The sequence below is a fragment of the Fringilla coelebs genome (assembly GCF_963513975.1).
Source record: "Fringilla coelebs genome assembly, chromosome: 3".
Classification (NCBI taxonomy): domain Eukaryota; kingdom Metazoa; phylum Chordata; class Aves; order Passeriformes; family Fringillidae; genus Fringilla; species Fringilla coelebs.
The window spans coordinates 81,186,793-81,297,558 of NC_140030.1; the positions used below are offsets into that span (position 1 = coordinate 81,186,793).

Here is a 110,766-nt window from a genome sequence, read left to right on the forward strand (position 1 = left end):
AAGACAACAGAATTTACTTCCAGGCAATGTAGGGCGCTCAGTTGTTGTTTTGAAGCACGTATTTTGTTGCAGTTATTGTTTTGAAGAACATATTTTATGTAATATATTTACATAAAAGGCAAAGCCCCCCCCAGTTTTGGCCCTTGAGTCACTGTCTTTCAGACAAGCACTCATTTGAGAGCTTCACTCCTGCTCCCATTGCTCTCCTGGAATAGAGCCACTTATGCTTGGACAGCTCTGAACATGTCTGCAGAAATACCAAACCATAGTGTATCCTGCTATCACAACTACTGAGGAACTCTCCCTAGGTAGGCAGAATGCTCTAATGGCTTAGGCTGAAAAAGATCAGCTTTGCACTGTTAACTATGTCACTGATTGACTGACAAATTCCACCCAGTGACTCACCACTTCTGGGGCCTTTCTCTTTCCCTTTCCCTTTCCCTTTCCCTTTCCCTTTCCCTTTCCCTTTCCCTTTCCCTTTCCCTTTCCCTTTCCCTTTCCCTTTCCCTTTCCCTCTTATGAGCCCATTGAACCTTATGACCATTTGCTGACAGCAGAGGTTGGTCTGTGTGCATTTGATTTACTTGTCCAATTAACAAAAGCCTTTTTAATGCAGATCACCACAGGGTCTCATTTAAATCCAAGCATGGTTCTGGAAGCCTCCTGTGCTCTCCTCAGTCACCTCTGGGTTCTCCTGAAGCAGTCCAGTCTCTCAGAGTAGGCACTGCTGGAGCTGTGTCCTGTCAGACCACGGTCCCTGTGTGAGTAATGTGATCCAGGAAACACAAACATCCAATACCAATTCAGAGCCAGGGCCTGCCAGCTCCTCACGAGCAGCACCATGCTCTGTGAGTAAAGCACTGACAGCTACTGACTGCTTGGGAACATGCCATTATTCACCTCAAAAAAAGGTAGCAAGTTTGATCTCTGCAGGAGCAAAACTGGGGGGCAGACATGAAGAAGTGTCTAATAGCAGTGTCTGGAAATGTAAAGGAAGATAGGTGGGTCTGGTTCTGGTCCATGTTATCACGAGTTACCACTGCCTTTCCAACAAACCTCCCTTCAGTGCCCTGGCTCTGAAAGGCAAAAGAAAAAGACACAATTTTCAGAAGTTCATTATCACAGAATCACAGAATTACAGAATGGTTTGGGTTGGAAGAGACCTTAAAAATCACACAGTTCCAACCCCTGGCCATGGGCAGGGACACCTTCTACTGAACCAGGTTGCTCCTGGTCTAACTTAGTATGCAGAGTTAGTTCCTTTGCATATTAAGAGAGGAGACTGATCTTAACTTATTTCGTATTGGAATAATCCCACCAGCATGCTTTTTCAGGTAGGTGTCGAGGTCTCCCCCCTCCAGCAGAGTCAGTGGAGACAATAGCTCCTCCAGGCAGTAATTTACAGCACCCAGGCTGGAAGGCTACAATCCCAGATAGGAGATAAGGATGCTAGAAGTACATCCCCATAAGCCCACATCCATTCATTTAATGGCATGTGCACGCGCCATATAATCAGGTGGGAAACAGCTGTGTCTGGGTCCTCTGCCCAGCAGTGTTATTCCCAGAACTTGAGTTATCCTGTTTGAACACCTCTCATCTCAGCTCCAGCATCACAGGCACCTGACAGGTTGCATTCCAGTTGACTTGCCTACTTTTGCCATGTAAGATTACACATAATATTGTCCTGGCAATGCTTCCCTACCACACCAAACACACTGCATCTGGTCAGGCTGAATATCCCCCTGCCCTGCAGTGTTGCTGCCATGGGGAAAGGCCCTTCACTGTGGGTATGTTGCATTTTTATGCTCTGTGGTAAAAGAGGGGACGGCTGCTGAGGTGTTCATTTCAATGAGTTCCCAGCAGTCTTGCCTGGAACTGAAATCTCTGCGGGGTGAGTTTGTTTTGCCTGAGTGGTGAGAGGGGAAACAGCTCTGTGAGCCTCCTGTGCCCCCATTCTGTGCCCACCAGACCTTGGGAGCTGGCCATGGGCTCCCTGTGTCCACAGGGCACTGGGTATCACACCTGTGAAGGGGAATTCAGCTTTCTGAAAACCTTGGGAGAGTCCTCCTCTGCATCCCCATCTTCATTTTTGTCACCCTCAGTCCTCCCTAACAGGGGGCTACCACACCTGGGGATGTTACACCAGAGCAAAACCCTCCTCCCCCAGCACAGTCAGGCACATATGTGCAGCCCTGAGTGAATCTGTTTTCTGTCATGGAAACTCCTCAACTCCTCCATCTCTCCGTCAAGAGAGCAGCTCACAGATGATTTGGAGATCACTCTCTGCCAAAATAGGATCTCTGCCATTTGACCAGAAAATCTGTGTTTCAGATCTCTGCAGGAACAGAAACCCTGTCCTTTCACCAATTAGAAACTTGGAAGGTATTCAAGAAGAGGAAACCAAGAAAATTATTTTCACAGTGGATGTTCTAGAGATGGGGGAAGCTGGCTCTGGCAGGCCTACAGGCAATTTTAAAATACCAGCAAATATCACTCTTGGGATAAAAAGCTGGAATTAAAATACATTTACATCAATGGAGTCCCCTGATCTAAATAATCTCTTCCCTCTGCTGGTAATTTATAACTGGTAGTAAATAGGAAAACGTGCATTTCAGCACTGAATGTATTCATCATGCCTTCTGCACAGTGGGGTGAACGTTACCCTTGCACATCCTGGCAGGCTTGTACGCTGAGAAATATTTCTGGGGATGGTAACTGAGCCTTGCCAGGCAGTCCTCATACCTGTGATACAACTTTGGCTTCACAGCCAGCAAGCCAGAGCCTAAGCCCAAAGGGTTACAAGCGTATCTGTAGATAAAGTCATAAACAGAAAAATGGGGACTCACCAAGCTGAGCTGGACACCCCAGAGCTGTGCTGATAACATTGGGCTGAACTCAGGCTTGGCAGCCAGCACTCTGAAGCATGTTGAACGGTGAAAATCTCCCTGACTTCAGCAAGGATCTGCTTTCACATGTGTTTTCTCTGCTCAGATGTACTAATGGCCTGCAGCCAGTGATTTTCAGCTCTGTTTCTACCCAGCATGTCTTAACCCTGGCAACTCAGGCAAGACTTTTTTTCATAAAACAATATTGCTGTTTTCCCTCATTTCTGCCAAGATGCTTTTTCACAGGCATTTCAGAATTTCTTGTCTCCCTAGGTCTTGGGCTCTTAAACATTTCCTACAAGGAGAAATAGGATAGACTTTTTGTGTACCTCTGCCTTCCCCTTCTTTTCCAGCCTGGTTTAGCTACCAGCTCGAGTAGAGACTGCCATTCCTGCAGCCCAGCTGACAGCATGTGTCCCTCTGGCAGGATAGAGCCAACCCAAACAGCTCTGCCCCAGTGTCCCAAGATGGCAAAACCTTGCCCCATTTCATTTACTTATTGTCTGCTTTGCTTTTTTTTTTTTTTTCACGTGCCATGAAGAACCTCCTTGAAGAGTTTCCTCTCCTTCAGTCCCCTCCAAGGTTTCAGAAGTCTTCTGAATTGTGTGGCATTCTGTTTGGGTCTGTGTCAGCAAGTTCAGTGTCACCGTTCAGACTCCACCAGCACTGGCAGTGCCTGAGCCCTGTCTTGGCTCTGTAGGGTTTATGCCCTTCCATCTCTTACTTTTCCTCTCATCCATCTCCTTGGCTTTTCCTCTTCTCTTTTTAAAATGGATCCAAGCATTTGAGGCTCTGGGCTCTATCTGATGCTGCAGTTGGGATTTTGTCCCCCTGGGAGATGCAAGCCTGTACCCTGCATACTTTCACTATGGACCTGCCCAGCATGAAGCCTAAACTCTCAGGTGGCAAAGAGAAGCCAGTAGAGGAAATAAAATGGAGTTTTCTTCCCTAAAAGCAAATGAAGTTGGAAGAGACGAGAAGAGTGCTGAATTTCCACCCTTCAGCAGGTCATGGAGGAGGTGAACACAAAGGCAATTCCTTGTACTCCCTGGGAGAGACAAAAGGGTCACATCTGGGACTAGGGCAGGAAGTTCATGGCAGGCCTGGCTTGCTTAGGTCAGCCCAGGTCAGATGAGGAGCTCCATAGAAGGTTCAATAACAGTAAGAAATGGGAAATCTGTTGGCTGGGAAGGTCATTGGGAACTTTGGGGATAAAGTTCAGGATGGTGTAAAGGCATCAGTGGGGCCAACGCTCTCTGCCAGGACAAGTCATTCCCAGTCTTAGCACTACAGGCTAAGGATGAAGGAGCACATCTAACACCTCTAACATCAGGTCTGATGAGTATCAGTGGGCTGGTCTGCATGTTCAGGGTGCCATCTTTGCTCTGAGCATGGAATAATTTTCTCTGAAGTGGGGATGCTAGTGGTTGGTGCTGGGCTGTGAGTCCCCTGGGACTCTCTGTTGACCAGGGCTCTGTTTAGACCCAGTCTATCTCTGACTTACCCAGACTAAATGAATGGGTCCTGGCAAGAAAGGCTACGAATAAATTTACTAATTGGGCTTCCTTTATTAGGTGGATTCTAATGCTGGCTCAAATGTTACCATTTGTGCAGTGCTGTCTGGATGTGCTGGTAATCCAGACACAACCTGATTATATCCAAATAATTGTTTCCATTATTTTGAAACCAGGATTCAGTAAAACTGACCCACAATTTCTGGTTGAACCCTCACTTTGCAGGGCAGCTGGTGTCATAGCACCATCTCCTCAGTTTTTCTTGATCTCATTTGAGGTCTACTGACACTGTGCTGCTTTTCCTGCTCGGAGGACATGATGAGCTCTTGCCAGCCTCAGCCATCCCTGCTCCCCTGGTCGAAGCAGTGACTGGGAACTGAGTGAACTGGAATTTGAGTAAATTAAAGCAATGGGCTTGATTATGCCAGACGTCCTGGGCAATTAGAGTGTTACAGAGAGGAAAAGATCTTGACCACAGCAGTGGGTCTGCCTGGGCATCCCCCAGGAGGTCAGGGAGTGCGTGATGGCTTCTGATGAGAACACCACGCTCCCTTCACCTCGCACACTTTTTGTTTGGGGTTTTCTATTGTGCTTTAACCGTGAGAGGAGGAACAGCCAAGGAGGGATGACTCACAGCCGTGCTGGAGGCAAGGCAATGACTCAGAGGTGGAGCTGGCTTGCAGTCCAGCTGCAGCCTTACATCACAGGGCAGTGGTGGGGCTGGAGAGGCTCCCAGTGTGCTCTCCTTATTAATAACCCTGACAAAAGATGCAGTGACTTCTTCCTGGCATCTTGTAGCACATTCCCTGCCAAAAATTGCCCCATATGTTCACCTGCTTCCATCTGACTCAATCTTCTCTGAACCCAAGTGACCAGGCTCAGTCCTGGGATGGCCTCAGTCTCTGCCTGTACGTGATAGCAATAAAGCCCACTGCAAACGCCTGGCCTGACATATCTGACAACTGCATTTACCTTGATTTACATCTGTATCACTCTAGGGACTCCTCAGAGTCCTGGGGCTGATTCATGCACCCCAGAGCCCAGCCATGACCCCTCCTCAAAGGATCTCTGTGTGACTAGGAAGGATCTCCTAGGGAGGCTTCACCAGCCCGGAGAGCTGCTCTGCTCTTGCTGATCAAGAAGCAGCTCGTTAGCACTGCCCAGCTGGATCTGTCGTAGGGAAGCTGCTGAGGGAGGCAGGTGCATGCTCACTCTGGTGAGGTGGAGGCCATGCTCTCCCCATCCTGCTGTCTGAGAAAGTCCTTCTGCATGAAAACACAGTGCCCAGCTGCCGTCGGGGGACACGGCAGAGCAGGCTGAGAAAGGCATGCGACAGAGCTCCAAGAGTAAAGCAGACTCCTTCCCCAGAAAAAAAATGCACACACCCAGGATGGGACAGATTTGTTCCCTCCCTTCCTTGAGTTGACAAAGGTAACAGAAGCAATGATACACGTGGAAATGGGGAAAACAAAGGTGCTTTGGGCCTGCTTGTCTTCAAGGAGTAAGGAGTAAAGAAGGTAGGTGGCTGGAGGAGCAGCTCACCCATAACACTGCCCAAGCTGGGCTGGGCACTGCACGCCACCTGCTCCTGATGTCAGGCTCAAAACCCTCTGGTTTTTTGGTCTTTTATTGGAAGGATTTCTCAATCACAGCAAAGTGTGTTTTGGAGATGTTTTTGTCCCTTGGTCTGAGGACATGTTGAGAATCTCACTTCCTACCAACTGCAACACTGCAATTGCTTAATGCAGAGTGTTGTCACATTAGTAGTTTATTAGACAGAGCATTTCAAGTTTTTAACCTCTCTTTCAAATTATTGGATGAAAATGCCACAATAATTTTCTTGCTATAGCCGTAAACATAGATGCTGTGCAAGTTTCAGTCCAAACAGCCTAAAACCCCATTTATTTCAATAAAATTACCATTGGTAATTTTTCTTTTCATTTATAACTTTTCATAACTTTCATTCATAACTTTTCATTCATAACTTTTCATTTGAGAATGTGTTCAACATGAAGGAAATTAACTGTTTTCAGATAAAATTACTTATTGCCAGCAAATGACTATTATTTTGACTTGCACTAACAGTTGCTAATAATGCAAGATGGGGAGGGAGAGGAACATGTGTCTGTACCAGCTGTTGTCTCACTCTTATCCAAAAAGCATGAAGAAGCTGCTGGCAGTAATCACAAAAAAGATTTTCATTCTTCCTCTTCAAGCACAAGTTTAACAGCTGTTGCCTCTAGCAAGTGTAATGTTTGCCCTATTGATGTTCATCCCTTACAGAGTTTTGTAACAGACCAAAGAAAAATAACTCCCCAAAATGGTAACAGTTGTGCAATGAATCAAACTTGTTTCCCATGGTTGGCACTCAAATAAGAAAAAATACCCAAAACCAAACTGGCCAGGTGGAGATGCAATGACCCAGCACCCTGGATGAAGAAGGGCTGTAGCAGCAGCAATTATCACCCTGGTCTCCTGGTGGGGCACTGCCTCAGATTTTCCCACAAGTCCTTTTCTGTTGCTATATCAACAACTGCACTCCTCGTCCCTCTGGGCAGCAAGTCTCTTCCTTGACAGCAGTTTTGTTTTCTTGCTCCACACTGGGCCTTGTGGCAAGGAAGCGGCACAGCCGGGCTGCCCCCACTCTTCTCTCTGCTGCCCGTGGACACTTGCAGGCTGTGTCTGCTCCAGCAGCATAATATCTCCTTATTTGAGCTGATGAAGTCGATGAAAACACATAATTCTGGGGGTGAACACTGTTTGTTCTTACAATTGTGTAGTGTCACGGCCACCAGTTTGCATAGGGGAGTCTCTGCCAAGGCAGCCTAGGCACTACAACAACCAGCAAGCCATACAGTGCCAGCTCTGAAGCGCAGCTAAACTTTGGCTGGGCAAACCCAATTCCTATTAATATATATCACAGAAAGAAAAAAATCACCTTCTCAGTGCAGGCAACACCTGGGTTCTGAATTTTTTCCTTTGTTTCTTTATTTTTGGCAGCCAAGCCACTCACTTACTGTCATCAGCATCAGCTCTGATTTCTCTCCATCAGCTGTGAGGTTTTAACACTGTACATAGCCTACACAATTCCTTGTTTCTCTCCCTTTCATTCTGAGACCTCACCTTTGTCCCCCTATCTGTCTCACCAGTACTGTATTCTGGTAGTCTCCAAAAAAGTTTCAGGCTGAGGTGAAGCAACGTGGGTCAACTCACTGCAAAATGCCCTTAAAAGAGCTGCACTAGTATAGAGAACTTGGAATCCCCTCTTTAAAAGCCAGCAGGTTAACCACAAGACAACATACATGACTCTAAGTGCATGCTCAGGGATCTGGTGTATCAATATCCAGGGAAATGTTTCTTCAGTTACAGCAGTACTTTTTTTTCTGGCAGACCTCATGGGCAACATGGTCAAAAGAAAATTCTAGATCTAATACTCCTTCACAGGCTTTTGATTAATAAATCAAAAAGTAAAGAGCAGCTAAAATCTCTAACATATGCAAGGAGCTAAAATAATTCGTGGTACTTTGGGCAAACCTCATTCATTCAGAAGGGAGTGGGCTGGAGAGGAGGATACTCACTCCTGTGATTTAATTTCAGCTGAAGTGAGAGGTGCCCAGCTAGCATGCAAACTGTAGCAGCATAATTTGTCATTCGACCAGAAGTCATGATTTGGATGTGGAAACGACTAGGTTAAATCCAGTGATTTGTTCTTATGCAGAAAAGAGATTAGAATATGGAATCTGCTTCTTAAAGCTTGAAAAATCTGCGCATTTTTATTCTCCAAAGCCAGGGCCAAGTCACAGCAATTATTTTGGGGTAAAGTTACCTGATGTGATCAAGGGCTTTGTGGACTAGAAGTCAATGGTGCCATTTGGCTCTTCAGTAGGTCCTTGTCTGCTGTTAGCTTTACAAAATTCAGAGAATGTGATGTTCATCATCCAGCATGAGCAGCTGCTGCTGGAGCTGTTCCTTGGCTGGAGTGCTGGTCAGCCAGGGCCCAGCAGTTCCTCCAAAGTATATTTAATTTTGCAGTGTAAGTTTTTGAAGATATTTCTTAAGAGACAGTACATAAATAAATACACAGATCCACCTGCTAGCCGGTTTGAAGCAGGTCTGCTCAGATGCCAGGAACTGGGATAGCTGGTAAACATTTCTGGCTCTACTTTTGATCTGTTGAATGAATTTTGGCAAGACATTTCTCACTTTAGCTGCTTCCCTTCCAATTTGTCAAGGTGTAAGCACTTTGTTTGACAGGAATAAATGTAATCTTGTCTTTACAGAAAGCCTAATGAGATGGGACTCTGATCTCAGCCAGTGCCCCTAGACCAAAGTTGTTGAATTTAGATTTTTTTAATTAGGTACGTCTGAAAAAAAAAAGTACTCAGGAGCCTGTTTGTCAGCAGCAGCAGATCCACAGGCCACAGTGAGACTGCAAGGAAATCTGAACTCTCCTCTTACAGGACGATTCACAAAGCAAAATCAGGCAAAAATTGCTCTCAGTGAGATGCCCAACCAGACTCCTGTCACTGACTGGCATTGTAATATCAACGATAGGAAGTGAATTCAGCTTGCTGAAAACAATCAGTTTTGGATCACACAGCTGGTGAGGCATCTGACAGGCCACATGCACTGGCTTCTTTCCTCTGGAAACCCCTGGCAGCTTTTAAATGTCAAACTTTTTCCAAATCCTATGAAATTCTAGATGAAAAGAATCCTTCACGGGAGGTAGCTAGACACCACGCAGCCTCCTGGCACCAGCGCAGCCACGGTGCTGCAGCATCAGCAGTGCCACCCAGGAGGAGGAGCTGGCTCTGTGGGAGGCACTGGTGGCAGGGAGGAGGCCCCCTGCCCTGTGTCCTTATTCAGCTGTTGAAATAATTTCTACATTCATCCACAGTTTGAGGCTCAGCAACAAACATATTGTTTCTTTGTCAGCATTTTTTCAGGGAACTCCATGTTTTTCCCACGGGCTGTTGTTGGACGCCACACAACCTGCAGCAGAAATGTTTGCTAGCAGAAGAGAGAAAATAATAAATATCCCTCCCTCCTTAAAAGGAAATGTTTTCCAACAAGCATCAAGCAACACAAGTTGGCAAACATATTATCTTAAATGCTCGTTGTAGGGCATCACCATCCATTTATTTCCTGAAAGCTGCACTGTCTTGTGTAATTAACACGGCACAAGATGCTGGTGTAGCTTCTAGTGGAGGTGGGGAAACAATCCAGCTGATGCTTGCCTAGGGTGATGTGTTTCAACAGAGCTGGTGCTACACAGAACCAGGGTCCCTCTGGCAGGAAAAAGACCTCTGCCCAGAAAGCTCCTTGGAGCCCCAAGCAAAGAAGCCAAGTCTCATACAGGTCAGGTAGTACCAATTCTTGGAGCTGTCCCCGCCATGCCAGGGACATGAGCCCAAATAAACCATCCCAGGCATTTCAGGCAGGGGCTGTTAAGCAGGAGGGAAAATCATGGGATCTGCCCTCCACAGGCTCCCTTGAAGCCTGGCTGGGCATTGCCCCCTGCCTGAGGCTGCCAGGGAGAACCTCAAGCTGGTGCCACTCAGTTAATTTCCATTATGCCATTTCCAGAAAAATATTTTTTAGCTTTCAAGTGGTGGAGAAGGGGAAGCTAAAAGAACTACTTATTCACAGTAATTCTTTGTTCCAGCAGTTAATGAGCAGATTCGGCAGACTGAGTGATGTTTCCTCTAAATTGCTCAAACCAGAGGTCACAGTGGCTCTTTCAAGGGCACTGGCTTTATGTTAGCTGTCTCTATTTGCAGAGGATGGATCACCTCAATTTTTCAGTACAGGTGGGTCACAAACCCAACAAGGCTCTGATCACTTTCTGCAAGGCACCAAGCACACACTGACAAATGAGATGTCTTAGCACTTCTCAGGAGGTGATCAGCATCTGGCAAAAGAAACGGCTGCAGGGCTGAGCTATCCAGACAGCCTACACAACAATAAATTACACATTGAAGTTGCTGTGCTGGCAAATGTATTAGTCACCCACACTCAGCAGCACTTCTTGCACAGCTGGGCACATTGACATTAAATTTTACCTGCACTGGGAAATGACTCTTTCTCTCAAACATTTTCAAGAGCCAGTCTGTTGCACATGGTTTGAGGAAGCACAGATATCCTGAGCTCTCCTGCACAAGGCCATTTCTATAATTTGCTTTCTCTGCTTATAAAGGAGCGGCTGGGTACTGTGTGCTTTGCAAAAATCTGTCCTTGATGGTCATTTCAACATATATGACCACATTTCTTATGAAAAAAAGCCAGTCTGAATTTTTTTTTCAGGTTGCATTTTCCAGCATTTGGGGCTTTGCTACCTAAGTTTGGATTTGACTGCTTCCAGGTTTTCTAGTTAACACCTATTGGTACTTTGACCTGAGGTCACACATGTAGAGGTTAATCACCAAAGAAAATGCCCAATACCAATAATGTCATCGTGGTCCCCAGCTCAGCATGTGTTGAATTAGGGCATTCCAAATTGGAACGGGATATAAACCACCTTACACATGCAGTATTTGCATAGTGATAATGAACTGTAGTCAGCAGAGTGGTTTTGGTGCAAGTGGAACTGGAGTGTTTTTATTTTAGACCTCAGAAAGCATCTGCAGTCTAGTTTGCAGCACCTCAGCATAGCAACCCATTTCTTCAGTTCAGTGCATTGTTGCTATTGCACTGCATCAACTGAGTTCAAAATCCCCCTGCACCAGAAATCACAGGGAAACTATTTCCAAGTTAGATTCTAATTTTTTATTTTCCACATGTACAAGCACATTATTCCTTTATTTCAATATGAAGGGTAATGGGGATTTGTCAGAGCTGGAAGAAAGGCCAGAAAAGCAATGAATAAATGATCTTTTTTATTTTGTGGGAAAAGCTTGATCAACTGATCCCAACTGATCATTGGGATTTATCTACAAAACCATAGGCATAAAAACCATTGTGCTCAAATAGTACAATTAATTTTACCAGATTATGCATGTGCTATGCAGGAAATTCTACTCCTTTGCTGTGTAAAGAAATGTTGCTTGTTTATGCCATTGGGCATACATCTTAGGTTGGAAATGGGGGGTGTGTATTCTATTCCTATCTGTTAGAGGTGGGGCAGTTATCTTCTGTTAATTGGGCAGTTTCCTTTATCTCTTCCACAACCAATCCTCCCTCTGGGGAGACATCCTCTGTTAATGGGCTATTGAGTGTCACTGCAGGACTGATCAAATTACATCATCCCATTGGGAGAGGCTCCTCCCAGGGACGAATTTTGATCTGTTCCTACCTGGATTCCTACCTGGATATAACCTGAGGTTTGGAACACCTCAGGGAGCCTTTTCCCACTGGATTCGCAGAGGAAGACCAGGCCCACCTACACCACCACCAGACCTTCAGAGGTAAATTCCACCCTTCTACAGGATCACTGCTCCAAGAGAACCACACCTGCCACTGCAGGAGGACTGCAGCCACCATTTAATCAGACTGCTACCAACACACTGACCCACAGGGTGTCAGGTCGTATTCTGACTCTGTCGGTGGTTTGTTTGCTTTTTTGTACTATTGCATTTGTGTTTTTAATTTTCCTAGTAAAGAACTGTTATTCCTATCCCCGTATCTTTGCCTGAGAGCCCCTTAATTTCAAAATTATAATAATTCTGAGGGGTTTACATTTTCCATTTCAGGGGAGGCTCCTGCCTTCCTTAGCAGACACCTGTCTTTTCAAACCAAGACTGGCACAAACACCATGTTTCTCAAGACATGCAGTGCAGCCCAGGGGCTCTAAGAACATGATGGTCCTTCTGTGTTGGCTGGTGGGTACTCTCATTGTGTGACCTTCATGCTGCACGAGGAGGAATGCCAGTTATCAAAAAGGCTAGGCAAGTGAAATACTGCTGGTGAACTTGGGAATTTCTTGTGTGGTCAGCTAACAAAACAACAGAAGAAACTCCCTTGTTTGAATTGACTGGTGTAAGGCATATCCACATCACCTCTGCTTACCCTTGGTTCGCTTTGATATGTTGGTTATTTTACATACATTGAAGCAACCATCTATCTTTACCTGCACAAACCTAAAAATAAACATAAAAGGAGGGATAAGCAAATGCAGGCCATGGACTTCCCTGTAAAGAACTGCAGTGTAGAGACTCCTGTGTCTGGGGAGTTATTTTGCCTTTTTATTTCACGATCAGCATGGATAATTGGAAGGCTTTAGAGCAGTCTAGCAAGCATAACGCATGGGAGAAGCTCAGTTTACGGGGATTTAATTGGCTATGCATTAAACAAGGTTTGTAACCACAGTCACTTCTCAACTCCAGGTGAACAGAGCCATAGGTAGCTACCTGAGAGTGAAGCAACCTTTCCTTGCCACTGGTCTAGGATCCCTCTAACGTTAGAGGGAGAACCAGGCACCCCAGAGAGTCTGACCTATCCAGGTGTCTCTCCTGCAAAGAACAAACAAGGTCTGCTGAAGTGTGCAGTCTTTCCTCCAAAAAAAGGAGAAAAGAGAGCTAAGATGGCTTCTTTAGTTCATTGGCAGTGGTGCTGTAGGTGGGACAGGGTAAGGTCCAGGGCACTGCAGGGCTGTAAGCAAGGGAAATCTGACTTAGAGATCAGTCAGCACAGCTGAAGGTAAACAGTCTATGGGAACACTTAATGTCGATATTCACCTTTCATACAGCCGAAGTCAGATGAGATAATCCTACCACAATGACCAGTTTGTTTCTAGAAAAAATAATCTCCCTTGAAGATACATCTGCATTCCTTCTCAGCCTTGCTATTGACAGAACCACATTAATTTTGGGTTAACATGAGGGTTATTGTATTATGAAGAAATGCATTGACTTTGGGAGGGGGAAAGGCTTATGTGGGCATAAGCCATACCCATATGTAAAATATATGAAATCCCTTATTTCCTCACTTTTGACTGCTTTGTGCAGATTTTAATAAACTACATGGTGTCCATAAATTATGAAATGAAAAGCCTGAATGGCATTAGCCAAGCTACTAATATTACTCAGAGGTTTCCACCTGCCTGAAGCCAGACCTTGCAGTCTTTGTCTTCTCTCTGCTGCTCGTTTAGGAACAGATTTATGCAAACTAAGTGTTTGAGCAAGGACAGGTCTTCCCAGTGTCACAGCTCACACCAAACCCCCGAGCCACAGAACTTCCCCAATTGCTACACACGGCGGCAGGATGACAGAGGACCAGAACAAGAAAACACTTTCCTGTCCCAGTCTGATTTAAGGGAAGAAAAGCCATGTTTTCCATCTGCAAGAGGAACAAGCCTAGGCTTCAGATTACAATGGAAAGAAACCCAACAACAACAACAAAACGTAAGAAAAAACAATTCCCAAATGTAGTAATATGTCATACTGAGATGCATAAAATGCAGCTGGGAATAGCTCCGACAACCAAGCTGTAACATTTCCTACAGGAAAACCTGAGAAGTGATAATACTCAGTATGCTGCTCGGGAATGCCATTTTCAAGGTCTCCTAAGGCCCCTCTTTTTCTTTTTAAACTGAAATGCATGCACTTCTCTCCCTCCTTATTTTTGTGACTTCATGACACTTCTGCAACTGCAATTTCAACCCAACCACCACTTAATATTTTCTTTCTCTGGGAAATTCTGGAGTGCCTCTCTTTATATTAAATTATTGCTGCTCTAGTGGAGAATAGAAGAGATCCCATTATATTATGTTTGGTCCATTAAGTCTCTAATTACTTTGATTTTGATATTGAAAAGCTCTAATTAATTCTTCTAATGTGTAATATTGTTAAAGCCCTACAATTAATTTAATACAATTTTAATGGAAAAAGTAGAAAATATTTATTCCCAGTGAAATGTATAGTAGAATTAAAGGATGAGAATACTTAAATATTACTTAAGAGTAAGAGATGTATAGGACTAATTGCTAGTACATCATAACCAGGCATTCTGACTCCAGAAAATTAAATTAAAATCAGACTCTTAAACTTTACAAAAATCTCAGCTGAAACAATTATATCAGCTGAAACAATTCACAGTGAAACCTCTCAAAAAGCCCAAACACCTGCCTTTTGTGTCTGAGTCTTTTTAATATTTGGCTTTAAAAACAACACATACACTGTCAAAATAGATTCCTTCTGTGTAATTACTGAAAGGCAGTATTTAATTCCTTGTTTTTAAACTTGTACCCTTGTAATTTGGATAAGTGTAACCCCATTGCTGAGCATCCTGTCTCTATAAACAATCCTGTGCTTGAAAATAATCATTACACGACTGCAGCATCTTCTTCTTTGTTTCACCTTTACACCCCTGATACATGCCAACAGTATGACCTTCATTTTAACACAGGGCTTTCTTCATCTCAGTATTTGGTAACTTTTGGTATAGTTTACTGAAAATGCCAGACCATAAGGACCAAGAAGTGCTTGTAGAGGATGCTACTGCATGACCTTCACAATGATTTGAGAAAAATATTATCAAGCATGCAACACCTTCCATTTTAACTTCTCGAAGCAGAATCACAGATACTCAAATGCAACACAAAGGCAAAAGTGGATGCCAACTGGATGCACCAAAGCAGCAGCCACACCCCAGTGCTGGGGCAGCACAAAGCAGCAGAGTGCTCGTGGGTTTCACCCATAATCAGATACTGACTTTTCGACCTGGAAGAAAGGCTGTGCTGCAGGATGCCACCAGGGAGCCCAAACTCCACCTCCAGCTCCCTGTAATTCAAAAAATGCTTTTGGGGTCTTCTCCCAGCTTTCCCAGAGCAGACAGTCTGACTCAGTGCTGGAGCCCTTCCTTGCACCCAGCACTGTGTTCCAGGCTTCCCAATTCTCTGGGGAGGGGTATTGGCAGGGCCAGGGGTATTGGCAGGGCCAGGTACCCAGTGGGTGCATGGGGACCCGGTGTCCGGACACCCGCAGCTGTACAGCAGCCAAACTGGTGCCTGGGGCTGGGGAGCTCCACTTCAGAGCTGCTGTGCTGCTGCAGCTGTGACTCCACTGGTTCCCAAGCCAGCCTTGACAATTAGACTTGGCAATCATTAACTTAGCTGAGTAAGAACACAAGCTTTCTAATACAGCTTGTCCGCCAGGTTTTCAGCAATCCTAACTGCATGAAACCTGATGACATCTGGTACACCAAGCAGCCTAATATTTCCAGCTCAGCTGAACATTTTCCATTTGCATGCACTTTGCATACATTTTCAGCTGCAGCATCTTCCCTCTTCGCTGCATCTTCCTTCCTGCTTCCTTCTCTATTTGCACAACATCTCATTGCTTTCTTCCTGTGTTTTGACTTTGCAATCCCCACATCTCGAACCCACTTCCACTTATCTCACTCCCAGTCTTTGCTGGTGCCACAGGCACAGAGCTCTCTTCTTTGGTTTTGCCATCCTGCTCCTTTTCTTGCTGTTGGTTCCACTTTCTCTCATCTCCTTAATTGCCTCATGCTCATTTTGTTAATTGTTCACTCTTCTCTGGCTCTTTCTCATTTCAATAAATGCAACTATTAATACTCTTATTGTTTACAAGCCACCAACTGCTCCATCATTCCCCTCCCCAGCTGGACAGGGGAGAGAAAATGAAAGCTCGTGGGTTGAGATAAAGACAGAGAGATCACTCACCAGTCACTGTCATGGGCAAAACAGACTCGATTCAGTGAAAAGGAATTTAATTTCTTGAAAATTAGATCAGAGTGAGACAATGAAAAATAAAAGCTAAATATTTTAGCTAAACACCTCGCCCCTACCCCTCCCATCTTCCTGGGTTCAACTTCACTCCTGAGTTCCTCTGCCTTCTCCCCTTCCTGCAGCACAGAGGGATGGGGAATGGGGGTTGCAGCCAGCTGAGCACACATTGTCTCTGCTGCTCCTTCCTCCTCAAGGGCAGGACACGTCACTGTTCCCCCGCCCCAGCATGGATTCCCTCCCAGAGGAGACAGTCCTCCACAAGCTTCTCCAATGTGAATCCTTCTCATGGGCTACAGTGCTTCATGAACTGCCCCAGTCCCTTTCCAAGGGGTGCAGTCCTTCAGGAACAGGCTGCTCCAGCACGGGCTCCCTGTGGGATCACAAGTCCTGCCAGAAAACCTGCTCCAGTGTGGGCTCTTTTCTCCATGGGGACCACAGGTCCTGCCAGGAGCCTACTCCAGTGTGGGTTTCCCACAGGGTCACAGCCTGCTTTTGGGCATCCACCTGCCCTGGCATGGACCACAGGGGACTGCAGGGGGACAGCTGCATCATGGTCTTCATCATGGGCTGCAGGGGAATCTCTTCTCCAATGATAGAAGCATCTCCTCCCCTCCTTCTGCACTGACCTTGGTGTCTGCAGAGCTGCTCCCCTGACATATTCTCACACCTCTCTCTGGCTGGAATTGTGCCTTTTCTTACTTTCTTAAATCTGTTACCCCATGGGAGCTACCACCATTGCTGTGAACTGGCCTTAGCAGGCAGCAGGTCTGTCTTGGAGCTTCCAGGCATTGGCTCTGTCAGACACAGGGGCAGCTTCTGGCACCTTCTCACAGAAGCCACCCTTGAGGCTCCCCCACTACCAAAACCTGGCCACACAAACCCAGTACAAACATGCATCTCTATTCTCTTTGCTTTGTAAGCTCAGTGAAAGGCTGGACTCCTCTTCATGAAACTCCTCCCCCCTCATCAGGCCCCTGCCCCCACATTCAGTCAGCACTGTTTTTGTGGAAGCCTCAAAATGACCTCCTCTTAGGTGGCTCCAGCTCTCCCCTCCATCTCCCACCACCTGTCAGGCACAAGTCAGCTCCCCCTGAGAGGTCATTCTCTCTGTCATAGCTCTGCCCTCCCCTTTCCCTTCCCTTGCTTGACCACCATGCCTTTTGGAGACTCCTCTTTATCTTGCTCTCCAGAGTCTAGAATGGGTGGTATAAAATTGTGTTCTTGTCCTCTTTCTCCTCTATGCCTTATCTCCATGTATTTCCTACCACAAACATAAATTCACCTGCCAAGCAGCTTAAAAACCCAATGCTCTATTCAGATGAATCTCTAAAAGAGAGATCAACCCAACCAAAAGTAAAAAGGTATAGCATAGATATCTCTACCTACAATGCCACCTAGGCTCTGATTACAGCTAATCCTAGGGGAGGTATCCAAAGCCAGCCAGGACAGGCACTCAGAAAAAAGCTGTTTCCTTTCCCCACCTGGAAAGGGAGTCCAGCTGAATGGATTGATGACTGCACCGTAGACACTTAAAACTGGGCAATATGTGTCATAGATCCTTTTTGCCAAACCCGTCCTTGCTCAGCTCCCTGATGCCTGCCCAGATAAGCCTGGCTGTCAGTTGAAGCTCAAGCTTGGCTAAGCCAGCCGAGTTCATCCCACGGCCCCTCAGCTGCTGTTCTGGCCAATGTTCCCTTATGCCTGTGACAGGGGGGACACCTTTGGTCCAGACTTCCCCTCGTGTCCTTATTCAGATCATACCCAAACCTTGAAAGCACTGTTCCACAAATAATTCCTGACACGAAGCCCTTCTGTCTCCCTGTGTGGAGCTAAGGCTCTCATCCATGCTGAATTGCCACTTTGAATTGTGCTTACTGCCAAAGCACGTGTCCTCCCCTCAATAAATGCAGCCCTGTCCTGCACATAATCACTCTACATGTCTTTGCAAAGGAAATGGGTCTGGCTGGTCCTCCAGTGCTGCCATGCCTATCTTTGCATTTCTCCCTTTGCTCCCTGCTCTCTGTCACATCAGATGAGAGCCGCCTGTGCTCGCTTTGGAGCCCACCCCAGATCTGTCTCTCTCACTCACAGCCTCTCACGTGTAACAGTCAGCTCTGCCATCACCCATCAGCTGGTGACCAGGGCCAGGCTCCCTTCTTTGCAGGCAAATACTGTCTCACTGGCACCCTGGGACTTGTGCACAGCCTGCCCCCAGCCAGGGGCCGGGCTGGCCCGTGCAATCCCCATGGTGGGCTCCTTCTCCGTGACCTGTGCTCTTGTACGATACAAACTAATAGGTCTAAAACAGCAACAGCAGCCACCAAGTCACAAAAAAGATTTGCCTAATGGTATAAAGAATGGCAACTCAACACTAAGAGTGTGAAAAGTGCGTATTATATGGCTCTACGCAGATATTTACTATATGTATTATGTTGTATTGATTACTAGGGCTGTATTAACATCTTAATAGTATGGTAAATGCAGTTTTGTAGTTAAAATAGAAACTATGTATGTGGGATGCTTTTTTTAAGGAAGGAATTTGGTACTTGCACCGAGATAGCAGCCACAGGACACCAAATCTTTCAGAGAAAGAGAATTTATTGCTCCATTATCAGAAGACACAAACTTCTTCCCACCTCGCTCAGCTTAGAAGATGCCGTCAGGATTAAGAGGAAGAAGTTGACACTGACCAGACAGAATCCTGTGTTTGAATGGAATTTATGCATCATGTATGAGATGTATGAATATGCAACAGGCTATTACTTTTAAGGGTTAATCCTCTGTTAACCTGTGTGCTTTTTCGGGGTTTTGCTGCCCAGAAAAAGGTACCCAGACATCCATAACCTTTGTTTCTGTTGTCTCGTATCGTCCTAATCCCAATTGTTCAAATTTTTATTACTCTAAATATATTACTATTTTTATAACTATTTTCTTACTATTAAACTTTTAAAATTCTAAAAACAAGTGATTGGCACTTGCTAGAAGAGGCATAGCTGTAATTTAGGGATAATGAATGCTGGGAGAAATTAAACGCCTTTGCCACCCCTTTGATGATGCTGCCACGTCTTAGAAGCATTGAACATTTCATAGAGTCATAAAATGGCTTGGGTTGGAAGGGGCTTTAAAGATCATCTTGTTCCAACACCCCTGCCATGGGCAGGGATGCCTTCCACTATACTATTTGTTTATCAATACCTGAAAATATTTTTTTAAAGTCAAAGAATGTTTTGACCACATTGAAATACACACACACTGAAAGGAGTGGCATTAGACTCGCACTTTTGACTTCGTACTTTTTCTCCTTTCAGTGACTAACAGCGTAACATTAATTTTATATTAATTTGTTGGGTTTTTACATACAATTTCTGATTAAAATTAAGAGGAAAACTGCAGCCAAATAGCCTACCCTTTTAAATGGGTGACCTAATGACTGGCCTTCCAGTACCTGAAGTGAACCTACAAGAAAGATGGACAGGGACTTTCTAAAAGAGCATGACAGGAGAAGGGGGAATGGATCCAAACAAAGAGTGCAGGTTTATATTAGGTAGCAGGAGGAAGTCTTTTACCGTGAAGGTGACGAGACCCTGACACAGGTTGTCCAGAGAAGCTGTGGATGCTCCATTCCTGGAAGCGTTCAAGGCCAGGCTGAAAAGGGCTTTGAGCAACCTGTTCCAGTGGCAGATGTCCCCGCCCGTGGCAGGGGGGCTGTAACTCGATGATCTTTAGAGTCCCTTCCAACCCAAACCATTCTGCGATTCAGTGAAATCCAGACAGACCGCGGGAGGAAGGGGGAGGAGTGGGTGAGCGGCTCCTGCGATGAGACAGGCACAGGTAGGCAGGGCCAGCTTTGCCCCGCCGGCGGTTCCCCCACGGCGGGGCCGCAGAGCAGGGCCGTCCCCACGAACGGGCTCTGCCGGGCGCCGGTCCTGCCGGCCCAGGAACTACCGCTCCCAGCGTGCTCCGCGACAGACAGCGGCCACCGGGGCTGCGGCGAGAGCGGAAGCGGCCGCCGCGCGGCACGCCGGGATCCGTAGTCCAGAGGCCGCCGCCGCCAGCGCCCGGGGCCGCGTCCCGCGCATTTGAAAATTCCCGCGGAGGTTCGCTGCGGATCTCGCGAGAACTCGGCCCGTTCCCCCCCCCAATCCCGTCCCGCCCCCCGCGCGGCGGGTGAGCGAGCGAGGTGGGTGCGCGAGCGCGCGGGGCCGTGCCGTGCCGGGCCGGGCCGTGCCGTTGTCGCCGCTGCGGGAGGGAGATGCCACCGGCACGGACCGGGAGTGCGGGCTCGGCTGGGCTGGGGGCAGCGGCGCGGACAGGAGGAGGCGGCGGAGGTGGCGGCAACGGCGACCCCCGCCCGCCCATCTGCCTTCGTTCCTCCCTTTCTTCCTTCTCCTCCGTACCAGCGGGTACCGGGCGCTCCCGAGCCGCATAGGCCGGCGCCGGCGCTGGCGCAGCGCGGGCCCAAGGGGGCCTCGGGCAGGCCCGGCCGCCCGTCCCTTATGTAAGTGACCCCCGGGCTGCGGCGCCGTGTCCGCCACACGTGCCTCGGCCCCCGGCGGCGGGGGAGGCCCGGGCGGCGCGGCCTGGGCAGCGCACATGGGAGGCTCTGCAGCCGGCAGGCTCCGTCAGGCTGGGGGGCGTGGGAGATGCGGCGGCTGCCGCCAGGAGCTTTCCCTCCTGCCCGGCCACCCGCGCACGCCCTCTGTTCTCGCCCCTTCGGCCGTGTTTTTGGAGGGTTTTTCTTTACTTCTTTCTAATTCCGCCTCCCCCTCCCCCGCCGGGCTTCGGGGTTGTATTCCATGAGGAGGCGGGAAATGCGCTCCGTGCGTAGAGCGGCGATTGCGGGACGTGGGATGGGTGCAGTGGGGAGGCCACAGCTTTAGAAGAATCCAGTGCGATTTGTGGGGTGGCTCCGGGTCTTTGCACGAAGCAAAACAGCGCGAAGCAGAGTTGTTGTTGGCTTAAAGAAAAGTGTTCGGTGTCTTCCTTAATAAACTGTGAGTCCATGTCTGGAGCTTCTGCCAATAGAATGCTTGTTGTCAGTCTTTCAGGTCTAGTGATTGCTTCCTCATCGTGTCTGGGGAAATTAGGGGAAACTGAGGGACTTGTTTGTGTTGGGATTGCTGCACCCCGTTTGGGGTATAGGGCAGAGCGTGGCCGTGCAGGTGGCTTTGCAGGACCCGTTGGTCTGTCTAGTTGTGTCAGCCTTGGCTGGCAGCTGTCCCATGTGCTTGGGCACACAGCTCTGTATCTTGGGGAGGACAGCTCCTCATTCACGTGCTGCCTCAGCTCGCCTTCCTGCATCCATTTGCCTGGGATTGGCTTTTTCCAGCTTGATGAAGCTTCTGTGAATTTTACATCTTCTGCCTAGTAAGGTGTTGGACATAGTTTTGGAGAAGCAGTGGTGACAGACCTTACCTGGTGTGATGCTGATTTGGTGAACAGTGTCCTTAAATTGGCAGGAGAGAGTCACCCTGTTGCGTGAGTTGCAGGTGTTTCTGTAGTTGATCTTGTCAGGTTGCTGGTTGTAAAAACCTGTTGGAGAATTAAATGTTCCAAATCCATCTGGATACAGCCTTGGGCAGCCTGCTCCAGGTGGTGGCTCGAGCACGGTGTTTTGAAGCGGTGACTGTGCGTGATTATGGCAGATCTTTCTCTTTGATGTGATTCTGGAATTTGTTCTGGGAAGGGCCAGCAATGGGATGCTGGAAATGTCTTCCAAAATACAGTAGTAGAACAAAGGAGCAAATACAAAGATGAGAGATGGCAGCAAGGTATCTCTTTTGATGTCAGTGAAGTCAACATGTCCTGTGAAATCTTGTCTTCAGCTGTGACTGACCATATTTTTAGCTTTTTCTTCAGTGAGCCCATAATGTTGTTGGCCTTTTAAACTGATTTTTGTGAAATACCATCAGTCAAAATTGACATCTCAGAACTCTGACTTGTCTGTATGTAATTCTGCTTGAATGCGCAATTTCTCTTTCTTTTCCCTCCTTCCCTCTCCCCCCTCACAAGCTTTTTAATCCAAAAATTTATGACATTTCTGGCTTTGGAAATAGCTCATGGTGCTTGGAAGTTATAAGTTCCTAGGGTGAAAAAGAATGGTCATATTGGCAACTTGCACACAGACTGCATTGCTATAGGATACAGCTGCGAGATTGAATTCTGGTTTATTCCTGAAAGTGGAGTAACCATGTGACATTTTACCCTAATCTGATTTCTAACAGAAATAAGAATGTGATTGTAGTTATTGTTTCAAGGAGAGCTGAAATGCAGTTGCTGTTGGATATATCTCTTAAAGTTGAGAGGCTTTGTGCCTTTGATTTAGATCTAAGTATTTACCCTCTGTTTTGACTTCCTAGCAGTTCTTGGTTTAACTTAGCAACGTGATGCAAGGAAAGCATCCTTATAGAGAGGTCAGTATGTATTTTTCATAGTTTTTTATAAAGTTTATCAACCTTGTTCCATGCCTGATTTCTAAAAACAAAAAGAGGTGTTTAAAATGTTCATTGCCGTACTGGAGCAAAACTGAGCATGCCTGATGCTCTAGTATTTTAATTTTCTACAAAAATGGTTTAGGTCTTGGAGTTCTACTTATTTGATGGTGCTTACTGGTGTTCGTGGATGGATTTTTTTAGTATTGTGGGCAGGAGTATGCTGTGTTAACATATGAGCTTTCCATCAGGGAAGAATTCTTTTTGGGATGGTGAGGAGCTAGTTTTTTAAACTCAAATCTCCCCAGTAGTGGATATTTCAATTTGATTTCCAATTTAGCCCCACAAGGTTCTGTGCTCTTGGCACAGCAGGTAGGCAGTGTCTTAGGCAGGATCACTCAGGATGACTCATGGAGAGCACTCAGCTGAGAAGTTTCCTTGCATGCTCTTACCTGCTCTACTGCAAGATATTTGCTCACTATTTTCTTAAAACTATCTTGCTATTATTGTGGTATATGGTATTAATAATCATATACTTACACACAGACATCTCCATTCTTATTTACAAAAAAAGAAAAAAAATATTTGCCACAATAATTCTGGAATTTTGTACTCTTTTCTAAAATCCCTTAGTATATGTGCTTTGTCAGGTTGGAGAGATGGGCTGACAGGAACTTTATGTAGTTGAATAAGGGAAAGTGCCAAGTCCTGCACTGAGGAACCACCCCAGGCACCAGTGTGTGCGGGGGCCTGCCCAGCTGGAAAGCAGCTTGGCAGAAATGTCCCTGGGACACCCAGTTGGCCATGAGCCATCACTGTGCCCCTGCAGCAAAGAAGGCTGATGGTATCCTGCCTGGGCTCATGAGGAAGAACCTTTGCCAGCAGGTGAAGGGAGGTGATCCTTCCTCTAGTACTGCACTGGTGAGGCCTCAGCTGGAATGCTGTGTCAGGTCTAGATGAGAGATGAAGGTACTGGAGAGAGTGCAGTGACGGGCCACAAAGATGGTTAGAAGAGATTGGAGCAGCTCTTCTCTGAGAAAAGGCTGGGAGACTGAGACTGTTCAGCCTGGAGGAGGCTCAGGGCTTCTCATCAATGCACATAAATGCCTGAAGGGAGGGTGTAAAGCAGATGGAGCCAGGAACATTCCAGTGGTGCCCAGTGACAGGAACGCAAGTTCATGCTGAAACATTTCAAAGATGCTATTCATCAACCAGATGTGTCTGAATTAGTATTTGGTATTACGGGTTACTCCTAAAATATATCCACTAAATTGTAATTAAACTAAGCAAGAATGCTGGTCAAATTGTGAGGCCTTTTACTCTCTGGAGCCCCTGGATACAGTGCAGAAGTTGTCACTTGAAACTGATGGCAAGTACCAAAAGAGAAATTAAGCAAAACTACTGCGAATGAGTTGTCCCACTTGGAACCTGATCTGTGCTGGTAGTGAATGCTGGCTGAGTGGTCAGGCTGGCTGGCTGCAGTACTGGCTTTGCCATCAGCAACATTTTTATCAAAATGTTGACTTGTGCTTTGTGCAGGACCCTGACTTACCCTTCCTGTGCTTCACGCGCTCGTTGTTGGCCTGCTGGCAGCAGATATGGGAGCACAACCCAGCACTAGTGACCTGTGTATAATACCTTGAGATGTCATGAAGAAAGCAGTACTGTTTGAACAAGACAGTTGAATTTGTCTCGTCTGTCAGAGACCTTTTCTGTAAGCCAGATGACTTGCAAAAAAAAGTAATTTGTATTTCCATGCATATGGATTATCTAATATTTAGCCACCTGTAAGTTAGTTCAGCTCTTCAAATTCTCCAGAAAAAAAAAAAATCTGTCTTGACATACTGAAATGTGAACTCTTATGGAGTTCACCTGTATGAGCATGAAACTGTCTGAGAGGCCTAGAAATTTTTTCTCTAATACTGCAGAGATGTGATAAGGAAAGGCAATAGGAAGGAAGGGACTGGAATAAGAAATATAAGGATTTCAGCAGAGAAAAAGAATAATATTTTGAAGTGTTGTGTTATGTTCACCTCTTAAATGTATGGAAAAATATTTCTAACTGATGAGCTGTGAAAGTCAGTATGGCTTGAAAGTATTAGCAGTATGTTTTCTGGGAGAATTTGAAGATGAATTTGGTCAAGAACTTTGTATTTCTGAATGCCGAAAATAAGCATGCAGAAAGTAAACAAGACATGGCTGATCTGTGACATCTACTAGGAGACAATTCACAAATATAATACTGTATTAAATCAAGGGAAAGTGCAGAGAGTTACACCTCTTACTGAGAAGCTTTTAAAAATATTTTTCTGAGATCAGATCTTGCTAACCTGTATGAGTAGACTTGAACTTGGTGTGTTGTTCTATTCCCTGTTATTTATATTGTCCATCCCTCTGTGTCACTTTTTGTTGGTGATCTCATAGGCATCGGAAAAGCTCAAGATTCTCCTTTTGCTCTGCTGTGAGATGAAAAACTGTCCCCAGTGGCATTTCTTTAGAGCAAAAAAGAGCTACAAATGATGTACGGGAGATTTGTCACTGCATACTGATGAAGCTTGGGTCAGTCTCAAAGATATTTATGGCTGACATGAGTCTCTTTGCCTTTTTTTCTTGACTTCCAGTGAAGAATGCGAGACCTAACAGCTCAGGTAACGAGCAGTCTGCTGCAGTTTCCAGAGGTGACTGTCGAGGCACTTGGGGAAGATGAGATCACCCTAGACTCTGCACTGTGTGGGAAGTTTTCTGGAGGTGAGCATTTTCCTTGAATTTGAATGTGGTGTGAAGTTGTTATTGCCTGAAGCACAGGGTCATAGCATCAGGTTGGTTCTGTTCAGTAAAATGGATCAGGTGTTCTGATAGTGCTAACAGGATATTTCAGAATTAGAAGCAAATTGAACAATTAGAAACAATTAGAAACGATTGAAAGTGCAGCAGCCCACTCCAGTCCTGTGATATTTAAATAATACAGCTGACCATGCCCTCCTCAGTTCTGAATGAAATAGAAGGCAGTTTTCAAGGAAGAAATAGTGTTGTTTTGGGACAAATTTCTTTTTACCAGCTGATGTATTTCCAAGGTATTTAATAGGATGCAGATTGAGGACCCAGTGAGAGTTGCTGACAGCAGCTAAGCAGATTAGGCAGTTGAGTTTCTAGGTGATCTGAAGGCGGAGCTGGATGCCTGTGTGGATGTCTGGGCTTCTGTTAAGACGAGGTAGAATCTTCTCTACCTGAGTGTAGTTGCAGTAATAGAGCTGCTCCTTCCTTTGAGCTTGAAGTTGCTCAGTAGAGGAGCAAGTGTTAAACTCTTCAATGAAACACTGCTTGTTAAATTCTTTCTGGGATCAGCTCATGTAAAGGTTGGAATTCCGCACGCAGTGCCCATTTTAAGATAATTTCCTGTCCACGTCCCTGCCCAGAGTAGTCTTGTGTCAAGCAAAATTCTTATCTGGAACTGAATTGGTTTAGATGGGCTGTATTTGGGGAGTATGCTTTGAGACTTGTATTCCTGTAGATATTTAGGTGTTTTTTAGCAAAGCCAAGCAAAGTATGGTGTAGAGACTAGAGGTCAGTCTATTGTAATCTTGATCCCAAAGAGTCAATGTTCTTGAGTGCAGGAAGGACAAGCAGAAATGCAAAAGAATGGTGTTATTATTTTAAGAAGTATTGGTTGAGGATTGCAGTGGGTGATTTAAAAGAATTGTCCAGGTGTAGGTAGGTTGGCCTTCCTGCCTTTGCTGCATTTGAGGGAAGGGCCCGGTGGCATTGGTGTTGTTCCAGTTGTGCTGCTGGGCATTTGCTGAGTGGTGTTCCTTTTGCCTTGCAGGCAGAAGTGGCCTGGCGTGGCTGGCGTGTGGCCCCCAGCTGGAGGTGGTGAACTCGGTGACAGGAGAGCGGCTGTCTGCGTATCGCTTCAGCGGGGTGAACGAGCAGCCTCCCACCGTGCGCGTGGTGAAGGAGTTCTCTTGGCAGAAGAGGACTGGACTCCTGGTTGGCTTGGAGGAAGCAGAGGGAAGTGTTCTCTGTCTGTATGACCTTGGGATCTCAAGAGTGGTTAAAGCAGTTGTTCTTCCAGGAAGGGTATGTATCTATTTGGGGAAATGAAGGTTTTGTGTTGTTTGGTGCTGCATAATCCTGTTTCAGGAAAAGCTCTCGTACATCTCTTTGTATGACTTACCCTTTTTACATTGCATTAACATACTGTCAGTTCAGATTATCCAGTCAAGAGAGCCTTGATGTAAAATCTTGGACTTAGCAGTTGCATTATCTTTTGAGTTTACTGATAGTAAAAAAAAAAACATTGTCGAACACGTAGTGACGAAATTCTTCACTTTAAAAAAAAAGGCATTGAAAACCTTTTTTTTTTTCAGAGCATAAAAGAAAACCCCACTTAAATTGTCTGTCGTCTACCTTTTCTAAATGGCTAATTTCTGACAGAAATAGTGTCCTTAAAGTATCTCAGACTCCCATCATTGTGCTGTTAATGACTTTGACACATTCCCGTCAATCTCAGACTAGGAAGCAGGTGACGTGGGAACAGAAACAGGCTTTTCTGTTAATTTAGGATTGGAAAAAAGGTTTTAGTGGGTTGTCTGTCAGATAGTTGGCAGATTTACTTTCAGTCTGCAGTCCTTGAGTCTCTTATTTGTTGAATATAGTGTTTGTGTAGATGGGATACAGTGTTGTAATGTTGATAATTTTTTCTGCCTTCTGTAACCCTTGAATTCAAATGATGTTGTGTCCCTGGGTCTCTTTAGCACAATGGAAACAAGGATCATATTAAGTTATCAGAACTTCAAGATTCACTGTGTTTTTATCATCTTTGAAGCTGCAGCAAATAAATACTTATTTACTACTCAGTTTTCCCTAACATGGTTTGACTTGCTAGAGTACAGGTCGAAGTCTTGTTAGTAGTAGTAAACATTTGTGTTAAGTTCTAAAGATACAAGTCATACCAGTGTTCCAGTCTGTTGTTTTGCTATCTGTTCAAGTTGTAGATGGAAAAGCAGGCAGTGTGCTGGCATGAGCTTAAAATAAGTAAATTATGTTTTGGTAAGTGATGTTGGTGTGTTAGGTTTTATTTCTTCTATCTAAGTAAGCTAGGAAAAGCAATGGTTAAGAAGTAAGGACTATGTTGCACATTGAATCCGTAACTGTGGAAGTGTTTTGAAATAGAAGCTAGTTCCAACAATCACTTGTATTAGAGAGTTGTTCTATACCACAAAAGCTGATTCAGGAGCAGAGATGAAGCCCTGCAGGAAAGAGTTGGTTGTTGGGTGATGAAGGGTAGGAATTTTGAAATAAAGGCAAAGCTGCTCTGAAAGTTTTGCTGTTATGCCCTGAAAGCTCATGATTACAAGTGTGTTTGGTCTGTTGCTTGCGTTTTGCTTCCTATGTCTTTGGTATTGTGTTAGTTCATAGTCAGGACACAGGTATTGCTAATTGGAGTCTTAACTTTCAGGCTGTGAGTGGGAGTAAGGGTAAGCAAAAACAAGTAGATAAAACTTGCATTTGGCTGCTGTCCAAATGTTTTGAATTCTTTCAGAAACTCATTTGCATATTATGTAATGTATAGTTTGGGGGGGGGTTGATTTGCATGAATGTTTCTCTGATTTTCAGACTGATTATTTTTAAAGGTAAAATGTAGATCTTTTCTTACCATCACTTTCTGCAGTTCTGTCATTACTCTTTTGAACCTTTAATGAGCTCTGTTTTTTTGGGACTATTTTCTCAACAGGTATAAGTTCTGTGGACAGCTAAGTTGTACAGTTTAACTTAGAGCAACTCTGCTGCAAGGTGTCAAGTTGTTAGTGTATTAATACACTTACTGTGACTGTGTGAATGCTTTTTAGTGTAAGAGTGGATGCTGAGTTGTTCAGAGAATATAAATAAATCAGTTAAAAAACCCAGACTCAGGAGCTTAGAAAGAATTTTGGCATAATATCTTTGTATGTGTCTGTGAGTGTCTCTCAATGCCCTCTTGATATATGTATGAGATGCAGCAGGAGACTGAAAATGTTGATGAGTATGATTTGAATTGGATTCTGAATTAAAAACATGAAGTACATCGAATCGGTTTATAACAGTTGCATGTTTCAGAACTGTTGCATGGTATTTTCCCAAATTTTCCTGGTTCGTATGAGGCAGAAGGGCAGCATTCAGATTCAGTGAGCTGAGAAAAGTTTTCTTTGTTCTTTCCCAGAATGAGTTGGCAAAGCACTGGGAGAATAGGAAAAAGCAGTGCATAGCATAGTGGAAAAATATGTCATTTCAGGAGCTTCTACATGGAAAATTGAAGTAACCAGGGAACATTTTTGGAGGCCTATGCAAAACTAGTAAAGATTCATTTGGAGCCAGTTGTACAATGAAAAAAATAACTTTAAAAGAACTCACCAGCAACACTTCAACTTCGGCTAATTGCACAGCAAAATGTGTTCTGTGTTTCCTCCTCGGTCACCAACGCTTGGAATGCAAGAATCCAAGTAATCAAAATACTTTCGTTGGTCCTTGGAGCAGCAGAGAGGATTAAATTTGAATCATAAGAAATCTGGAAGAAAACCAAGTTTTCTAAATAACTAAAGATACTTCTAAGATTGGAGTTTTTGTGTTCAAGGTGAAAGGTGAACTGTGAAGCAGGTGGCCAGGCAGTGCAGTCATAAGCAAGTGCTTGATACGGGATAGAAGAAAATCTCAGGGGCCCTATAAGTTTGGATATTTCCCCCCACTTCTAGGGGTAAATAAGCTACTTAAGAAGATGAACTATCTTGTGATGCTCACTTCTTTGTTTCAGACAAACCTTTGTTGCTGATGAAAAGCTGTCTGCTTTCATGGCGCTGCATTTGTAAGAGGCCAGAAGATAGCCCCTGTTCCTGAGTTGCCCTGCTCCTTTAGTGCAGGAGCCCTGGTGTGCTTGTGTCTCTGCTAGAGCAGTTGGTGTTGTCCTGGGTGTTGTGTGGGTGCTGAAGGGTCTGTTCACCTTGTGCTGAGGTCATGGGGAGTGCTTGGCCTGTCAGGGAACAGAGGGAGCTCCTGCCTCAGGCTGAGCAAGTTGTTTGGTCTCTTGCTGTTGGTTTAGGCTGCCTTTTACAGTTTTCCTTCCCATCTGTAAGAGTGCTGGTGTGCATTTAAAATTTTTGTTCGATATTATCAGTCAAAGTGAGGGCCAGTAGATTTTAGTAAGCCAGCATCTCCCTCAACGCTTTCTAGGAGTGTTCCATTGCCATGGAAGAGGTGTGTCTGGTGTACCCCACAGCCGCTGCCTTGTTTCCTTGCAGCCCTGATTTAGCTTACAAAATGCAGGGTAAAGAAGGCCTGGACTGTATCACAGTGCTGATGGGCTTTGAGTAGTGGGAGAGCTAGATCTAGCTTTGTCTTTTTTATTTGCCCTTTACACATGATAAAGCTTCTAGCATGTAATTGATTTCATGTCTCTTCTTAGATGCAATTATTTCTAAGTAGGAAATGGAAACTGGTAAGCTGTAAAGACAGAATACGCCATTTAAGTGGAGAGAGCTTTCTTTCTATTAATTTCCTTTCTGCTTGATACAGTAGGGAGCAATGATTTGTTTTTAAGTCTTATGAACCTGTATTTCCTGTCCTGTTTCTGCTGTGCTAATGCTGGCTTCCCTTGTGAGGGTTACTCTGGAGGCTGTCAGAGCTTTGATATTAACCTGCAGTTCCCTGCAGGTGACTGCCATCGAGCCCATCAGCAATGACGGCGGAGCCAGCGTGAGCACGAGGCACCTGCACCAGAGTCTGCGATGGCTCTTTGGAGTGGCAGCAGTGGCCACAGATGTTGGCCATGTCCTTCTGGTTGACCTTTGTTTGGATGATTTATCTTGCAGTCAGAATGAAGTAGAAGCATCAGGTAAGCTGCAGTTTCTAAACTTGAATTTAGAAGTGAGACAATGCGTTTCCTTTCAAAACCCGGCTTGCATCCGAGTGAAGATCCCAGCGTGCTGACTGACTCCTGGCATTTCTGGCATTGCCCACTGCTGGCTGCAGACAGCAGCAGTTTGAGATAGTGTGGTTCTGAACTGATGCAGACATGGGAGTGGCTTAATGCTCCTCCCGATGTTCAGAAGGCCTCTTGGTGCCCACATCCCTTTGTCCCTGTGATTCTTGCCAGTGAGAGGTAGGGATTTCTCCATTTGAGTCAGTGCAGCTGTGTGATAGGAAGTTGTGTCAGAGGTAGCAAGTTCCTTGGGAGTGTTCTCCTGTTTCCATCAATGGGTTGGGGCAGGCTTTAGGCTTGTGTTTTCAAATAAATCTGGCTTTTCAAAAATCCTGCATTTGGGTGAATGGATCCTGCAATTTGTGTTTCCAAATTGCAGACACCGTTTTGGGTGTTGTTAAGACAACAACAGGAGTTCATGTCCCTTCAAGTAGCTTCCTCATGAGGCCCAATAGAGGAATTTGTCTACAATGGTTACATTTGTACCCAATTTTGAAATAGGAGTGAGAATACCTGTCCCATTGGAGTGTCCTTCTGTTCTCTGAATGGGTGCAGAAACAGGCATAGCCAAAAAAAGGTGCGGCACAAATGGGCGTTCTGTTTGCAGAATTAGATTATACACGTTGTATAATCACATCAGTTTAAAATGCAACTGAAGTGGCATAATGCATTTATTTCTCACCTGCTTTTATGTGTGTAGATCTAGAAGTTGTCACTAGAATTCCTGCTGAAGTTCCACAAAGAAGAGAAGCTGTGACCAGGGAAGGGAGGCATCTCTGTTTTCAATTGCGAAGTCCTTCAGGAACAGCAGTGTCAACCCTGTGCTACATAAGCAGAAGCAACCAGCTCGTTGTGGGATTTTCTGATGGCTACTTGTCACTATGGAATATGAAAACTTTGAAGAGAGAGTAAGTAGTCACTTCCACTTGGTTGCACTTGGAGGTGCAGGGTCTCAATTTTTCTGCTTCAAGAAGTCCTGCAGTAGGGATGTGATAGAGCTGATTTTTATAAGTCTGTTTGTTCTGTCCAGTAGTATTTTGTGAACCCACACAATGTGTGTGTTTCAATGAAGGATTTTAGAATGATTCAGAATCAGTTACTGCAATTAGGGCGTCCATTGAAAGGCTTCTCTGTATGAATAATGTGATTTTGGTGATCACATTTTTTAAAGTATCCATGATGGATCTAGTGAGACATGATAATTCAACAGTTGACCTGTGCCTGAGAACACATTCTTTCCTCCATTTCACCCTTGATGGAAATTGGTGGTCGACTCATTCGCAGACGAGGATGCATGTGTGAGTGAAAGTTTGTTTGAATGATCTGGAGATCAGAATAAGGGATATATACATTTATAAGCAGTAGTGAAATTTAGAGGTGATTTGAAATCTGCCACTTGAAATACATGACCACATTCAGATAGGTATTACTTAAGGAAATCTACAGTGCCTCACCAGAAACTATGTATGTGTTATGGATGCAGTATGGATGCATAAATAGACAGTGGACACATAATTAGATGCAAAAGAAAAAGATTGTGAAGGTGCAATTGAAGTTCAGAAGTTGGGAAGACAAATACTTAAGAAGTAGGGGCTTGTCAGTCATCAGTTGTTTTAAATGGAAGTATAACCATCTGTACTTTGAGGATTAGCATGCAAGCTGCTTTTTTCCCAGAAGATGCTTCTACAAACAGCCAGAGCTAGCAGGCTCTTCTTTTTTCTATATTTTTCTTTTAAACCTGTAGGCACCACTCCCAACTTGAAGGAGGAAGGATTCCTGTCTATGCAGTTACTTTTCAAGAGCCTGAGAATGATCCCCGCAATTGTTGCTACTTGTGGGCTGTTCAGTCTACACAACAAAGGTGAATAAAATCCTGCCATAAGTCACTGTCTTTTGATATTTGTTGTACATTCAGTTGATATATGTGTATTCAGTTTGTTTCTTTAACTGTACAGGAGATGAAAAGTGTTAAGCTTACAGTGCAATTTTTTCAGGATTTTACATTTGCAAAGAGGGTTTTGACTCTTTACTACCTTGTGGAAGAAGGCAAAGGAAACAGTGGCTATGTTTTTGTGCCTGCAGTCTCAAATGATTTCCCTTGTTTCTTGATGACGGCTTCAAGATTTGTTTGGTATTCCCACCATGATATTAAGTACCATTTAAAGTGGTTTAGGCTGCAGATGCAGAACAGTAAACATCATCAGCAAGCTACTTAATCAGCACAGCTGTTCAGAGACTGGCAGTCTTCTTAAGTTCAACTTAAAAGCAGTTTTCATGGAGAACGCTTTGCTGTTGTGAGCTATTTCCAGCAATTCAGCAATTTTTTCCTCCATGTTGCATATTAAAGCTTTCCAAACAAAGGCATAGTTAGCATTTACCCCTGAAGCTGTTCATGTCAAAATTTCCTCTTTTCTGTTTTACTGGCTAAATGTGACGAATTAGCATGTTTTGGGAAGCAGTGTTTTTCTTTTCAGCAAGAGCATGCTCTTAAGTCAGTTTCAGCCTAGATCTAATAAAATGATAATGAGGATTGTAAAGCAGCTTTGTAATCAAATTTTCTTATTTATACCTTTTTCAGTGAAGGTGACGTTGTGAGTTTACATCTGTTGCAGTTAGCATTTGGTGACAGGAAACGCCTGGCATCAGGACAAGTCATGTATGAGGTAAGACAGGCCTGTATGTGAGAAGATGAAAATTGTAATTTTGTCTAAGTAAGGATCACTTAAGTTGACCAGATTAACATTTACCATGAAAGATCAATGAGACTTAAGAAAAAAGTCTTTTGATGAGTCTTTTTAGGCATTCTTTTGTCTGTACTTTTCAGAACAAGTCATAGAAGCATGGAATGGTTTTGGTTGAAAGACCTTAAATATCATGTATTCCAGTCCCCTGCTATGACTATGGATGCCACCCCCTAGATCAATTCAATTCTCTTGGGGCTCCATCCACTCTGGCCTTGAACACTTCCAGGGATGGGACATCTGTAGCATCTCTGGGCAGCCTGACCTTCAGATCCTCACCACTCTCACAGTAAAATATTTCTTCCTAACATCTAATTTAAATCTCTTCTGTTTTAGTTGAAAACCCCTTCTCCTTTGTCTTATCACTATCTGCCCTTGTAAAATGTCAAAGCCTCCCTCTTTTTTATAAGCTCCCTTTATGTGCTGAAATGCTGCACTGAGGTCTCCCAGGATGAGTTGGACTTCTGGGCTGTGAGTGCATCTTGCTTCCTGTCCACCAGAACCCCCACGTCCTTCTTGGCAGGGCTGCTCTCAGTCACTTTTCCCAGTCTCTATAGTCATGTCTGGGATTGCCCCATTCCAGGCGCAGCACCTTGCGCTTGGACTTGCTGACCTTCACATCCTGAGATTCCCATTGGTCCACCTCTCAGGCTTCTCCAGATTCTTCTGGAAGACATCCTAGCCTTTTGTTTTGTCAACTGAACCTTTTAGCCTTGTGTCATCTGTGAACTTGCTTAAGATGCACTTGATCTCACTGTTTGTGTCATTGATGAAGATATTGAAGAGCACCAATCCCCACACAGGTTTTTCTCAATGTCTATGCCTGGAGATAGACTGTTTCCCACAACTCTCTGGCTTGGTCCTTCCAACCAATTCCTCATCCACTGAGTAGTCCATCCTCCAAATCTGCCTGTCCTCAGTTTAGAGATGGTAATGTCATGAGGGATTGTGTCAAAGACCTTGTAGAAGTCTAGGTAGATGACATCGGTCAGTTTTCCCTCGTCAAGTGTTTCAGTCACTCCATCGCAGAAGACGATCAGATTGGTCAGACACAATCTGTCCATGCTGAAGCCATACTATTTTATACTTCAGTGTCATGAGTTCCACCTAGATTCATCTGCAAGGAGCCTTTACACACATGATTCCTGAAGAGGAAATGGCTGTTACAAGTGAAATTACTCCTAATTTCCTAATTTTGTGTTACCAAACTGTAGATTTGAGGAAGCTTCTGTCTGTCTTCCTTTCTTACGATATGGTCATATATTTCTCTTTTTACATTTCTGATCTCTATTTTATAATCTTACTTTTCTTTTAAACTCTTATCAGCCAGACTTCAAATACACCTACAGAAATACCTACAATGTCTCTTCAGCATTGATTCTGAAACTTAGTAGCTGTGAAGATGACTCTTGTTTTGAGTTTTGGATGGGTTGTCTCTGAAATCTACTCTTAAAGCCAGCAAGAGATGTACATACAATGTTCAGTGGTATTATTTGGTCAGAAAAGTCTCAGAAATTGTTAGAACTGGTTCCAGAGATGCTGTGGAATAGTTAAAATATAGAAGGGGTATCATTAGGTCTCAGATAACCTAACAGAGGCAAGAGGCACCTCTATAATGTTTAATTCTGTTCAGCAGTATGCATGAAACTCTACCAAGATATTTTTGATGGGAAAGTAATCTTAATTCACAGCAAGTCTTTCCTCCTATTTGACACTCGTCCTCGTATGTTCTCAGTAGTACAAAATAAAATTGAGATAATCCTTGGATTGTGGTTCAAAATTTTTTTAATAGGGACTTCGAGTTTTGAATTTTTTTGAATGAGTTTAAATTTTATGCTTTTTTCCTTTTGTCTGTAGGAAAGGGCTTTCCTGGTTTGGAAGTGTTGCTTTTGAACAGATAAAGGTTAGGTGTTCAGAGGAGGTGGTGTTCTTTAAAATACATCATCCTTCATGGTTATGAAGTAGAAATACCTTCAAGTGGTTCAGCATGTCTGAATATACATGTCATAATTTCATGTGCAGTTTTTAAGTGACAAAAATATACAGCGCTCTAGAGAAACAGAACACCTTGTTTACTTGGGGTTTTTTTGTGTTTGGTTTTGGGGTTTTTTTAAAGGATTTTCATTGCAGTTCACTCCTGCATCTTGTAGTGCTCTAAGCACTTTCACGGGTTGGTAGGAGAAAGTTTCATTAATCTTCTCAAGATTTGCTTTTGAATTTCAGTTTTGTTTCATCCTCTTAAAAGAAAATTTTTAGCTAAGTCTTAGCAGTGACAAGGACAATACATTTTACTGTGTGCTGCATTGGGGAAAAAGCAATTGTTTCTATTTCCCTCATGGCTACTACTTTTTTCCATCTGAACAATTTAATGTTAAAATGTGAGACCTTTAAATATTTGGCAGTTATTTGTCTTGGTTGTCTTTTCTGAACAAGATGTGACAAATGTCAGTTTATACCTCAGAGAGTTGAAATGTTTCATCAGTCTTTAAAAATGGATTTACTAGAAATTCCACTTGACACTCTTAGGAAAAAAGCGCACAAAGTGATAAAAAATGTCACTTGTTTGTGATCTGAAAAACCTGTGGTGTAGTTAAAGTAAGACTTGGATCCCTCTACAGACTGTACAACCAGTAGTACATTCACAGGCTTGTGTTGATTATAACAGGAACCAATCTTAGAAGGCTGTGGATGAGAGCTGAACATCTGCACCCTCTGAGGAGGAAAGACAGGTTCTTCAGCTGGCTTACAGATAAACCACTTCATCGTGTACTTTTATGCTGAGACCTGATAGCAGCTACTTCCAAAAAATCCCCACAAAACAATTCTTAATCCCTTCCCAAGGGATGCATCACGGTAGGATCTGTGCTCACCAGTGGACACTTAAGTGTTGGAATACTTATTGTGGTCACAGATTGGTCAGTATGACATGATGGCTCTCTTGTTGGTCTTCAGTGACATAAAATTTAAGAGTTGTTCCCATTTGCCAGGCCAAGCTTGAGTAAACAAGGAGAAATTAATCTACTGCTGCTCCTTGTTCACCGAGTATAAGTGATAGGAGCTTAAAACATTTGTCTGCTTACATCACTGCTGTACATCCCAGCAATCAGACTTGAGGCTATGAAACCACACATCTTTGATTTCATATCATGGTCAAAGTCACAAATGGACCTTTTGGAACATGTGGCACTGGTTTTTTATAAACGTGTCAGACTTGAGTCTCTGTTGCCTTCAAGGCTGTTTAAAATCTGCTCAAGTAAGAAAACTGAAAGATACGCTTAAATTAGACTTGCACTGACCTCTTTTAGATCATCTCAGCAGCTGCTGTATCTTGCAGATCAGTTCACAGTCCTGGAGCATATCCTTACCTTTGTTCTGCACAAGACTTGAGTACAGTCTCTATGTTCATGTCAGAGTCTGACCAATGCAACTCCTTTCAACACTGTCCTGTTTACTGGTCTGGAACATCATTTCTTCATATCTTCTATGCACTGGAGTCCCTTCCCTTAACTTAATTTGCTTTCCCCAGTGTGGAAAACTTAAAATACGCAGCTTTGGTTAGGAAGTTGTCTTTGGTAGGAACTATTTGGTATTACTTTCTCCTTCCCTTCTGCACTGAGAGGTGGAATGGCTCTTCATACATGAATGAAAGCAGAAATTTCTAGTCATTAAAATTAATTCGGTTTATGGACAGGTTTATGGACAGGTTTATGGAGTTTTAGTGCTTTATCTTCTGAAACCATCTTTTGGAATGGTGAATTTCTTGTTCAGGACATCATTTCTGTTAAAATTGATTTTAGTGATTGGTTATCCGACAGTGAAGATGAGGTTCTTTGCTTAGGCTTCATGTTAGTTTTTCAAAGAGATGATTTTGATTTTTCTTATCTGCCCTGCATATATCTGTTACTTCCAAAATTCCTTAATAGTGTGAACTGTGCATGCTTCAGAGCAAAGTTTTGCTAAGGAAATGCTAATATTTGAAAATGTACAAAGCCTTTTCAGCCAATATCTGTTAAAATTTGACACTTGAATGTCAGATGTAGTTTTTATTTGCTATCAGAAATAAACAGTACAATATGCATGTTATATTAGATATATACATTCTTTCTTAGTGGATCTAAGAAAATTACCTTATTTTCTTTTCTTTCTTTTTTTTTTCCCACACAGGGTTTGGAATACTGTGATGAAAGGTACAGTTTAGACCTCACTGGTGGAATCTTTCCCTTGAGAGGGCAGACCAGCAATACTAAATTACTCAGCTGTCAGACCATAGAAAAATTTCGCAACCATGCTGACAGAGAGGATAACGTTAATGAAGGTTTGTTCTGATGTCCCTGCTTGGTTATTCTGAATTACATGGTTTGGAAATCTAAGCAGTAAATGCTGTTCTGTACCCACAGTCTTTAAGTCTTAAATATTCATCTAGCTGACCTTGTTGGGCTTATTAAAAAACTCTGTGTGCTTAAGTTATGTGAGACTTCTTATCCCTCGGAACATCACTTTTTTAAGGGAAGAAGTAGGTTTTATTTTATGTTTGCTGGGGTGCTAGAGCAGTGTATGGGGTCATCTGTATAAGGCTGGTCAGTCAGTTTGTTCTGCCAGTTTTCTGCATTGCACAGTAAGATTGCTGTCTGTTGCTTAGGAATGTTACCTGAATGTTTTTTTATCCTGCTCAAACCTCTGGCTGCATCCATTCAGCACCTGGTCACAAGTGGTGTTCCCCAAGGCTCAGTATTGGAGCCAGTTCTATTTGATATCTTTTTTTGATGATCTGGATGAACAACTTGAGCTAATAATTGTGTATTTTGTTTGTTTTGGAACAGATACAATTTGAAAAAGAGGCAGTATGATTAAAATCTATCACATGGGCAGTTGCTACTCTGTATATTGTTTTTATCATTCTTAATAAATGTTTTGTGTCTTGAGTGAAATAACAGAATTAAGCCAAACTAGAAAGTGATGTTTTAAAACCAGCAAATATATCATATTTTCTACAACAAGAAACAATGTCTTGTCTTTGACAGTAATCTCTCCTGACACCAGTGTATCCATCTTCAGTTGGCAAGTGAATACCTATGGTCAGGGAAAACCATCTACTTATTTGGGAGTGTTTGACATCAATCGCTGGTATCATGCCCAAATGCCAGACTCACTGAGGTAGGTTTTAATTAAGAGGTTTCAATATCCCTACAAAGGGTTAATTTAAATTTAAATTTAAAAAACATATGCACTTGTTTTCTTTAAGGCCAGAAGAGTTCCTTCATGATTGCCCCTATTTTGCACTGTGGTCACTGGATCCTGTAATAAGCATGACTTCTCCAAACCTCATTTTGGATATTCTGGTACACGAGCGTAGTCTGAGTCGGGGGGTTCCTCCTTCTTATCCACCACCTGAACAGTTTTTTAATCCAAGCACCTATAATTTTGGTAGGTATTTCACTGCTTTTCTTTTGAATAGTGGCAAGCTTTGGTGGAGGTAAAATGCCCCTTGAGTGGTTCTCTTTCTTGCTCATTGTTTGTCACACGAAAACCAAACCAAAAAGAGCCCCACAAACGTTCTCCAATCTGGTTACATTGTCCTGAGAAGGTACTTAGTCTTGTGAAACATCTGACAGGCAGCTGAGTTTTGGGGCTTCTGTAACATGACCTGGGAAGGGGTGATGGTCACAAAATGAAATGCCTTTGAGCTGAGGCCCAAAGCACAGCGCTGGGTAGCACCCAAGTTTTTAGAGACAGAGAGTAACTCCTTTTTATGGGATGTGTGTGAGTGATGTGATGAAGGAAGGGGGTGCTGGAGGTTTGTCTTTGCAGACAGCACTATTTACAAAGCATCAAGTGATGAGAAGGTGCCAAGGTCTGTCAAATGTTCCTTCTTTCTGCAGATGTGACGTGCTTGCTCAACTCGGGAGTTGTTCACATGACTTGCACCGGCTTCCAGAAGGAGGTGAGTTTTTTATTGTATTGAGAGTGTCAAGAGATGAACCTTTTGTAACTTTTCTCTTGCAGTGCTTTGAGTGTCAGAGACCACTTGCTGCTCACACTGCCCATCCACATGCCTAGCTGCAGTTATATCCTGCCAGTTTGATGCAGATGGCACTGTTCTGGGGAGGCATGAGCAGGGATTGAATGGCTAGAAAGGCCGAGTGTGGTGTGAGCTGGGAAAGTGTTTACTTCTTTGTGTAGAGTGGAGTTAGGGTTTTGATCCCTGATGAACTTGAGAAAGGAGGACAGCATGGAGAAAGGGAAAAGTGATTGAACTGTTGAGGAAGAAATGCATGTTTTTTCTCTCAGCCTTGGCCAAATTCTAATTTCGGAGCCACTGCACAGCTTTTGACAAACCCTTACAAATTAAGTTCCAGCTCACTAAATATACCCATATAAATCATCTTCCTCACAAACAAGAATAGAGTCTTTCAAAGAGTGATTTGTAGTTGTATTAGTTTTAACTTCTACAGAATATAATTTGTGTCAGTGTTCAGGGAAAAGCAAGGTCTGTGTATTGACAGAGAGGCTGGGAAATACTTTCCTGCCTTCAGCATTGCAAGGGTTTTTTCTTCTGTAGGATGTTTTTTTAGAAACTCAAACTGTTAGTGTTCTGTCTTTAAGACTCTACATAGCAATGCTTACCAAACTTAATAACCTAAAGCCTGCTGCTTCTAAAGTAGCTTTCTGACAGTCTAAGTGATCTTAGTGATTGATTGCTGTCTTAACCTGTGTGTGTTGATTGATGTTTCAGACCCTGAAGTTTTTGAAGAAATCTGGTCCTTTAATAAGTGAAGCCATTCGTGACAGCTACTCTCGGTGTCTTGTAGCTGGCTTGCTGTCTCCAAGACTGGTTGATGTCCAGCCATCCAGTCTGAGTCAGGTGTGTGTATGCTGGGGAATCCAGGGGGAAATATATCCATCTTGTCTGAAGGCTGTAGAGGCTACAAGACCATGATTTTTGATTGTAAGCTGCTCTGAGAGGCAGGTTTTGACGTACAGTTAGCAGAACTAATAATGTTCTTAGATCCAGTCTTGTGACTGTGAACAGCCCTGAGAGGTTTGTCATCAGTTACCCGTCTGTAAATTCCATGCCCCGGGTCTGCATGCAGTCAGTGCTGGGCACATGCATCAGAAAGTAGCTCTCCCTGGAAACAGCCTTCATCCTCTTCATGCCCTCAGTATCTCAGAGCCTTGGGTGCAGTGCAGTAGGTGGCCCCGATGGTGCCTCCCTCAGGTGTGCACTACTGCAAACACCAGCTTGCTGCACTAGACGTTATTCCTTCCAAGGAAGTGCTAACCAGTTATAATGGTGCTCTCTTTACTGACAGTTGCATCACCACTGCCTCTCGTTTTCCCTTTATCAGGGAATTTTCCTTCCCTGCGCCCTCTCAAACTTTACCTTTGAAGACTTTGCCTTGAGCTGTGGTAGCTCGATTTCCTCCTCTTAGACTGCCCTCTTGCTGCAGTGCCTGCATCACCTGTATCTCTCAACACTGCTACATTCTGTCACCACAGTGGCTTCACACCCCTCTCTGGTCTTTTTTCCATTTTCAGTGCAGCAAACTTTGTTTCTCATCTGAAGGGTTTTATGAAAGAAGGAGCCCTTGTGATGAACAGCCCATCTTTCTCTATGCAGGGTCAAAGCTGAAGGGTTAGAGGGTCATCATGGAGTGGAGCACCAAGCACTAGGAAGGGGAGAACAGTCTTCCCCATGCCTTCATCTTCCTGTCTGTGGGATTCTTCACCAGACTGTGGAAATGTGTCAGGAAAAATAACACTTCTGCATAGTGTGGTAGCTAAAACAAATTTGGCAAGCAGACCCAGACCATAGAATGCTTATTTTGCAAGGCTGATGTAGGCTTTTACATTTTGATTAGATTTTCTGATGTCAACTCTGGTGTGAAATTACTTGGGATAGCAAGAAATTTTTTTGATGCCCTTTGCTGAATTGTGACTAGATTGTTCAGACACTGCATTAAGTAGGGACTGCTTTTCAATACTAGAAAGAAAAAATTCAGAATTAGGATCAAATAAATTGGAATTTTGTTTGGTACCCTAAGTAGTATTTGGCATGTTTCCTTGTCTGAAATGCATTTTCAGAAAATGATGGAAATATCCTGTATGTCTTCTAGTATGTAGAAATTGCTCTTAAATGTCATGATTTTACTTAGAATGCAAACTTTTAAAATTTGTTTAAAAAATAGAGGGAAGAAAAATTTGTTGCAGGATCATTTCACCTAAAATAAATGTCTGAGCTGGAATAAGCTGCTACATTACTTCTCATGTGTGTGCATGCCTGTGCATTATACTTCTCAAGGACTGCCATGGCATTAAAATAGAGTAATTGAACAGGCTGAAATTCCAGCCCATTAGAACTGAAATGTTTCACTTCTTTATGGTACTTTAACAAATTGTAACTTAAAGCTTTGGCTGTCAGAGCTGCTTACTGTCTTGCTAGTCTTAGGAACTGCTTGGCCTCAGCTTCACTGTTTCCATGCAAACACAATGGTGTTTGCTCTGTCCCCTTCTCGTGTTCCTGATGGCAAGGGGGTGTGCCCAAAGTGCATAATGGGTATTAGCAGAGGATGTTAGTGGAAATAGTTAATTTGGACTCAGTAAATGAAGACTGAAACCCTGAGGCACAGAAACAGAGACTGAAACTGGCCTGCATGAAGTTGAAATGTCAGAGGAAAACGCTCCTGTGCTCCTTAAACCATCAAGCAGTCCAGCCTGTGGCTAGGATGGAGAAAGAATCAAGAATATGGAACCAGCTGCCTTTGCAACTAATGTCTGAATGGGTATCCAGTTAGAAGCAAACACTTCTGTCAGTGGCTCAGGTAGTGTCTGATTCAGAGCTACCACGTGGGTCACCGGCTGAAACTCCAGTGTTTATCAAGGTGAGACTTAGAGGAAAAGTCTGTGAGGTTGTGATTTGCTTTTGTCTGTTCTGTTCAGGAGGAGCAGTTAGAGGCAGTGCTGTCAGCTGCTGTGCAGACAGGCTCTTTAGAACTTCTGACGGGATGCATTAAACACTGGACTTCTGAAGGTAATGCTGCTTCCATTGTTTCTATGTTGTGCGTGTTTAGGTTGGAAATTGTGGCTTCATGTCCTTTTTGTTTTCTGTTTTTAAAGAGCAGCCAAGTTCTGCTGTGAATTTACGGTTTGTTCTTGAGTGGACGTGGAACAAAGTGATCTGTACAAAAGATGAACTGGACCAAATATGTGAGTAGTGGTGTGGTGGTTTTTGAAATCTCGAGTCATTCTTTGTAAAGGCTCTTCTTCAGCAGTCTGCCAGTGTATGCTGCTGGCTCTTTAAGTGGTTCTTTAAGTCTCTTGTGGCTGTTGATGTGTTTAAGTTTGGAAGTGTGCAGTTGCTGTGCTGAGTGATGATTTCATATCTCTCCTTGACAAGGTGTTCCGCTGTTTGACGGCTCCTGCAACTTCATTGACCCGCAGACATTACAGTCCCTTCAGCACTGCCAGCTGCTGCTGAGCAACCTCAGCACAGTCCTGAACTGTTTTCTAACAGAAGCCCGAGAGCTTACTGAGAAAGGTTGGTGAGAGCACTGCTCGGCCTTTGGTCTGATAGTTAACATTTGGAAAGATGCTTGGGTTGTAGCTGTGGAGACAGGAGCCGTTGCTGTTTTGGATGGTTGGGAGAGAGGTTGAGCTGGGAGAAGAGGCTTAAATCTGAGCAGTTGGGACTTTGAATGAAGCCACTTTGAGTTCAGGGGAGCAGCTTGTTGTGGAATTCATGAGGCTGTAGGGAGGCTGCAGTGGTTCAGCACTGAGCTGAGTAAGCACCAGGGCAGCAATTGCAACAACCGAGTGTGGTAATGCTGAGAAGTGTTCCTAATTGTTAGCTATCAATTGATAGTTGTGTGCAAATTGCTGGGAAATAGAAAGAAAACCAGAATGAGTAAAGCAATTTCCTTGAGTTTTTTTGGCTTCTGATTTTATAAATTGTTGTTGGCACATTGAGGGGAAAAAGAGGACTGTAATCTCTTTTACTGAAATAAAAATCTCTGCTACATGGAAAACAAATGTCTTCTTCCTTATCTAATAGACATATCTATCTTATCTAATAGACTGTAATTTTTCATTTTAATCTTTAGTGATTCTGTTTCTTTGTAGTGATTGGTTTTTGGTTTTGAGTGTGGTTTTATTTCCTTCAAATTCATAATTGATCTAGAAGGGGCAACCACACCTAAGAAAAGTTCCAGCATGGTGTTTTATACCTTGTGTTTGTTCGGCTGAAGGGACTTCTGTAAAAAGGAGAGGAATATCCAAAACATCTTACTCCTTTTTTTTTCAGGTTTTACAGACTTAACAAATAAGCAGATGGTAACCAACCTCATTTCTTTGTATGCACAAGTGGTGATCTGGTTCTGTCGATCCAGTCTCCTTCCCGAGGGTTTAGGTAAGCAGAGCCTGTAGTACCAAAACACTTGAGGTTGTGTGATTTTGTCTGTCTAGAGCAAGGTTTTAGTTGAAAAACGTGGTCTTAACTTGCTTTTTCTTTATCACCTGTAGATGATCACATGCATTTGTCCAGACCTTTCTACAATTACCCTCTGATTCAGAGCTACTATACGGGTCACCGAGAGAAACTCGAGCGCTTATCAAGGTAAGACTTAGAGGAATAGTCTAGAAAGCTGCCCCTGTTAGACTGTGTGAGAGTGGTTATTTTTGCAGTTAAAACCCTTTGTCTGCATTCCTTGGCATTACAAATAACAGAGCATGAAAGCAAACGTGGAACCCAAAAGGTCATTGCAACTCTTCTCTTGGCTTTGTGCTTTGGACTCCTTAATTAAGAAGTTCATTGTGAGCTAAGGACCATCCTTCCTCTGGCTCCAAAATCTGTGACACTGAGAGGCTGGAATGAGCGTTGTACTCAGTGCAAGCCCTTGCTCCCTTTTGTTGCAGAGGCAAATGGGATTCTGATTGCTTGATGATCGATGGCATGGTTTCCCAGTTGGGAGAGGAAGTGGAGAAGTTGTGGCGGAGAGATGAAGGCGGCACTGGGAAATACCCACCTGTCAGTTTACATGTGAGTGTTCTGTTCACTGAGGACCCCAGCAGCAGGAGCAGTAGCAGCCCCCTAAAGCCAATGATGGTGAAAGACAGGAGCGTTAGAAAAGCTTTTCATCTTTCATTTCAGGCACTGCTGGATCTCTATTTGCTAGAAAGCATTGAAGAAAGCGACAAACATGCAATTGTATCCTTTCCAGATTTTATTACTTCCTCAGTGTGTGCACATAAAAGTTTTTACATAGTTGTCACCTGTGTGTGGTTAACAACAACACTTTTAAATTTATGCCTCAAAGACAGTGTGAGTGAACACATTTAGAATAGAATTAAGTCCTTGACAGAAGCATTGCTTAATTTCTTTCTAGATTGGAATTTTTCTGATTTCTTTTTTAAATGTTTTGTTGCAAAGTCTCTTCTCATATGAGAAAACATGTTCTCTAAGTTGTATTCAAGATAAAAGCCTTGCTTAGTTCTTCTCAAATTTTAACACAATTGCTAATTTTTCAGGACACCCTTATATGTAGCACATGCCTGCTTATGAGTACGGTGCCCTAAAATGTACTGTTTCAGATCAGAAGGGTTTGAAACGGGGGTTTTCCAGTTGCTGATTTTTTCCAAAATCATTCGTTTCCTAGCCTTGCTAAGTGTTTGGTTTTGGGGTTTTTTGTGTAAAAAGTGGAGGCACACTGAATATTCATTGGGCAGAAGTCTAATTTTTAGGCTGCTGGAACATGCAGAATGACCTTTGTTGTTTGTTGGCTAAACCAAGAGTGGAGCCTGGAGAGCAGAGGGGTTAAAAATGGTTGTAGTCCCAAGCTGCCTTACTCAGACATGTTCCTTCCTGCCATGGGATGTCAGAATGGGAAGATGACACTTTGAGTGAGGGATCCACATGGAGTTTGAGCACAGTTTCACTCAGTCAGTGCTAAGTTGCATTGTAAGGGCACCATAATTGGTGTTGGTTTTGTGAAGAGAGGAAATGAGGAGAACAAAAGAGCTGTAGAACTTGTTTTCTTTAATAATTAAGCATTGGATGTTGAAGTGTGTTGGGTGTCCAGCTGGTAGCTTCACTGACAGAAGCAGAAGCCTGGGTTTGTAACAGCAGTATATAAAGACCCAATATCTGTCTTTTTGATTGCCTTACAGAAATGGACAAGTGTTTCTTTCTGGAATTCTATTCAGAATACAGTTTTGAGATCAGGACCTGACTCTTGATATAATGGGCTGTAATAGCTTTAAATGGCGAGATCAATACCTTGGCTTGTTCTGCTTCTTATGATGATAATATTACTGTATTTTGCTAACTGTAATGTGATAGAAGTTTTTGGTCTTAGCGATTTATTCACCTTAATTAGATACTCTCAGACAATTTACTTGCTACTGGATATTATGCATTCCTTTCCAAATAAAACAGAAACTTCAATAGACTCCTTTCCAACTGCCTTTGCTATCCCTTGGGGTCTTGTTAAGCTGATTCAAGGGTTTTGGCTTCTAGATCACAATGATTATGAAGTAAGTATGAAACCGTTAACTGACTTAGACCACACGTTGCACTGTAGAGCTGTAACCATTAAAAATATTTTTCTAAATTGATACTTGGTGATAAGGAGCTGTTGAAGCATTGGAAGCTTTTTTTAAACGCTGGTCTGACATCTTCAGCAACAAGTTATGATTTGAAATTTTGCTTTAACTACTTTAATAGGAAATTGATTGAAACAAAGGAGTAATCAGCATAAATAATGCTTAATATTTGAATTTTCAAAGCTGTCTGTGGTTAGGTTTTCAGCAGAATGGTTCGGCACTGTTTCTAGAAGAGTGTTTTGGGTACTTGAAACATGGAAACTGTGATGGTAACAGGAACATTTGAGATGGAAGACTGCAGGAGTGGCTTTTCAACCTAATAGCTATTGTTCCTGATGCTGAATGTTGTTCTTGTCACTGTACTAATATGACCGATTTTTTTGTTGCATATGTTATCAAGTAATGTATTTTTTATAAGCCATGTATGTCCAGGGGGTTTAGTGAACTTAGAAAAATCTGAATTGTTCCTCTTAAAACATTCACTTTGTTCTGGGTGGTTGATTTTTTTTTTCCTGCAAATACTGAAGAATTTTTACTGATGTGTCCTGGATCAAGTATTTTGTTATTTAGACATCTAAGTTGGTGTAACCCACGTCCAGCCTTGCTGCAGAAAGTTTTGCTTCTTGCTTGGGTGTGTGTATCTATGACAATGAAGATGTTCTCAACTTGTCCAGAATTCCCTGGCCCTGCTCTTCCATCCAGCTACACTCAAGACTGTGTCATGGCAGCACATGAGGATAATCCAGTCCCTGATGTGCCAGGGGGAGCACAGGCGAGCCCTCAGGTACATGCAGATGATGAAGCCGTCGATGTCCAGCAGCAGCGAAGTGCGGCTGTTCCTCACCGTCTTGTTGTCCAACAGGTAAGGGACCCTCCACTGTTTTGGCATTCACATATTGGGAAATGTGGAGAACTGATGCCACAAATGGGGCTCCCCTCCATTTCCCTTGAGCTTTGAATGGATACCATCAGTGTGGGATTCACATATTGGGAAATGTGGAGAACTGATGCCACAAATGGGGCTCCCCTCCATTTCCCCTGAGCTTTGAATGGATACCATCAGTGTGGGGCATCTTTTGGGCCTCAGTGTTGCCATGCCTTTCCATGTCCTAAACCTGAACTGCAGGTGCATGGTGGAGGCTTGGGGTCTGTTGCAGCAACACACCACGAAGTTAAACATAGAAGAGCTGCTGAAGCACATGTATGAAATCTGTCAGGAGATGGGGCTGATGGAGGATTTGCTGAAGCTGCCCTTCACAGACACAGAAAAAGTGAGTTTGGAGAAGAAACCAAAAAATCTTGTTTCTTTAGCGAGAGAAGAGGCAGAATGGTAATGATGTTTGAAATGTGTTATTTCTCCCAGGAGTGTTTGGAGAAGTTTTTACAGACCAAATCTGGTGTTCAGAATCATGAATTCCTCTTAGTCCACCATCTGCAGCGTGCCAACTACATCCCAGCACTCCAGCTGAATCAGTCCATGAAGGCCAATCTGATGGTAAGGGTAGCAGTCCTGCTGTGTGAAATTATGAATTAAAACTTACAGAGCATGACTGACTCCAGTTAAAAGTTTGTTTGCATCTGAGGAATAAATATATATCTCATCTTTTCATTCAGTTCCTCACATCCCTCTGTTATGTATGGTTTAGGTTATGGAAGTTGTTTGTGCTGCTTTTTTCTGTGGAATGAAGAGTATGTTGTATGTCACATCTTGTATCTGGCTTTTACCTGAGAGCAGTCTTGATGCTCCACAGGTAAAATGTACTTTATGGGTTTTAATTGGGAGTGTTGGAGCTGTTTGGGGTTTTTATGTTTTCGGGTTTTTTTACTAGTCTTCCTTGCACTTACCCAAAACTACCAGGTGAAATTGGTGTGTGCTGCTGGGTGGAACCTATAACTTGCTGTGGTTCTATGCAGTTGATTTGTTCTCCTATGTCTGTAGAGCAAATTTAGGCCTTAGTTAGAAAGAGCAGTTAGTTCTGTGCAATGAATTTCTGGTGAATTGTTAACTTCTTGCTTTACACGTTTCCTTTGTCAGAATGATCGTGATCCTCGCTTGAGAGAGAGAGCAGTAGCCAGAAACTCTCTGTTAGACCAGTATGGCAAGATCCTTCCCACAGTTCAAAGGAAGCTGGCAGTAGAGAGAGCCAAGCCGTACCGTTTGCCTTCGTCGGTCTTAAGAGAAGGTAATTGTAGAGAAGGGAGCTAGGATGTGCAGCTGGCCATCACTTTGATTACACAGGGCTGATTCTTTTCCCTCTTACTTTACAGTCCCAAGGCCAAAGCCATTATCAACAGCAACAAGGCAGGCTAATGCAGGAAATGTGCATACAAGGGCAACTTTCATCAGTAAAGTGTTGTCCAAAATTGGGGAAGTATGGTTAGGAAATGAGGAGAAAACAAATATCTCACGATATGATAGGTAAGCAGCCTTTTATAAAAGTTACTCTTAAGCTGCATGTTTGAAGAGGGAGGTGGAGAGAGTGAGTTGTAGGGGGAGAGAAAGAGATTTCAGTTTGAATTGTATTAGTTTTTTGGTGAGAAGGGGGACATGAATAAAGCTTTGTGTTGCATTTCTGCACATATATAACAGCTAACAATCAATTCCTCATGTGTAGTGTTTGGAGACTTCTGCTATGATAATCTGTCTACAAATGCACGTATTTACATTATGGTGAATGTGTTTACAGTGTTTAAGAAGCTGAGACTCAAGCTGTTTGTCACTACCATGAAGCTATTGGTGTACCAACTTTTAGAGACTCATTTGTGTGATCACAAAGTCATCTTTTACCTCTTCCTGCTTGGTTATTTAAAAATAAACAGAATTATTAAGAGTGGAGAAGAGGCTTATAATTGTCAGGTCCTACATGGGATATAGCTAGATAAACTTTAATTCTGATATGGCTGGACTTTGAGGGAATAAAAATCTATTATGTTTTCATTTTCCTTCTAGTCCTAGAGCTACAGAGCCCGCAGTCAGTACACATCCTCTCCCTGGTGCAGAGTTGCCTGATGCATTTCTTGGGACACCTATTACAAAACTTTCTCAAAAGTGTTCAAGGTATAGTAGATCTACAGACTTTATATTTCAAAATTGTATTGTTTATCATGTATGTACATGTGCGCGTGTGTGTGCTTTTTTGGTTTCCCAAGGGTTCTGTTGGATTTAGTGTTGTATCTCAAAGAAAAAGTCAACTTAGGGACAAAATTAGGTACACAATTTGAAATGGTCCCTGCACTGAAATGTAGATGAGTTTTCTCCACTGCTGAGAATTAGGTCATTTGTGCAATATAAAATTGGGTATTCTTATGTCAGAGGCAGGGAGTTAGGAAATGAGCTATGAAATGTAAAGCAATAATGAAGAAATGCCCCAAAGTGCCTATCACTTGTTTGTGGGACTGATTGATCCCCCCTGCAGTGAAGTTGTATTTCTTGTTCGTCCAGTGTTTTTGTTCTGCATCATCTGAGATAATCACAGCATGCTTTTTTTCATTTATTTTTTGATGTTCGTAGTTTAAAATTAGTATTTTAACAGGTTGCTGGATTTGGTGGTTCGTCCTGTTCCTTCCCGCTCTGTGGCACAGGAGGAGAGCTGGCAGTCCCCGTGCAGAGCTTCTACTTCTTTTGTGGCATCCAGCCCTCTGAGATCAAATACACATCGCTCCAGCTCCCAAAACAATCTGCCAAGAGCATCAGAGTTGAATTTACTGGAAACTCCTCGTGTGGTCAAGGTTTGTATTTTAAAAACTCAGTAGCAACCAACCAAATGAAAAACTTGTGAGGTTTGTTTTAAGTGAAATCACCAAAGTATTTAGTAGAAGTGCTTCTGGATTGAAATTTTCAGTATGCATGTGGTTATTACATACACAGCCCCTTTGGAAGCAGTAAGTTGGCAACAGTCTTTTAGCAGGAAACTTAAGTTCTCAGTTGATTGCAGTGGATAGCTCATCCCATAGCTTTGTGAACTAAATTTATTTTTATTGCATGGAAGAATTCCATCTTTTCACTTTCTTGTGAAGTACCATCATACAAATGAACTAGCTTCTTCCCCCTCTTTTGAAACCCTTTCAATACTGTAAAATAATCTGAGATAAGAACAGCAATGCTTCTACATGAAGATGTGTAGGTATTTCTGCAGCAGTGTCGCTTCCTCTTGTGTGTGGCTGATGAATTAATGAAAAAGCTGTATCTGTTCCTTCACAGAATGGCTCTTAGATGCAGCGACTGAAAACGCTACTGGGCAGAGTGAAGCTGTGTGCCTTTTATAAGAGCAGTGTAGGAATTGCAAAAATTAGTGGGATAGGAGATAATCTTGCACAAAACAAGATGTCGGTCATATCCTTGTTTCCTGAAGAAGAAATTTTGAAAAATAACTTTTATTTTGTTGGCATTACAAAGATGGACGAAAGGGAACATAAAACACATGCATTTTTATCTTTAAAATGTTGGTATTTTTGGAAGAACAGTGCAGAGGCTAAACTTTCTGCTGCTATAAACCCAGTTCACAGTTTAGGGTAACTATATTTTTGTAATTTAAGCATAGTCTTCTGTTTGGAAGATTTAACTGGTTCTAAATTAAGTGTTTTTATTTCTTTTCCTAGAGAGCTAAAGTTTTGGCCACATCTTCTGGTTTTCCTGGGTTTACTCCTCAGTCTATTCTCAGGTCCAGTCTTCGCACTACACCCCTAGCAACTCCCTCTGCATCCCCAGGACGATCAGTTACTCCTCCTCTACGAGCAAAGGAACCTAGAATATCTTTCAGGGAAGAGAGCTCCCATGCAAAGTGGACTGTTGGGGTAAGCTGGACTACAGTTAGTGAGTTTTGCAGATGATGCTGTGATTTAATTTAGACTTACCTATATTCCTTACACCAAGAATCTGGATTGTGGATCGGAATGGCAGAATTTGGTTTAAAAAAAGATTGTGTTATGCTAGACATTCTGTGACATCATGTTGTTGCAGGAATATATTCGTAACAAACATCAGGGACCATGGTGCGTTTTACTCAGATGTTCAGAATGTTAGTTCACCTTTCAGCTGTACCTTTTCAAAGAGTAGTGTTGCAGGAAGGTGAGGAATCTAGATGGAGCCTCTTGTTTGGGTTTAAGTTTTGTAAATTTTACATCCGTGGAAGTAACAAAAGTCATAAAGATGCATTGACTCTCAACCTGTCATTTTGCAGCGTTGGATTTACTTAAATGAGGGCAAAAAGGGACTCCTGATTAAGAGAACTGTAGTGTTTTGTTCTCTCAGGCCTAAAGTTCTCGGGTTTGCTTCTTGCCTTGCACCAGGGATAGCATCCATGTAGTTTTCAAATGCACTGGGTCTGTCTGACCAGCTGTGGTCCCTTCTGCTCCTGCAGCTGTGTAGCTGGATTCTCTGGTTCAGCCCATCAGCCAGTTGCCAGCATGTGCCCAAATGGAGGGCACAAGAGGGGCATGTGCTGCTATCCCATGTGTGAGTAGCTGGTGTATGTTACAAGGAGCTACTCAATTGTAACAAGATGTACTCTCTCTTGTATGAAATTCTTACTAATAGTGGCACTATGGCCAGATAAATTTGCTTGTTCCATGCCACGGGCATAGTTGAACACCGGCGTATTTTAGTAGTGCATATGTGTTTGTTAAAAGGGCAACCATAAAATAGAGAAATCTTGAGTTAGGGTTTTACTAGGCAAAGTTTTGTCTTCCTGAAAACACACTAGTAAACCCTGTGAAGAGCCTTGAGATGACATTGTGAGCAAGACTGATTAAATCTTAATTCTTCAATGTCATTGAAACTCAATAAGCAATCTAAAGTGTAATTAATTTTTACACTCAGCCTTAAATCTCAGATAATGCTAGAATGAGAATTATTTTTGCATTGCCTCGCTAAGGGGACACGTGGAACTTAAAATATCAGTATTTGTTGAGTTTTTCTGTTTTGCTTTGACAACAAGCAGACTCATGTTGTCGATCTGAAATTTTAGGTGACAGAAGAGGATAAAGCACTATTTGGAGCTTCATCTGAGCATCGCCATGGCTTGGTAGAGGATGCTTGGTCTGAAAGTAGTACTAAACCAACTCTATTTACTCTGAGCAGTCCTGGGGAACATCATGCTGAATTGCAGGAGTCTTTAGAAAGCATACCTGGAGATAATTTGGAGAAGATGGATGTCAGCAAGGAAAATAGTAACTTCTCTGTCAGATCAGACCAGACTACTCTGGAGTATCATGATGCAAAATCGCCTGGTGATTTTGAAGATGATGTCATCTTTATATCTGCTAAACCAGCTAATTCTTCCTCTGAAGAAACTGTTGATGTTCAAGAATTGGAGAAGGAGGAAGAAAGTGAAATGGTTGAAGATAAACCTTTCCAGATGAAACAACCAGATTCTTCAGGACAAAGAAAAGAAGCAGGTATGTTTCATCCTGTAATAACCTACGTTTCTGAATTTTTCAAATGTCTTCAAAAGATTGATTTACTGAGGAGTGCAGCAATTACTGATGAGTTTTCACAAGTGCTCTAGACTTTTAAAGTTACATCTATGTTTTAAGTCCTTTTTTTGGTATCATGGACCTTATGAATGTGTACTTACCTTTGCTGACATTTTTTTGGTGTAGTTGCAGCTAAAAGGCATCAGTGTTGGAGTTTTGAGAGGGATACATGTTTAAAACTTTGGCTTCTGGTTATGTTTTACTGGTACTTCTATAATTTGCAGGAATTTTTACATTGTTTGACTGAAATTATGCATCAGGCTTCTTGTTCTGCTGGAAAGAAGAACACAGGCCATCTGTGCACTTGAAGTCTTGGTAGCATTATTTTGTTAAGTCCCTATCCTAGATGACATGCATAAAGGACCACTTTAAACTCATATGAGCACTTTAAAGGAAGTGATGTTGAGTGCAACAGGGAAGTCATCTGTCTCTTCGTTTTGTAGGATTTGTGGAAGAATCAAATGCTGAATATCATACCCTTCCTGAGTATAAGACGGTGTTTAAAGCTGCTGAGGCTGCAACTTCTGGGGCTGGAAATGAAGGGTGAGCTTATGAAGTAGATACATCTTGGGGTTCACATAACATATGCCTGCTGGCTTTTCTGTGTTTGAAAACTGATTTTGACCTGGGATTAGTTCTTTCCTGTGTTCTTATATGTAAGGGCTTGTCTATTCCATTCTGTCTGTGACCAAAAGTAATCTGGCATGAATGTAATGCATATTGACTAGCTGTCAATTTTAGCCTTTTTTGTCAAATCATTGCAGACCACAAAGTATGATGATAAAGATTTCATTCAACAGTCCCATACAGACCTTGTGAGAGTTACTAAGCAGATACTGTGAACATAAGCCCTGGGATTTTTTTTCTGAGAATGTAGTTAAAAATGAATCCTGTGATTCCTGTAACTTCATTGGTTTATTTTTGAGTTTGAATGCTTTCTGACAGTATTTTTTACACTTTATTTTTTACACTTAATTTTTGTTTTCTGTCTGTGCTCAAGTAGCATCTATTTATTTATGGAAAGGGAAGCTGTTTTCTCACCGGGTACTTTAATTTCAAGTGCTAACTTTCACCTGTACAGACTTATGTTCAGTTGGTTCTGAACCTCTTATTGTAGTTGCCTTCTTTCTACAGAAGACAAATAATACATTATTCTGTAATACACCTCTGTTATATTATTTAGTGTTGGATAGCTGGAAAGAATGTTAAGTACTCGATTCATTGCATAAAATGAGTTACAAAGTGAATTACAAGTTGAGTCACAAATTGAATTATGTGGATAGAGGAATTCCTAATTTTTCTTGTATTTTTTGTGATTTGAAACTTGAAGATTTTACAGTGAGAAAGTAACTTATAAAGCTTTTAAAAGTGTGTTTTCAAGCTTTGTGATGAATTTCTCTCTTTTCACAAAGTGCAACAACCTACCAGGAGTCTGAAATGACCTCTTCATCAGAAGAAAAAGCCATACTGGTTGCAACAAACCCACAGCTCGCTGAATCCCCGGAGGCAGACAGTGAGTGTATGTTGGAAATGTTCTGTATGGTAGGGTAGCAGAACTCCTCAAGCGAAACGTGTAGTTTGCCATACCACTGTAGGTGTCTCAGATTTAAATAGTAGTAGCAGATTGAAATAATAGTAGTTACTGCTAACTTTCATTAAACTGTAGAGAGAACACCCTCCTTAAAGAAAGTCCTTGGAGAAAGTGCATAGTGAATCTTTTCATTCTTGATCAAAGTATTGAGATTCTGGTAGAACTTAAAAGTATTCTAAGGAGAAATCAGTATTTATTTTAATGTTGTACACCGCTACCAATTTGTGTGCCATGGGATGTGCTGCTTGATTTACTATTTTAAAAGATGATGCATCCTCAGTATTCAGATTGAAGCAACTGTCTACCAGTGTGCCTTTCCAGCCACATTTTCCTCTTTTTTTCTCCCTCCATGGGCTTGACAGCTGATTTTCTCCTCTTTCTTCCTTGCTGTGGGGCTGCATCCTTTACCCCATCTGTAGTTGTCACAGTTTAGACCCAGTTGACAACTAAGCCCCACACAGCCGCTCACTCATTTCGCCTGGGTGAACGGGGGAGACAATCAGAGAGCTAAAGGTGAGAAAACTCATGGGTTGAGATAAAGACACCTTAATAGGGAAAGAAAAAGTCAGGCAAAACAAGGAATTCATTCACCACTTCTGATTGTGGGGCAGCTATTCAGCCACCTCCAGGAAAGCAGGAAAATGGGTCATAGGAAGGAATACAAAGACCATAACTTCTAATGTCTCCTGCTTTTTCCTTCTTTCACCTGCCTTTTAGGCTGAACATGGTGCTATATTATGGGATCCCGTTTTATGGGATGTCAGTTGTGGTCAGCTGTTCTGGCCGTGTCCCCTCCTATCTCCTTGTGCACCCCCAGCCCACTCACTGCTGGCATGGTGTGAGAAGCAGGAAAGGCCTTGGCTCTGTATAGGTGCTACTCAGCAGTACCTAAAACATCCCTTTTATCAACACTGCCTTCAGCACAAATCCAGAATAGAGCAGTACCAGCTACTATGAAGAAAATGACTATCCCAGCCAAAACCAGCACAATAGTTTTAGCTTTTGGAAAAAGCCCAATATATGTGGCAGGATGGAGAACCATATTGTTTGCTCTTGCTAGCTCTTCTTTTTGCTTAAACTGACATCATTTATATAAAGTTTAAGGTAAAATTACATAAATCTCTTCTAGCTGTGATAAGTATCCTTGACAGTGAGGACATGGTCAGTGCTCCGTCTCAAAATCGCCTTGAGGACAAGTGTGTGGATTTACCTGAAGAATGTAACACTGAAGCAGCTGAACCTGAAGAAGTCCCTGTTTCTAACAATCCTGCAAAAACTGAGCAAATTAATGTAAGTAAACTATTTTCCCATTTTCTATGCAATAGAACAGTTTGCAAATTGAGGACAGACCTATTCCTACTGACAGTTTGTAGACTCAACAATGTGTCTGTTTCTTGAGCTGCTTAACATAAGTTAAAAACCTCAGTATTGTACAGCAGATATGTTTTTATCTTCTGCATTCCCTGTTCCTATAACATGAATGGGACGTGTCAAGACTTAGGCCTTTGAGAGCAAACAAAACCAAAATAAAAGCCTAAACTATTTTTGAAACCAGCTAGGCATTAATTTGATTTACTTGAATTCAAACTTTATTTTACTTAAAAAATAGTTTTAATGTTAAAGGCATAAGAAAGTTACAGGAGTGCAGCTTCTTTGTACTGGTAATCAGTTACCAAAGGACAGAAAGATGTGGGAACCACCCTCAGAATTATTTAGGTGCTTAGGTCGTTTGTTCCTTCTTAACACACAGAATTCCCAGTAATGAGTGTATTTTGGTGTCAAAATATTTCTTCAAGAGGTGGCGGTATTTAGAAACTATGTGTTATCTCATGCAATCCAAATGACTCCTCAAAGTGCAGTGTTGAGTTGTTGGTGCGATACCTGGCCAGTGTAAGTGCTGCTGCCAGAACTATCATGACTGAAGCGTTAAGCCCTGGGCACCCAATTGTATTTTACCCTGTCAGAGGCAGTGGGTCACTCTGGCTGCGGAGCAGTGCAGAGGGCACTGCAATGTGATGGTCACCCCTGGCTGCGTACACACCTTGTGTTGGAAGACTGCTCCTGGTCATGGGCAGTGGCAAATGGTCAGTTCTGAAGAGAAGTATCAGAAACAGAACATGTGAATTGCCCACAGGCACTGCTGTGATCCCTGTGCCTCAAATCCATAAACTCTCAGCTGGAGTACAAAAGCACATTGTTTCACATTCAGGGGTGGTCTTAAGGGAACTGTCCTCAGTTTCATCTCAGTTTCAGTGTGAAGTTAGTCTGTTTGGTATTGAATAAAGTATTAACAGACATTTTTTAACTTTAGGTTATAGAAGATACCTCAGAACCAGCACCTGAAACATCACCATATAGTGAGCTAGATCCATCAAACGTTCTTCATTATAGCTATGAAAATATAGAGCAACAGTTTGCATGCGATTTGCCTGATAATAAAGATAGTGAATGTGATACAGCTGAGGGAGATGGAGACCTTTTTCTATCTCAGAATAATTTTACCTTAGTTTTGGAAGGAGAAGAAGGGGAAGCAGAGATGGGAGACCCTACATCAGTAGATGCTTCTAAACCAGATGACACAACAATGGAAGAAAAGCCTGTGACCAAGTTAGGAAATACTGAAAGCCAGGAACATGTTACAAACTCAGTGTCCACTGTAACTGGTGATCAGGAATCTCAAAATATTGCAGAGTCACTCCCATATGTGCCTGAACCTATTAAGGTTGCCATTGCTGAGAACTTACTGGATGTAATCAAGGACACGAGAAGTAAAGAATTTACATCTGAAGTTGTAGAACAATCAATTCATGAAACCATAGGTAAAAAGGTAACTAGATTCCAGAAGGCAAAAGCTCCCTTAACACCTGTGCTAGAAGCAGTGGGAGAGGAAACCAGCAGACGTCATTATGGCACTGCTCCAAGAACACGCACAAGGGGACAGCTGGGTAGAAGTCTGGGTGTTCTGTCAGCAGGCACTCAGCAGCTGCTGAAGACAGACAGCCCTGCTCTGCTTGGACTGTCTCCTCGGAGAAGTACCAGGCGAACAAAAGAAGCACCTGAGACTCCCAGGCTCCAAACAGAGGAAAATGCTCAAGAGGAGCAAATACCTGTGACACCTGTTACTCCTAGGAGAGGTAGGAAACCTAAACTGTCTAATTTAGAAAAAACAGAGAGCAGCCATTCTGATGGACAAACCTTGTCTGACAGTACACGGCCTGTTACTCCCAGAAGAGGATTAAGGAGAGCAAAGGAAGCTGCATCTGAACTCCAAGAAGAGGCTAATGAGGAAATGCCTCTTGCTGAAGGCAGCGTTCCTGCTTCTTTCACTTCCAGAAGGACTAAAGGAGGAAAAAGTTTAGGTGGAAATCCAGAAACTGGCAAGACTGATACTGATCATCAAGTAAAAACAGCAGTCAGTCCCAGTAGAAGTGCAAAAAAATTGAAAAGCTTTAGTTTACAGTTTACTGAAGATACTGTCAAGGATCAACAGGTGCAGCTTAGTGACCAACTCCTTTTACCTGTGCCAAGTAAAAGAGGCAGAAGAAGAAAGATTAGTTCATCAGAAGTTTCAGAAAATTCTGATCTTGATGTGTCTAAATCATCGGTTCCTCAAACAGAATTTAAACTTCCTGTCACGCCTAGAAGAAGTGCTAGGAAGGCAGCACAAAACCTCTTGCCAGACCCAGAGTCTACCTCTTCTCAGGAAGACATACATTCAGGTGTGAAAGTAGAAGCCCTTGATACTCCTAAGAGAAAAACTAGGAGAGTGCCGCAAGAGAACCCAGAACAAGTGGATACTCATGAACAAACTCCTGCAGAGCCAAGCAAGGAGCCAGCCATACCCAGGACGACGGTGGGGACAGGGCGTCGGGGCAGGAAGAGGAGATCAGTGTCCAAGGAGACCTCCCAAGGTCCTGGTGGCAGTCCTTTGCTGCTTGAAGACATAAAGCCCTCAGGATGTGATCAGACATCAAGAGCTCTGACAGATCGTGTTACAAGAACCAGATCCCGCAGGACTGCCGTCCGTCAGAAACTGGCTGTTGAGGAAAATGAGGCTTTCCTTTTCTCTCCTCCTCTCACAAAGCTGACAAAACAGTTTGAAGGTAAGTGCACTATGTTTATATGCAAAAGAGTGCATAGCGTCTTTAAACCACCAAAAACAAACTGTGAGCATGGCTTTAAGTATTGTAAAGAATGTAAGCATGCAAAAGAAGAAGTTTGCCAAGAGGCAGTTCATCTTTTGGCTGAAGTCTATGTGACTGTCTGCTTAGTTCTGATAGAAATAGATTACAAAGCTGATCTAAGCCATGAAATTAAGTTTAAACTATATTTTTGTAGTGAACTTAATTTCTGTCACATTTGGAAAACCAGAGATTATTTGTGAATATGTGATTGCCACCCCTTCTCACCCAACAGAGAAATAAAGAATGTGTGTTTTCAAATTCTGTTCAGTTTTCAAGTTCAGATGTGCAGCATCTTGCAACAAACTGTACAGCTGTTTAATTATGTGATTATTTTTCATGAGTGTATACTTTGTCAGTGAAATTACTGTACATGGGAGTTTTTTAGAGTACATGATAAAATTTTTTGAAATCTGTAAGGACTGTTGATGCCTATGGAGTATAATATCTTTGATTATGTAGGTGCAGGTAAATTCACTACATTGGCTTAGTTTTGTTTCACTATTTATGGTAAAAGCATGAATCCCAAGAGGCAGTTACTGGGGGGAAAATGCCTTTGCATGGAGTGTTTATAAAGCTAATTTGGCCTTTATTTTGGGAAGCTCTTGTGCTCTTATTTGTCAGCTGTAATGTAATATTGCTGTCCCTCATGTATAATGTATTTGCATGCTAACAAAGCATTGTCATTTTAGCTGGAAAAACAGACCATCCTGTGCAGCTCCAGGATTTAGACTCGGATTTGTCTTCTCAATTTGTCTTTTCACCCCCTCTTTTGAGGTCAAGGAGAAAAACTGTAGCTAGCATTTCCCGAATTGTGAAAGAAGAAGTAAGTAAAAACTCCAGTTGTCCTATGTTCTTGATTTTAATTCTGTACCATTTTTTGAGACGATGCTTTGCCTTTTTCATTGGAAACATATCTAAAAAGAGCTTTAAATGAATCAGCTAAAAATTGTATTGTTTTTCTTCATGAAAACTAGCTACATAAGTCAATTTTGAATTTATCTAAATCAAGAACTGATGAATACTGTTTTGCCTTTAGTAAAAGGTACAGTGGCTCTCTTTAAACTTACTTGGTATGTTATTAATTTCAGAATGGATAGTAAAATAATTTGATGTGGAAAGTTTGTTTTTGCAAAGAAAGGCTACATTTGGAAATAACTTTGACATGATTTTGTGATGAAAAAAAACCATTAATATTCCATAGAAGTCTAAGAACTTGTTCATGGGTAACACTTCTGTTGTCTTAACATAGGAGCTTCCAGCTAAAGAGGAAGAGCATACCAAATCCACAGAGTCTGGGGAAAAGCAAAAATTGAAGAGAGGTAGAACTCCAAAATCAAAAATGAAGAAAGCGAGCAAGTATGAAATAAGTTTTGAACAGTTATTTGCCTTTCTTAATGTGATGGTGACTCAGCTGTTAAGTGCCTGACTACTTCCTCACTTGTCTGTGCAGGTCTTCTCTCACTCCATCAGCCTGTCCAGCTTGCTGGTCCAATAGGCACCTTTCCCCATTTAAGGGTTTGGTTTGCTAATGGAAATGGAAGAGAGAAGGTATAGAAAAGGGCAGGTGGATACTAATTGCAGTGGTGACATTGCAATGCTCTTATATTGTCTTATTCCACCTTAGGAACTCAAACTCTTCCAGTTTAGCTATTTATACAAGGTGGGAGATGGCCAGACAATGAATAAAAGGAATGAAAGCAAAACAAACCTGATTTATGTACCTTTTCTACCTTAATTCTATCTACAAAGAAGCCCATGCATTTATTTTTTTTAATTGATTTTGGAATTCCATGTCATTTTTTTCCTCGATTAAATACTGTTAGTACTGAAAAATTGATTTGATGCCTATCCTTCTTTTCAGAACCACAAAAGATTCTTGGTCACCTCCACCAGTCGAAATAAAATTCATCTCTCCTTTTGGAAGTCCAGTGGATGGAACAAAAGCCAAACAGAAAGAAACTACAGATGCAGCAGGGAAGACATTAAGAAAGAACAAAAAAAGACTGTCTAATTTTCCAAAGCCAGTTGTGCGCCGGAAGATGCTGTAACTGTTTTTTTAAGTTTATAATGTACACCACTGTTTATAAAGTCATCAAAATTGTGTGAATTAGTAAAAAGAAGAAAAATCATCTAATTTGGAAGAGATAATTTATATAAATTATTGTAAAATTTCATAAAAAATGGTCTTCAGTAAGTAACTCCATATGGAGTGTGATTTCCTCAGTCAATGCAGTTTTCTATTTTATATTAAGACTTCATACATTTATATAATATGTAAATACAGCTTATTTTAGGAATGTTAAATAAAAATGTATACTTCACAATGTGTTTACTGTCTGATAGCTTTTTGAGGGAATATTGGGTTGAATGACCTGTATTGCTCAGAACTTTTAATGTTGGTTTGTGGGAGTTACAGACTCCCAAAAGTTGATTCCAAAAGCTTTTAAAAAGTTTGTTTAGAATTCCTGTAACAAGTAAACATTTTAAACATACTAGTTTTAATGTTAAAATTATGTTTGACCTTCTGGCACAAATAATTGGACTTGCAATACAAACTGGTAATTCCTTACATTCACGGTTAAGTTGTACTGTATTGAAGTCAGAATGTAAACAATTGTGTTTTAAGCTGTGCAATATATTTTTTTTGTATTTGTCTTAAAGTTGGGAAAGCTGCTCTTTAGTTCATAAAACCAGATCACACCTCAGATGTCTCATTATTTCTTGAAATTTGTTGTCAGCAAAAAGTTAACTGTACAGATGGTGTGATGCTTACAATAGCATATCAGATTTAAAGGGATACTACCCAGATACTTCAAAATTTGAGCCAAAATTATTTTCGTAATATGACTCATACTATAATTGAAATGCTTACTGTCTGTAAACTTGCTTTGCAGTATTTGAAACCTGCATATCACAGCACTGAAAACCTGATGGTAAAGCCTATAAAATAGTCTGAAAAAGGTACAAAAATGTACAGAAATCTTGGTTACAAACCGTATTTTTGAATAATTATTTCATTAACAGTCTTGGGTTAAGGAGTATATGTCCCTATAAAGTTTCAATTTGTATAAATAAAGTCACAAACCTATTCTTTTAAAAGCAGACATGGAAGTACTATTTTGATGTGCAGTCTTTTAGACAATGGATTATTTTTCTGTATGTTAATTTATATATGGATGCAACTTTGAAGACTACAGAATGGTGGAACCTGATATTAAACTTTTCAATTAGTAAATACTAAAGTTATTTAAGACATAAGTTATTTATTAACTAATAGCTTGTACATAGTGAACGAATGTATTAATAACAGACTAAGCCTGTGAAAGAAGATTGTTCTGGGGCTGTGATTTTTCTATCTCAGAACAGATCATTCTAGAGAAGCAATTGCATGCACTTGAATATTTTTCTCCTTGGGGAAGTATTCATGACTGAATGAAAGCTTAAAAAAAAAGTCAAAAGTTGAAAATGTGAAAGTGGCAGTAAATTGAGACCTTTGAGTCAAGTTAGTAATTTTTCTGTTTATTTTGTACATGAGTGACTATAAATATGATCAAAGAGGAAAGGAGAGGGAAGTTTAGCAATTTTTATATTCACATTTCTCAGAAGTGCAGTGAGTAGCTCAAAATGGGGTAAAATGTTGCATTTTCAAAATTGGAATAGAATACAGATGAGAAATCTGACTTCTTTTTGTAGTGTGCAAGAGTATTTGTAAAATACTCTGATTATTGTCAAATTTGACTGACTGATGAAATGCTAGTGAAGATTGCTTAATAGGGTTTTAATGCATTTCTGTAATTTATACTTATATATGTATATTTTTTGTATCAAAATTATTTAGAAAAAATGAAAATATAGAATTAGCTGATTTTATTAGTTTTTAGCATCTATTTTATTTACACCTCAGCTAAAATATCCTCATTTGTATGTGCTTAAGAAGAAAGCAAGCAATAGCAAAAGACAATTGGCAGTAGATTTGATAACTTCCTAAAGGTTTGCAATTTTCTAGTAACTTTTTACTTCAAAGGAATTTTAATTATGTGTTGAAATGTTTTACTCTTTTTTTTCTCTTTTTTTGTAACTTGGATTTGGTGCACAGTTCTCCAGTGCAGACCAGTTTCCCCAAGGAGCAGTTTAAAAAGGAGCCTGAGCATAATGTGTAACAAGGAGGACGTAGAAGGAAATGGAAGCAAAACTGTGACTTTGTTTAGAGCCTGAGAAAAGGAAAAAGCTGGGGAACAGTGTTGAGGTGCCAGCTCAAGGATGGGTTTATAATGGAGTGGAGAAAATAGACTTTATGTGGGTGCTTTCTGTGTAGGCTTGCTACATGTGTGAAGGATGAGTGGAAAAGATTTGCAGCTGTTTGCACATGGATCTGAGAGGGAGAGAGTGCCAGAGAAGGGCAGGAGGAACCTGTGAGATGAGGTGGGATGCAGAAAGCTGTGGGAGCATAGAGCTGAAATTTTCTAGCCAACAAGGTGGGGATTTCACGGGAGCTACAGCTCATTGCTAAACAGAATATTCCGAAGTTTTTCTGTAGAAAGGGAAGTAATTCCTTGATTCCTTAATGTTTTTATCCCCTAAAGAGGTGCTGGATGGCTAAAAGCTGAAGCCAAATTTTGCATCTGTACCTTTGGGGTGTAAACCCAGAGAAAACTCCACTGGAAGGTTGTCTGCCTGTGACAGCAGAATCTTAGCTTTCAGGAAAAATAAAATAGGGTGAAATGGCAGATTTTATTTCCAGGAAGCGCACAGCAGGAGGTAGTAGTGACAGAGCGTGAATAGCATTAAGGGCTGTTGGAAGGTATTTTGTAAGAAAAGAAATGTTACAGTAGAAATTATTCTCTTGAGTTACCTCACAAACTTTCTTTTCCTCAAATATTTATAAGCTAAGGCTGGTGAAAGTATTTGTTCTAGGTTATGACATGAAGGAGAGTTTAATCTATTTTTACTTTCAATAGCTACTCAGTGCTAATTGATTCATGTTGACTTTGTTTATTTGCCTTAATCTTTGCACATGTCCAGTGTGCAAGTAAGGGCACAGATAACTATTTAATCCCCCATCAGAACTTCCTCTTATGGAAGGCTACTCTCAGGGTTGTCAGTGCAATAAATTTGTTTGCTGCAATTTCATTACTTCCCAAGTAACTAATACATAGCAAAGTTGTCGATTTCTGGTGGGGGAAAAAAAAAGCTATAGCAGAAAACAACCTACAGGTTCTCATGACTAGTTAGGCAATGCTTGCAACCAATTAGTCTAGGCTAAGCTGAAAATACTGAAATAATAGAATTTTAGGTAATAGGACAGTGTTTGTTTCTTTTGTTCATACTTTTGTCTTCTGTGCAAACTTCAGAGTTTCCATTCCAGGAATGCTTTTTTCACCAAAGTAGTCAAGATAATGAGTCCCTTTGATGTGCTTGAAGATAAATGTTCTGTGGTTCCTGATGAATTAAAGCTGTTCCTAAAATAAAATGCATTTTTCCAGCACTGGGCTGTGTGGATGACCAATATGTGAGGTAGAGTGAAAAATGCAAGTTATGTTTACTGATGTGACCATTTAGGTCAGTTCCTCCTTGGCTGTGTCGTGACTCACAGCAGGCATTGATGTGCTGTGCATTGCTGCAGAACTTGGTTTAAACCTGAATTGAAATATGAATTATTAGTGAATGACTGCTTGCTTGTGTTTTGATACTGCAACTGGGATTTTAATAACAGTGAGAGAAGGATGCAGGAGGTGGGTGTGTGATTTCTGTGAAAAGCAACAGCACAAGCATCTATGATCCCAGGAGTTTGGGGCCCTGAAAAACCTTTGCTTTTGACCTGACCTGTTCTGGCTTCTGACCCTGGTGTCTCCCTTAAAGGACAAGAACAGTGTGCTCATCTCAGCAGGACCCAACAGGTACATGGGTCAGGTAAGATCCTATTCAAAGAAGCAACTAAAATCAGTTTTCACTAATACACTGCTGTAGACTGGTCTGTCTTTTTCTCTCTCCTTATTAACGTTCACCTAAGTGTAATGCACGTGTCTGGTGTTCATAGGTTTGAAGTGTTATGTAGTGTTATCTACATTTCTGTCATCCTGGAACAGAACACCAAAACGTAGCACATGCTCTCACCCAGAATGACAGAATAAACTGAGTTGGAAGGGACCCACAAAGATCCTGGCCCTAAACACACTATGTGCCTCAGAGCATTTTCCAAACGTTTCTTGAATTTTGTCAGGCTGGTGCTGTGACTATTTCCCTGGGGAGCCTCTTCCAGTGCCCAGCCACTCTCTGAGTGAAGAATCTTTTCCTAATACCCAGCCTAAACTTCCCCTGACACAACTTGAGGCCATTCCCTCGGGTGCTGTCACTGGGCACCGCAGAGAGCGGTGCCTGCCGCTCCTCTTCTCTCGCAAGGGAGGTGTGACTGCAGTGAGAGCTGCCCTCAGTCTCCTCCAGGTGATCAGACCAAGAAACCTCAGGCACTCCTCGTACATCTTCCTCTCCCAGAGCTCAGCATCCTCTCTCCGTGGTGACTCCCCGTCCCGAGGGTGCCCAGGTGCCGGTGCTGGATACGTTGTTTCTGGGGCGGCCAGCCCCGGCTCTCCCCGGGCAGGCCCTGCCGCTAGAGGCGGGGCGTGCGCCCGGCGCGGCCCTGACAACGACATGGCTGCTGCTTAGCCGGCCTGCCGCCTTCCTGCCGGCGGCCCTGCTGCCCCACAGCCAAGGACTGCCTGGCTGGCTGCTCTGGGAATTAAGGTGTCAGATATAGTTTTGGACAAACAGTGGTGACAGGCCTTCCCTGGTGTGGCGCTGCTTTGCTGCCGTGGTGGAGAGAGCAGAATCCTTAAACTGGCAGGAGAGAGTCAGCGAACACCAGGCCCTGTTGCATGGGTTGCAGGTGTTTCTGCAGTTGCTCTTGTCAGGTTGCTGATTGTAAAAACCTGTTGGAGAATTAAATGTTCCAAATCCACCTGGATACAGCCTTGGGCAGCCTGCTCTGGGTGGTGGCTTGAGCAGCCAGGCAGTGGGATGAGATGGCTGCCAGTGGTTCCAGAAGGCCATTCCAGAATTATAAAGCCAAGATTGTAGAACTTGTGCTGGGAGGGACAAAGCAGTGAAGTACCTCACTGCTGAGTTCTGTATTGAGCCCCTTGGCACTTATGTCTGTCTGTCCAGGTAAAGGAAGCAACAGACTCAGGAAGCAAAGACTCAGCACAGACTTCAGGAACTTTTGCTTGCTTAGCCATGTTAGACAGGCTGCAACTCTTGAATGAAATGAGTCATGTCAGACAAGAGCCACAGCAGATAGCTGGGTAAATTTGCCCTAATGTCCAATTGTGATTTGTGCTGGTTTTGTTTTCTCACTTAAAGAAAAATCAAACCTTTGGTCTGCATCTAATACAGAATCATAGCTATTGGGAGCTATTGGGATAGAGTGCTGAAATGCTTTCTAATTCTTATCTTCTGCTGTAGGTTTATGCTTCCTGGCAAGCACAAATTTTTTGAAATATTTTTTTTCTGAGATCAAATCTTGCTAACCTGTATGAGTAAGCTTGAACTCGGTGTGTTGCTCTATTCCCTGTTATTTATCTTGTCCATCCCTCTGTGTCGCTTTTTGTTGATCTCATAGGCATCAGAAAAGCTCAAGATTCTCCTTTTGCTCTGCTGTGAGATGAAAAACTGTCCCCTGTGGCATTTCTTTAGAGCAAAAAAGAGCTACAAATGATGTACGGGAGATTTGTCACTGCATACTGATGAAGCTTGGGTCAGTCTCAAAGATATTTATGGCTGACATGAGTCTCTTTGCCTTTTTTTCTTGACTTCCAGTGAAGAATGCGAGACCTAACAGCTCAGGTAACGAGCAGTCTGCTGCAGTTTCCAGAGGTGACTGTCGAGGCACTTGGGGAAGATGAGATCACCCTAGACTCTGCACTGTGTGGGAAGTTTTCTGGAGGTGAGCATTTTCCTTGAATTTGAATGTGGTGTGAAGTTGTTATTGCCTGAAGCACAGGGTCTCATAGCATCAGGTTCTGTTCAGTAAAATGGATCAGGTGTTCTGATAGTGCTAACAGGATATTTAACAATTAGAAGCAAATTGAACAATTAGAAACAATTAGAAACGATTGAAAGTGTAACAGCCCGCTCCAGTCCTGTGGTATTTAAATAATACAGCGGACCATGCCCTCCTCAGTTCTGAATGAAATAGAAGGCAGTTTTCAAGGAAGAAATAGTGTTGTTTTGGGACAAATTTCTTTTTACCAGCTGATGTATTTCCAAGGTATTTAATGGGATGCAGATTGAGGACCCAGTGAGAGTTGCTGACAACAGCTAAGCAGATTAGGCAGTTGACTTTCTAGGTGATCTGAAGGTGGAGCTGGATGCCTGTGTGGATGTCTGGGCTTCTGTTAAGACGAGGTAGAATCTTCTCTACCTGAGTGTAGTTGCAGTAATAGAGCTGCTCCTTCCTTTGAGCTTGAAGTTGCTCAGTAGAGGAGCAAGTGTTAAACTCTTCAATGAAACACTTCTTGTTAAACTCTCAAATGTAAAATGTTAAATTCTCAAATCAGCAAATGTAAAAGTTGAAATTACACATACAGTGCCCATTTTAAGATAATTTCCTGTCCACGTCCCTTCCCAGAGTAGTCTTGTGTCAAGCAAAATTCTTATCTGGAACTGAATTGGTTTAGATGGGCTGTATTTGGGGAGTATGCTTTGAGACTTGTATTCCTGTAGATATTTAGGTGTTTTTTAGCAAAGCCAAGCAAAGTATGGTGTAGAGACTAGAGGTCAGTCTATTGTAATCTTTATCCCAAAGAGTCAATGTTCTTGAGTGCAGGAAGGACAAGCAGAAATGCAAAAGAATGGGGTTATTATTTTAAGAAGTATTGGTTGAGGATTGCAGTGGGTGATTTAAAAGAATTGTCTAGGTGTAGGTAGGTTGGCCTTCCTGCCTTTGCTGCATTTGAGGGAAGGGCCCAGTGGCATTGGTGTTGTTCCAGTTGTGCTGCCGGGCATTTGCTGAGTGGTGTTCCTTTTGCCTTGCAGGCAGAAGTGGCCTGGCGTGGCTGGCGTGTGGCCCCCAGCTGGAGGTGGTGAACTCGGTGACAGGAGAGCGGCTGTCTGCGTATCGCTTCAGCGGGGTGAACGAGCAGCCTCCCACCGTGCGCGTGGTGAAGGAGTTCTCTTGGCAGAAGAGGACTGGACTCCTGGTTGGCTTGGAGGAAGCAGAGGGAAGTGTTCTCTGTCTGTATGACCTTGGGACCTCAAGAGTAGTTAAAGCAGTTGCTCTTTCAGGAAGGGTATGTTTCTCTTTGGGGAAATGAAGGTTTTGTGTTGTTTGGTGCTGCATAATCCTGTTTCAGGAAAAGCTTTGGAGCAGCTCTTTGAAGGTTGTATGTTTTCTGAATTCTATTAACATACTGTCAGTTCAGAGTACCCAGCCAAGAGAGCCTTTTTCTCAACACCCATTTCTGCATTTTTGTAATTTTTCTTTTAAGGCTCTAAGGGGCACAATGTTTCTGATATTATTTTCTTTGTGGATTTATAAAAATGATTGCACGTTTCAGGAATTCCGCATGGTATTTTCCCAAATTTTCCTGGTTTACATGAGGCAGAAGGGCAGCATTCAGGGAATGGGAAAAGTTTTCTTTGTTCTTCCTCAGAATGAGTTGGCAGTACACTAGGAGAATAGGAAAAAGCCTTGCATAGCATAATAGAAAAATACGTCATTTCAGCAGCTTCAACATTTCAACAGGGGAAAACTGTTGGGAGACTCTATGCAGAGCTAGTAAAGATTCATTTGAGTCCAGTTGTACAATGAAAAAAAATATCTTAAAAGAAAAAAGTTAGAAGCAGCAACCCTTGAACCTTGTATATTTGTGCAGCAAGATGTGTTCTGTATTTCCTCAGCACAGTCACTAAGACTTGAAGGACAAGAATTTGAATATTCAAAATATTCTTGTTACTTCTCTGAGCAGCAGTGAAGATAAAATTTAATTTGAATTGTAGGAATTCTGAAAGAAAATAAAGTTATATGAATTTACTAGAGGTAGCTGTAAGCTTGGAGTTGTATTCAAGGTAAAAGGTGAACTGTGAAGCTGCTTTTACAGTTTTCCTTCCCATCTCTAAGAGTGCTGGTGTGCATTTAAAATTTTTGTTGGATATTATCAGTCAAAGTGATGGCCACCGTAGATTTTAGTAAGCCAGCATCTCCCTTCAACCCCTTCTAGGAATGTTTCATTGCCATGGAAGTCTTATGCTGTATTTCCCGTCCTGTTTCTGCTGTGCTAATGCTGGCTTCCCCTGTGAGGGTTACTCTGGAGGCTGTCAGAGCTTTGATATTAACCTGCAGTTCCCTGCAGGTGACTGCCATCGAGCCCATCAGCAATGACGGCGGAGCCAGCGTGAGCACGAGGCACCTGCACCAGAGTCTGCGATGGCTCTTTGGAGTGGCAGCAGTGGCCACAGACGTTGGCCATGTCCTTCTGGTTGACCTTTGTTTGGATGATTTATCTTGCAGTCAGAATGAAGTAGAAGCATCAGGTAAGCTGCAGTTTTTAAACTTGAATTTAGAAGTGAGACAGTGTGTTTCCTTTCAAAACCCAGCTTGTATCTGAGTGAAGATCCCAGCGTGCTGACTGACTCCTGGCATTTCTGGCATTGCCCACTGCTGGCTGCAGACAGCAGCAGTTTGAGATAGTGTGGTTCTGAACTGATGCAGACATGGGAGTGGCTTAATGCTCCTCCTGATGTTCAGAAGGCCTCTTGGTGCCCACATCCTTTTGTCCCTGTGATTCTTGCCAGTGAGAGGTAGGGATTTCTCCATTTGAGTCAGTGCAGCTGTGTGATAGAAAGTTGTGTCAGAGGTAGCAAATTCCTTGGGAGTGTTCTCCTGTTTCCATCAATGGGTTGGGGCAGGCTTTAGGCTTGTGTTTTCAAATAAATCTGGCTTTTCAAAAATCCTGCATTTGGGTGAATGGATCCTGCAATTTGTGTTTCCAAATTGCAGACACCGTTTTGGGTGTTGTTAAGACAACAACAGGAGTTCATGTCCCTTCAAGTAGCTTCCTCCTGAGGCCCAATAGAGGAATTTGTCTACAATGGTTACATTTGTACCCAATTTTGAAATAGGAGTGAGAATACCTGTCCCATTGGAGTGTCCTTCTGTTCTCTGAATGGGGGCAGAAACAGGCATAGCCAAAAAACGGTGCGTCACAAATGGGCGTTCTGTTTGCAGAATTAGATTATACACGTTGTATAATCACATCAGTTTAAAATGCAACTGAAGTGGCATAGTGCATTTATTTCTCACCTGCTTTTATGTGTGTAGATCTAGAAGTTGTCACTAGAATTCCTGCTGAAGTTCCACAAAGAAGAGAAGCTGTGACCAGGGAAGGGAGGCATCTGTGTTTTCAATTGCGAAGTCCTTCAGGAACAGCAGTGTCAACCCTGTGCTACATAAGCAGAAGCAACCAGCTCGTTGTGGGATTTTCTGATGGCTACTTGTCACTGGGGAACATGAAAACTTTGAAGAGAGCGTAAGTTGTCATTTCCACTTGGCATGCTTGGAGGTGCAGGGTGTCAATTTTTCTGCTTCAAGAAATATATTCATTTTAAGAGCCCTTTTTCTGTGAGTATTGGGTATAACCTTGGAGTGTTCAGAAATCCTCTTCTGAAGTGACTATTAACTCATACTTGGATTAAGTGCAGTGCCTTCTCTGCAGTGGACTGCGATTGATTTCTTACCGTGCCTGTGCATAGAGGTCTTGTGGAAAGTACTGGGTCATGTCAGACAGTAGGGATGTGAGAGATCTGATTTTTATAAGTCAGTTGGTTCTGTCCAGTCATATTCAGTGAAGCAAGGCAATGTGTGTTTTTCCATGAGACAGGTTTTAGAAATTATTTTTCAGAAGCAGTTACTACAATGAGAGCATGCACTGAGAGGCTTCAGTATATGAATACTGTCATTTTGGTGATTATAGATTTTTAAGAGACCAGGATATGACTAGTGAGACATGACAATTCAATAGCTGATCTATGCCTGAAAGCATATTCTTTCCTACATTTCAGCCTTGATGCAAGTAGGTGGCTGACCCATTCCAAGGCATTGATGTACATGAACCAGTTTTTCCTTGGAAGTCTTGGGGATGAGAATAAGAAGCATGTACATTTATAAACAATAATATAGTTAAGAAATAATTTAAAATCTACTGAAGTGCAATGTCACTTTAAATATGTGGCAAAATTTAGATAGGGATTTAGTTTAGCAAATCTGCAGTTACACACCATAATTAGTGATACATAAATAGATAGTGAAGGCATAATTAAGTGTCAGGAAAAGATTGTGAAAGTACAGCTAAGGTTCAGAAGTCTGAAAGAAAACGTTTCTTAAAATGCCCAAGTAAAGAAATGAGAAGCTCCTTCTTTTTGGTATTTTTTAAAATATGTTAAGATTTACTGCATTTTAAGTTTAGTTTTGAAGTAGGCTTTAACAATAGGAACAGTGTTTTCCCTAGCAGCTGAACTAATGATTTCTGTTTCTCCTCCTCAGGCAGAGGAGGATATAAATGGAGGTTATTGCTTTGATGGACAGAAATCTCCTCACCTTGACTGCTGCATAAAAAGGTAGTCACTTGCTTGCCTCCATTATTTGTCTTTTCTATTTTTTTTTTCCAAACCTGTAGGCACTACACTCAGCTTGGAGGAGGGATTCCTGTCTGTTCTCTTACTTTGCAAGATCCTGAGAATGATCTTCAAAATTGTTGCTACTTATGGGCTGTTCAGTCTACACAACAAAGGTGAGTAAAAATTACAATAAGCCACTGATTTTGCCTTTTTTTTCCAATATTTGTTCACACAGAGTTGTCCCTAAAAGAGGGTGATGTTTGTATTGCTGGTTGCTTCATGAGAGCTTCAGAATTCTTTGGAGTCCTTGTGTGCCAGTTCAGCTTCCCTGGCAGAAAAGGAGCAGTGTTCAGAAAAGCAATCAATGGCTTCCAGCTGGGATGAGGAATAAGTCAGTGTAGAAGGGTGCACTGCATGCAAGAGAGGGACTGGAACTTAGGTGGGAAGGGGACAAACATACCTCTCTCTCTTTCAGCATCAGCAAACTACTTAGCCCAGCTGTTCATAGACTGGCAGTCCTCTTGAGCTTGGCTTCAAAGCGGTTTTCATGGAAAATGCTTTATTGTGAAAAGCTATTTCCAACAATTTTAGGTCCATACTGCATATTAAAGCTTTTCAAACAAAGGCAGAGTTAGCATTTGCCCCTGAAGCTGTTTGTGTAAGAATTTCCTCCTCTATGTTTTACTGGCTAAGTGGGACCAATTATCATGTTTGGGAAGCAGTGTTTTTCTTTTCAGCAAGAGCATGCTCTTAAGTCAGTTTCAGCCTAGATCCAGCCTAGAACTAATAAAATGATAATGAGGATTGTAAAGCAGCTTTGTAATCAAATGTCCTAATTTATACTTTTTTCAGTGAAGGGAATGCTGTGAATTTACATCTCTTGCAGTTAGCATTTGGTGGCAGGAAATGTCTGGCATCAGGACAAGTCATGTATGAGGTAAGACAGGCCTGTATGTGAGAGATTAAAAGATAAAGTTTCCTTGAGTATTAGTTAAGTTGGCTCTTAGTATATAAATGAAAGTTGAAATGTCTAGTCATTAAAAGGAATGCATGATGAGTTTATGGAATTATAGTGCTTTATCTTATGGAACTGTCCCTTGGCATGGTGGACATCTTGTCCTGGTCCACATTTTTTATTAAAATTGATTTTATCTTTAGTCATTTTATAAGATGAGATTCTTTGCTTAGATTTCATGTTAGTTTTTCAAAGAGATGGTTTTGGTTTTTCTTAACTACTGTGCAGGTGTATCTGTTATTTCCAAAATTCCTGAATAAAATCTAATAGAATGTGCATTTTTCAGGACAGATGTTACCATTTTTTCTTTTCTATAATGAAAGACTTTTTAATTTATTAATTTATTTTAGGCACCTTTGATATTCATTTGTAGCATTTCCTGAAACCATTAAGAGAGAGCTTGTCTCCTCTCAGATTAGATGAATTAAATGTATAGGATGAGAATGTGTCGTTTCATGCCAGTTCATTTTAGATCTCTGAGAGTTTTGGAAACTCATTTTTTGCTTGGAAGTAGTTTTGCTGGCTTTTTTAGTTTGGTATTTTGTTGAGCTTTTTTATTGTAGAGCTGCTATTTGTCCACAGTACGCACAAATGCACACATTGTGCGGTAGACAGGTTAAATGAAGGCTGTAGTAGAAAGCCAGTATTTCACTTAATGCTTCCTTAGAGAATGGTAGTGGCAGATGTACAGGGCCATCCTTTCTGTATATTTATTTCTGTGTGTCTCAAAGCAGTTGGCTTACTCTCTAGTAATTTGGGATCTTAAACACAGTGTCCATGTTCATCCCATGTCCTCTCCATAAGGAATTGAGGGATATTTCCCTGATAAGAGCTCATATGGTTTGAAAGCAGGTTTTAAATCTCTAGGAAGTTCTCATTGTTACTAGAGAGGTGAGTGTTCACTCTACTGATGTGCCTGTCTATAACATCTCGTGACAGACCTTTAGCTGCTGTAATGTAAAGTTCTGTAATCAAAACATGGAGCAAAGGCTTTGTGTGAAGATGTGTTGCATTGTTTTAGATGTCTCTTTGTAAGTATATGTTCAGGCTTGTAAAGACACTTCGATGATGCAAGGAATTGTACAAAATATGTTTAGATCTAGACTAATGTTAGAGAAATGCTAAATTTTGAAAATGTGCAAAAGCCTTTAGAGTAAAACTTGCCTGTTATGACTTGATACTTAATTCTCTTGCATGTGAGATGTAATTCCTGTTGATGGGAAATATAGAGTAAAATAAGCATACTATATCAGATATTTGCATTAATTCATACTTAGGTATAATGCATATTGTTATTTTAAAATTGCCTTTCCTCTCAATTTTTTCCCCCAGGGTTTTACATGTTGTGTCAAGCTCTTCAGTTTAGATCTCTCTGGTGGAATCTTTCCCTGGAGAGGGCAGGCCAGCAATACTAAATTCCTCAGCTGTCAAACCATAGAAAAATTTCGCAACCATGCTGACAGAGAGGATAATGTTAATGAAGGTTTGTTCTGATGTCCCTGCTTGGTTATTCTGAACTACATGGTTTGGAAATCTAAGCAGTAAATGCTGTTCTGTACCCACAGTCTTTAAGTCTTAAATATTGATCTAGCAGACCTTATCTAGCAGGCTTATTAAAAAACCCTGTGTGCTTAAGTTATGTGAGACTTCTTATCCCTCAGAACATCACTTTTTAAGGGAACAAGTAGGTTTTTTATTTTATGTTTGCTGGGGTGCTAGAGCAGTGTATGGGGTCATCTGTATAAGGCTGGTCAGTCAGTTTGTTCTGCCGGCTGTCTGCATCGCAGAGTAAGATCATTCTATTGCTTAGGAATGCTACCTGAATGTTTTTTTATCCTGCTCAAACCTCTGGCTGCATCCAATGTGCATCCAGTGAATTTAGTTCCTCAGGGCTGAGAATTGGAGCCAGTCCTGTGAAATATCTTCATCAATGATCTGAATGAGGAGATTGAGTGCACCATCAGTAAGTTTGGGACAGCACCATCATGAACAAGATTGTTGATTTGTTGGAGGGTAGGAAAGCTTTGCAGAGGGATCTACACAGGCTGGATTGACAGACCAAGGCCAGTTGTAGGACTTTTAAACACCTTTTGCAATGCTACAGGCTTGGGGAAAAGTGGATGGAAGTGTGCCTGGTGGAAAACTACCAAGGTGTCCTACATGACAGCTGTCTGAATACGAGCCACCCCACCACATTAGAAAACCCCAAATCCACCAAATAATTATTCATTCAGCATGCAAAACATAATTAATGCTTGCGTATTTGATTTTGCTTAAAACAAATATAATTTGAATAAGAAAAAGAGGCATTGAAACTTATTGCAGAGATGGTTACTATTTCATAAATTTTTTTATCGTTCCTAAGTAAAGTGCTGTGTTTCATGAATGAAATAACAGCAAATATCTCATATTTTCTACAACAAGAAACAATGTCTTGTCTTTGACAGTAATCTCTCCTGACACCAGTGTATCAATCTTCAGTTGGCAAGTGAATACCTATGGTCAAGAAAAACCATCTGTTCATTTGGGAGTGTTTGACATCAATCGCTGGTATCATGCCCAAATGCCAGACTCACCAAGGTCGGTTTTAATTAAGAGGTTTCAATATCCCTACAAAGGGTTAATTTAAATTTAAATTTAAAAAACATATGCACTTGTTTTCTTTAAGGCCAGAAGAATTCCTTCATGATTGCCCCTATTTTGCACTGTGGTCACTGGATCCTGTAATAAGCATGACTTCTCCAAACCTCATTTTGGATATTCTGGTACACGAGCGTAGTCTGAGTCGGGGGGTTCCTCCTTCTTATCCACCACCTGAACAGTTTTTTAATCCAAGCACCTATAATTTTGGTAGGTATTTCACTGCTTTTCTTCTGAATAGTGGCAAGCTTTGGTGGAGGTAAAATGCCCCTTGAGTGGTTCTCTTTCTTGCTCATTGTTTGTCACACGAAAACCAAACCAAAAAGAGCCCCACAAACGTTCTCCAATCTGGTTACATTGTCCTGAGAAGGTACTTAGTCTTGTGAAACATCTGACAGGCAGCTGAGTTTTGGGGCTTCTGTAACATGACCTGGGATGGGGTGATGGTCACAAAATGAAATGCCTTTGAGCTGAGGCCCAAAGCACAGCGCTGGGTAGCACCCAAGTTTTTAGAGACAGAGAGTAACTCCTTTTTATGGGATGTGTGTGAGTGATGTGATGAAGGAAGGGGGTGCTGGAGGTTTGTCTCTGCAGACAGCACTATTTACAAAGCATCAAGTGATGAGAAGGTGCCAAGGTCTGTCAAATGTTCCTTCTTTCTGCAGATGTGACGTGCTTGCTCAACTCGGGAGTTGTTCACATGACTTGCACCGGCTTCCAGAAGGAGGTGACTTTTTTATTGTATTGAGAGTGTCAAGAGATGAACCTTTTGTAACTTTTCTCTTGCAGTGCTTTGAGTGTCAGAGACCACTTGCTGCTCACACTGCCCATCCACAAGCCTAGCTGCAGTTATATCCTGACAGTTTGATGCAGATGGCACTGTTCTGGGGAGGCATGAGCAGGGATTGAATGGCTAGAAAGGCCGAGTGTGGTGGGAACTGGGAAAGTGTTTATTTTTTTGTGTAGAGTGGAGTTAGGGTTTTGATCCCTGATGAACTTGAGAAAGGAGGACAGCATGGAGAAAGGGAAAAGTGATTGAACTGTTAAGGAAGAAATGCATGTTTTTTCTCTCAGCCTTGGCCAAATTCTAATTTTGGAGCCACTGCACAGCTTTTGACAAACCCTTACAAATTAGGTTCCAGCTCACTAAATATTTCAGCTTTGGCACAAACAAGCACAGATGTGTGATTTAAAGTTGTGTGTTAGGTTTAACTTCTACAGAATGTAGTTTGTGTCAGGGAAAATACCAGGGCCTGACAGAGAAGCTGGAAAATACTTCCTTTAGCATTGCAACGGTTTGGATTTTCTTCTACAGGGTATTTTTTTGAAAATTGAAACTATTAGTTTGGCTGTTGTTTTTCAGGCAGAACCTTAGTGAATGAATGCTGTCTTAACCTGTGTGTGTTGATTGATGTTTCAGACCCTGAAGTTTTTGAAGAAATCTGGTCCTTTAATAAGTGAAGCCATTCGTGACAGCTACTCTCGGTGTCTTGTAGCTGGCTTGCTGTCTCCAAGACTGGTTGATGTCCAGCCATCCAGTCTGAGTCAGGTGTGTGTATGCTGGGGAATCCAGGGGGAAATATATCCATCTTGTCTGAAGGCTGCAGAGGCTACAAGACATGCAAATTGCTTGCAAACTGCTCTGAGAGGCAGGTGTTGACATTATTTAGCAGAAATAATAATATTCTTAGATCCAAACTCCGAATTTGACTTGGAAGAACCCTCTTGGCAAGCTGACCCAGCCCACAGAATGCTTATTTTGCAAGCCTGTGTAGGCTCTTACATTCTGATTAGATGTTCTGATGTCAGCTGTGGTTGGGAAGTAACTTGGGCAAGCAAGGCGTTTTATGATGACATTTGCTGAATTGTGACTATGTTGTTCAGAGATTTGTTATGCATTTGAGCAGGGATTGCTTTTGGATGCTAGAAAGAGAAATTTCAGAATTAGGTCAAGAAGCTTGGTTTGGAATTTCATTGGCCACCCTAAGCAGTATTTGGCACATTTCCTTGTCTGAAACCGAATTTCAGAAAAAGATGGAAGTATCACACATGCTTTCAAATGACAAAATGTGTAGAAATGTCTTTGAATGTAATAATTTAACTTAGAAGGAAAACATTTTTGAATATGTTTTAGCAAAAAGAGAGGCAAGGAAAAAAAAGAAATTTAAAATTCTATGCAGGATCATTTCACCTGAAATAAATGTCTGAACACCAGCTGGAATAAGCTGCTACATTCTTTCCATGTGTGTGCATGCCTGTGCATTATCCTTCCCAAGGACTGCCGTGGCATTAAAATAGAATAATTGAACAGGCTGAAATTCCAGCCCATTAGAATTGAAATGTTTCACTTCTTTATGGTACTTTAACAAATTGTAACTTAATGCTTTGGCTGTCAGAGCTGCTTACTGTCTTGCTAGTCTCAGGAACTGCTTGGCCTCAGCTTCACTGTTTCCATGCAAACACAGTAGTGTTTGCTCTGTCCCCTTCTCGTGTTCCTGATGGCAAAGGGGTGTGCACAAAGTGCATAATGGGTGTTAGCAGAGGATGTTAGTGGAAATAGTTAATTTGGACTCAGTAAATGAAGACTGAAACCCTGAGGCACAGAAACAGAGACTGAAACTGGCCTGCATGAAATTGAAATGTCAGAGGAAAATGTTCCTGTGCTCCTCAAGCCACCAAGCAGTCCAGCCTGTGGCTGGAAATAATCAAGAATATGGAACCAGCTGCCTTTGCAACTAATGTCTGAATGGGTATCCAGTTAGAAGCAAACACTTCTGTCAGTGGCTCAGGTAGTGTCTGATTCAGAGCTACCACGTGGGTCACCGGCTGAAACTCCAGTGTTTATCAAGGTGAGACTTAGAGGAAAAGTCTGTGAGGTTGTGATTTGCTTTTGTCTGTTCTGTTCAGGAGGAGCAGTTAGAGGCAGTGCTGTCAGCTGCTGTGCAGACAGGCTCTTTAGACCTTCTGACGGGATGCATTAAACACTGGACTTCTGAAGGTAATGCTGCTTCCATTGTTTCTATGTTGTGCGTGTTTTGGTTGGAAATTGTGGCTTCATGTCCTTTTTGTTTTCTGTTTTTAAAGAGCAGCCAAGTTCTGCTGTGAATTTACGGTTTGTTCTTGAGTGGACGTGGAACAAAGTGATCTGTACAAAAGATGAACTGGACCAAATATGTGAGTAGTGGTGTGGTGGTTTTTGAAATCTCGAGTCATTCTTTGTAAAGGCTCTTCTTCAGCAGTCTGCCAGTGTATGCTGCTGGCTCTTTAAGTGGTTCTTTAAGTCTCTTGTGGCTGTTGATGTGTTTAAGTTTGGAAGTGTGCAGTTGCTGTGCTGAGTGATGATTTCATATCTCTCCTTGACAAGGTGTTCCGCTGTTTGACGGCTCCTGCAACTTCATTGACCCGCAGACATTACAGTCCCTTCAGCACTGCCAGCTGCTGCTGAGCAACCTCAGCACAGTCCTGAACTGTTTTCTAACAGAAGCCCGAGAGCTTACTGAGAAAGGTTGGTGAGAGCACTGCTAGGCCTTTGGTCTGATAGTTAACATTTGGAAAGATGCTTGGGTTGTAGCTGTGGAGACAGGAGCCATTGCTGTTTTGGATGGTTGGGAGAGAAGTTGAGCTGGGAGAAGAGGCTTAAATCTGAGCAGTTGGGACTTTGAATGAAGCCACTTTGAGTTCAGGGGAGCAGCTTGTTGTGGAATTCATGAGGCTGTAGGGAGGCTGCAGTGGTTCAGCACTGAGCTGAGTAAGCACCAGGGCAGCAATTGCAACAACCGAGTGTGGTAATGCTGAGAAGTGTTCCTAATTGTTAGCTATCACTTGATAGTTGTGTGCAAATTGCTGGGAAATAGAAAGAAAACCAGAATGAGTAAAGCAATTTCCTTGAGTTTTTTTGGCTTCTGATTTTATAAATTGTTGTTAGCCCATTGAGGGGAAAGAGGACTATAATCTCTTTTACTAAAATAAAAATCTCTGCTACATGGAAAACAAACGTTGTCTTCCTGAGTATATCTAATAATTTAGGCTTTATTTTTCAATTTTAATCTTCAGTGATTCTTTTTCTTTTTAGTGATTGGGTTTTTTTTTGGTGGGGGGTAATTGTGGTTTTTTCCTTCAAATTCATAAGTGATCCAAAGGGACAACTACAAAGACAGGTTTCTACTGTGTTTGTTCACACTTTCTATTTGTTCAGCAAAGGGGGTTTTGTAAAATGAAAGGAATTGCAATACTCAAATCATGTTTGGCCTTTCTTTCAGGTTTTTCAGACTTAACAAATAAGCAGATGGTAACCAGCCTCATTTTTTTGTATGTACAAGTGGTGATCTGGTTCTGTCGATCCAGTCTCCTTCCCGAGGGTTTAGGTAAGCAGAACCTGTAGTACCAGCACACTCGTTTTGATAGTAAAAGCAGCACCTGCATTTTTTGAACCTTTGATTTATTGCTCAAGGTGAAAGTACACCTTGGAAATGTTCTAAATTGAGACACCTTATAAATTCCATTTTCGGCTTGAATTGTTTTACAGATGCTCACATGTTCAAAAGAAATCATTCCCTTTGAGAGTTGTTTATTTAGGAGTAGCCTTGAGCTTACCCTACGTTCTCTGAATGCAGCATCAACCATAAACATGAAACTGATTTGAGACAAGAAGTAGTAGTTTTGCAGTTTGCAGCAGTAGTCATTGGGCTTAGTTCTCCTTTAGCAAAGGCAGCAAACCTTTGAGAGCTGGAGGCTTCTTGCGGTTATGTGATTTTTGTCTGTCTAGAGCAAGGTTTTAGTTGAAAAACGTGGTCATAAATTGCTTTTTCTTTATCACTTGTAGATGATCACATGCATTTGTCCAAACCTTTCTACAATTACCCTCTGATTCAGAGCTACTATACGGGTCACCGAGAGAAACTCGAGCGCTTATCAAGGTAAGACCTAGAGGAATTGTCTAGAAAGCTGCCCCTGTTAGACTGTGTGAGAGTGGTTATTTTTGCAGTTAAAACCCTTTGTCTGCATTCCTTGGCATTACACATAACAGAGCATGAAAGCAAACGTGGAACCCAAAAGGTCATTGCAACTCTTCTCTTGGCTTTGTGCTTTGGACTCCTTAATTAAGAAGTTCATTGTGAGCTAAGGACCATCCTTCCTCTGACTCCGAAATCTGTGACACTGAGAGGCTGGAATGAGCGTTGTACTCAGTGCAAGCCCTTGCTCCCTTTTGTTGCAGAGGCAAATGGGATTCTGATTGCTTGATGATCGATGGCATGGTTTCCCAGTTGGGAGAGGAAGTGGAGAAGTTGTGGCGGAGAGATGAAGGCGGCACTGGGAAATACCCACCTGTCAGTTTACATGTGAGTGTTCTGTTCACTGAGGACCCCAGCAGCAGTAGCAGCCCCCTAAAGCCAATGATGGTGAAAGACAGGAGCGTTAGAAAAGCTTTTCATCTTTCATTTCAGGCACTGCTGGATCTCTATTTGCTAGAAAGCATTGAAGAAAGTGACAAACATGCAATTGTATCCTTTCCAGATTTTATTACTTCCTCAGTGTGTGCACATAAAAGTTTTTACATAGTTGTCACCTGTGTGTGGTTAACAGCACTTTTAAATTTATGCCTCAAAGACAGTGTGAGTGAACACATTTAGAATAGAATTAAGTCCTTGACAGAAGCATTGCTTAATTTCTTTCTAGATTGGAATTTTTCTGATTTCTTTTTTAAATGTTTTGTTGCAAAGTCTCTTCTCATATGAGAAAACATGTTCTCTAAGTTGTATTCAAGATAAAAGCCTTGCTTAGTTCTTCTCAAATTTTAACACAATTGCTAATTTTTCAGGACACCCTTATATGTAGCATATGCCTGCTTATGAGTACGGTGCCCTAAAATGTACTGTTTCAGATCAGAAGGGTTTGAAACGGGGGTTTTCCAGTTGCTGATTTTTTCCAAAATCATTCGTTTCCTAGCCTTGCTAAGTGTTTGGTTTTGGGGTTTTTTGTATAAAAAGTGGAGGCACACTGAATATTCATTGGGCAGAAGTCTAATTTTTAGGCTGCTGGAACATGCAGAATGACCTTTGTTGTTTGTTGGCTAAACCAAGAGTGGAGCGTGGAGAGCAAAGGGGTTAAAAATGGTTGTAGTCCCAAGCTGCCTTACTCAGACATGTTCCTTCCTGCCATGGGATGTCAGAAAGGGAAGATGACACTTTGAGTGAGGGATCCACATGGAGTTTGAGCACAGTTTCACTCAGTCAGTGCTAAGTTGCATTGTAAGGGCACCATAATTGGTGTTGGTTTTGTGAAGAGAGGAAATGAGGAGAACAAAAGAGCTGTAGAACTCGTTTTCTTTAATAATTAAGCACTGGATGTTGAAGTGTGTTGGGTGTCCAGCTGGTAGCTTCACTGACAGAAGCAGAAGCCTGAGTTTGTAACAGCAGTATATAAAGACCCAATATCTGCCTTTTTGATTGCCTTACAGAAATGGACAAGTGTTTCTTTCTGGAATTATATTTAGAATACAGTTTTGAGATCAGGACTTGACTCTTGATATAATGGGCTGTAATAGCTTTAAATGGCGAGATCAATACCTTGGGATGTTCTGCTTTCTACTATTTTCATATTCTTATTTCATTTTTTTGCTAACTATAATGTGGTATAAGTTTTTGGTCTTAACAATTAATTCACCTTAATTAGATACTCGCAGACAATTTACTTGCTGCTGGATATTATGCATTACTTTCCAAATAAAACAGAAACTTTACTTGTTTCCTTTCCAACTGCCTTTGCTATCCCTTGGGGTCGTGTTAAGCTGATTCGAGGGTTTTGGCTTCTAGATCACAATGATTATGAAGTAAGTATGAAACAGTTGAGTTAGACCACACATTGCACTGTAGAGCTGTAACCAGTATTTTTAAAAATTGCTACTTAGGTGTTAGGAGCTGTTGGAGCACTAGAAGCTTTTTTTATACGCTGGTCTAACATCTTCAGCAACAAGTTATGATTTGAAATTCTGCTTTAACTAGTTTGACAGAAAATTATTAAAACAAAGGCATAATCAGCATAAATAATGCTTAATATTTGAATTTTCAAAGCAAATCTCTGTTTCAGGAGCTTTTCAGCAGACCGAAACTGTTGGGCACTGTTTCTAGAAGAGTGTTTTGGGTACTTCAAGCATTGAAACTGAGATGGTAACAGGAACATTTGAGACAGTAGATTTCAGGAGTAGCTTTTCATCTGTTCTTCCTAATGTTTTAGGTCGTTCTTTACCTGTCACTATAGGAATGGAATCAATTTGATTGTAGAGTAACTTATTATTTAGTGATGTATTTATAAAAAGGGATGTTTGTACACAAAGTTTTGTGAACTTAGAAAAATCTGAATTGTTCCTTTTAAGACATTCACATTTGTATGGCCATTTTTTTTTTCCTGCAAATACTGAAGAATTTTTACTGATGTGTCCTGGATCAAGTATTTTGTTATTTAGACATCTAAGTTGGTGTAACCCACGTCCAGCCTTGCTGCAGAAAGTTTTGCCTCTTGCCTGGGTGTGTGTATCTATGACAATGAAGGTGTTCTCAACTTGTCCAGAATTCCCTGGCCCTGCTCTTCCATCCAGCTACACTCAAGACTGTGTCATGGCAGCACATGAGGATAATCCAGTCCCTGATGTGCCAGGGGGAGCACAGGCGAGCCCTCAGGTACATGCAGATGATGAAGCCGTCGATGTCCAGCAGCAGCGAAGTGCGGCTGTTCCTCACCGTCTTGTTGTCCAACAGGTAAGGGAACCTCCACTGTTTTGGCATTCACATATTGGGAAATGTGGAGAACTGGTGCCACAAATGGGGCTCCCCTCCATTTCCCTTGAGCTTTGAATGGATACCATCATTGTGGGATTCAGATATTGGGAAATGTGGAGAACTGATGCCACAAATGGGGCTCCCCTCCACTTCCCTTGAGCTTTGAATGGATACCATCAGTGTGGGGCATCTTTTGGGCCTCAGTGTTGCCATGCCTTTCCATGTCCTAAACCTGAACTGCAGGTGCATGGTGGAGGCTTGGGGTCTGTTGCAGCAACACACCACAAAGTTAAACATAGAAGAGCTGCTAAAGCACATGTATGAAATCTGTCAGGAGATGGGGCTGATGGAGGATTTGCTGAAGCTGCCCTTCACAGACACAGAAAAAGTGAGTTTGGAGAAGAAACCAAAAAATCTTGTTTCTTTAGCGAGAGAAGAGGCAGAATGGTAATGATGTTTGAAATGTGTTATTTCTCCCAGGAGTGTTTGGAGAAGTTTTTACAGACCAAATCTGGTGTTCAGAATCATGAATTCCTCTTAGTCCACCATCTGCAGCGTGCCAACTACATCCCAGCACTCCAGCTGAATCAGTCCATGAAGGCCAATCTGATGGTAAGGGTAACAGTCCTGCTGAGTGTGCAAGTTTCTGTCAGTGTCACTGGTCACTTTTGATAGTCCTCTAGAAAAATCTTGCTTTGTCTTTTATACCACTCTTTGAAAGACTAGTAATGAATTCCTACATGTCAAGTTACAGCTGAACCTAAATGGTGGCTGAAATAATTTTACTACTGCAAACTGCTTTATGAAGTCATAAATTAAATATTCAGTGGTTGACTCCATTGAAAGTTTGTTTTTATCTGATGGAAAAATAGGGTTTTTTTCTGCCATTCCATATTTTCAATCAGATCCTCAAATCCTGCTGTTACATATGGTTTAGCTAGGGAAGTTATTTATGTCAGTTTTTTCTGTGTAATAAAGAGTATGTTGTTTGTCATATCTCATATCTTGCTTTCACCTGAGATCTGTCTGGATGCTCAACAGGTCCAATATGTGTAGTGGGGCTTAGTTGTGGTTTTGGGTTTTTTATTTTCTCAAATTATAGCTCAATCTCTCTGATTGCAGTAGTTTCATGCTACCAATTTTATGACATCAATTCTAACCTATGTTTCTCAAAATATCCATGTCAATTTTTGCATTATGTGAACCTCTCTTAGGGATCTCTGATGCATGTTTTTTTGAAAGTGTATTTTTCCAGAAAATCAAACTTAAAAGGTAGTTTTGGAAGGTTTAAGTGTGTGAAAACTGTGTTCCAGACAGAAGGTGTGGGTAGGTATATTTTCTTATCTTGTTTTAATTTTCCCATCACTTTGTCCAACATAATTTGCGGTTGCCCTGTGTATTCAGTAATCTCAGACATCTTTATTTCATGATAGCCAGGGAAAGCCTGCTCTTCCATCAGCCATTTAAAAATTGCAGGTGTTAAGAAGTATGTAAGAATAAGGCTCTGCAAAGTGCCAGTCCTTTTAACTAGGAGTTTTAAGTTCTGCTTTTATTCCAATCTTCTTTGCACTTATCCAAAACTACCAGGCGAAATTGGTGTGTGCTGCTGGGTGGAACTTGCTGTGGTTCTATGCAGTTGATTTGTTCTCCTTTGTCTGTAGATCAAATTTAGGCCTTAGTTGTAAAGAGCAGTTAGTTCTGTGCAATGAACTTCTCGTGAATTAATTTCTTGCTTTACACATTTCCTTTGTCAGAATGGTCGTGATCCTCGCTTGAGAGAGAGAGCAGTAGCCAGAAACTCTCTGTTGGACCAATATATCAAGATCCTTCCCACAGTTCAAAGGAAGCTGGCAGTAGAGAGAGCCAAGCCGTACCGTTTGCCTTCGTCGGTCTTAAGAGAAGGTAATTGTAGAGAAGGGAGCTAGGATGTGCAGCTGGCCATCACTTTGATTACACAAGGCTGATACTTTTCCCTCTTGCTTTACAGTCCCAAGGCCAAAGCCATTATCAACAGCAACAAGGCAGGCTAATGCAGGAAATGGGCATACAAGAACAAGTTTCATCACTAAAGTACTGTCCAGATTTAAAGAAGCGTGGCTAGGAAACAAGACAACCAATTTCTCAGAATATAAGAAGTAAGCAGCCTTTTCATGAAGTTTAGCCTTGTTCTATGTGTTTGAGGGGAGACAGAAAAAGGAGAGAAATCTGTTTGAATTATGTTAGTATCTTGGTGAGAATGTACATGTGAAAATAGCTTTGTTTTGCTTTTTTGCACATAAAATATACAACGTTTAGAGACACAATTCATCGGAAGTACTATTTGGAGAAACATACTTTTCTGCTATGATAATCCTAGTTAGGCAAATACATGTATTGACATTATGAGAAATGTGCTTACAAAGTTTAAGACAGCTGAAACTAAAGCTTTGACCACCACCAAGCTCTTGGTGTACAGACTTTGACAGATGAACAAAAACAAGTGCCCGTCTTCTTTTTCTTTTAGGCCCACTTCCATGTGGGCCTAATATATCACCCCAGCAGTGAGGGTTTACCTGTATTTCTCACTGAGTGTTCTGGTTGTCAGCATCACAGCATGCTTTTTTTCATTTATTTTTTGATATTCCTAGTTTAAAATGAGTATTTTAACAGGTTGCTGGATTTGGTGGTTCGTCCTGCTCCTTCCCGCTCTGTGGCACAGGAGGAGACCCAGCAGTCCCCGTGCAGAGCTTCTACTTCTTTTGTGGCATCCAGCCCCCTGAGATCAAATACACATCGCTCCAGCTCCCAAAACAATCTGCCAAGAGCATCAGAGTTGAATTTACTGGAAAGTCCTCGTGTGGTCAAGGTTTGTATTTTAAAAACTCAGTAGCAACCAACCAAACTAGAAGCTTATGAACTTTGTTTAAAATGAAACCCCTGGATTCAAATTGTGAGGTATTTTTTGCATGCATGTAGTCATTGTATACACAGTCCTTTTTGCAGCAGTAAAATGGGAACAGAGGGTAAGTTTTGTTTTCAGTTAATTGCAGCAGTCACTTTGTCCCACAGCTTTGAGAAATACACTTGTTTTTATTGCATGGAACAAAGTTCAACCTAGACTTTTCAATCTATACTGAGCTGCCTAAAGATGCAATGTGGCTCAACCATGTCATTATTTAAGTGCCAAGTAGCTTTGTGTAGTTTGATGTGCATTTCTACAATCAAGAACTGTGCTTCAAACTCTTAATCCAGTCACATGAACTGAGAAATGTCAGTGATGTCAGTCTCTGTCAGATTCAGTGATGACTCTGCAGCAGTTTTGCTTATCAGTTGTTTGTGTTAAACTGTATTTCCAGTCACTGCCATCAAACTGTTACCATGCAAGGCAGTAACACCTGCCAGGGCCCCTTGGTTCTGATCTTTTTGCCTTTGCCTACTTGAATGAAATCACTGTCATCTCCCTAAATTATAACCTTTTTCTTGTTAGGAAATATCATCTATACTATTGAACTAGCCTCATCCTTCTCCTTTCTAACTATTTCAATACTGTAAAACATTTCTGAGCCAGGAAGACCTGAACAATGCTACATGAAGCTATGTAGGTATTTTACAGCATTGTCCCTTCATCTTGTGTGCAGATTGATTAATTAGTGCAGAAATAAGCTCTGGCTGTTGCTCTGTTGACTGGCATCTGGAATACAGCAATTGAAAATGTTGCCTTGTGGAATAATAGTTGCATGCCTTTTAAAACAGCAGCGTAGAAATTGCAAAAATTACTGGGATAGGAGAGAATATTGTAGACAACCAGATACTATATTCTTGTTTCTTCAGGAAATTTGAAAAATAACCTTTCTGTTGTCATGACTGAAGCTTTAAGCCCTGGGGACCCAATTGTATTTTACCCTGTCAGAGGCAGCGGGTCACTCTGGCTGCGGAGCAGTGCAGAGGGCACTGCAATGTGATGGTCACCCCTGGCTGCGTACACACCTTGTACTGGAAAACTGCTCCTGGTCCTGGGCAGTGGCAAATGGTCAGTTCTGAAGAGAAGTATCAGAAACAGAGCATGTGAATTGCCCACAGGGACTGCTGTGATCCTTGTGCCTCAAATCCATAAACTCTCAGCTGTAAGGTAGTACAGAGTGTCTATGTATGTTTCACATTGAGGGGTAAGTGGAAGGGAAAAGCAGCTTTTCTGTGTCTTTAATTTCTTCTAGCTCAGTGTGAAACTAGTCTGTTTGCTACTGAATCAAGCATTAATAGACATTTTTTAACTTTAGGTTATTGAAGACAGTGCAGTGACAGCATAAACTTAAGAAGCAGCACCTAAAACCCCAGCATATAGTGAACTACATCTCCATAAAGCAATCTTCAACACAGTTGTGCTACTATAAAGCATCAATTTGCATGTGATTTGCCTCAGAATAATAAAGGTCAGTGTAATGCAGCTGAGGGAGACAGACTTTTATGACCTTAAGTATCTCAGAGTAACTTTCATAGTTTTTACAAGTTCTACTGATGCAACAAAAAAAGCCTCTACATGGAAACAGAATTTAATGTATTCACACTCCTGAAAATCATGAAGGCTACCTTTCAAATATTCCCGTGACTCAAAGCTTCCATTGCCCACACATACAAGCCCAGAAATCAGACAGCAGGACAAGACACTCTCATAATTCTTAGGCTAACAACAAAAAGCAGGCTTATCAACCACAGTATCAAGTAGTGTGAAACAGGCCAGTGCACCCAGAACCTGGATTACATCAGGTCAGATTCCAAAAACAGTCAACAGAACAAGCCTCCTTCTTCACAGAAGCAAAAGCACAATACAGTTAATGACTACTTATCTAACTACAGAAACTACACGTAGATCTGCACTAACAACAATTATTAAATAAAGGAACGATTAGTTGAAGATGTTAATAAAGACACATACCAAACACACATTATGAATAACTAGTAGCTTATCTGCTAAGGCACTTCTGTTTCCAGGCTACCTGCTTTACATAGTTGCAGAACAGGGCAAAGCAAGGCAGCTATGCTTACTTGTAAAGCAGATGGTATAGTGGGTCCATGAAGTAGGAACTTGAACTTAGATAATGAGATTAAGATTCCAGAATTAATACCCAAGAAGTTACCAATTTAATATGTCTGTGAATTAACACTCAATACCCACCCTTTAGGGGTTTACTCACTATAGCAAATACTATTATAGCTTTTAACTCAAACTTTCTTCTGTTTCTGCTGCAAACAATAGCATAGTGAAACTGTTTTATGATTAGGCTTTTGCAGCCAAATGGGTTTTATTAGAGTTAGACCCAGGAAAGGTGTTAGTTCATACAGTTATGTTCTGACTTCAGACTTCAGGCTTGCTAATAACAGAGAACTCAACACCACGCTTGTTGAGGCGATCAATCAGTTTTGTTTTCGAGAAGGCAGCTCCTGGAGAATATACACCACCCCTGTTAGTGAAAATCAAAAAGGAGAAACATTAGTGGCACACTGATTGAGGGACACCTTTTTATTAAGCTAGAGATGTGCTTCCCTAAGAAAGAAAAAGTCACTTAGTCTGAGAAGAGAGTGGGTGAGGAATTTGGCAGGGTGGTTATAATCAGAGGTTCATTTCTGCATCCAGCAAGCTATATAGAAACCACTCCATTAAGTGAACATAAAAGACATTGATGCCAAGGCCTGACTAAAAGCCTGTGACTGCATCCTTTCAAACTGATGGGCTGGTGAAGAGCAAGTGGCTTTAAATCAGCTTGCAGTGAACCATCTCCCTTGCACAGCCAGTTGCATGAGGTAACACAAACCCACAGGGCTGATTAACTGTATTTTCCAAGAGAAACATTTGCACACAGTAGCTTTAAGGGAGAGCAAGCTGCTCAGCATGGGAAGGTACTTACCGTTTAGGCAGAGAAGCTGCATCTTCCAGAAGAGATAGACCTGCCTGAACCATTGCAATTGGTGTAGCAACATATCCAGGCTCTGACAAAAAAAACGAAACCAAACCCCCCAATGAAATACGGTGCCTTGAAATGTAGAAAGTAATCCTGCTCTTCCCTACAGCATTCTGGAGAATAATGTGTTTGGAAATGAAAACAGCTTTCCCGTTTCAGAACAGCTTTTTTTACCGAGTAATCAGACCAAGTAGCTGGTGAAATCCGAAGATCTAATCAGACAAATACTGCTTCACATAATAGCTTCTAACCACACAACTGTGAGTGACCACATCATGGTGACAGAGGACTTTCTGACACAGCAAGAGCTTTCCTCATCCTGTACATTTCAATTCAGAATTTTACCATGCAACACTTGCATTCTGCCACATCTCTAGTTATTTAAAGAAGCTGTGCTCCAGTAACTCATTTTTGAATGTACACTCTTGCTCTCTCCAAACTTCAGATGTCATGTCCCCTCAAGGAATGACCTGAACAGAAGTATGTAATAGTCAGAAATTATACCACACCAGACCTGTTTAAGTTCACTCTCTGGAAACTGGAAATAAACAAAGCACTAAGTCCAGGCTGTAACAACTAAAAACTATCCTTACAGCCCTCTTCCTTCAAAAGGCCTGCTCTGCAAAAATGAAAATCAGACCAGGGCAAGTCAGAGGAAAGAGATTCACAAGAATGCAAGTGAACTGGCTATTTCAAAAACCAGGTCAGAATGAATTCTAGTATCCAAGTAAACACACTGTAAAGGCTGTTGGCTTTGTTTCTGTTGCAAGTGCTTCTCAAGGGTGAAAGGGGCAGCAGTGCAATCAGAAATGTATTTTAGAGCAGGGAATGCTAGGCAAAATACATACCTGGTCCTTTCACTTCAGTGCAGATCTTCACATTTGGCTTGCCCTTCAGGGGATCTTGTCCCTCACTGTAACCCTCACCAAAAAAAGTCATTGTAAAAGAGGTTCCATCCATCTGTAGTGGACAAGACAAGCATGGTCACCAAAGGAGAAACTGATTGCTACCAGGAAAGCACAAGTAGTAAATAAAAGTATCCAAATTCTATATATAGAATCCTGCCAAATACTATAATCCATTTAAACATGAGACGAGTCATTTTGAATTACTGCTTAAAGGTATAATCTGAGTTTTTTATTGCTTCCACTTTGTTGCACTGGCCTTGTACTAAAGTCTGTTGTTCTCTCAGTACTTTCAGTCCTGGGTTTTTTGCTAATCAGTCTCCCTTGGTCATCAGCTTTGCTAGAGTGCTCTGAGCCATCCACAGGAATACATCAGGCTCAGGCCCAGCAACATTATCCATTTATTCCTCATAGGAGTTTCACACACTTTGATGTCTAAAAGCAGAAGGCATAGTTATTTAAATATCCAGTAACTAAACAGGCACACACAACATGCATTTGGACCTCGGGGGCAGCTGTATGAGTGGAGGCTGAGGTCACTCGGTCTGTTCAGCCTGCAGGAGACTGAGTGGAGACCTCACTGCAGTTACACCTTCCATGTGAGAGGAAGAGGAGGAGCAGGCACTGATCTCTGTGTGCCAGTGACAGGACTCAAGGGAATGGCCTGGAGTTGTGTCAGGGAGGTTCAGGTTGGATATCAGGAAAAGGTTGTTCACCCACAGGGTGGCTGGGCACTGAACAGGCTCCCCAGGGAAGGGGTGACAGCACAGCATGACAGTTCAAGAAGTGCTTGGATAGTGCTCTCAGGCACATGGTGTGACTCTTGGGGTGTCCTGTGCAGGGCCAGAAGTTGGACTTTGATGATCCTTGTGGATCTCTTCTAACTCAGAATATTCTGTGATTCATTTAGAAATTATTTCTTTGAGGCTATGCAGTTGACTCTAAATTACTATTCCACCATTACCACAACAAATGCATTCTATAACTGTGGTAGAAAACAATCAGTTACCTGCTTCTGGGTTGGTCCTTTCTTTGTGAAGCATCCAGCAGAGAAAAATTCTGGGTACTGTATGAATAGAGGAGAGGAAAAAAAAAAGGAAGAAAAAGACAACAAAAGATCAACAGTAAATAAGAGGGAGAAAAAAGATATCTCCAAACACTAAATTATTTTGTGTTTTGAAACTCACTTTTGTCAGAAGTTTTCTTCCGAAGTTAAACTTCACCAGAAGAAGAAATAACATGCCCATAAACATCAGCTTGATAACAGAGCCAAGACCACCTACAGTCACATAAGCACCATACTGGACCTGAAACAAGAATGTATTTTCAGTGATAGGATTTACATTAGTTTTTTCCATCAACTGATTTTTATAAATCAATCTACCCCCTAAGTAAGATGCAGTTATTTTGTACAACATTCATTGGTTTAAACAGGGCCTTAAACCATTGTCTTAGTTCTAAGGAACTGTTCGAAGAATACTTCACTTCATCATTCATTCTGGGAAGACATGGGAACTACAGAGTGAAGAGGGAGTAGACATGGTACACAAGAACAGAAAACTTTACAGAAAGATGTGTTTTGTCATCCAATTTCAGCCTTCTTTCCTTGGTCTTCCTTTTCTCCTAATGCTTTTTTTAAAGCGAAACTGAAATAGCAATGGCTAGCCTTTCTCATTTGTAGCTTCCAAGTGCATTTTTAAAGCACCATTCCACCCCTCATTGCTTAACTGATGCCTGTGATTCTGCACAGCAGTTATACACATTGTTGGTGCTCATCTCCTCTCAGGAAACCATGGAAAACAAAAATTAATCATCTTTTCCACCACCATTACTTCACACTGCCTTTACTCTGCACACTGGAGACCCAAGCATCAAAGAAATCTTAAGATATAAATGAGCAGCATATGAATTATGTATCAGAATATTTACTACACTATACTGAGCTGGCTATAGCTACCATTGACTACAATTATGATGCTTTTAGAAGCTCTGTTGATACAACAAGAAAAGTCTCTGCACAGAAGCAGCATTTAATATATTTATTATGAAGGCTACGTTTCAAATATTCCTGTGACTCAAGGTTTCCCTTCCCTACAGATACATACCCAGAAATCAGACAGCAGGAGAACCTGACATGATAATCTCATAACTATCCTGTTACCAAAGGCAGGCTCATCAACCACAGTCTCAAGTAGTATGAAACAGGCCAGTGCACAAATAACAGTAACTTACAGGTGTTTGCTGCAACTCGGTGTGCAAATAACGCTGAGTCCTTTTCACAACAGAGCCATCAGATCCCATGAATGTAAGGCAGTACTGCTTGAATTCCGGACTGTAAAACATAAATCCTCTGCAAATGAAAAAAAAATTAAGTCAGAAAAAAAATGTTCCAATCTTCACACAAACTGAAAGAAACTAACCATAATGGCCTTACCATTATCACTTTTCTCTCAAGAATTTTTGTGACATTATCTCTTTTCACTGAAAGCAAGCAATTCCAAGTATATCCCTGGCTCACTCAAAATTCACTGCATATAATTCACTATATGCACTATATCAGGGATGAATTTGATAATCAATACAATAGTCTTTTCATTTTTTTCCCTCCATTCTACTAACCACTTCTGAAATCAAAAGTTTCCCATGTCACTGGCAGTCCTTTAGAATGGATTAATTTTGAGCCTCTGTAAATGCTGGGATGTGTTCTCTTTTCAGTAAGATATGAACAAGTCAGTAAAACTGAGCTTATCTTCAATTCTACTAGATGAGCATCTATGTGTTCATACTATATGAAAGTCCTAACTGCATCTTTTTAGTATTTAATACTGTAGCAATCTGTATCATAAATACTGGAACTGTTAGGAGACTGTATATTCCACATCTTATGCTTATACCTTTTTTTAAGCTTTGTACCAACTACTGGAACAGGGGCATATCCTATCTGTTTTCGAAGCTTCTTCAGGCTGGATTCATCTGCAAGGCCATAGACAGCTGATTTCCAGGTCCCATCATGTACACCAAGACCCTTGTGACATACCATGAAACAATAATTAGTTCAGTACTTAAAGGTTTCATGGGTTATTTTAATAATATTAGAATCACTGCATGTATTACAATTATTACACATAAATGTTATGATGACAGTGTATTGAAATGGTGTGGGTTGACCTTGGCTGGATGTCAGGTGCTTACCAAGACACTCCATAACTCTCCTCCTAGCTAAGACAGGGAGAGGAGAAAATAAGATGGAAAAATCCCTTGTGCGTAAAGGCAAGTTAATAAAGCAAAAGCTGCATGTGGAAGCAAAGGTGTAGTAGTAACAAATGCCTCCCCATCCCCCTACCCCCACCCTTCTCCCCCTTTCCCTTAGCCTTTATTGCTGAGCAGAACTCACACAGTATGGAACATCCCTTTGGTGAATTTGGGGCAGCTGTCCAGGCTATGTCCCCTCCCAGTATCCTGCCCACCCCAGCCCATGAGGTGAGGGGGGGAATTCTGCAGAGACAGCCTGAGTGCTGTGCCAGCACACTGCCAGTAGCTGTGCCAGCTACTCAGCAGTAGCCAGAACACTGCTGTGCTACTGACACCTCTGTAGCTGCCACAAAAGCTCAGCACTGTGATGGCTGCTGTGGGGAAATGAACTCCAGATCAGCCAGACCCGACACCATCACCACCCCTCTTTCTACATGATCTGCAACATACTCAGGACCACAGAATTTAATATATATCTGCAGCTTTTCTAACCATCTCAGTGTAGTTAATTCTCACTATTGAAATCCCTTCTTACCACCACTGTGAACTTATGTTATATATTTAAATATATGTCCTCATATCCAACATATAGATTTATACATTCCCATGAACTACTGTCCCCTGTTGCTTAACAGATATTACTCTCCCATTCCATAGGCTTCCTCCACTCCTCCAAATACTTTTTAAAAACAAAAATGGTTTGTAAGGCAAGATGGATACTCATGCCTGGAGTAGTAGTGTTTGGTTGTTGGGCATCAAGACTGACTTGGATCATTGTTGCATTGTTTTAACAACAGAATTAGAATTATTACATGTATTACGATTATCATCATTACTATCCTCAGGTATTATCATTACATGCATTAAAGTACATTGAAACAACCTTCCCCCCACCAACAAAAAACCCAAACAGCCTAACACTAGGATTACTGGCAATAGACTCTGGACCTGTTACAGTTTCACTTGTGTAAGAATCCTTCCCACATGTCTGCAAAAGCAAAATAGTTCTTGGAGCAGCTTACCAGAGCAAAGTGTAGGTAGGCAGATCTGCAAACAGACCTTACAAAAGGGTGTTTGCTTAGGATACTTTTAGTAGCTCCTAAAGAATAAAGTTCTTAGACTTATCAAAGACCTGCCAGCTTGCTCCTTGATCTGACTTAATGTAGCAACAGTTATTCTGACAGGCTGTGGTTATGTTATCACAGATACTCCTGAGGTTCAGGAAGGAAGAAACCAACTAACCTCAGGCCCAGATTTCACCGATAGGAAACTCTCAACAGCAGTTAAGGTACCTGTAAGGGAGGGGAAAATATTACATATTTTCAATATTGCATATTGGCACATACTGTCATTAGTCTGCAAAGGCAGAGAATGCTCTGGCAGACTCAAAACAGCAGGCCACTGATATTATCAGCTAAAAAAAGCAGAGTTACATCTTTATCTCAAAGTAATGTAACATTAAGATGCACAGCTGTTTGAGTTAGCAAGTATTACATTTCTTGTGTAAATTACTTCAATACAGGTCACTAGTATTACCTCCATTCATTAAATTTTTTTCATTTATCTAATGAATGAGATAATGTAAAAAAATAATTGAAAAAAAAGAAAGTAATATTGAGAGCCACATTTAGTTTTCCTCCAGGTTTCAAAATAAAGGATGATGTAGGCTGTGAAAGCAAACATGAACTTGAAAATTTTGTTACACCCAAACTACAAAAAATCCACCACCAAAACAAAACAATCCACAACCCTCCCAAAACCCCAAAACACAGAAAATATTTAATTTTAGCATAGTTTAAAACAGTGTTCTGCAGAGAATGCTTAGTTTGATGAACAGCAGAACAACACAATACCTCCAAATTCTGATTTGTCTTGCTTTGCTTAGTTCCTTCTGAGATTGGAAAACTGTACTTGTGTGGATAAATTTCAATATAGCAAGTAACTGGATAGACAGAGGTAATGCCATAAAGTCAAAATAGGAAGAGATAAAAGACATCTATTCAAAACAGGTATCAAAACATCAAATTACAACCTCATGAACATCCAGATACTCATTTCCATACCTTGTTTCTCCTCCAGTCAGATCTGAATTGAGGTTTCTTCAACTGAATGCTGACTCCAATGTAAATCTATCCCATTTAGCAGCCTTTTTAATAGCCCATAAAAGCAAAACATTTGGATACTCTTATGGGCCATCCCAACTGCAAGTCAGACCTGGTGAACAGAGTATCCTCATCTGGGATCAGGATACTATTTACATAGAATTAAATCCTCTCACATATTTTCTTAAATATATTTCAGTTACCCTCTAGCTGCTATAAAAGTAAAAGGCACTGCTACTTACACTCACAAAACAGCTTTTCAGAGCCTGCAGTTGAAAAAGGAAACTTGGGAAACCTGATTACCCCCCAGTCTATGGACCCCTTTCCACTGCACAAGAATCTTCCCTACAAGATTCTCACTGCACAAGAAGCAATTGTGCTGAGGCTGCCTAGGGACATCCACACATTGGCTGAGCAGCCTGCTGCTCACAGCTGAATGTTCTGTCCTCTCAGATGCACAGAACACCCTGAGCTGGAGAGGACCCGTGAGCACCATCGAGTGAACAGCCCTGGCGGGGATGGAAGCCACAAGCTCGCTGTTATTAGCAGCCTGCTCTGAACAACTGGGCTCATCACAGGGCCCTCTTGGTGAGCATCGGGACCATGACTCCTCCCCTACCCAATGACCCATCCAATGGGAATATGACACTCAATTTCTCTCTACCACATTTGGTTCAACTGGTCACCTGGTAAAGGCAGGCAAAAAGAGACTGAAAGAGTTTCCATAGAACCACTGCTGTTTTAGGAAACCAGATGAGAGCAGAATTCTTTTTGCACCATAAAAATACACTTATTCTAGTCACCTTTCAGCTTGTCTCTGGTGTACAGTACTCCCATATCCGCTGGTATGGAGTCAAAGCCACAGCTTCCAATGACATATACTCCCTTTTCTGCAGCTCTCTCATTGTATTTCAGGTACATTCCTTCCAGAAACTGAAACACAGCCAGAACAAATATTTTAAGCTGAAACTCATTCTTGGCCATACCCACTATCAGCCATCAGCACTTCACTGTCACATCATAGTAGCCTCCATGCCTCAAACCATTTACAAGTATCTTTGACAGATACATACGATTCCTGGTCTGCAGTATGAAAGTTTCAAAGCAGTGAAAAGAAAAGTACAAAGTTCCTATGCAGTATTATAACAGAGGCCTGAAGCATATTCAGCAATTTGGGACTTCCACAGAGACCCAAAGAGGCTGTCTTAGAAGCAAGAAAACAATATAACCAAGTATAGTGTACTTTAAAATAATTACTGCATCTTGAAATTGTACATAAGGAGGCAGAATTTGTCTTCATGTTCAGAAACATAAGCAAAAACATGAAACAAACTAAACAAACACTACTTTTTCAGAGCCTTGATATAAGATAATGTTTTTTTGCCATCACATACCTGGGGTTCTCCACTAATGTCAATGCAGCTTGCACCATTTTCAACACAAGCTTCGACCACAGGTTCTCCAAAGAATCTATACTATAAAAGGAAAGAACACCAGATGTAACAAAAGAAAACCCAGATGCCACAACTCACACAGTGTGCTTTACCTAAAATATATCTCTGCAATAAAAGTGAACCTGGTTGTTATTGATTTTTCTAAGTGGGGCTAAAATGCAAGAGCACTTCTATTTCTCGGGGGTGTGAGGAGAAGAAAACAAACTTCACTGCTCCCAATGGAGCTTGCTGCAAACTACTGCACCTGATTTCTCGTATGTATTCAGATCAGATCACCAAGACCAACTGAATACTGCCACTAATTTCACTTTACACTTTCTGTACTCTTATTATCAGCATATTCTCTACTTAAACACTGAATTTCAAAGACATGGTCATGACCCAACTTCCACCTCACACACTCTGATGCTCTCTGAATGCACTGGAAATGCTGCCACTTAAATTTTAAAAGGGCCAAGCGCTTCTGGCAGCAAGCCTGTGAGCCCTTTTCCAGCTCCGTGCTTAATCCTAGCACCACTGACATTTTGGCCCAACCCAAAACGTTGCGCCAAACTTTACCATCAGTATCTTAGGCTGCCTATGAAAAACTGAAAACCAACTCCGCTGCATTTCAGTGCGGACACCTATCCGTGAACCGCACCTCCTGCGACGGCGGTGGGAAACCCTTCGGCCACTGCAGCGCACAGCTGTACGGGGAACTCCGGGGTCGAGTTCCACCAGCTGCGCTGTGCCTGCGCGGCCGCGGCAGCTCCCGGTGCCCCGGTCCGGCGCAGGCAGGCCGGCCGCCCGCAGCCGAGGCGCGGCCCCGGGGGCGGACCGGCCGCGGGGGCACCGCCCGCCCGCATCCCGCACTCACCGGGCCCACGCAGTTGAGCACCAGCCGGGTCTGCTTCGCCATGGCGGCCAGCGAGCCCGCGTCGCCCACATCGCAGAGCAGCACGCCGACCTCCTCCCCGGGGGCCGCCTTCCCTGCGCACCGGAGACCGCCGTCACCGACACCGCTCCGCCCGGGACGTGCCCCCCTCCTCGCCGGCGCAGCGCCGGGGCTCGCCCCGCTTCGCTCCTCAGCCCTTGCCCGCACACCCGACCCGCTGCGCCTCCCCGGGCAGCGGCGCTGAGCCCCCGCCCCGGCCGCGGCCCGTACCCAGCCGCTCGGCCGCCCGATCCAGCACCGCCCGCAGCTTCTCGCGGCTCCTCCCGGCCACGGCCCAGCGCAGGCGGCCGCTGCACAGCTGCCCCTCGCCGGCGGCCGTCGCCGCAGCCGCCCGCGCCACTTCCTCCACCACGAACTGGCCCGTGAAGCCCGACGCGCCGAACACCACGATGTCGTAGACCCGCCCGGCCGCCATGGTGCTACTGCGAGTCGCCATGGAGCGAGCAGCCGTCGTACTGGCGGCGACGCCGGGCAGCGCTGGCATGACGGTCCCGCTCCGCCCCGCCCCGCCCCGCCGGCCCGCCCCGCGCCCCCTCGGGCTGCGCCGGTGCCCGCCCGGCCCGTGCGCGGCCTTTGCTCGGCCTGCGGCGGGCTGGGGGAGCGCCGCGGCCTCCCGGGGCGTTTAACGGACCGCGAGGCAGGAGAAGTGTGCCCCGGTACGGCCGAGGGGGCCTGGAGCCCGGCGGCGTAAGCGACGTTTATAGGGAGAAGCCCTATAGAGTCATAAAATGGTTTGGGTCGGAAGGGACTTAAAGATCAACCCCCCTGCCATGGCATGTGCATGGCATGCGTTGCCATGGGCAAGGACACTTTTTACTCGACCAGATTGCTCAAAGCCTCATCCAACCTGGCCTTGAACCCCTTCAGGGATGTGGCATCCCCAACCCCTCTGAGCAACCTGTTCTGGAGCCTCGACTCTCACAGTAACGGGTTTTCCCCTAATAACTAATCTAAACCTACTCTCTTTCCATTTGCACCCACTTCCTCTTTTCCTGTCACTGCATGGCCTTGTAAATAGCCTTGCCCCAGGCTGCAATTAGGTCCTGCTGAAGTCCTCACTTTTCCAGGCTGAGCAAACCCAATCCTCTCAGCCTTTCCTCATAGGAGAGGTGCTCCATCCCTCTGATCAACTTGCTGCTCCTCCTCTGGGTCACCATTGTTTGGTCCCAAAGCAGACATCCTCTCTCATGATGAGCATGGCTCTGTGGGGATTTCAGCACAGGTAATACAGGTGGTCGGAAAACTGTTACTAATAAAAAAGAGAAATGTAATGACCTGGAAGTAAAATGAAACACTGTTACCCCACAATTGCAGCAAATATTTATGTTATGCTCAACAACAGAAGCAGAACGACGCAACATGTCAAGTTCCTGTTGCAGCAGGGAGAGTCGGTGGCCCTGCGGACGAACTTCAGTATGGAGCACCCATGACTGCATGGGGTGCTGAGGCCACGTTTTCTGTGTTTTCATGGCCAGGCTGCTCACCTGAATTCCAGAGGCTTGCAGCAAGTCATGCAAAGGGAAGTGGCCTCGTGAATCCTCCTCGCTGGCCCATTTTCCCAGGGAGCACCTACCATATTTAATTGTTCCCAACAGAAGCTTGTCTAACCTGTTTAAAAACCCCCAGTGATAGACGCTTTCATACCGTTCCTCAGGCAGTCTCCTCCTGCATTTGTTATAAATATGGATGGAGACAAGAAGCTAGATCTTCACATCTTGTAGTTTTAGCCCCATACTATTTCTCCCGTTTCTTGAGGACAATGGCAAAAGATTTTATCTCTGAGGAGTATATAAAAAGATGCTGCAGAGCTGGAAGCTGCCATGCATCTTCTTAGTCTTTATTAAAAAGATTCCTCTGATTTTTTTTTCCTTACAGGCCACTTAGAACATAGACTTCTCTTGTTCTCTTCTGAACTATCTTCAGCGGGTTTACCTTGTTTTGGTAACATATTGTCCACTACTAGACCCCACATTCACCCTGTCAGTATGAAACTGCTTAAGAAGGTTATGTGATATGATGGAATTTGCATCTGTTTCTACATGACTCAAACACTTGCCTTCCTTTTTTCTTTTGCAAGTGTCACATTGTTGCTGCTCCTGCAGGTCGTGATCTGTTCCACCTCAGAGGCTTTTTCAAATGACTGCTGCCTAGCCAGTCTTTTCCCATCTCAGATTTGTACTGAAGAGTAATGGCCTTTCTGAATATATGCTAAACATCTCATCTCCGAGGCAGCAGATCCTCTTCTCCAAGCATCGGTATCAACTCCTCGAGTAGTGCTGAAGCAGTTGTTTGTAGGCCAACGCCATCAGCTGTGTCAGTGAAACAACTCAGTCTAACAAAAAACAAAGAGTGGGGGAGGGAAGGACAAAGACTTTTTTGTGCTCTTTTTTAATTCAGATAATTTTGTTGATCTGATTTACAGAGCAACCCTGCAAAACCAGTTTCTTGTGTATGAGGTCACTGAACATCACCAGTCAAGCTGACTCTACTACCTTCTTCTCCTTCCTACACACCAGGCTCACAACACTGTGGAACTCCTCTGAGCTACTTTGCTCTTACGCTCAATTTTTCTCTTCCGCCACCAATTGTCAGAGCAAAGTCTTCTTTGAGGCCACTGGTTTTGGTCTTCCATTCTCTTTTCTCTCTTGCAAAAGTTTTGGAAAAATCATTGCAACAGTAAACATTAGATAATTTGAAGTAAACAAAAAATTTTTTTCCAGACTTCTAATTATTCAGTGACAGGAGGCTGTAATAAGTCTGCAGATTTGCAGAGATATCCTGACATAGCTTGCAGGGCTGGCTGGGATCCTCAGCCTGCTTTCTTTATCCCTTTGCTTCAGATGTTTCTCTCTCTTGCCCACTCTCCCTCTCCATGTTACCTCCCAGAAAACAAGGCAGTTTATACACCTATAATCCTGACTCAACCATTTGTTAAGAATCAGGACTGCACAAGCCTCCTTGGACCCTATGTATTTGATAAGACCTTCATTGTGTAGTTAGGCAGAGGCTTGGCAAGCACAAGCTTGCACGCAGTGCTGAGTGCCCTGTCTCCTCTTGATGACTGAAACATGACACCAATTTGGGCAGACCTACCCTGTTTATCAATCCACAACTCTCAAGATTTCACCTGTGCTTTCAATGTCAGCTGTGTTTCTTTAAAACACGTTGCTGAAGCAAGATAATCGTGTAAATTGCAGCTTACACAAGAGAGAAATCAGGGTTTAAGAATTACAGAAGGACAAGAAATGAGCAGAGGGCTGTCAAACATGTGGCAAACTAGGTTTTGGGTTTTTTTCCCCTTTTTGTTTGCATTAAATATCACTATGGTACCTTCAAGTAATGTTTTCTTAGGAGAGCTCTGTTTGGCAAGTGGAAGAACTCTGTATGCAGTTTCACTCCAGCTCTCTGCATAAAAAGAGAACAAAATTCAAAGTCTCTAAGCCAGTTTCCATTCCTGCCTTTGAACTAACAAGTGGGTGGGTAGGTTTCAAAATAGCAAACATCAAGGTGATGTCAAGGCTCTGATTTTAAATGGGAGACTTACAGCAGACTTGACTAAAGGCAAAGGTTAACCCATCTCCATAGCTAGTATCAACAGTGCAGGATTGCAAAAAATACTCTGTGGGAAAGCAGTGGGATGATTTACAGTTTTTCCTCGTCCAATAGGAAGACAAGAAATGCCAGATCTGCTGCCAAGTGCAGTTCTGCAAAGGAGGTTCCAACCTGAATCAGCTTCAGAAACTCACCAAATAAAAAGACACTGCTGTTTCTTTTAAAATTTTGTTTCTCAGATTTGAAGGTAGAGTTTTTTTCCACATGTATCTGCATAAATATATTTCAGGATTTCAGTACTTTAAAGCCTCCTTTAGCTAGACTTTAGCCTCCTTTGGATTCAGTCTAAAACAACTTACTCTACTATGGGTCCCTGCTGGTTTCCTTGGGATAGAAAAGCATGCAAGTGAAACACACAACACTCCCGTGTGTGCTTTGCTGTATCTTTTCAAATTCCTGGAATTAAATGGGCTTGCCTCCCTTTGCTAGCTTATCCTGTTCCCTCTGGAGCACCTGACAGCATCTGAGGAATCTGTGCAAGCATTTTTAAAAGCACCCATATGCCCTTTCATTTCATGCAGCAGTTGTTCCAATAAACTCCTTTGTGTCAATATTCATATATTTCTTGGACACCAATATTTGTGGGTAAGTTTTTTTTACTCATAACTTTGGGGCACTTTTTGTTTACTGAAGTGGAAATGCAGGTGTTCTATTACTGCTGGTTTTAATTAAAATAATACCAAGGTAGCAGAAAGAGCACAATATTATGTCATTTACACAATGCTGTATGGAGGCAATTTTATAAAACACAATTGTCATGTACCTCCAAGGATAGGATGAAATAAGATAGTTGACTTGCATAATTGCAAAAGTTATTATGGAACATAAGAGTAGGCAGAGGTGTTGGGAAACAAGGTTGATTAACAATGCATGGATAAATCACTGCAGGGAATGAAGAGTAATGTGGGTGAGTATAAAAGGGATTTAGAAAAAGCAAAATCAAAAAGGCAGGCATCTCTGTACCTGCTACAGTTGCTACAGTTACTCTCTATTTAAGAATGTGAGAACAAGAGTTTCTGGAACAAAGCCCACAGTTTTTAGTGCCATCTAACCCTTAATTTGTGCAGATTATTACTTTATAATCAAGAGGCAATTGGCTCCAAAATGCCAACCCATACAGAACTTAAAGTTTGTAATAATCAGAACCATCCAGACTGGGATAAAAACGAGGAGCTCAAACTAAAAAACTACTGACAAGCTGAGAGGCTTGCCACATGTGGCAGTTCACTAATGTGTTATTTATTTTAATTTAATTTTATTTTAAAATAAAATGTCATCTAACCTTAAAAAAAATAATTCCAATGTTGACTCATAAAATCATTCAGGTTGTGCTCCAGACCCTTCACCAGCTCTGTTGCCCTTCTCTGGACCCTCTCCAGCCCCTCAATGTCCTTGCAGTGAGGGGCCCAGAGCTGGGCACAGCACTCGAGGTGTGGCCTCACCAGTACAGAGGGACAATCCCTGCCCTGCTCCTGCTGGCCACACCACTGCTGGGACAGGCCAGGATGCTGTCAGCCTTCTGGGCCCCCTGGGCACAGGCTGGCTCATGTTCAGGTCCTTTTCCACTGAGCAGCTTTCCAGACATTCTCCCCCCAGCCTGGTACGCTGGATGGCGTTGTTGTGACCCCAACTGTGGGACCATCTTAATCTGTATGTATGCATACATACAGATTAATATGTATATTGTATACGTTATCATATGTAATATGTATATTGCATACACCTATACAGTAATGTAATATGTATATTGTATACACATGTATATGTAGATTGTATACATATGTATAGGCAAACAAATATCTATTTAGACAAGTGATAATAATACATTAACAAAGTTACTTCTACCTATTTTGCTTATTTCTGATTTGGAGATTACAAGGCAACAGATGGCAGCCTATAATACTCGCAGATCCTATCCTTTTATTTTTTAAGAAGCCCTGTGGGTGTTTCCATTCATACACAGCTCCAAACAATCTCTTGAGGAAAGGAAATGAAGGCACCATTGTCACATAGACGTACAGCCAAGGTCAAAGCTTTTGATTTTCACTGGAGTTCAGGCTCTTCCTTCTGTACTTACTGCAGTTACCGCTTCTCACACTGAACTTGCAACACAGGTATGAAAAGACCAGTAAATGTGTAGTTTTGTCAGTTCAGGGAGACCAAACAAGACAATGTAGAGGAAGAGCACATTTCCTCTGGTGACACTAAGTAATAACCAGTGCTGCATTAGAAAGCTGTACAATAAAAGTGGGCACCCAGTAAATTAGGTCTTTAGGAGTTAAATGTCAGAGTTCTCTTGCTGAGGGCTCTGCAGTACCTCACAGCTCGGTATTCATTTTGATGACAACAATTAAATTTGATAGCTGCAGAAAAAAAAATTTAAAGGCTGTTAAGAATTTAAACGTGCAAATATCCAGAAAATGCAAGCTAATCTCTATTAGAGAAGTTAAAACCTGGAATGCAGCTGTGCTAAAAGAAATAAGGATAAATGTTTTGCCCAGAGGATGATAAATGTGGGAGACATTAGCAATGTTGAGCATCAGATTGCATAGAAAGAAATAAAAACCTGCCTTCGTTTGAAACTGTCATTTATAACACTGCATTCCAGTTCAGCCACTTTGTTACAAATTGAAGACAGTTGCATGGACATCACCCAGGAAATAATGAATTATCCAGGAACAGGAATGGAGACATCTTCCAGGAAAAGAATTCCCAACTTCAAGGTATATAGTATCAAGCTAAAAATAGCTACAGAGGCATGATAACACTTTGGAAATGTCTGAGGATGTAACTTTTAGGGATGGAAGGTGAAGACTTGGAGCACAAGAAGGTGTGCCACCCGAGCAACGTGGCTGACAGGGTGACCAGCACAACCCATTCCTCACAGCAAGGGAGGTGTTGATAGGAGAACAAATCCTGTGATTTGACAGGTGCCAATGGACAGGACATCTGAGACTGGCTGTGTAATTTTGTGACAAAGCACCAGAATGTTAACTGTCAGGAAGCCTTGTGCTGCAACAATGGGAAGCGGATGGCTGGATAGATCCCCTGTTCTTTTCTGTCTGCAGTCTTCAGTGTTAGACTGAATTGTAATATTCTCTAGCCACCTTTCCTTCAAGTATGTTGTGAATATAAAACCAGAGTCTAATAGTCCTTTAAATACTCCTTGCATTTTACTTAAGCAAGATCATTATAAAGGGAAAATATCCATTTGCTCTAATTAGCTGAAACTGCTCACAGGCAAAAGCATTCAGTTCTTTGATGTTATTCTCTGTGACTCTACTGGGTTTAGCTGCCTACAGAACACCTTGGAGACCAGTTCAATGCCTGGTCCCACACCCAGGTGCTTCTGTTCAGTGCATTTGAATGATCTGTCAGTGCTCATGCAGGGTATCCACAAGTAATTTTCTTCTCTCAGCTTAAATACCATCTATTCACAGACAAAGAAGGACTATCAGATTATCCAGTTTACACACTGACAAAAACATAGCTGCTCATTTTTTGTTACATTTACAAATCACAGCAGAACTACACACATTTAACTGTTCACAGAAGCTTTGTAGCTATCTTTGCAGAGGCAATCTATTCCATTTTTTAACCTCCAAAGACTTCTTTTTTCTCAGTACTATCTTGAACTGCTCTTGTGGGAGGCCAGCTATCCACAGCACCTGTTTCCTTTTGGTTAAGGATTAGGAAGGATGGTCCTTCATAAAACTCTGATCTTCATCCCAGAAACTACAGCATCTCAGTGCAAATCTCCCTCTCATTCTGCAAGCAGAGCACATAGATATTTCTTCTGTTCCTGTAAGAGTTTTACAACCTTTATCATAACTTTCCCGGAGCCACCCTCTCTCTTTAAAGTTTGCTGCAAATGAGTGATCTGGGCTGCTTATGGAATTACTGGCAAAGGTATCAGCAAAAGCAAGATAAATATATATCTTATGACTGTGTGTGTATCATATAAATTTGCAAAAGCACAATGAAGTTTGATGGCAAAGTTCACTCTACCACTGTTACTCAGATAAAGCACACAAAGGAAAATCACATTTGAACCAATCTAGAACGATTTATTTGTTGACTGGGAATCCAAAAGTGTAAAGCTGGAGAAGGGTAAGGGTGCCAAAGGACAAAGGAGCCCCTTTTGTTGTTGCAAGATGTTCAGAGCAGACCCCCTTGACAAACTTAGTGTCAGACTTGATCAATGGTTTATATCCAAGGAATGTAGCACAACCTATAATTGACTAATTTGACATTTACAAAATGATCCAATAGGATTTGCTGTAAGCACAACAATAACTTAATGACAAATCTAATCTAACTATGAATGTGGGACGGGAGCACTCGTAGTATGTTTGCTGTACCACATGCCAGTCGAGTCACATGTGCACACAACATATACAAAGAAGGATGTTCTGTATAGATAGTGTAGTGCATACACACACACACACACACACACATATATATAGTACATAGTATATAATAAAGGTATACCTGTGAAAAATTCCCCAGGAATTCAGTGAGGTACTCACAGCAGATGCCTCTGCATCTCTCAGCAGCTGAGCCTTGAGGAGAGGGGGGTATCAGCCCGGGCTCTGTCATCAATGGTCCTCTGAGTTGCTGAGCTCCAGAGGTGTCCCACGCAGAGGGAGATGTGCTGCAGCCCAGGGGATCCCAGCGGGTCTCACTTAGTGCCACTCATTACAGCATTGCAAGATGATTGACTCTGGTCATCAGTCAATTCCCACTGTGGCCGCAGTCCAGGCCAGTAGTTACTGGAATTTTCCTTGAGAAGTCTAATAATAATATTATTCCACTTAGGCTGATAGTCAGACAAAAATAAGTTTTCAAGGCTATTTGTTAGAAAACAGGAGCTTGTTAGGCAACAGAAGTTCTGGGAGCAGACAGTTTTTATGATAAGCTCGGGGGAGCTGACTGCCCATGAGCCAATAATCAAGGCTGAGTCCTTGAGATCATGAAGAAGCCAAAGGGGGGTAAGGAGCAAGATCTTGCATCACCACAATGCTACATCCTCAGGAATTATCAGAGATTGAAGGGCAGGGAGTTCCTGATAAGGTGAGAGGAAATGGTGCAGTGGTGGAGCTTTTTTTTCTCCCTCCTCTTGCTGTGAAAGAAAGTGGGAGAAAAGAGCACACCATTCAGTTCTGTGCAGCTGTCTTTGTACTGTGTGGATATTTTGTCCAGCAGAATATCTGCAGAATTTTGGGGGTGAGAACGGTTTCAAATGGTGCTCCCAGCCACTGTACCCTGACAAGGTATTCCTGTGCTAAAATAAGGGGGATGAGCAACATTTCCAAGCTGATCCCTCTGTGCCTCCCATGTAGTTACTATTCAACAGCCCCTAGCTGACCTTGGCACAGCACAGCTGCAATTGAATTTAGATCTGTCTGCAGTATGGACAAAGGCAAGGTGTCTTCCACCTCCGCATAGCAAAGATCCTAACAGATCCCTGTTGTCTGTAATGTTGGAATGGGGCACATTTTTCAAAATCTTCTGCTCACTCACAAATGCATCTCATCAAGGAGATTTTCTGAGAATTGCCACAAGATTAACCGACTATTAAATTTTGTTCCTTCTGCAGAAAGCAGAAGTGTAACTTTCAGACCACTGCCTTGCCTCACTACAGGGTTTAGTCCTAAACTGAGCAGACAGTGCATGGAGCATTTACTGTGAGGATGGAAAGAACAAAACCACAGAATGTAATGCAGAGACAGCAAATTCCCCTTGTTTCATAAAACTGGCTGCTCAGCAGCGTGAAGGGCCAGTAACTGAAATTTGAGATATCCCAAAGAACTAAATGGTCCTCCAAAGTGAGGAATATCTGCAGTGCAGTGCTTTTTGCCATGTTCTTGAGAGACCTGCAGCACACCAGGTAACTCTGCAAGGCCTCTGTAGAGCCCTGCGTTGGTTTGTGCCAGGACAGTCTTGCTTACCAATAGAGAGAAAATTCCTTCCCACTCTTGTGAATTTCTGGGTTATCATCAAGGTGTTTAACCAAGGTGAGACCAGTTATTGAACGCTTTACTTGAACAATAACGTCTTGTCATCTACTGAAGCTGGCTCAAGTCACATGAAATAAGGAATTGACCTTATTAACCATTTTCACTGTGACCCTTGTGGGGTGATAAGGGTGAAGTCCACTGTCCAATCTTCTCCGACCTCCTCCTGTTGCACCTCCCCTCTAGCAGAGTGCCTAAGACTGTCCTAAGTGTTCTGGATTATTTTTCCAACTCATTTCAGTATTTTAGTCTTCTCCAGCAAGAAAGGCTCCCAAAGTGTGCCAGAAAAACTTTTTTCAGATGTTTTTTAAATAAAAATCCAGCCAGCACAAGGCAGCAGCAGTCCCAAGTCTTGCCTGAAGGAGAGCCTCCACGTGAGCCGCAACTGCATGACCTGGGGAGGACAGCCTGATGGCAGATAATAGCTGACCACATTGATAAAGGTCTTCACTCCTTAATCACTCGTGGGGCAGCAGGTAAACACTTTCCCAACAGCAGTCACAGCCAGCCAACAGAGCCTCGCTGCTGTACAGAGTGCAGCTGACTCTCCCCACCTCCAGCAGCAGCACAAGGGCTGCCCAAACCTGCGCCTGCAGCTCGCAGCGGTGGGGCAGGGAGAGATAAGGGCAGAAGGAGATAAAGCACCTCGGTGAAAGCTGGTGCGCTGTGGGTAGGTGAGTGGGGGAGGTCGGGGGCAGAGGCCAAAGGTTGGGCTCTGGCTGAGGTGTGTTGCTGTGCCAGGCTGAGGCAGGTACGCTGCTTTGCAGGAGCAGGATGTGCAGCGGGAGGTGTCAGTACTCGGATCTGAGCCTCCAGTGAGGGGGAAGGAAAGCGCTAGCAGGGAATAGGCAGGCAGGAAGTGAAACAAAACTCTTCTGACCCATTTTTATGCTTTCCAAATAGGTATTCTGGTAATAATTACCAGCGCTAACAAACAAAATTCGAGGTTTCCCTGCCCAGTTCAGTATTAATTTGCAAATTATCTGCAATTGAAATCTCGGTGTACTTTTCATAATGCAGGCTATGTAGCTGCCCACACAGGGACTGTAAATTAACGAGCTGGGGAGATTTACCAACAAAACACACGGCAAGTATCAGGGTGAGGTGCAATTGCTCCTTGCTAAGCCCAGAAATTGTGTCTGGGCTCCCTCTAGTGAGATGTGTTGGTTTTCCACGCTCAGAGACGGCTGCTGGCCGCCGTGTACCTATTGATTGAAAGGCTAAATTCAGACACAAATGCTTTCAAAGCAAATAAACAGGCAAAGGATCTTTGTACCTGTACGGTAACAGCTCACACCACTTCTGCTTCACAAAGCTAAGTTCTTCTTTTCAGAATTTTCTAGAAAAGCTCAAAAGACCAAATGCAGTTTTAATGGTGATAGAGACAGATTGAAACGAAACTGTTTCCAAACCAATTGCAAAACAAAATCAGCAGGGTTGTATAAATTCCTACTGTAGGTAAGATAAATATTTTCTGAAACGTGGAAAGGAGTGTGGTAGAGGGCTTTGCCAGAATGAATGCAAAGCAGCTGTCAGAAACAAGGCTGGCATACAAATCAGTTCATTTGATAGCTTATGGCATAAGCAAATGGGTGCATCACTAACTTCTTTAAAATTCAGACTGCTCAATTTGCTTTATGACATATGAAATCTAAGACATGGCCACTAATGTCCACTATATGAAATCTAAGACATGGCCACTAATGTAAGCCTAAAGAGGAGATTTTGCAATTCATTAAATCCCCCCTCCCCAGGATTTGGCATCTTCCCACAATCACATCCCATTTGCAAAGTTTGGAAAATATTTGAATTTGTTCCAATTTTACAGTAATTTAAAAAAACCCCAACCTAAAATAGAAAACAAAATCTCATGGAGCATGCAGCTTGAGACATATTTGTTTTTTGGGTTTTTTTTTGTTTTTTCCTAATGTCATTTTCCTACCTGCCAGTTTAATTATTTCCTTCTGGAATGAGGAATGGAAGGGACCTTAAGCAATGAGCTTAAGCTACAGAGGAATATGGAACCCCTTGTCTTGGTTGTACACTCTTGTCTAGGCACTACTGGCACCAGCAATACTGTTCCCAGCTGCTGATACACCCTGTCTTATTATCATTTTTGCTATGCTCATGGGACTGCATTTTACTGCATCATTCAGCCACAACTACAAGTTAGCTTCTGTTATGTATATTCTTCCTTTTTCAAGGTTCCTGTTTCACAAAAAAAATTCTTGTCTCCTGGATATGTGCCAGTAACCACCTTTTACAGCCCTACCCTCTTCTGGGTGCAGTAAAGAAGGAGTTCCCTCATAGTTCCTGGCTTCACACTGCCCTGCCTCACCAAGAGCTCATTTCTGGAGTTCTCAAATTCAGATACACATTTAGGAGTGGGCAAGAGAGCCATGAAGTTAATCAGAGCAGAATTAGAAGTGCTATCCCACCAGGATGAGTGAAAGCTGTAAAGTTAATTTGCCCACGTGAGGAAGAGGATGAACTGGAGTTTGCCTTTGGCACTACCAGGCATTTCCCTGCCCCTCACATCAGGCTCATCACAGGCTCACCAACAGGAGTTTTGTTTGCTTGTTTTTGCAAAAGCTGTCTGAAGAAGGGGAAACACCTCAATGCTGTGGTAGTAGAAGCCACTGCATTGTCACCAAACACCTCCCAGGCTAGTTCACCATTTAATCATGCACTCAACATTGAAATGGAATTTTTCAAAGTAATTGCTCTACCCCATCCTACAAAACCAGTGGCAATTGAGGCTTCCCAAGAGAGTAAGAGCCCCATTGACAGCTGTGCTCACTCTACCTGCTGCCTAACTGCAAAATGCAAAATTTCCTAGGTTTAGTTTAAGCTGAAATGACTAATGCTGAATGCACAGTGATACACAACAAAATATATAGCATGTGGAATGAAGGTAATTTGGAGCACCATGATCAGCTTTCATATTAGAGGAAGAATATAATGCTGAAACCATCTGGCCTGCAGCTATGAAAACACCAAAGAGACATAAAACCCAGTTAATGGCAGCGTGCCAAGGCCTTGTTAAAAAACAGCACATCACTAAAACAAAGCAAGTGCTGATGTAGCACCAGCAAAGGCTCATTAATGGGCCTGGAGACAGAGTGCTCTTATATTTCATTATGTGCTTAACAGCCATACCTGCCTCTGCAGAGGAAAGGTAATTTCTAATGAACACTTTCTCATGTCCTATAATGATTCTATACCAGTGATAAATACTGAGAGCTCTGGTTGTTCTGCTTACTCTGTATTATTTTACACAACACCCTGAATTTTTTTTTTTAATTACTAATCTTCCTTATAGGAATAAATAACAAGATGCATCAGTTGAAGCTGAAATTGAAACTAGGACTGAAACTTTTCGCTTTTTTAGCTTAAGAATAACTACAGGCTATGGATACTAAAGTATTGTGTTCTGGGTGCTGGTACATAAGAGATAAAGTTTTTAGTGAGCATCTAAAGGAGGGCTGTGAAGATGATGATGGGCCAGAGGGGAAGCCGTGTGAGGAGTGGCTGAGGTCGCTGGGTCTGTTCAGCCTCAGGGCACTGAGGGCAGCCCTGACTGCAGTTACACCTTCCTTGTCAAGGGAACAGGAGCGGCAGGCACCGCTCTCTGCAGTGTGGTGCCAGTGACAGCACCCGAGGGAATGGCCTGGAGTTGTGCCAGGCAGGTTTAGGTTGGGTATCAGGAGAAGGTTCTTCACCCAGAGAGTGGCTGGGCACTGGCACAGCACAGCCTGACAGAGCTCAAGCAGTGTTTGGAGAACACTCTAGGGTACATGGTGTGACCCTTGGGGTGTCCTGTGCAGGGCCAGGAGCTGGTCTCGATGGCCCCGTGGGTGCCTTCCCGTCCGGGACACTGCGCGGTTCTAGGCAGGAGCCGAGCGGATCCCGCCGGGAGCAGCAGCTGGCACCGCCGAGAGGGGCGCTCCGTTTGGTGTAGGCACGGAGGGATGGGAAAAATCCAAAGAGCTAAGTGTGTGAAAGGTTCTATTTTTGAAGCAGCAGCCTGCAAAGGCCTTGCTGCACAGAGGTCAACATTTGTTTAGAAATAAAAATCTGGATGCTTGTTTGGTTTGAGGTTTCTGCTTATCAGCATTGCCAGAGACTGTGACTAATTTTGTGGGAATTCTCAATAATCTCTTCTCTCAGATCATGAGGCCACACACTCCTTGTTTTCTCTCCCTTTCAGGGACCGTGGAGAAGAGTGAAGGGATGAAAGTGAAAATAATAATTTCTGCCAAAAGCAAGACTGGGATGTACACACAGCTAAACTAAACACAGTGAGGGGCACTGTTGTATCTGGCCTCTTCCTTGAACACAATTGTCTCTAGATTTCCCTCTGTCCTTCCAGTTTTTGGAAGCTGTGCCCAGAGCTCACTCCTGTCTCCATCCTCCACTTGTGCTCTTTTCCTGTTTATGTCCTCTTTGTGTTATCTCTGATGC

General features: G+C 42.4%; 3 protein-coding genes across 4 annotated transcripts; 2 read left to right on the forward strand and 1 right to left on the reverse strand.

The window, feature by feature from the left end:
• Positions 1–20,236: 20,236 nt before the first annotated feature.
• On the forward strand, positions 20,237–61,190 carry LOC311151384 (protein ELYS-like). Of its 2 annotated transcripts, none has more exons than XM_084201765.1 (36): positions 20,237–20,265; positions 25,138–25,264; positions 26,340–26,593; positions 30,200–30,380; positions 31,168–31,375; positions 32,212–32,328; positions 33,046–33,130; positions 37,373–37,523; positions 38,230–38,362; positions 38,451–38,632; positions 39,088–39,149; positions 39,942–40,070; positions 42,146–42,236; positions 42,323–42,412; positions 42,603–42,743; positions 43,506–43,610; positions 43,724–43,817; positions 44,117–44,240; positions 44,352–44,408; positions 45,587–45,733; positions 46,477–46,664; positions 46,929–47,073; positions 47,166–47,297; positions 47,838–47,985; positions 48,071–48,221; positions 48,753–48,860; positions 49,336–49,531; positions 50,402–50,596; positions 51,769–52,198; positions 52,720–52,819; positions 53,689–53,795; positions 54,997–55,157; positions 56,179–57,970; positions 58,741–58,874; positions 59,301–59,407; positions 59,913–61,190. In XM_084201765.1, exons 2-36 carry the CDS (start codon positions 25,144–25,146, stop codon positions 60,097–60,099), a joined length of 6,753 nt encoding a protein of 2,250 aa, XP_084057891.1. In that variant the 5' UTR covers positions 20,237–20,265; positions 25,138–25,143; the 3' UTR covers positions 60,100–61,190. The 2 variants fall into 2 exon arrangements, with proteins under 2 accessions (XP_084057891.1, XP_084057892.1); XM_084201766.1 differs by having other exon boundaries at positions 53,689–53,789.
• Positions 61,191–65,868: 4,678 nt separating this feature from the next.
• Positions 65,869–86,490, forward strand: LOC311151934 (protein ELYS-like). The gene is made up of 25 exons (XM_084202646.1): positions 65,869–65,990; positions 67,082–67,335; positions 68,398–68,578; positions 69,366–69,573; positions 70,720–70,833; positions 71,513–71,597; positions 73,008–73,158; positions 74,123–74,255; positions 74,344–74,525; positions 74,981–75,042; positions 75,736–75,864; positions 77,223–77,313; positions 77,400–77,489; positions 77,680–77,820; positions 78,575–78,679; positions 79,138–79,231; positions 79,531–79,654; positions 79,760–79,816; positions 80,998–81,144; positions 81,882–82,069; positions 82,334–82,478; positions 82,571–82,702; positions 83,845–83,992; positions 84,078–84,225; positions 84,740–86,490. Exons 1-25 carry the CDS (start codon positions 65,870–65,872, stop codon positions 84,957–84,959), a joined length of 3,450 nt encoding a protein of 1,149 aa, XP_084058772.1. The 5' UTR covers position 65,869; the 3' UTR covers positions 84,960–86,490.
• A 113-nt stretch (positions 86,491–86,603) lies between these two features.
• Positions 86,604–97,159, reverse strand: SCCPDH (saccharopine dehydrogenase (putative)). The gene is made up of 12 exons (XM_084201767.1): positions 96,884–97,159; positions 96,596–96,708; positions 95,680–95,760; positions 95,089–95,218; positions 93,426–93,475; positions 91,826–91,956; positions 91,164–91,281; positions 90,119–90,238; positions 89,941–89,997; positions 88,875–88,986; positions 87,973–88,054; positions 86,604–87,528 (listed from the first exon to the last, which is right to left on the reverse strand). The coding sequence occupies exons 1-12, from the start codon at positions 97,155–97,157 to the stop codon at positions 87,423–87,425; spliced, it is 1,374 nt and encodes a 457-aa protein (XP_084057893.1). The 5' UTR covers positions 97,158–97,159; the 3' UTR covers positions 86,604–87,422.
• Positions 97,160–110,766: the final 13,607 nt, after the last annotated feature.

Bases quoted from the DNA above. Each gene is read 5' to 3' on its own strand.
- LOC311151384 (XM_084201765.1), top strand. From the start codon at position 25,144: ATGCGAGACCTAACAGCTCAGGTAACGAGCAGTCTGCTGCAGTTTCCA. The intron at 47,298-47,837 runs GTAAGGGTAGCA...TTCCTTTGTCAG, and splicing joins CCATGAAGGCCAATCTGATG to AATGATCGTGATCCTCGCTT. The intron at 58,875-59,300 runs GTAAGTAAAAAC...GTCTTAACATAG, and splicing joins CCCGAATTGTGAAAGAAGAA to GAGCTTCCAGCTAAAGAGGA.
- LOC311151934 (XM_084202646.1), top strand. From the start codon at position 65,870: ATGCGAGACCTAACAGCTCAGGTAACGAGCAGTCTGCTGCAGTTTCCA. The intron at 68,579-69,365 runs GTAAGCTGCAGT...TTATGTGTGTAG, and splicing joins GAATGAAGTAGAAGCATCAG to ATCTAGAAGTTGTCACTAGA. The intron at 77,314-77,399 runs GTAATGCTGCTT...CTGTTTTTAAAG, and splicing joins TAAACACTGGACTTCTGAAG to AGCAGCCAAGTTCTGCTGTG.
- SCCPDH (XM_084201767.1), bottom strand. From the start codon at position 97,157: ATGCCAGCGCTGCCCGGCGTCGCCGCCAGTACGACGGCTGCTCGCTCC. The intron at 93,476-95,088 runs GTGACTAGAATA...CCTCCCTTACAG, and splicing joins CACCAGAGACAAGCTGAAAG to GTACCTTAACTGCTGTTGAG. The intron at 89,998-90,118 runs GTGAGTTTCAAA...CTATTCATACAG, and splicing joins GAAGAAAACTTCTGACAAAA to TACCCAGAATTTTTCTCTGC.